We start from the raw sequence: 144,179 nt of genomic DNA on the forward strand, positions 1-144,179 counted from the left end.
AATAAATTCGGATCCCTGTTCATCTTGATCTTGGCCATCCATCAAGATAACATAAATATCAAGATTTAAAACCATGAGTCCAAATGTTTTATTCATATATGATATATATCATGATCAAGTTATTACATAGTTAATTTATAAATTTTTTTTTTTTCATGTAAGATATAATTTGTTACCATATATTTGCAAGGTTTATTACTAGAATTCAGATTTTCTCTGATGGGAAGTAGAGAGAGCCAGTTCAACAATCATGACCACATGATAACTATGATTATTTGGTTTCAGGTTGTATCTTTCGATTGAAAGAATGATTCATTCTTTTTCATGATATATACTGTTGGATTGCGAAATAGTTGTTAGAAGATCTGTACAAATAGATGAAGAGAGAGTTTGGAGTGCATTGAGATTTGTGTGAGATATGATCCAATGGATGATTTATGTCAACAAGAAAATGACCAATCATTCTTTAGTGCAGGAGATACAACCCGAACCCGATTGTATGAGTCCCATGCCATACATGGGATCGTGTATGAGAAACGGCCCACACAATTCCAACAATTATAACGTACACAGGTATCCCCGAGGGTGAACTGGCTCTCTCCAGTTCCATGACGAACAGGGGAGGGTCACAATTGTTTATTATCCCAATCATTGCCCCTTATTTTCATCAACAGCTAGGTGGCTCTTATCTCTTCTACCCTCTATCAAAGTCTACTAGCATATAAAATAGGTTGTAGGATTAGGTTGCAATCACTCCACCTGGACGATAGAGGATCTTTGGTCATGACATCTGCAATTTGGGCATCATTAGGATGACAAGTGTATGAAGATGCCTTTTTTTTTTTTAATCCAAATTCTTTTACTTGAGCCTTGTACTGAACTCCAAGACCAAGTCATCTAGTTTCTTTATCTCAAGTTTATTCCTTAGTTTTCATATATGAGAACAAGAAATAATGTGTTTCAGCTTGCACATGTATATTTTCCACTATTGTGCTATGACTAATAAATGATTACAACTAGTCTATGTATTTTATCATGTCATTTATTTTAAAATCATTACTCCATTCTCAAGTACTTAAAATAACTTATATAGCCTATTGGGGGATAATTTGTCACTAAGGCTGAAGACATAGACCAACGGGAATGCATGCGATGAAGTGTACAGGACCGATATTACAATACTGTTGGAGATGAAGATATCCAATCCTAAGGGTAGATATGTCTCTTTCGAACCATGAGAGGGCTGTCTAAAGAAGATCATTCAGTATATAATTTTGGGCCCCCCGATCCTAACTTCGAACTCTAGCAATTTTTAATTCCTGACGATCTCGCTAATCAGAACATCAAGGTCCGATTGATCCTGACTTTGATCTCAAACCTAGACTCCACCAACTAGGCTATCTCTACAACAGCTGACATCTGGTCAAGCCAATCTCTAACTTCGGCAGCAGGTAAGCTTAAGACACAACCGATACTTATTCCTGTGAGCATGATTGGCCCCAACCATTTCCTTCCTTCGGCACCTATCTTCATCGGATCGCACCGAAGCCTCCTCGACCGAAGCCAGTCCGATCTTATCTACACTCTCATTTCAAATTCAAAAGCATCTGTGATACTACAATTGGCTCCAAAACAGATAAGGCATGTGTAACCATCCGATCTCGAAGATTTCGATCGAAAATATCACCATATCGCATCCAAATAGGTTAGGCAACATATCCAAAATAGTATTTCAGCATTCGCCTACAAAATGACCTCTAGGAGACCCCCAAGATACGTGCGCACTATCTCTCCCAAATGCTCTCTCTTTTCTATTTTTTTGATATTTGACTTGAGTGTCAGAAGATCTTCGATCATCCGAGTCATCCTTGGTCAGGACTTATCTTGCAGGTCTCTCTTCTGGGAGGATGCACTACAACTCCAGCTACTCCGATCGAGATTCAGATTTCAACGATAATAGATTGATATTAGAGGAAGGATCTTGATCCGATTTTGAGGAGCAGGAGATTGAGACCATGGCCTCGTATAGAACATCTTTCCAGCGATCTAACGCCACCACTTTCTGGTAGACGGAGAACACGACCAATCTCCAAGCCCAGATGCAATCTTAGGAGGTTCTCCATCATCGATGGTGGCCGTCAGCACGGAGTAGTTCTACCTGCTATTTCAATAGGTGTAGACCTTGACCACTGCCATCTAGGTGATGCAGCAACTCCATATTACACTGCAACTCTATAATGTCCCGAGGGTGGCACCGATGCAGCAGATCAATGTTACATTGATGACAATAGCAGTGTAGCCGAACAACGCTACACCGATGGCGGTGCCGCAACCAGCCAACCCTATATAGAAATCTGCACCACCACCATAGGAGAGACTGTAGATCCCTCTGCAAAGCCCTGAGTGGGGGAGATAGGCTCGCCATAGCCGGCCTTGAAGCCCAGAGCAGAGAAGGCGGCGATCTCTGGGTCCCTGTTCCAAGCAGGACTCAACTCCAAGTCAGGGATCTCCTCTATGATGTTTGGAGGACTGCACTATTCGAGATACGAATATTAACTACAAACCTCGAGAGATGAATGAACAGATTGAGGCACTTTGCAATCAAGCTCTGATATGGGATGATGGATGCCGCATCGATCCATCCTTTAGCATCCAGATTATGCAGGGGCCCCTCCTCAATAACTTCAAAATGTCGCAGCTGGAAAGCTACCATGAGATTACTGATCCTGTGGATCATCTGAAAAGTTTCAAGGCCTTAATGCTTTTTCACGGGACCACCGATGCTGCCTTCTGTTGAGCTTTCCTATCTATCTTAAAGGGTATAGCACGGCACTGGTATTCAGTTTGAAGCCACGAACAATCCACTTATTTGGTCAACGTCAAATAAGAGGAAGAGTCAATCTGATCCTGCCTTTGTTGCTTTAATGCGATTGTATTGGAGGTGCATGATCTTGATCACATGATCGCTATGACCATCCTGAAGGGTGGACTTTTGAAGAATGGTCTTCAATACTCTCTGGAGAAGACCAACGGAGAACTACGCATAGACCGATGAAATATTTGAAGATGAGCCCCTAGTAGATGTGGCTCCTGGAGAGAAGTAGAGGAGATGAAGTTTCTACCGAGGGATCGGCAGTGTTCTCTCTCTCCATCCAGACATCAAAAGTCTCGAACTTCCCCATGGAACCCCCGATAAAGGAACTCCTTTAGAGGAGAGCGACGTGTGTCTCCGCCTAGGAGATTCACAAACTACACATTACTGAATGCTACCCGAGCCCAAGTATTGATGGAGATCAGGGATCGGATCCCTTGAACAGAAAAATTGCGGTCCCATCCAGATTAGCGAAATCCTAACAAGTACTGTCTATACCATCACGACCATGATCATGACACTGAAGAATGCCTTCAGCTTCGGAATGAAATTGAGGAGCTTATTCGGTGTACGTGCTTGGATCAATTTATTAGGCATCGACAGGAGTAGCCAGAAGAATAGCGGAGGTCGCCTTGCCTACCACCAGAATAGTGGCAAGGAGAGCCTTCTGAGAATTAACCTTCCATCAGAGTAATAAACATAATAACTAAAGGGCACCAGAGTAGAGTGGAAGAGTCAGCTAAACCAGTCAAGAAGCGGAGAACTGAAGAGTCCATTGTCTTTACTAAAGAAGATGCTTAAGGAGTTCAGTTATCGCACAATGATGCGGTGGTTGTATCTTTAAATATCATAAATTATAATGTATACCATATTTTGATTGATAATGAAAGTTCAACAGACATATTATTCAATGATGCTTTCTCCTAAATAGATATAACCCCTAAACACCTAAGGTGACTAGACTCACCTCTTGTGGGATTTATCAAAGATGCGGTACCTATTGAAGGAGTCATAACTCTCCTGTAATAGCTGGATGATCTCTCCGATGATCCGAGGCCCAAGTTGATTTCTTAGTGGTTCGGACACCATCGGCCTACAATGCCATCCTTGGATGCCTGGGATTCAATGCTCTCTGAGTGATAGTGTCCACTTACCATCTCAAGATGAAGTTTCCAACTGAGTTCGGAGTTGGCAAACTTTGCAGAGATCAAGCTCTAGTGCGATAGTGCTATACCATTGCACTTCATGGCATAGAACCTTCTGAAGCTTATCCAGTGGATGGACTAGAAGGTCAATGGAGGATCTAGAGATGATCCCACTAAATGATGGCAATATGGAGCACACTATCCAGATCAAATCAAATCTCGATCAAATAACTAAAAATATCTCGTCTCTCTTTTGTAAGAAAATGCAGACACATTTGTCTGGACCACAGTTGATATGCCAAGCATCGATTCAGAGGTGATGATGCATCAGCTAAGTGTCAATCCAAACTATCGGCCCATCAAATAGAAGAAAAAGAGTTTCATGCCCAAACGACAGAATGCAATGTTGAAGAGGTGGACAAGTTACTTGGTGCTGGCTTCATCTGGGAGGTAATCTACTCAAGTTGAATCACGAATGTGGTCCTGGTGAAGAAGGTAAATGGCAAGTGGCGAATATGCATCGACTTCACTGATCTCAATAAGGCGTGTCTGAAGGACAGCTACCCTTACCTTCCATCGACCAATTGGTGGATGCCACTTTAGCACATGAACTTTTTACCTTCATAGATGTCTTTTTAAGATATAATCAAATCCGAATGGCATCCAAAGATGAGGAGAAAATAGCTTTTATCATTGATCGAGGTCTCTTCTATTATAAAATTATGCCCTTTGGCTTAAAAAATATAGATGCAACTTATCAGCACCTTATGAACAAGATCTTTAAGGATCAGATCGGACAGAATATAGAGATTTATGTGGATGATATGCTTATCAAGAGTAGGACCTATCAAACCCACATAGATATCTTGAAGAGACCTTCACCACTTTAAAGAAGTACCAAATGAAGCTGAACCCAATCAAGTGCTGTTACTTCAGGCAAGTTCGTAGGCTTATGGTGTCCAGCTAGGGGGTAGAAGCCAATCCTGAGAAGATCAAAGCTATATAAGAGGGAGTTGGCATGATGCCCTTCCTTTATAACTAATGCTAGGGTACTAGAGAATATGAGCATTGTATATCGCAGGTAAAATATTGCTCCATTCTAAGTTCCATTAAACAGAAAGCAAGCCAGAGCCCATGAGACAAACTTAAACTTTAAGAATCTAAGATATTAAAAATAATATGCTCTGCCTCAAGTAAGCGCAAACATAAATCAAACAAAGCTCATTTATTGAGGTAGATTTATGGTGATATGTCCAAATGAGTTATTCAACCCAGCTATTTAAGCCCATTTGCAAAGAGTAACCATAGTTCTCATAAACAATATGTTTTCTTTTTATTTTTTAATCCTTGTTGAAAGTTTCCAAGATTCCAATCATGTTTGGTCTTGATCCACAAGTCCCCAAAGGCTAAAAGCCAAAGAATTTCTATGTATATAATCTTATAAATATCTAAAATTATGAGAATATAATTTACTATTTTGTGCATACCCTTGTAGATTATTCTTTTTACATGTATGCTCTTATAATGTGTGCCCTCAGGAAGTTTTTACTTACTTCTATATTCTTATAAATTAGTTTCTTTTACATGTATACCTTTATAAATTATTTTATTATATATGTCTTTATAAATTATTTCTTTTTAGTTGCATACCCTTAACTCATTGAGGTAAACATGCAAAAAGAAATAATTTATAAAACTATACATATAAGTGATAAATTTATGAGGATTTCAGATATTTATAAGGCTATATATGCAAAAATAATAATTTGCAGCATATATACACAAATAGTAAATTCAATATTATATATGTCAAATTAGATATTTATAAGTGTATACATTAGAAAAAACTCACCAAAATGACATTTATGGAAGCTAGCTATGCGACTTGTGATATTATTACTTCTTTTAATCATTCTGGCCACCTACTTAATGTCTAATCCATGTTTTAATTGTTGGTGTAGGTGAAAAGAGTAGGTCATCTTATTGTGACAGCCTCCCTTTATTTATCTATCAAGACACCAAAGTCTTTGATGACTCTGACCTTGTCCTCCTTGTAGAGATCCAAAAGGAAAAACAAGGACCATGGTGCTTGATTTGAAACCCTCCTGCTAAATAAAAGGGTGGGTGAAGCCGTGACTGATTTGGAAAGATCAAGGGACTAATTTATGGGCTCATGGATGTACCAACCCTAAAAAGAGAGAACCTCCATATACCTAGATATCTCATCAACTCAAATAATGCCTTTTAAGATAAGGAGGTATCATCTTAATCCTCTGGCCCACCCCCCATTCCCACACCTTAGCAAGTTCCAAAGTAGAACACATACTTTTTCTATCTCAAAATGAATCCAAGAGGTGATGAGGAGAAGGATGGACCACCATCACTTCCAAGTTCCAAAGGGCGATGAAGCCACCAATTGATTGGCTTTAAAGTGTGAACTTTCCTGACTGCGGGAGCCAGACTTTGTCCCCAACCTCGACTGCGGGAAGGCTCCGCCCGGACTCCTACGGGAGCCGGATCTCGTCCCCAACTCTAGCTACAGGAAGACTTCGACCGAACTCCTACGGGAGCCGAATCTCGTCCCCAACTCCAGCTACAGGAAGACTTCAACCGGACTCCTACGGGAGCCGGATCTAGCCTCCGACTCCGGCCATGGGGAAACTCCGTCCGGACTCCTACGGGAGCCGGACTTCGTCCCCGACTTTGACTACTGGTAAATTTCGTCCGGACTCCTAAGGGAGCCGGACTTCATCCCTGACTTTGATTGCAGGTAGACTTCAACCGGACGCCTACGGGAGCCGGATCTCGCCTCCGACTCTAGCTACTGGCAGATTCCGTCCGGACTCCTACGGGAGCCGGACTTCGTCCCCAACCTCAACGGCTGGAAGGCTTCGCCCGGACTCCTACGGGAGCCGGACTTCGTCCCCAACCTCAAAGACTAGAAGGCTTCGCCCGAACTCCCACGGGAGCCGAGCTTCGTCCTCAACCTCGACTGCTGGTAAGCTTCATCCGGACTCCTAAGGGAGCCAGACTTCGCCCCTGACCTTAATTGCAGGTAGACTTCGACCGAACTCCTACGGGAGCCGGATCTTGTCTCCAACTCCAGCTACAGGCAGATTCCGTCCGGACTCCTACGGGAGCCGGACTTCATCCCCAACCTCAACGGCCGGAAGGCTTCGCCCGGACTCCTACGGGAGCCGAACTTCGCCCCCAACCTCAACGGCTGGAAGGCTTCACCCGGACTCCCACGGGAGCCGGGCTTCGTCCTCAACCCCGACTGCTGGTAAGCTTCGTCCGGACTCCTAAGGGAGCCAGACTTTGCCCCTGACTTTAATTGCAGGTAGACTTCGACCGAACTCCTACGGGAGCCAGATCTCATCTCCAACTCCAGCTATAGGAAGACTTCGCCCGAACTCCTACGGGAGCCGGATCTCGTCTCCAACTCCAGCTACAGGAAGACTTCGCCCGGACTCCTACGGGAGCCGGACCTCATCTCCGACTTCGGCCACAGGAAGACTTCATCCGGACTCCCACGGAAGCCGGACTTCACCCTTGACTTTAATTGCAGGTAGACTTCGACCGAACTCCTATGAGAGCTGGATCTCGTCTCCAACTCCAGCTACAGGAAGACTTCATCCGAACTCCTACGGGAGCCGGATCTCGTCTCCAACTCCAGTTACAGGAAGACTTCGCCAGGAAGACTTCGTCCGAACTTCTACGGGAGCCAGATCTCATCTCCAACTCCAGCTACAGGAAGACTTCGCCCGGACTCCTACGAGAGCCGAACCTCATCTCCGACTCCGGCCACAGGAAGACTTCATCCGGACTCCCACGGAAGCCGGACTTCGCCCCTGACTTTAATTGCAGGTGGACTTCGACCGAACTCCTATGGGAGCCGGATCTCGTCTCCAACTCCAGCTACAGGAAGACTTCGCCCGAACTCCTACGAGAGCCGGATCTCGTCTCCAACTCTAGCTACAGGAAGACTTCGCCCGGACTCCTACGGGAGCCGGACCTCGTCTCCGACTCCGACCACAGGAAGACTTCATCCGGACTCCCACGGAAGCTGGACTTCGCCCCTGACTTTAATTGCAGGTAGACTTCGACGAACTCCTACGGGAGCCGGATCTCATCTCCAACTCCAGCTACAGAAAAACTTCGCCCGAACTCCTATGGGAGTCGGATCTCGTCTCCAACTCCAGCTACAGGAAGACTTCGCCCGGACTCCTACGGGAGCCGGACCTCGTCTCCGACTCTGGCCACAGGAAGACTTCATCCGGACTCCCACGGAAGCCGGACTTCACCCCCGACGCCAATTGCAGGTGGACTCCGCCCGGATTCCCATGGGAGTCGGGCTTCGTCCCCAACTCCGATTGAAAGAAGACTTCATCCAGACTCCTACGGGAGCCAGACTCCGAGCTCCTCTTAGACGGGTGGCCAGCCACCTCTCTCCGCCAGACACTCCAGCCGAACTTCGGCCGACAGGCCTGGGCCCACTGGTGGGCCGCAGCAACGGCCACGATACTGCTCCACCCCCTGCGACGGATTCCGCACGGCTCCATCACTCTCTAGCAGATCGCTATAATGACCACGATTCTGCTCCACTCCCTGCGACGGATACCGCACGATTCCTCCCACCTCCTGACAAGTCGCGACAACGGGTGCCGTTCCACTACCCGCAACAGACTCCACGTGTCACGTTTCGGTGCTGGCCACGATCCCACTCCACTACTCTTTGCAACAAACTCCGCCTGACTCCATGCAGTCTACTGCCAGACGGTTACAGATGTCACTATCAGTCTACTGCCCCCTTTTCGCCTATAAAAGGGGACCCCAGATACGTTATTCTATAAGCTCTATTTTCTATCCCAAAAACTCTGCTAAAAATTTCCGTTCGAGTACTCCATTCTTGTTGAGGCAGAGAACTGACTTAAGCGTCGGAGGATCTTGCCGGAGCAACCCTGTTGCCCAGCTATGCAACCCAAGAGGGGGGGGGTGAATTAGGTTTCTAAAAATTTAGACTTAATTAATAACTTATGATGAACAAGACAAAGATTTTAATTCAATATTAATTACCTGAAGCAGAATTGCAAGGATATAATAAAGAAATAAGGTAAAGCGATAAAGCACACCACAAACACAAGGATTTATAGTGGTTCGGTGCCAACCTTGCACCTACATCCACTCCCCAAGCTCCTACTTGGAAATTTCAATCCACTATGCTTGTATTCAACCTGAATACAAAACATCGGAAACTCCGACACTAGCTATCCCAAGCTAGATCACTTGTTTTCCGGGTACAAGTAAACCCAAAACACTCCGATTTCAGGTTCGGATCAACCTTTCCTTGTTTTGGAAATCTTTCAAAAATAAGAACAATTACTTACAGGAGTAAGATAATTTAGAGCACAGATTAATACAATAACAGCTCCTTAAATGAGCGAATATAACAATAAAAACTTTACTCAAATGAAGAAACCTTTTTTGGATTTTCTCAAGGTGGATGAACGCTTGAATGAACACTTGAGAAGAGGATGATCGTTGATTGAAGATCTCTTGAAAGCTTTGAACGATCTCTAGATCAAAGTTGAAACAGTAGGCGTGACAAATCCTCTCTTTGAAAGCTCTCGAATCTCTTTCACAATCTCACGTGTGGATTTTGGATCCTCTTTTCTTTTTCTATCAAATATCTCGTTGATCTCAGGCTTTTTCGTGCAGATTTTGGATCCTCTCTCTTCTATTTGATCTCACGTTTGATCTGCTATTTAATCTGCAATTTCTTTCACCATTTGAAGCATTTTATTGCATTAGAAGCAAGAGAAAATAATTTAGGAAGATAAAGAGCCGTTAGAGCAATTTTAGGAAGCATAAAAAGCAATTAAAACGGATAAAAAAATAACCGTTGCTGACATTTTCCATCGCAGGGGTCGACTCATGAGTTGACTCATGCTTCAGGGGTCGACTCATGAGTCGACCTCTGTTGCAAAAACCAGAGAATGATTTTCTGGAGATTCTTGGCTCAAATCAGCAGGGGTCGACTCATGAGTCGACTCATGCCTTGTGGGTCGACTCATGAGTCGACTCACAGGTCGTGCCAAGCCAGAAAACTAGCGTGCCATGGGTAATTTTTGCGTGCCAATCAGCTCATAGTGCCATGAGTTGACTCATGAGTCGACTCATGCACTTCAAACCTTCATAACTTCAAAAATATAAGTCCAAACACAATGAAATTTTCACCAATAGATTTCAAATCATTTATTCTACCAAATGGTACTATCAAATCAGGATTTTAGCAAAATTATGATTTTGCCCTTGAAGAGCATAAGGACTTTTTCAATTTAAAATTATTTGTATCCCTTCAATCTGCTTTGTAATCATCAAAATCAATCTAGGAGCAACAATCTCCCCCTTTTTGATGATGACAAAACATTTGAACAAAAGCATTTATGTGAATCAATAGTAGATATGTCTCTCCTGAACCATGAGAGGGCTATCTAAAGAAGATCATTCAGTATATAACTCTGGACCCCCTCGATCCTAATTTTGGACCTTGATGATCCTTAATTCGATCTTCCTAAGCAGAACATGAAGGTCCGACTGATCTTGACTTTGGTCTCAAACCTAGACTCCACCAACTGGTCTGTCTTTACAATAGCTTACAGTTGGACAGGCCGATCTCTGACTTCAGCTGTAGGTAAGCTTCAGACACCATCAATACTTATTCTTGTGAGCATGACTGACCCTAGCCCTTTTCCTCCTTCGGCATCCATCTTCATCAAACCGCACCGAAGCCTTCTCGATCAAAGCCAGTTCTATCTTATCTGTATCCTCATTTCAAATTTAAAAATACCTGCGATACGACAACTGGCTCTAAAACAGATAAGGCATATATAATTGTCCGATCTCAAAGATTCCAACTGAAAATCTGTCGTATCGCACCCAAATTGGCTAGACAACCTATCCAAAATGGCTTTTCAGTACTCGCCTACAAATGATCTTTAGGAGACCTCCAAGATACATGCGCATTATCTCTCCCAAATACTCTTTCTTTTTTGTTTTCCTGATATCTGACTTGAGTGTGAGAGAGTTTCCATCGGAGTCAAATCCGACTAGGACTTGTCTTGCAAGTCTCTTTTCTGAAAAGATGTGTCACTGCTCCAGTTGTTCCAATCGAGATCTAAATTTTAGCATCAACATGACCCATTATATATATTAAAAAAATTAATATTTTAAATTTTATAAAATATTGATTCTAGATATGCTGATTAGGATATTGGGATAATGATGAAATGATCTCATTTCGATATCTGGGATGATCTTATTCTTAGGATGGTCTCTTATCCCAATATTCGATGAGATGCTCCAACAAAAATTAGGTCCATGCATAGAATATATTTATATAGAATTTCTTTGACCTTACCTTGCAGCTTGGATTCTCTTTTCTAGTGATTTCCTTTAACCTTCTAGGAATTCTGTATCCATGCAACCTTAGGAGAACTTTTTCCCCTTCAAATCAAAAGTAGTATAGTTTAATTAAAAATTTTATTCTTTGCACAAGGTGTCTATCCCCTATTTCGTCCGAACATCCACGTCTATCATATCGAAACTTTAGCAGCCTCCTTTCATGGTTGCCAGCTGGTCATGCTTTCCCATCCCCCACCTCCCATGCCGCAAAGCACCAAGCTACCCTGTTCCAGTTCTCACAAGCTTGGATTTCCACAGATGCCCTTGTCTCTTGTTCTCCATCTTGCCCCCACTTCCTCTTCTCTCCCACTCTATCCATAGTCCTGCCCGTTGTTGCCCACCCTCGTCTTTTTTGTTGCTATATTTACTTCTCTTGCTGCTTTTCTTGGCTTCCTGGGTGTCATTAGATTGTGCTTCTAGTCCTTCTCAGCTCTCCAAAGACGGACTAGAAGTTGATGGCCCCTTCTTATCTGCAGCACTTTTAGTCTTTTTCTCTCCCCTTTTCTCTCTGTTTTTGATAAAGTTTAAGGGGTTTTCGGTTTCATAAGCCATTGTCTGTTCTGGAGCATTACAACAATGAATTGCTGAATGAAAAGTTCTTTTGTTGAAGAAGCGACGATGAACGAATTGGAGCATGGCCACGAGGATTTCTGTTACTTCTTCCACTTGCTGACTGCCAAAGAGAGAATTCAACCCATCATTTAATAATTTGTAGTAGCATACGGTTGTTTGGCCGATAAGAATCCCTGGTTGGTTTCTTTCTTTCTTCTTTGATCATATCCTTTAAGAATTTGTAGTAGCAGACAGTTGTTTGGCCGATAAGAATTCCTGGTTGGTTTCTTTCTTTCTTTTTTGATTATTTTCACTTTTTTAGAATGGTTTTATGAGAATTAATGTCAAAGTTGTTGCATTTATGTGCTTTTTAATCCAGAGTCAAAGCTGGCGATAGTTGACCAGAAACTGATCATGGGACTGATAATTGTGTTCTTCAGAGCAGCTTTTGGAAGCATTGGAAGGTATTGGCACTTGGCAGTGGTGGGATTTTTGTTCCCATAATTGCAACGTCAAAATGTGAACTTTTCATAAAAAATAAAGTTTTTGTCCTTAAATTCAATTATTATGCAATATTGCGAATGATAACGCTAAATTTGCACTATATTTTGTAACGTGTTATCTTGTCCTTCATGAAAATTTAATATAAAGACGAGGAGAGAAGAGTGTCCTTTCCTGAAATTAATGGAATTAGAAAGTGGAGTGCTTGTATGAATATCATTGAAGCTTAAACTGAGTAGAATATGGGTCCAACTCATGCTATACATCACCCCCAGCAGCTTATAGAGTTTGGTTTAATTTTGATTCGTGAACAAAGGTTGTACCTCAGAGTGAAATTAAACGTTTCTATTCTATTCTACTGTACTTGGCTGACAATCTCTTAACGTTTAGTTCAGCTATGCTACTGTTTCTGCTGATATGATGATTCACTTTGGGAAAGTATGATTATGATGTGTCAAAGAACATGAAGATATAGAATACAGACTGACAGGGATATGAATGTCCTGGACCTGGAGTCTCATTTGGGTCATTTAAGTACACTGCCTTCCATCCCATCCCCCCACTCTGGCAAACCACTTCCTTTCCTGATTCTAATTGCAGGTTGGAAATGCACAAGTCTTGAACCAGAGAGAGTCTAGCAATGCAGTAGACCTTATAGATTTGGAAGAGAGGGAGAGAAGGGAGAAGGAAATGAAGTAGAAAAGGGAAAAGGTTGAGAGGAGATTGGGATGGGTGGTAGGGATGGATAGAAAATGAACAGAGGTAGGGATTTTAAGCTTGGTCCAGGAAGGCATATTTGGAATATAATTGGATTCTAGATGAAAAACTGGATGCACCTGATCAATGGTAGGATGTGGGGGTGGGGTGTGGAAAGGCTAGGCAGGCTTCCTCACTTATCTCTTCAGATATTTAGTTTAAAACCTAAAAATTTCCTTTCTATCTATGGCTAGGTTAGAAACTAACGGGTTTGTCCACCAACAGATTCTTCATTTTTTTTGCTTACTTGTGGATTTGTTTATATTGAAACTCCACCAGGTGACTGAAATCAATACAACAGTCTGAAGCCTGAACCCACAGCAAACCATAAACTTTACCTCAGAAGAGAGGAGATGCAATTTACAGTTATAAAGCTTTACAAGTGCCCAAAGAAAATACCTCTCTGAGAAAAAAATGCTGGATTGAGTAAACATAATGTAGAGTAAACATTTCAACTATCTTGTATGATAATCTACTCTTTTTCCCAAATACATCGACTCTTGGAATCTTCCACTTCATATATCATGTTACATCAGTTAGCCTTCAAGCAATATGGCTGGTCTTTGTTTTGTGGCACTTCTATGTTATCATAAATAAGCATCGAGTCCATTGGCCATACTGATCCCAGTTTTTAGCACATTGTGTTTGAAAGGAGAAAACTTATGTACTTGTATCAACAATTTCCAACCACTATGCCTTTTGTTGGATTGCATCTTTATGTCAGAGTTTAGAAATACCGATCTTTAATGGACAAAGTGTGCCCATTTGCTTCTCCAAATCTTCAAGAAATCTACAATTGGTTGGATTTTAGTTACCAACCCCAACTTAGATCTTTGCTTTGTGTTGCAGAAATATTTTCAGAATGCATGGAGAAATCTGTCTGAGATCGAGGTAGCCTCTCACATGCCTTAGAGGTGCTGCACTTTGAGATCGAGCAGTCTAAGTATCTGCAAAAATGGGCGAGTGATAACATTGTCCTTCAGAATAAATGCCATGTCAAAATGTGTGCATTCCAGGAAGTTCAGACTTTAAAGGATGAACCTGTGCCAGATAAAGTCCTTTCATCTACAAGATGCAACGACATAATGGTTCTATAGGTCTGCACACATTTCCATTTTCAATTTGCTAAGAGGCCTTTTGTTCATGATGCTCCATTCTTATGCTTTCTATAGGTTGAATATTGCGCTGTTTGAAATAGCTTCAAGGGTCAAAATAAACACCAAAAGCCTAGATACCAAGTATTCTAATTGACTGCAAAAATTTACATACTAGCAATGATATAGTTGATGCATGTAATTGCTTCATTTCTTTATGTGAAACACAAAATGTTCATGCTTTTTCTTCATCTGTGGTCTGCAACAATTAATTTTCTTAGTTTTTGACATTGATGTTCATGTATAACTATATCATGAAAAAACTATGTGTGCTGTACAATGTCTAAGCCTATGCACAAGAGGTTAGGCCATATGCACACAGTGTGACTGATAACTACTGCTAGTAATTGCTATAGTTTTGTGCTAGGTTTCATTTAACCATGTAATAAAGATATCACAGTCCTCAAGCAATTATTTCTCCAATTTTAAGAAGGCTGCAAGTGTGTACTCATCCAGATCTTGGATGTGCTTTTAGTTCATATAATTAGATACCAAAGGAAAGGATGTTCATATTGCAGAATTATTTTATTTATAAATGATGAAGAAATTTAATGGTTTTGCTTTTTGCTTTTTCTTTATTAATATGGATGTATTCATATGTGACATATATACACAAACTCCTCCACTGTGGAATATCATTCCTATAAGGAGATTAATACATTTGTATGCGTTCTGTCCATGCAAAGAAGGCTAGTCTCACATATTTTTCTGTGAGATTATCATTAACAATTAGGAGAAATTTGGGTTGACTATATTGCTTTTTTTCCAATCTGGAACACACCATGCTTCATTTTGCTTCTACTTTCCTCGAATACCAACTCATTCACATCATATCTCTTGCAAATCTTTTTGTGATTGTGTAGATTTGGATATTATGGTAACAAAATGACCAACAAATGCCATTTGCTTTTGCAGGAGCATGAGAACATATCACACCCTAAAAAATCAATAAACGTCGAAAGTCTTCTGAAGTTTTTCTCAAAGATAGTTTGGTAGGTCTTAGTGGGAATGGTCGCCCTTCATAAAGGAACTGGTCTTAGCAGATTGTGGAAGTCCAGGGATCAACAAGTTCAGCAGCCAAAGCATTATCAACAACAAAATTCTCAGGGTGGTGGGAAATGGAGGAAGAAATTTCTATTTGTAGGGGTCTTAGTTGGACTTTTGGTATCTATTTGGATATTTTTAGGCATGAATGCAAGCATTATTACAAGGAGGAAGGAGACTCTTGCAAACATGTGTGATGAGAGAGCACGGATGTTGCAAGATCAGTTTAATGTGAGAATGAACCATGTGCATGCATTGGCCATTCTGGTTTCTACTTTTCACCATGGAAAAAACCCTTCTGCAATTGATCAGGTTTTATTTACAAATACATCTCATCTTGTATTCCAGTCTTTTATATTAGTACAACCTAATGATTCTCATAATTTTATCTACTTTTCTTCCAGTTGCTGCAGTAAAGTTTATAATTTTTTTTAAAGAAAAGACGATGATGTTCTTCAAGTTGTAAGCTTTGACAAGAATGTATAGTATAATTTATCATATTATTTGGAAGACCTATTCCTTTTTCACATAATGCACACAGTGACTTTGTGAGAACTTAAGCAATTGAACTTTTTTCAAATTTCAGATCTAGGTCCTTTTTCAGTTGGCCAGATACCACTCATGTTATGTTAGTCTACTCCCCACAGTATTTGCTGACTCACACAGATCATAGTAACAGAATATGCATAAGGACTCGTTGTTGATCTTGTTGTCAGTTCCTTGACAAATACTTCAAGTTGTGCTTTGTATGGATAATAGAGTCCATTATGTGAATTCTTTCTGCAACATCCAACATTGTTCTGTAGAATCTAACATAAAATATCCTTCAGGAAAAATTGTGTTTATTGTAATAGGGAACGAGGTCTGATATAATCATTGAATTACCAGTAGGCTTGAGGTTGTGATACCTCTGACTGTAGTAAATTAAGGGGATATCTCAGCTATTCTAACACTTTGTCCTTTCTTACAGAAAACTTTTGCAGAATATACAGCCAGAACAGCATTTGAAAGGCCACTGACAAATACTGTTGCTTATGCTTTAAAAGTTCTTCATTCTCAGAGGGAGGAATTTGAGAGCCAGCATGGATGGAAGATAAAGAAAATGGAGATTGAGAATCAGTCCCCTGTTGAAGATGATTTCACGCATGGGAAGCTTGACCCCTCACCTGATCAAGATGAATATGCACCTGTTATATTCTCCCAGGAAGCTGTGTCTCACGTCATTTCCATCGATATGATGTCTGGGAAGGTAAATTCATATGTTTATCATCCTGTTTTGTCCATCTTATATTTATAGAATGCATGATTTATATACTCTCTCTAGATGGTCAATATTTTATAAATAGATTGGGCTAGTTTTCTTATCTAACAGAATACATGATAGTTATAAAAAGAATTCTAAGTCGTTTGTACGTGAAATCATCGCATAACCTTCATGCAAGGATAACATGTACATTCTCCCCTAGCAACCTTGCATGGTTTGCTCTTATAACCAATGCAAGCTTGAACAAAAAAAAGAAGGAAACATGGCTGCTTGAGGTTGACTGATTGTAATATCTCTACATTCATTTCCTTAGTCCAACATTTGGACAGAAAGCGAGAATTTTACCAAGGAAATCTTTAACAAGATTGTTATGTTGAATTCAATAGTAGGTGCTTGAGTCACACTAATTATATAAAATGACAGAAGGATTATCACCAACAAAAAGAAGTGCTCAAGGAATAAAAAGAGGTGCTTTCTATAAGATGCATCACTCTTGAATGCTAAGTTGAGGACAAAAAAGTAAATTACAAAAAAATCCTAAGATAAGGGGTAAATTATCCTTACACTTGACAGTTTGAAAAGCCTACATTTATCCTCCTGAGGTTTATTTTTATCCAATATGTTAACCCATAACTCAATAAAATGTTAGTCAAACTATTAACTTTAGATGGGACCCGAATCCCACATCAAAAAAAAAAAACTTCAAAACTGGCCAAAATAACCTTAAGCAACATAACAACCACCCAAGGACATAAGAAAATATGTGTATCCTTCTCTCAACTCTAGGACAATTTCAACTTTTTACGTGAGGAAAATGGTTTTACTAACATCGTTAATTTAATTAGGTGTAAGTGTAGATTTTACAAATTATTGGGTGCAAGGATCATTATGCTACTATCAGAGCCCATACTAGTCAGCGGATGGCATGGTTCGATACACTCAGAGAATGCCGTATCGGGCCAAACCACTCGATACGGAGCATACCGAACCGGACTGACGGCCAACCGATCCGATTCGGCCATTTTTTTTGAAAAAATATTTGAGCCGCACTTAAATGGATGGTTCAGCATGGTTCAGAGCCATATTGCCCAAAGCCGAACCATACCGATAATGGCATATGGGGTGTGGAGGGGTGCAGTGGGGCTTGGGCTGTCATTTAGTGGCAGCCCAGATGCTTTCTCTGAGAGAAACCCGAGAGTTCTCTTAGAGAACTCTGGAGCATTTTCACCTTTTAGGCGTTCGACAACACGGGCCGAAAAAATTAGAAAAAGGAAAAAAAATTTCATCAAATTGCAACACTAGTTCGAGGAGACGTTGATTTTCGATCAGAAGTAAGGTAATGTATTATTCTTTTAGTAAATATTTTATTTTTTATGTTTTTGTAGCTAAAAAAGAATAAGAATGAAGAAATAAAAAAAAGAAGAGAAAATCATGTCAAAATTTTGTAATTTTGATATGATTTAATAATATGTGATAGATCTTTGGAAGATCTACATCATGATACTAAAATCATTGATTTTCATTAATTATATATTTTTTAAATATATATATATTTATAAAAAATTATTAAAAAAATAAATTCAAAAAAAATATGATGAAAAAAGATTCAAAACAGCAGAAGATTGACACTGGTGAAAAAAGATAAGAAAAAGGATATGTGGCGAGCTATTGAATCATAGTTTCATTTCAGCCATATTCCAGTAAATGCAGCAGGCAATCCTTACTATCGATCTGTCATTTCAGTCATAGAGGTCGCCGGCTAGGGTGTAGATCCGTCAAGATCTAAGGACATCTATGGTCAGCTTCTTGATAGTAACAAAGAGGATCTGCAGAGATGGATTGTTTCTTATAAGAATAAATGGCCCACATATGGACTGACAGTGTTGTGCGATGATTGGATTGGTCTTACTAGATGGAGCATCATTAATTTTTTGACATACTGTCATGAAAAATATTTTTTCATAAATCAATTGATGTTTCAGATAAGATGCACAATACCGCATATATCCTTGGTTTGATGGAGAGGTGATTGATTCAATGGGTGAGTAGTATGTCGTGCAAGTCATCACAGATAATGGACCACAATATAAGACTGCTGGAGAGTTGCTGATGGAGCTGCAACCGTAGATATACTGGACCCCATGTGCTGCATATTGAATTGATCTTATATTGATGGATACTAGAAAGATTTATAAAGTGCAGCAGGTAGTGGAGATTGCCCAGACTACTACTAGATTCATCTACAATCACACATGGATCCTTTCATTAATGCAGATATATACTTGGAGGAGATCTTAAGACTGGATGTCACACGATTTGCTACTAACTACATAGCACTTGATAGTCTTCTTCAGAAGAAAGCAGTCTTATGTCAGATGTTTGTCAGTACTGAGTGGCAGGAGAGCAGATATATGAGGGCCGGCATTGATAGAAGTCATGTGGAAAACTTGATGACGAGTCAGTCATTCTGATAATGGGCTGAGAAGATAGTGAAGACTATTAAGCCATTATACGAGGTGCTTCACGCCGTAGATAGTGAAAGATATCCTTAGATGGACTTCTTATATTACATGATGGAGAGGGCAAAGAAATAAATCAGTAAAAATAATCCGAAGCATGCTCAGAAATTTATTAACATCATTGAACGCCGTTGGAACTATCAGATGGGTAAAAATTTGTATTTAGTCGGTAAGCACGGATTCAAGAATACTTTAAAATATTTCTTTTCTTATACTTATAAAAGTGTACTTAATCAATTATGAAATTTATCTGCAACTTACTACTTGAATCTGAGATTCTAGTATACCATTCTTGGGATAGATATGGATAACAAACTTCTTGCTGCTCTTCGTAATGTGATATATAAGATGGTATCTGATCCAAAAATCGCATCCTTGTGTTTGCAAGAGGTATGCTAGTTTAAAACAGATGTGATTATTCAACTGAATTCGATCTGTATTCAATGATATATTTATAAATTTAATAAAAATATTTTGTTACAGACGAAACAGTTTAGAGAGGGATCAGACAGCTATGGAATCCCATCAACTGTCGTAAACAAAAAACAGATGAATCCAGATAAATTACATATCAATAATGAAAAGCATAGATTGATATCATATGCCTAATAATATCATAAAATTTGATATATAATTTTGTTTTTACAGCTGAATGGTGGATTCATTTTGGAATGTCTGCATAACATTTGAGAGATGTGGTTGTCCGCATTCTTTTCCAGACAATCTCTGCTAATGGCTGTGAGTGCAATTGATCAACTTTCGCTTTTATCTACAGCAAATAGAGAAATCGTCGGACACAAAAGTACCTCAATGATCTTGTATATGTTCACTATAATCTGAGATTGAGGCTAAAATGCATTCAGAAGGAAGTACAATTGAAGTACACTGATTCAACACTAGATGATTATGCTGATGAGGATAACGATCCGATTATCAGATGGCTTGCAGGTCAGCAGTAGGAGCCAGAGCTTGATGAGTTGGGGTCCCCTCTACGACCAGCCAGTGTGGTAGCTAGGGAGATCAGGGTGGATCCAGAACAATGGGCAGAAAGAAATATTCCATAAAATTTCAACTGATCAGTCATGGCCTAAGGGGATGCAGAGGACTCATTCATCACATGACTCGATGTCCGAAACATCCTCGTAGAAGTTTGAGCGAGAAATATGTAGATGAGGTCGGCGGTCAGCAACATGACATCCATCCTCTCAATCATAGGAAACTCAGTCACAGAGGGGCACAAAGGGAGAAAAGAAAAGACAGTTGCACGTGCACCACTCTCGAGAGTACAAGAGCTATCTGGCTCAGATTTGGAGATCAGGAATAGTGATGATGGTACTAGTAGTAGTAGTCATGGATCTGATGATCAAGAACTGGAAGACAGGAGACGCAGGGTGATATTCGATTCATCGGTGAGTCTCAGTTTATACATACCACACAAGATAGGGATCATGGTGGACGAGTCGGTAAAGACCGTAGAGAGTCGATTTCATATAGACGATGGACTTCTAGAGGTCGTCCAGCATACGATGCAGCTGCAGATGATCTTGCATGTGGATTAGGATCCATGGATGTATCTGGATCATCCTCGCATTATAGATCTTATTACCCACAGCCATCTTATGATCTATATAGATATGGTGCATCTGAGACATCGTCTTCTAGTGGTTACTACCCTATGCAGTCTGGAGCATCTTACGGATCAGATTTTGCTATCGACATATTTGGATAGACTCCATCACAGCCATACCATCGTTCCGAGAATACTTTTCAGAGCCAGAGTTTGAGTGAGAAATCTGAGACGTCTTTCAATCCAGAGAGGATGTCTTATGGGATGAATATTTAGGAGTACAGTGCTTCTTGATTAGAGAGATGGATTGATGTTCCTTCAGACTATGTCAATGATCCAGATATTTACGAGTGTCACAGACACTCGACGAGATATTAAATGCAGAGTAGATTTTGAGGTTAGTATATTATTTTTTGTGCTTTGTACTTTAAAAGTTTAGATACATTTTAATGTACATTTATACATTTTTTTTTATTTTAGGATGATAGAGTTGTAATATAATGTAAATAATTATATATTTAAAATTTTGGATCAAGATTTTCTGTACCATTATCGAACTCAAAAATTGAACCCAAATATATCAATAATATGCAATATAATGTAATTTTGGGGTTATAATTATGAATTAATAACTTAGAGATCCAAAAAAAATGAAACAAAATAAAAAAAAAATTATATCGGTATCGAATCGGTATGCCGGAGTGTACCATGTATCAGTATGGTATGGTACTGATACCGTACCATATCGATTCGGAGCCGGTACGGGCATCGGTTATCGGTACAGCGGACCTTGGGTATACCCTTAAGCTGTTCTATGCTGGGCTTATATCGACATAACAGAGGGCGGGGGAGAGGAAGAATGGGAGAGAGGAAGAGAGAGGGGGGAGGGAGGGAGGGAGGGATGGTAAAAGTCAGTAGAGCGCAGCCTGACATGGTAGAGAGGGTGGGGGAGAGGAAGAACATGAGAGAGGAAAAAAGAGAGAGAGAGAAGGAGGGCTATGGATGGCTGGAGGAGGCTTTCCGCCCTCCTAATGTTAGAAATAGGGGTTCGTTGGGCTCTCTTTTTTTATTTTGCAAACTTTAGATGAAGTTGACACGTTGCTGACTTCACTTAAAGTTTGCAAAATAAAAAAAAAGGGCATGACGGACCCCTAGTTCGAATGCAGAGAGCGAAGGTTCTCCTCTGGCCCTTCACGGCCCTCCAGCAGCCCTCCTTCCTCTCTTCCTCTCTTTCCTTCTCCCTCCCCCCTCCACCAATTTCTCATTTGAATGTTGGAACTATCCTGGTTATCTGTCGGCACAGCTCGATATATCCCAAACTAGGCAGTTCAGGACAGTTCTATATTTCTTGATTGGGTGTAAGTGCAATAAACGTAAACCTTAGGGGGTTTTGTGATTTACTCAAGAAAGAAAACGAAGATGCTGCAAGAAGACAATGAGGCTAGAAATTTGTAAGGGTCGGGACACCAATTAAGACATTATTGATACATTATATCTTTTTCAAATATGAGAAACAAGTGATTTAGATGGTGGTATAATTGGAGTGGGAGTTTTTTCTTAGCTGAATCGGGAATAGGGCTAAAAGAGGATTGGGTTAATTAGCTACATCCAGCAAATTTTCTAAAAGAGGATTGGGTTACAAGATTGAAGGCTTTATTTTTGAGTGCAAAATCAATGATGGAACATTAAGATTGGAAATGCACATGAAAATCGTTATTTAAGGAATTTAAAAATGTGTATAATTGAGAAGAAAAAAAATATTTTGTAGATTTCCTACATATGCATCAAGTGGTTGTAAAATGAGCTATTCTAATGAAGCTATACAGTGTTTTGATTTAGCTTTAGTTTAGAAGCATTTAACTTTGAGGAATTGTGAATTTTATGTGTCTTCCAATATCTAGTTTATGATCAATTTGTGTATTCAAATTTTTTATGGCCTACAATATATGTTAATGCTTTCTTTTCTTTTTGTATACGATCTTTATCTTTATAGATTAATTATATATTAAGATCCCTATTTTACATATGAGAACCTCCCCTCTCTTAGGAAATCCCAAATAGGTCCTATTCTTTGAGTAACCGACAGACCTTAACCTTAGGTTAATGGCACGATAATTCCATCATCAAAAATGCAAAAAACACCCTTAAGCACATGAATCACCTAATTCTCCATGGGGGTGACAACAAAAAATCACAATCTCAACTCCAGCATGGAAAGTGTTGAGGAGCTCAAATTCAGCAATGGCTGCCTCAAACAGCAGAACTTGCTAGAAGCTTTATATGGCCAAGAGGAAAGGCATGGGAAATTATAAGAGATATGGGCTATAATATTGACTGGTTTACTAGTTGCAATAGATGAGAGTAATGTTGTCAATTAATTTGAAGAGATTAGTCCCAATAGGAATACTTTGTTTGTATAGTCCCAATAGGGACACTTTGTTGGTATTATGTTACTGTGATAGCCCAGCCCAGCCAAGCCCAAACGAAAAAAAAAAAAAAGAAAAAATAGGGGAGAAGACTCCCGAAGGGAGTCTTCTTCCTCCTCTCGCCGGCTCCCAATCGGAGTCGGAGACGAGTTCCCTCCGGCTCTATTTAAGGAGGAGATCCCTCCTCTCTTCCTTCCATCGAGGATTCTAAGCCCAGTCGGCGGCAATCGCCGGAAAATTCCCGCGGAAGACCGTCCCTGTGCCCATCCAATTTTTCGCCGGAAAAGCTTCGCCGGCGACGGAGGTAAGCCTCCTCCCCTTCCTCTCTTCTCTCCCCTCCTTCCCGTGCCGATGTGCACGCTCGTCGGTGACCGGAGTCGCCGGATTTTGTTGTGGAAGAACCTTCCTTTTTGCCGTTTTTCCGTCGTCGGTGGTCACCGCCGACCACCGGTTTTGGCCTCCTCTTGCCGCCGGGTCGCCTCTCCTCCTGCCAACGGCCGTCCCATGCTGGTTGCGCCGTCGGTCGGAACATCATCGAGGGGACCTCAAGGTCCCCTATTTCAGCCCAAAAAGAAACCCACGGGAAAGAAAAAGAAGAAAAAGAAAAGAAAAAGGAAAAGAAAAGAAAAAGAAAAGAAAAAGAAGAAAAAGAAAAGAAAAAGAAAAGAAAGGGAAGAAAAAGAAAAGAAAAAGAAAAGAAAAAGGAAAAGGAAAAAAAAGAAAGAAGAAAAATAAAATAATAATAATATAATAATAGGATTTTCTCTCCTCTCTTCTGTGAAGAAAAAGAAAAAAAAAGAGAAAGAAAGAGAGAAAGAAAAGAAAGAAAGAAAAAAAAAAGAAAAATTAATAAATTAATTAATAAATAATAATATAAATAATAAAATATGAGAAAGAGAGTTTCTCTCTCTTCCCTCTCTCCCTTCAACTTGAACTAGTATTTTCTCTCTCTAGATTTGGACTTTCTCTCTCTAGAATTTTTCTTCTAGATTTTTCTCTCTCATAAGATTTTTAGAATTTTGAGAAGAATGATGATGAATTTAAATGATCCTCGTGATGGATTTTTGATCTGTGATCGTCGGACGGTACACCGACATCCACTTTGATCAGATCAGGTATTTTTAGATTTTATTTCTCATGATCTTATTGAATTGTCCACATGATAATTTCAGCATGATTTGATCTGATCGATCGAATTTGTTGAATCATATTGTCTGAAGAATTCAAAATGAATTTTCTCTCTCTAAAATTTTCTCTCTCTAAATATTCTCTCTCTTGATTGATTCTCTTTCTAAAAAGGTTAGTGAATGAAGAAATTTCTTTTAATAGTTCTGATCTGATTCTAATGAAGAACCCTGATCCATGGTTGTCAGACAGTGCATTGGCACCCACCTTGATCAGATCATGAATCTTTAGATTTGATCATCCATGATTTCGATTTAGTCATGACTTGATTTGATCATGTTGATTTCACCAATCGAGATATTGGACCAATCGTAATGTTGGATTGTGTCACCTAATAAATTCGAATTGTACCTCATGAATTCTCTCTCCTCTGATTTTCTCTCTCTACTTGTTTTTATGAAATCGATGAAGAAATCTTAGTCCTATCACTTCTTATTCGACTTGATCTGATAGTCAAACTTTGGATCGTTTAGATCCTAATTAGATTTTGATTAGATAAAATTAGATGATCGGATCCAATCTAAACCATTAAAATATGGTATTCGTATTCTTTCTAATTATTGAAATTGATTCTGTATAGGATTGTGGATGTTTGATCATGGGATATCGTGATATGATCTATGAACAGAATTTTTGGAAGAAAATTTATAGAATTATGTGGATTTATTGAAATGCGTTCGAGGTAAGTAATGTTTCACTTTTTCTAGATTTATCGACAAATTATAATGTATTTTTCTAACATGATTTATGAAACGATGCATGAATTGGATGAATGGTATTTTGTTATGAAAATATCTTATTTGAAATGTTATGATGAAGCATGATTGAACATATTGATTTCATGATGCATTATATTGATTGATTTCGATACTACATGATTATATGTTTTATTATCGAAATTAGAATATGAAATATGATTTATGAAGAATTATGATATAAGAAACATTATGAATTGACAACCTGACTATGTAAAGGATCTTGCCAATGGGGGCATATACGTTGGCAATTGTTTGTCCTGAGGATTTATGTCGCCAGCGAGACCAGCGACATGTCGCCAGAGAGACCAGCGACAAACCGTCAGAGAGACCAGCGGTTCCGAAGGATTTTGCTGCCAGATGATTCGCAGCCTACCGCAAGCAGATATGCGGTATTATGACCCTGCCACAGGAAAAATGTGGTCATAGCTCATGGTTGACGAAAAGAATTGAAGAATAAAAGAAATTGAAATCTCGAAGGAAACTTGAATTTTCGAAAAAGAAATAAATTTGGCATGAATTATGTTGCATAATTGAAATTGATTTCGAATTGATGAACTCTATATGCTTATTTTCTATAAATGATTATTTACTTAAATGCTTGATGAAATCTGTTGAGAAGTGATCATTGTTTACTGGGCTGTCTAGCTCATTACCTCCTATTTACTGTTTTTACAGATGTTGAAGAATTAAGATGATACAAGATATGAATGGAAGAGTGATCAGAAGCAGAATTTTCATACTTTTATTTTAGGTTGAAAGGCTTATTGAATTTGATGCAAGGACTATGAATCATTGTTGAATTTATTGAGACATTAAGGAAAAAAAATTATGTCGTTATGTTTTGGATTTAAATTATTGACTAATTATTCCGCTGTTGGTTTAAGATAACATGATAAGATGCCTTGCATGCTTATAGGAAGAGTTTTCTATGAGTATGCGGCGATTGCCATGACCCTCGATTCACAATCTCGGGTCGGGGGCATGACAATTATTAGTGGTATCAGAGCATAAGTGGATAAATCATGAAACATAGAATCAGATATAGAATGGGTGTAAGTGGATAGATACTAGGGACATTATAGTGTAGATCTTTGATGATTGTAGTGGGAGAAATATTTATAAATTTTGATTAAACATTGAGATTATGTATAAAAGGATCGCAAGAGATTATGACATATAGAATTTAAAATATGATGGATGATCTATTGATCATGATATGATTAGTTAGATCTTGATCGAAAGTAATCACAAAAGGATTGACATAAAATTTTATTGTGCATTATGGTTATTAATTTGATCATTGGTTATTCAAGTGAATCGTAAGTTCAAATTCGATGTGAGAGAATACTATGATATTACTTCTAGTTGAGAAGTTGACTATTATTAGCAAGATAAAGATTTGACGATAAAATATTGTTCTAGGATGGACTAAGAAAAATCTTTTATGATGCTTGATTGGAATATTTATCGAAAGTGAACTTGGTATGTGGATCATATATAAAGTGGCATATTAGGATGAATGCATATTTGGAGATATTGCAAAGAAGCCTATTTCTTATTGATAAAATTGATTTTGAGATTGTAGGATATTCATCGTATTGGAAGCTTTAATCATCATCCTTAGATCTAGATAATAGATCTTATTATGTCTCTTGGAGACTACATGATGCGTATGAAATTTCAATTTAAAGATTTCGTATCTAAGTTGATCAAGAGATTTTCTGATATTATTGTTGAGGTTGTTAATGAAAAATTGATATCTTTAGATTAAGATAAAAGATCTGATTTATATTTATTTCAGATTAAGGGATTCATGTGAATTTACAATTTAGAAATTTTGGATTTAAAAATTGATATGGAGTTCCTTTACTTTTGTTAACGAGGTCCCTAATTGAATTTACTATTAAATGGAGATTTGATTTTTTTGAAGCTTGTATGATTGTTATGAAAAGATATTTGATAGATATTGAAGATCCTGATGATAGAAATTTTTTTAAAAAAAATAATGATTTGAAATTCTTATATATTCTGATTATATCCAAATTTTGTGGAGTATCGAAGGATTTTTTTTCATTGATTTGACTTATAAGAATTTTTGGTTTGAAAATTATCGAATTGAATTGATATGAGAATTAAGATTTGATTCATATTGATTATAGTAAATCTATATGATGGTTTAAATATGATATTGGACTCAAGGGTTAATCAAGATTATTGTATACCAGTAGAAGTATGAATGAGAATTAAAAGTTAATCTTTTGCTTCAATTGAAATTTAAAATTTTATATCTTTTTTATTGATAAGATAAAGAAATAATTTGATCAAAATTTTTTGATGAAGCTAAGAAATTTTGATTGTTAGATCAGAGTGCGCAGCGGAAGCATGGTAATCTGGATTACTTTGAGTAAGTTAGGAATATTGACCCTTTGAGTTAAAGATTTATTATGATAGATGATATAGTTTGATACAAAAAATTCATTGATATTAAAAGAATAATATTTTAAAATTTTAAATTATTTTAGATATCCTAATGTGATTTTTTAAAAGTAGTGCTTCCACCTACAATGCTACAAAATTTTTAGCATCCTGATTTTAGGATGAGTGGACCCTTGATTTTTGATTTTTAGATTTAGAATATTTAGAGATAAGTTTTCTCTATCCTAAAATTGAATTTTTCAATTCTCTATTATTGGAAGAATTTGAGATCGTTTATCGGATGATAATTTTGATCTTAGAGTATTATACTCAAATATTTATCTCCAGAGTATAATAAAATTTGAAGTTTGAACTCTTTTGATTATTATTATTTCTCTGACTAAATGAAAAAGATGGAGGTTATCTATTGATATTGACGATTATTCTACAAAAGATGGATTGGAGTTATTTATAATTTAATTTGATAATGAATCGATTAATTAAGAGTTGTTAATGTTTAGATAAAGAAAATTGATATACTTACTTAGAATAGAGATATTGATTTTGATTATAAGAAAAATATAGTTTTGATGTAGATCAATTTTTGAGTTATTAATTTTTATTATGGAATGACTTAATGATAAAAATTTGTTTCAAGAATTAGAATATTTAAGAGTTTGAGGATTTGAGTAAGAAAATTTCGATGACTAGAAATAGTGATATGGATTCAATCAACAATGATGATATTGATCTTTATGAAATGACTTAATGATGAAGTTGTATCGAGAATTAAAATATCAAAAGTTCGAGAATGAGATTGAAATGATAAATCTTCAATCTTTGAAAGTATGAATAAGAGAAAATATTTTTGAATTTTGATTGATTGAGATGTCATCATATGATTCACATAAGTATGTTTTCCTATCTTATGATGGGTTGAAATTAAGAGTGGATAATATTTAAAAATAAATAAATAAATGAATGATGATGAATGAAGTTCTTATGTAAGAATAGAGACATTGACCTTCTTCTATTCATAAGAGATAGATTTGATTTTAATTTGAGTCATGAGATATTGAACATTAATTTTTACAGGAAATGAGATCATAATTTTAAAATCTTGAAATATTAAAAATCTTTGAGATGTTGATCTTGATAAATAAGAAAATGAATGGTTCCATTTCAGATCGATATTTGATGTACCGATTTTTTTCTTATGAAATGATTTAAGAATGAATTTATATCAAGAATTAGACTATTGAAATATTTGTGGGTGAGATTCAAGTAAGAAACTATGAAGACTCAAGCAAGAAAAATTTCGAGGACGAAATTTCTTTTAGAGGGGAAAAATGTGATAGCCCAGCCCAGCCAAGCCCAAACGAAAAAAAAAAAAAGAAAAAACAGGGAGAAGACTCCCTTCGGGAGTCTTCTTCCAACTCTCGCCGGCTCCCAATCGGAGTCGGAGACGAGTTCCCTCCGGCTCTATTTAAGGAGGAGATCCCTCCTCTCTTCCTTCCATCGAGGATTCTAAGCCCAGTCGGTGGCAATCGCCGGAAAATTCCCACGGAAGACCGTCCCTGTGCCCGTCCAATTTCTCGCCGGAAAAGCTTCGCCGGCGACGGAGGTAAGCCTCCCCTTCCTCTCTTCTCTCCCCTCCTTCCCGTGCCGATGTGCACGCTCGTCGGTGACCGGAGTCGTCGGATTTTGTTGTGGAAGAACCTTCCTTTTTGCCGTTTTTCCGTCGCCGGTGGTCACCGCCGACCACCGGTTTTGGCCTCTTGCCGTCGGGTCGCCTCTCCTATCGACGGCCGTCCCACACTGGTTGCGCCGTCGGTCGGAACATCATCGAGGAGACCTCAAGGTCCCCTGTTTCAGCCCAAAAAGAAACCCACGGGAAAGAAAAAGAAGAAAAAGAAAAGAAAAAGGAAAAGAAAAGAAAAAGAAAAGAAAAAGAAGAAAAGAAAAGAAAAAGGAAAAGGAAAAAAAGAAAGAAGAAAAATAAAATAATAATAATAATATAATAATATAATAATAGGATTTTCTCTCCTCTCTTCTGTGAAGAAAAAGAAAAAAAAAAGAGAAAGAAAGAGAGAAAGAAAAGAAAGAAAGAAAAAAAAAATCATTAAATTAATTAATAAATAATGATATAAATAATAAAATATGAGAAAGAGAGTTTCTCTCTCTTCCCTCTCTTCCTTCAACTTGAACTAGTATTTTCTCTCTCTAGAATTGGACTTTCTCTCTCTACTTTCTCTCTCTAGAATTCTCCCTCTAGATTTTTCTCTCTCCTAAGATTTTTAAAATTTTGAGAAGAATGATGATGAATTTAAATGATCCTCGTGATGGATTTTTGATCTGTGATCGTCGGACGGTACACCGACATCCACTTTGATGAGATCAGATATTTTTAGATTTTATTTCTCATGATCTTATTGAATTGTCCACATGATAATTTCAGCATGATTTGATCTGATCGATCGAATTTGTTGAATCATATTGTCTGAAGAATTCAAAATGAATTTTCTCTCTCTAAAATTTTCTCTCTAAAATATTCTCTCTTGATTGATTCTCTCTCTAAAAAGGTTAGTGAATGAAGAAATTTCTTTTAATAGTTCTGATCTGATTCTAATGAAGAACCCTGATCCATGGTTGTCAGACAGCGTACTGGCATCCACCTTGATCAGACCATGAATCTTTAGATTTGATCATCCATGATTTCGATCTAGTCATGACTTGATTTGATCATGTTGATTTCACCAATCGAGATATTGGACCAATCGTAATGTTGGATTGTATCACCTGATAAATTCGAATTGTACCTCATGAATTCTTTCTCCTCTGATTTTCTCTCTCTACTTGATTTTATGAAATCGATGAAGAAACTTTGGTCCTATCACTTCTTATTCGACTTGATCTGATAGTCAAACTTTGGATCGTTTAGGTCCTAATTAGATTTTGATTAGATAAAATTAGATGATCGGATCCAATCTAAACCATTAAAATATGGTATTCGTATTCTTTCTAATTATTGAAATTGATTCTGTATAGAATTGTGGATGTTTGATCATGGGATATCGTGATATGATCTATGAACCGAATTTTTGGAAGAAAATTTATAGAATTATGTGGATTTATTGGAATGCGTTCGAGGTAAGTAATGTTTCACTTTTTTTAGATTTATCGGCAAATTATAATGTATTTTTCTGACATGATTTGTGAAACGATGCATGAATTGGATGAATGGTATTTTGTTATGAAAATATCTTATTTGAAATGTTATGATGAAGCATGATTGAACATATTGATTTCATGATGCATTATATTGATTGATTTCGATACTACATGATTATATGTTTTATTATTGAAATTAGAATATGAAATATGATTTATGAAGAATTATGATATAAGAAACATTATGAATTGACAACCTGACTATGTAAAGGACCCTGCCAATGGGGGCATATACGTTGGCAATTGTTTGTCCTGAGGGTTTATGTCGCCAGCGAGACCAGCGACATGTCGCCAGAGAGACCAGCGACAAACCGCCAGAGAGACCAGCGGTTCCGAAGGACTTTGCTGCCAGATGATTCGCAGCCTACCGCAAGCAGATATGCGGTATTATGACCCTGCCACAGGGAAAATGTGGTCATAGCTCATGGTTGACGAAAAGAATTGAAGAACAAAAGAAATTGAAATCTCGAAAGAAATTTGAATTTTCGAAAAAAAAAAAATTTGGCATGAATTATGTTGCATAATTGAAATTGATTTCGAATTGATGAACTCTATATGCTTATTTTCTATAAATAATTATTTACTTAAATGCCTAATGAAATCTATTGAGAAGTGATCATTGCTTACTGGGCTGTCTAGCTCATTACCTTCTATTTACTGTTTTTACAGATGTTGAAGAATTAAGATGATATAAGATATGAATGGAAGAGTGATCAGAAGCAGAATCTTCATACTTTTATTTTAGGTTGAAAGGCTTATTGAATTTGATGCAAGGACTATGAATCATTGTTGAATTTATTGAGACATTAAGGAAAAAAAAATTATGTCGTTATGTTTTGGATTTAAATTATTGACTAATTATTCCGCTGTTGGTTTAAGATAACATGATAAGATGCCTTGCATGCTTATAGGAAGAGTTTTCTATGATTATGCGGCGATTGCCATGACTCTCGATTCACAATCTCGGGTCGGGGGCGTGACAGTTACAGCTGATGGAAACTTAAGTTTGTTTCCATATTGGGGAATTTCTGCTATCAGAGAGGTGTTAATGTGCAATTATGTAGATGACAGGTCAGGTCGCTATATGCAATTTGATCTAAATCTCCATAGGCTGTATTGGTACTGTTTGTAAATTATCTAGTTAATGCGGAGGTAGGAGAGCTCCAAAACATATATTTCTTTCATTGTTTTCTGTATCTAACACTGTAAATCATGAACTCAGGTGTAGATACTCAATTTGAGATGATTATAGTTGATTTATTGTTATAGCTTTGAAGTGTAATCCATCTCAACTCTCTATGTCTATAAATGTATCTATATCTCTGCATGTATTCATGTATTTTGGTATATACATGCATCTTTGGGATTTGGATACAGTTTTTTCTTTTTATTTAATTCTGTGGATACAAATAGTGATATTGAGTATTATTTGGATGTGGATACAGATGTCCAGATATTTTACCATAAGTGCAAAAACTGTTAGGAGAGCATGATATTATGGTTCATTGTTTGTCTTTATAATCCCTTTAGTTTTTTAATTATAATTTTTATTCTTTCCTTTAAATGAACATTTTAAATAGGTTTATTGATTTTCCTCATCCTGTAATATTTGACTCATTTAAAAGTAAAAATCTAATTATTTGATTTTGATGTTTCTCCATTAAAGAAAAATTGATGTTGTGAAAACTAATATCGCAATGTTCATTTTTTTTAAAGAAAATATGAATGTTATTCATACATAATGATTCAGATTTGGATATATTTTAAATAACATGGATACTTCTGTTATTCTATTTGTATTTCCAGATGTTCATACAAATATAGATATAAGTTTTAGTTTTCTACTCGATGTTTGTATTGGTCTTCATATCTGCTTTTTAGAAACAGATATGAATATAAATATGCCAAATTCTTATCCATGTTCAATCTGTTAGCAACATGATTGTAGGGGATATTTATAATATGTATAAATTTAAGCTTTAACAGTTACAATGCTGAAGCATATATTTTCTGAGAACCAATGATGATGACATGAGTAAGTTAAGCCCAGTGAGGACTCAGGATTAAGTTTTTTGGAACTAATTGAGATGGTGTGGGAGGGTGACAAAAGTTTGAGAAACCTCAGAAGGAAGCTAAGTCACTTTGTTCTCCAAGTTACTTCTTCCCTTTCTGTCCAAGTCACCCCCCTTTCTTTTTGAGTATCCGGAATATCCCCGTTCATAGGTCTGAGATCCACATCTATGAATTGAAAGTTGATCAATTCTGCATTCAGTAGTTAGAATCAACAGGTGTTCAAATTGTTCATTTGAATAATTTGAAATGCTATTTATTTTTATTGGATGATCATGATTGATGATACTTCCTGAGGACCAAAATTCTTGGTCAACAAAGAGTGACCATTGCCATCTTTGTTCAAAAAGATGCCAAATATCTGGAAATTGTGGAACAAATGAGGTGAGCTTAAGACCTAAGAAAACCTATAGGCAGTTTTGAGGAAGTAGTTAAAAAGGCTTGCATCACATAAGGATATAGCACTTGATACAATGTATATGATTCACAAAATAAAAGAGAAATAGATGATGGAAGATGGCCTGTTAGTAATGTCATTGCTTTATGCGACTTAGATTTTCTATCAGTCCCATATGCTAATATAAACTTATTTTGCTGCTTCGATGCAGATATCCAGACGGAAAAAATAAATAATTCTTTCAGTAGTGTTCAATTTGTGGATGTGATTATATGTCTTCTTGCAATTTGTTTGACCTGATCACTTTTTTTTTGAGACTGTACTCAGGAAGGCTGTGACAGCATATTGAGAGCAAGGGCGTCAGGGAAAGGTGTACTGACATCGCCTTTTATTCTTTTGAAAGCCAATCACCTAGGAGTGGTTCTTACATTTGCCGTATATAATTCCAACCTTCCTCCAGATGCTACCCTGCAAGAGCGCATTGAAGCTGCTGTAGGGTTAGTTGCCTGCTTGAACATGCTACAAGTAGTTATATTCTTTTTCTTGCTTCAGGAAGGAATCAATAACTAAATTCATTCCCTCATAACCTTGGAAAATATTGTTTTGGACAGATACATTGGTGCATCATTTGATATCTCATCTTTGGTGGAGAAGCTTCTTCACCAGCTTGCCAGCAAACAAACCATTGTTGTGAATGTGTATGACACAACTAACTCATCTGCCCCTATTAGGATGTATGATCCTGATGTCACTGGTGCTGGTGAGTGTCATATCAGTAATTTGGATTTTGGGGATCCACTTCGTCAGCATGAAATGCACTGCAGGTCTCTGTTCTCATTTCTAGACGTATATCTTCCATCATGGAGAACTATCTTTGTCTTATTTGGAATTGCGCTATTTTAATGTCAGATTCAAGCATGAGCCTCCGCTACCTTGGTCAGCAATAACGACATCACTAGGTGTTGCAGTTATTGTTTTGCTTGTTGGTCATATATTTTATGCAGCACTGAACCGTATAGAGAAGGTTGAAGATGATTATTGTGAAATGAGAGAGCTGAAAGTCCGAGCAGAAGCTGCTGATGTAGCAAAATCACAGGTGATCTGTCTCTCTCTAATCTTCTTCATGAAAGTTAGGTAGAGAAAGTGAAATTAACCACTAGAAGTATGGCCCAGTTGTGGCTTTATAAATCATCTTCATTGGGAATAACCTTTGGAGACTGGAAATTTGCAAATAAAGGAAAGATTGCATGCCGATTTTGTCCTCAAGCAAGACTCACTATTTTCTCCAATGAATCACATGCTAATTTTATCCTTATATTTTCCCAGTGAATTATGTGCTTTTTTTCTTTTTTTTAAATGTGCATTTCCGATTTTTATTACCAATTCTCAAACTGATGTGCTTTTACCACATATTGTAGTTTCTAGCAACGGTTTCCCATGAGATCAGAACTCCCATGAATGGTGTCTTAGGTCTGTTGCTTCTTTTGAAATTCTGTTGAATTTGACATTCTGTTAGTATTGTCTAGTTGCTTTATCACTGTTAATGTGAGAAACTGCATTTAAAAAACTAAAAAGGTAATCAGGTGCTTCTGCTAATTCAGGTATGCTGCGGATGCTGATGGACACAGAACTTGATGCAACCCAACAAGATTTTGCAATTACTGCTCAAGCTAGTGGAAAAGCTCTGATTGCTCTAATAAATGAGGTCCTTGATCAGGCTAAGATAGAATCTGGCAGGCTTGAGCTAGAAGCTGTTCCTTTTGATGTTCGTGATGTTCTGGACAATGTGCTGTCTCTATTTTCTGACAAGTCAAAGGGGAAAGGCATAGAAGTAAAACCGAGTTCAATTGTTTTAAATTTTAATTGCTGTTTCACCCTTCAATTGCTTTCGATATGATTTGATGTTTAATTTCTTTCATATTTTGGGTGTGACTAGTTGGCGGCATATGTGTCTGACTGGGTTCCAGAGATTCTCATTGGGGACCCTGGGCGGTTTAGACAAATCATCATGAATCTTGTTGGGAATTCAGTGAAGGTTTGCTTCATGTTTAATGTCATCCCACGTTTCATTGATATATTCTACACTTGCGTAAGATTGGTCACTATATACAAAGTTACCTTACTGCTGCATTATTGTCATGACACTACAGAATGCTTTATAAATTTACAATTTTTGCAAGTTTGTGAATTTGCAAAAGTTGCTGGTGTTAATATGCAGCTATCTGTTGCATGATCATGCTGGTCTCCTGTAAGTATGCTGACCTGTTAAGGTAATTTATGAATTTTTCTAATGCTTTGGCTTAACTAAGAGCAAGTAAAAGGAGTAGGCTGAATGCTGACTCCACATTATCCTAAATGTCTAAACCACTTACTTTTATGGTGTTTCCCACTTTTAACCTTTCATCAGACTTAACCATAACCATCTAGCCTTTTCCCAACTATGTGGAATTAGCTTTATTTGATCCTCATTTGCCAAGTCTTCTATCTAGGGTAATAAGTTATGACTCTCACCTGTTTTATGGCTGCACCATCATCAATTGCTGATGCATGCATAATTCATAAATTTAGTAACGCATGGATAATTCATACATTTAGTGAGGTTATTTCAGACTGTCAATCCTTGACTATCATGGACAAGAGTGGCTTTCACATTATAGGGAAGAGGAAAATAACAATGCTTTTTTTAGCTTAAATGATCAAACTAGACATCACTGCATCTCTGCACTTGTCATTACTGCTGCATTCTGGCATACGCTAAGAATCCTAAGATGTCTATTTTGAAAGACGGGAAAAATATGGTGCCACATAATAGATCCAGTATTTTGATTTTCTTTATGACAATGTTCATTGAAGTTGTATATCATATGGTGATACATAGACAGGATTAACAGACTGACATATGTTTTGTTTATTATATGTATCTATCTTAAGAACAAACCATTTTGGATCATCTCAAAATTGAAATATATGTGGCTAACTCTTTTGTGGTTTGTCATGAATAAAGTGGTCTTTGGAGCAAATTATTGATATAATATTTGTTGTTGGGACATGCTTCCATAGAGAACAGAGAAAAGGGGGAAACAAAACAATAAGGAGAAAAAAATTAAAAAATTTCAAATGAGCATGTCTCCGATCTCTGTAGACTCAATATTGTCACTATTGCTATTTTGAACCTTCACTGCTACACCCTCTACCTTACATATCGCATCCTTAAAATTTTCATCTTCCTTATTTTCTTTTGCATGCATGCTTGTATTTATGTGTATATCTGTAGCTGCATGTATCATATGCATGCATATATTCATGCATGGATGAGTTCAGTGTTTTGGAGAATCAACTTTTACCACAAAAAATGTAAGGTCAAAGGCAGACATGGATTTGCAAGCATTTGACTGATGCCCACTGTAATGTAAATATGAAAATACCAGAGAGACAATTGAACATGCATTTGTTATGGTGGCTTGCATGGCTTGGTAAAATTACTTTTCTTGTGATATGTAACGCATGGAATACCAGCTGCCTCCCCTGAAAATCATGAATATTTCTTACAACCTTTGATGACTAGGTTGATTATATCTATCTTCAGGTAAATATGTTGGAACAGTTATTGTTCCTTACTACTTCTAATGAAGCATATGTTATGCTTTCTTTTATATACCTAGAGTTAATTTGTTTGTACAAATTACAGTTCACAGAAGAAGGGCATATATATGTCTCAGTGCACTTGGTGGAGGAAGTGAAGAGCTCATGTGATGTTAGCAACCAAGTCAAAAGAAATTATGAGGATGGTACAGACATGTCATATAACACATTGAGTGGATTTTGCATAGTAGAGAGATGGAAAAGCTGGGAGAATATCAGGATGTTCAAGATGCCAACAGAAGCTAGTGATTCAGTCAACTTGTTGGTGACAGTTGAAGACACTGGTGTAGGAATACCTCAAGATGCTCAAAGCCGTATTTTTACACCTTTTATGCAAGCGGACAGTTCTACTTCAAGGACATATGGTGGAACTGGGATAGGCTTGAGCATAAGCAGATGTTTAGTGGATCTAATGGGCGGAGAAATAGGATTTGTGAGTAAACCAGGGATTGGTAGTACATTTTCTTTCACTGCAGTGTTTCGGGAAGGGCGGAAGAATGCAGTTGATATGAAGAGGCATCATCCTGATCCTCTGTTGGATTTCCAGGGAATGAGAGGGCTGGTAGTTGATGGAAGAAGCATACGTGCTGAGATCACAAAATATCATCTACAAAGATTGGGGATACGTGTTGACATTGCCCTTACTCCAAAATCAGCACTTTCTGCTGTATTGGAAGCATGCAATGCAAAGTAGGTTTTCTTTATGGTCATTAAAAGAAAAAAAATTCTTCCAGAACTCATCTAATCCAATAATTCATATTTTAAGGCAATATGCTCTTAGCATCTATGCTGCATGGATTTCTGGTTCCTATGCTTCCATGCTGTCACAATTTTATTGAAAATCATGTACAAATCTTGATTTCTCCTCTTTTTTTTCTTTTTGTATTTTTGTTTTTCCCCTTCCTAATTCTTTTTTTTTTCCAATCGTTCCTTTGTTTTTTGTCAGGTGAATGATCAATACTATCAGATAACCATAATTGGTCAATTTTCATTTTTCTGAAAAAAAAAATGAAGGCTATGATATTATTGAACTAGGTATTTAGTTTGGTTGTGGAATTTGGAAAAATCCATCTAATCATGGTTCAGAAGTTTTGTCATGTAGAATTTTCCAGCTTCCTAAAATTTCATTTGATCTTACATTCTCATTGTTAACAGCCAAACATATCCTTGTAATAAAATTTATTTTTTTAAGTTCAATATTTGGGAATTGGAATATAATGAAAGAGTACGATTTTTGAAAACCAAGCACAGCTAAATTGCATGATTGTATATTCTTGTGATGATACTTAAGATCATAAAGAGATCCCGATACACATGATATCTCATTTATTAAAGTTCTCCAACAAATTATTTCCAGTTTTATAGCTCATTCTTGTTGCGCTGTTATTTGTCCAGTGGGACAGGGCATTTGGATGTGGTGCTTATTGACAAGGAGGCTTGGGGTGAGCACTCAGGTCTTGCATTCATGCACCCTCTTGCAGAGCTCAGGAAAAATGATATGATGAAACCTCAAGAAAATCTTCCAAAGATGTTCTTGTTGGCAACCTCCCTAAGCCCCACTGAGGTTGATGATTTGAAGTCAGCAGGATATACGGATACTATGATGAAACCCCTTCGCCTAAGCATGATTGTTGCTTGTCTTCAAAAAGCATTAGGTGTGGGAAACAAGAGACAGCGAGAAAAAGGACAAGTCATGGCACTTCAAAGTCTTCTGAATGGGAAGCAGATTCTAGTTGTTGATGACAATGCAGTCAACTGCAAGGTTGCTGCAGGTGCTTTGAAGAAATATGGAGCTGTAGTTACATGTGCGGACAGCGGGAAGGCTGCTATTGAAGTGCTCCAACCTCCTCACAAGTTTGATGCTTGCTTTATGGATGTTCAAATGCCAGAGATGGATGGGTATTCTTCTTCCCTTTTCTTCTTATTCATGTGATGTATTGTACCTTGAAATTCCTCTCTACTGTAGCTGGGCTCTTTGAAAAGCTTAACACTGTTGAACTTTTTTGATTTTTTGTACATTGCCAATCATAGGTGGGGCAGATTTCATATATTACTAGTCATTTCCATGGTCCTTGTCCATGATATTGAAAACTTCTATATATGTTTGTTATTCTTTTCTCATGTGATCATTTGTTTTTAGCAACTTGGTTAAAAAATAAGCTTTTCTATTCGAGGTTGGAAAACTTTTGTTTTCATTGCACAATTTGTTATATAGATTTTTTTTTTGTGGGGGGGGGGGGGGGGGAGAATTTTGTTGGGTTTTTTTCCATAGAAACAATATGTTTCCACTACGATAGTAACACATTAACTTTGACATGTCCCATTTCCAGATAATCAACCAATAACGAGCTGTTGTTCCTACTAAGCTTAGAGTATTAGCACTTCTGCTTACTTTATCTATATAAGAGGTGGATACCCATCTTCAGAAGGGGTCAGGGTAGTCAATATTGTTTCTGGATGGTTTGAATTACTAAAGTGATGATTTGTACTGGTGCAGTATTACAACATAATTCCATTATTACTGGTACAATTTGGGGCTGAAATTTAAACCACCTAGTTTAAAATCCAAACTCTAGGAAACTGAGAGGAATGGACACCTGCTTCTTGTAAGAGGAGGGCAGTCGACAATTTCGTGTGTTTTTACTTTTTTGCTTGGAGTCATCTCTTTTAATTATTCAATCATCTACTTGAGAAAAGTTGATTAATGGTTGTACACCCCATTTTTTGTTTTTCTTACTATAACTGTCAAAACCACTGATTCTTAACATTTTGACAAACCACAATGGATACGAGTCATTCCTTTTCTTTGTTTACTCGATCTGTTCTTTTGTGTCTATGTTTTCCTCAGCATTTCTTGTATGAATCTTTCTACTAAATAAACTTTTGCAGCTTTGAAGCCACAAGGCATATCCGCTCTGTGGAAACTAAAGTGAATGGGCTGATCAAGTCTGGAGAAGCATCATCCAAGATGTATGGGAATGTTGCTCAGTGGCATATACCAATATTGGCCATGACGGCTGATGTAATCCAAGCAACACATGAAGAATGTATACGATGTGGTATGGATGATTATGTGTCAAAGCCATTTGAAGAAGAGCAAATCTACTCTGCTGTGGCACATTTCTTTGAGCCTGATACGGTGGAGTCAATATCATAGGAGCTATTGATTGCTGAGATGAGTATGGTTTTTTGCTAGATCACTAATCTGAATGATTCAGGTGTTGAAGAGCGGCAAACAGAGCATGTCACAGGAAGGTCCAGAAAATAGAATTTCATCAGAAATGAGCTGGATTCTTTTTGGCTTCCTGATCTGGCAATTGATCTTCTGCAGAATTATCTTCATTATTTACACCCCTTAAATCTTAATAGGCACATGCACAAACAATAATAGAAACAGTTCTTGTTTGTGAGGCCATAACAATGTGGTCTCTTCTCCTGTATATACAATTGTTGCATCGCATAGGCTTATAGGTGCAAAGTATAAATTTAAACCAGCTACTAATCAAGTCTCAGATAAAGTTGTTATTGGATACCCAGATCCCATCATGCTTGTATTTGTAAACAACACCTGCTTGTCATCCATATGGGCTGGTGTTGACGTAACCTTGCATTTATTTCCCATGAAATATCAAGTAAAATAATAAGTTTCGGACCATAAAAAAAGGAAAAAAAAATCCTTTTATCTGCTTGATTTTGGACATGGACCATTAAAAAGCCGGTTGATTTTCTAGGAGGCTTGAATACAAATCCACGCAATTTATATCTTGCGAGATCACAGCCTTGGGAGACCGCATTGCAGTGATAATTACAGCCATAGGGTGGTCTCATGAGCCGTAATTAACAATTAAAGTTGTCAGCAACTGTAGATAAATTTTAGTTGCTTGCACAGATTTTGTCATTATTGCCTGTATCTCTAGGAAATCTCAACTACCAGCTCTATGTAGCAGATTGCTGGAATATTTTAATTTCCGTCTGAGTAATATTGTAACAACAACTGATCTTCCTACCCTCAGGTTCTGTGGTCATTATATAAAATTCAGAAATTACAATGTATTCATTTATATACCTTGATGTGCAGCATTCGAGATGGTGAATGTATCAGTGATGCAGTCTGTTGAGAGTTGTAGATACTTGCACAGGCTATAGTTTTGACTGACTGCAAAGGAATTGAATTGCTGGGTGTTGTATACTAGCATAAGATCTTGGCAGATGTTCTTCCAGATTTTCTTTTTCAAAATTTATCATTTCCTCTGGACTAAGAAATAAGACCTTGTATTTTATTATGCTTGTAATTGTACCATTTGTAACACAAGCAGCACTTTCTTGTTAACTGTATTTTTTCTCTGTTGAACATTCTGTTGGTATGCTATGATGTAATAGGCAATAAGATGTAATTTCTCATCCTGGTAGTTCTGTTGGTATTTGTAATATAGGGAACAGCCATTTTTCTTCTTTTATTTGAAATTGTTTATAGGTACACAATGCCATTATCGTGGCCATTCTAGATACAAATGCATGTCTTCTTTGTTTCTAAAGATTTTCTTTATGAAGCTGTTGTATGAGAACCCCATCTGATTCTTTTAAATCCATAAGATGGGAAGGGCGGCTCCTTTTATACAATCATGGTGATGATTTCAGCCATGCCCTCTGCATTGCATCGGTCTGGCAATCATACGCTGCACCATGAAGAGTTTATAGCTGGCCTAGATCCAGTCATCTGAAATTTTATGGAAGCCGATATGAATTTAAGAAATTATTTCCGAATTGTGGAACAAGATTCAGATTTTGTCAATCATATTCCAATGAACTAGGTAACCATGCAAAGTTCTGTATGATGTGCATTTTGTCTGGTATAGTTACATGCTTATAGACTAGAGTGGATCAAGGGAATGTGTGACTGTGACCAAATAAGGTTTGAATTTATTGGATTGCATCACTCTTCTCAGCTGAATGCCATTACTTTTGTCTGATTAAGGATCCAGTATGATGCGATATGATCCATCTTCACTTGATTGAGACCTAGCCCCATCTTCACTTCATTTAACTAAGGTTTATTAGAAGCGTAACCTTTTTCCTTAATTAACTAAGATGTACTTAAAGGAAAAACCTCTTCTAGCAGCAAGGAAAAGGAGTACTGTTAGTTATCCCGTAACAAGACAAAGTTGATTAAAGATCACAAAAGATCTCTCCATTAATTAATTAATCTAGCAGGAGCATATGAACATTAAGCAGTGATATTTTAATATTTCATTACCTTAAATATCACAATAAAGAAAACAAAATTTTTTATCAAAATAATATTATTTTTAAAATAATTTATCTAAATAATATTCTTTCAAAAGTATTTATCAAAATACTATCGGAGGCAAAATCGTTCTATGATAAGATTATTTTTTGTGCTGACTTAGCACATCCAACATCAGGCATCAGGTTGGACGACAAAATCACCTTATTATAAGGGTTGTCTCTATCATAAGGCGATTTTGTTGTCCAATGCATCCGTCCAACCTGATATTGAATGTGCTGAGTCAGTACAGAAATTCATCCTATCATAGGATGACTTTACCTCCAACAGTATTTTGATAAATACTTTTAAAAAGATATTATTTATATAAATTATTTTAAAATAATATTATTTTGATAAAAAAATCCAAACAAATAGATGAAATAGAAAAATATTTCTTAAAAATTGAAATGTGTATTATGTATAAGAATGGTACATATGCGTACTAGTATAACATACAGTGACAACATACCGACTTTGTGGAAGGAGTTCATTACCCAAATAATATTTAAAAAAATTATTTACAAAACTAATGCATCTTTAAACTTATTTACAAAATTAATGAAAAATTATAAAATATTATTTCAAATGGCATTTTATGGGTCCACGTCCCCTCCTCCCCATCTCTTGTGGACCATCAAAAAAAAAATGAAAATGGTCATTTGACATGGTGTTTTTAAAGACGCCATTTCAAATGGCATTTATTCTTGATATATACAAAAAAAAAAAAAAAAACATACATGTAAGTTTCTCTCCGACGGTGACTCCAAGCTCTTCCCCCTCTCCGGCGACGACGAGCTCCTCTTCTGGTAAGTTCCTCTTCGCCCTCTTCTCTCTTCCCTCCTCTTCTCTCCCTCTTCCCCCTCTTCTCTCCCTTTGCCAGCGCCCCCCACCCCCCCGACCCTTGACCTGCAGCAGCCTCACCCCTCTTTTGGCCTGACTGCGGCCCCCCCGACGGCGGCCACCCCCCTCCCCACTCGCCCCCCCTTTGGCCCGGTGGCAGCCCCACCCACCCCCTCCACCCCTTTGGCCCGGCGGCAGCCCCGCCCCCCCTTTGGCCCGACGGTGGCCCCCCCGATGGCAGCCGCCCCCTTCCCCACTCGCCACCCCCTTTGGCCTGGCGGCGGCCCCCCCCCGGTGGTAGCCCCGGGCCCCCTCCCCACTCGCCCCCCCTTTGGCCCGGCGGTAGCCCCGCCCCACCCCACCTTTAGCCCGGCGATGGGCGCCCCCCTTTGGCTCGACGACAGCCCCGCCCCCCCCCCCACCTTTGGCTTGACGGTGACCGCCCTCCCTCCCCACCCGCCCCCTGCTTTGGCCCGGCGGTAGCTCCGCACCCCCCCTTGGCCTGGCGGTGGGCCCCCCCGACGGTGACCCCCGTGGCGGGGCCTCCCCCCCGGACGACAGTGCCCCCCCAGCCCAAGGCCCCCAGGCGGCGGCGGCCCCCCTTTCCCCCAACCACCCCCCAATTTGGCCCTCTGTCGGCAGCGGCTGCCCCCCTTATCCCCCCTAGCGGGTCCACCTCCCCGCCCGACGCTCTCCAGTCGTGGCAACCCCGCTCGATGCCTTCCCACCGACCCCCTACCCCACCACCACTACTCTTTTATTTTTTTATTTTTTTTATCTCATTATTATCATTATTATTATTTATTTACAATGCACGAGGGGTCTATAATCAATTTGGTTAATATTGTTGTTTGCTATATTTTTTTTAGAAATAGGCTCGGACTTGATTTAATAATAGATCTGAGGCTAATTTAAGAATTTTAAATATGTTGCATTTCATAAAATCGTAGATCTGTCAGTTGATCAATGTAGGATATTTTATAGCATTTGTATAAAAATATATGAATAAATTATAAAAATTTATCTGAGGTTAGGTCGAAATTACCATATGAGTTCAACGTTTTGAAAAACCTACATCTACATCCCTAACGTCTATGAAAAATCTATACGTACCCCCCTAAGGTGGGGACTAAATTGTAGGTTTTTCATAAATATTGGGCTGTAAGTGTATATTTTTCAAAATACTAGACTTAAGTATAATCTCAGCCTAAACTGAGGGAGATTTTTGTAATTTAATTATATATTTTTATATGGATGACGTAAAATATATACATTGATCAATTGATTGTCTAGTTTGGACAGTTTGAAAACTATATTTAATTTTGTAGGTAATTACAGTAATCAAACAATATGCAGAGGGTTTGAAAAAAATTTCGGACAGTATTTTCTTTTAGTTCTCCTCACATATTTTCAGCCGTGTGGGAAGAACTAAGGAAAAATACTATCAAAATTTTTTTCGATCCCTATTGCGTATCGTTTGATTACTGTAATTAACCTGTAAAATTAATGCAATTCCTGAATTGAATAGGACCTATCTTTGCCTATTAGTTGATGATAGGATGCATTTATCATGTAAGTCATTTGAAATGATAAAATAATTATTAATACTAAATTTTTTGATTTTGATATTGTCATAAATTTTTTTGAGAAAATGGCCACTTGGGTTCGTCTACTATTATGCATAATATAGAATGGTGAAGCTGGCGTGCAGTACAGTCACCCTACAAATCAAATGATTAGGGTATCTTCATCATTATCACGTCAAAAATTATTAGACCATTTACACAGTAGTATTCCTATAGACAAAGAAAAATATGAAATCAAATTAAAATAAAGATCTCCTAATCTATCGGGATAGTTAATACAAAGCAAGTATATCTTAGTTCCAATTGATGACGATGAAGATATCCAAGAAATACTGATATTTTTTTTGAAATATTCAGAATATCGATTTTTAGAATTATATATTGAAAAAAAAGATGTACCGAGCTTTGGATACTATAGTCAGCTTTTAACCCAAGAAGGTAATATTCCTGGGCCTTCCTCACATTTCGTAACTCCTATGGTGCAAACCAATAGTATTGAGGTCATATTTACAAAACAATATTCTACTACTGCTGGTTCTAGTTATCCAATTATTCAAAGTCCTATGGTGACTTCTCCTGTATTTTCTGCTATGGTGACTTCTCCTATGGTGGAAGTAGTAGTAAGTATGGGATACGACACTCATATAGGGGACAATGATTGGGTAGGCGGTAGAATAAATTCTGATAGTCTAGGCTTTAAGTCAGATTGTTGCCCAGCTATGCAACCCAAGAGGGGGGGGTGAATTGGGTTTTTAAAAATTTTAACTTAACTAATGACTTATGAAAATGTTTGTCAATAGCTAAATGAATGAGGAGAAAAACCTTAGTTCAAGATTAATTTGCCTAAAGCAAGAATGCAAGGAAATAATGAAGAGTTAAAGAGAAGCAATAATGCACACCACAAACACAAGGATTTATAGTGGTTCGGTGCCAACCTTGCACCTACATCCACTCCCCAAGCTCCTACTTGAGAATTTCAATCCACTAATCTTGTATTCAACCCGAATACAAACGTCGGAAACTCCGACTCTAGCTATTCCAAGCTAGTCCACTTGTTTCTCGGGTACAAGCCAATCCAATACACTCCGATTTCAGGTTCGGATCAACCTTCCCTTGTTTTGGAACCCCTCCAAAACAAAAACAATCACTCACAAAGAGTAAAACAATGTATAGCATAAATAAGTACAAGAAAAGCTCCTTTAATGAGCGAATATAACTTTAAATACACTTTACTCAAGTGAAGAAGCCCCTTTTTGGATTTCCTCAAAGTGGAAGAAGAATTGAATGAACGCTAGAGGAGTTGGTGAGCTTTGATTGATGGCTTCTTGAAGGCTTTAAATGAGCTCTTGATTAGGGCTGAAAAGTTTGCTTGAGAAACCCTTTCTCTTTTGAATGCTCTTGAATGCTCTCTTGAATGCTCTTCAAATCTCTTTCTTTCTCTTCTTAATGTCTTGCTTATCTCTTGCTTGTTTTCCACCTTTTGAAACCTTTTATAGCTTTAAGAAATAGAGAAAAACATTCTAGGCAGAAAAAGAGCCGTTAGAGCACATTAAATGAGCATTTAAAGTACTTAAAACGGGTTAAAAACTAGCCGTTGCGGAGAAAACCCGTCGTAGGGGTCGACTCATGAGTCAACTCATGCCTCAGGGGTCGACTCATGAGTCGACCTCTGTTGCAACAACCAGAAAATGAGTTTCTGTGAATTTTGGCCTAAGACTGCAGAAGTCGACTCATGAGTCGACTAATGCCTTGTGGGTCGACTCATGAGTCGACTCACAGGCCGTGCCAAGCCAAAAATTCAACGTGCCAAACTAAAAATTCAGCGTGCCAAGCTGCTCATTGTGCCATGAGCTGACTCATGAGTCGACTCATGGATTTCAAACATGCATAACTTCAAAAATACAAGTCCAAAAATAATAAAATTTTTGTCAATAAATCACAAATCTTTTTGTTGCCCAGCTATGCAACCCAAGAGGGGGGGGTGAATTGGGTTTCTAACAATTTTAAGCCCAACAGTTAACTTATGAAGAACAAAACAATGGCTTTAAATCAATATTAATTAACTAATGCAGTATTGCAAGGATATAATAAAGAAATAAGATAAAGCGATAAAGCACACCACAAACACAAGGATTTATAGTGGTTCGGTGCTAACCTTGCACCTACATCCACTCCCCAAGATCCCACTTGAAAATTTTAATCCACTATCCTTTGTATTCAACCCGAATACAAAACGTCGGAAACTCCGACACTAGCTATCCCAAGCTAGAACACAAGACGTCGGAAACTCCGACACTAGCTATCCCAAGCTAGATCACTTGTTTTTCGGGTACAAGTAAACCCAAAACACTCCGATTTCAGGTTCGGATCAACCTTTCCTTGTTTTGGAAATCCTCCAAAAATAAGAACAAAAACTCATAAGGAGTAAGAGAATTTAGAGCACAGATAAATACAATAACAGCTCCTTTAAATGAGCAAATATAACAATAAAAGCTTTACTCAAATGAAGAACCCCTTTTTCAGATTTTCTCAAAGTGGATGAACGCTTGAATGCTTGAGAAGAGGTTGATTGTTGATTGAAGATCTCTTGAAAGCTTTGAACAATCTCTAGATCAAGGTTGAAACAATAGGCGTGAAGAATTCTCTCCTTGAAAGATCTTGCTTTTCTCTTTCACAATCTCTCTGGTATATTGTGGATCCTCACTCTTTTTCTCTTTGGATTTTTCGTTGATCTCAGGTTTTTTCTTGCAAATTTCGGATCCTCTCTTCTGTTCTTCTCTTTTTCCTCTTTTTCTCTTCTTCTTCTCTTCTTTTTTGATTTCACGTTTGATCCGCTATTTAATCTGCAATTTCTTTCATCATTTAAAGCATTTTGTAGCATTAGAAGCAAGAGAAAACAATTTAGGCAGATAAAGAGCCGTTAGAGGATTTTTAGGAAGCATAAATGGCAATTAAAACGGGCAAAAAAATAGCCATTGCTGACATTTCCCGTCGCAGGGGTCGACTCATGAGTCGACTCATACTTCAGGGGTCGACTCATGAGTCGACCTCTGTTGCAAAAACCAGAGAATGCTTTTCTGGAATTTCTTGGCTCAAATTAGCAGGGGTCGACTCATGAGTCGACTCATGCCTTGTGGGTCGACTCATGAGTCGACTCACAGGTCGTGCCAAGCCAGAAAACTAGCGTGCCAAGGAGAATTTTTGCGTGCCAATCAGCTCACAGTGCCATGAGTTGACTCATGAGTCGACTCATGCACTTCAAACCTTCATAACTTTAAAAATATAAGTCCAAACACAATGAAATTTTCAACAATAGATTTCAAATCATTTGATCTACCAAATGATACTATCAAATCAAGATTTGAGTGAAATTACGATTTTGCCCTTGAAGATCATAAGGACTTTTTTATTTTAAAATTATTTGAATTCCTTCAATCTGATTTGTAATCATCAAAATCAATCTAGGAGCAACAATCTCCCCCTTTTTGATGATGACAAAATATTTGAACAAAAATATTTATGTTAATGCATTAATTTCAAAAGAATCCATTATAAGTGTATATGCTTGAAAAGAGTATGATTCTTTTGGCATGTAATATAAATGCAAAAATAGTTTGTCCATTTTCTTAAAGATTTGAAAAGAGTATTAGATCATTTTGAGTTCAAGATATATCAGAGCAAGAGAAGAGAAATAAATTTTGCAATGTATCAGAGCAAGAAAAATAATTTTTACAATAATATTAGAAAAGATTTTACAACGTATCTGAGTAAGAAAATTTTATAATATATCAGAGAAAATTTCACACTGTATTAGAGCAAATGTCAGAGAAAATTTCACACTGTATCAGAGCAAATGTTATAATATATTAGAGAAACCTTCACACTGTATCGGATCAAATGTTATCATGTATCAGATCAAGTTAAAAGAAATTGTAGGATGTATCAGAGTAAAACAAATTTCTTATTGATGTATCAAGGTGAGTAAAATTTCAAAAGCAAGTTTGAATATCAGAGCTTATATATATAAAAAAATACTTATTTGCATTGTACTCATGATTTTGCTTTTGATGGATAACTTTTTGTTAAAGTTCTGTCTGATACCAAATTTTGATACCAAAATTTCTCAGAGTTTTGTTTAATCTTTCAATCCTTGTTTTTTTGTCTAATTTCTCCAATATTTGTTTAATTTCTTCAATATTTATTTTAATTTAATTTCTCTCCCTTTTTTTCATAATTTAGGGTTTTGCTTTTTGTCTAATTTCAATTTTTGTTTAATTTTAATTTCTCTCCCTTTTTGACATCATCAAACATAGTTAACTCTTTCTTTTCTTTTTCTGAAATATTCTTTAATTTCTTCCTCTTTAGAGTTTTTCACAGATGTTTTTCACGGATGTTTGCTCCCCCTTAATATAGCAATTATCAATAGCAAACAACAACAAGGAGAAGATAATATTTCAATAGATGTATCAGAGATTGAAATATAACCAAAATATAATCATTACAAAGATATAGGTAAAAGATGATTTCATTAATATCATAATTGTTTCAATACATAAAATTCAACCAGCTAAATGTCAATACATGGCCCCAAGGTATAGATCCTAGAACAAGATACTAACTCCTAGAACCTAGTAAAGATCAAGATAAGTCAATGATCAAGACAAATCATGGATCGGAGTCATCAGATATGGTATGAGAAGATGATGGATCAGAAGTGCGTCCTCTACCCCGTCTGCCTCTGCCACGAGTAGGAGAACGAGATGAACTGGGAGGCTGAGAACGCTGAGATACTAGGGCTGATACCATGAGTCTGATAGAATCAAGTACGTTCAGTGCTCTGGAAACAGATTGAAGTAGAGCAGTGAACTGGGTGGTAGCATGCTCATTCGATCCTCTGATCTCTTTCCTCAGTAGCTCATATCCACCTTCTAATGCTCCTCTGAGCCTGTCAGCCTCTGCAGTGAGGTCTGTGACCTCAATAGTAGACTCCTGTGGCTGGGGATGGGCCAATGCAAGAACTTGCCCCTGCAAGTCAAGAACTCTGCCAGTAAGTCTCCAGACTGTATCCTCAAGCTGCTGTATCCTGACGGACTGATCTGAAATCATCTGAAATACAGTGGAGATGTGGGGAGTAATGGTCTGATCAGAAGAAGTAGCTCCAGGTGCAAAAGAAGTACTACTCCACTGGCTAGACAATAAAGAAGCCACACGCTGTGAAATATGCTCGATCTGATCGTCAGCCAGTCTGAACTCTGATGGAGGTGCTCTGCTCTCTGGCTGATACACTGGTGTGGGCATCCTAGTAAACTCAGAAGGGCCAGCCTCAGTATCAGGAAAGAACTGGGTATCTGGTGAAGTTGCCCTGAAATCATGTACAGGAGAAGATGGACCTTCTTCTTCTACTCTGCCTTCAGTTCTGTCTTCAGCTCTTTCCTCAGCTCTCTCCTTAGCTCTTTCTTCAGAGCCCTTGATCCAACCACCAACAGTCTTTGTAATTCCCATTCGGTGCAGGCTGTGTTGGTTGAAAGTATCCACATGTGAGAGCTTGGTAGGTGTCTCCCCCTCACAGCTAACTCCAAACCTCCTAAATACTCTAGTAAGGGCCATACCATAAGGCAAGTGTGCCTTGGATCTGTTCAAAGTTTCTCTCATGGCCTCTATCATAAGTGCAGGGAGGTTTAGGGGGGGTCTGAGTGATGATATGAAACATGACACATACATCTCTGCCAGATAGTAAGTCATGTCTACCACTCCTAGGAAAGAATAGTTTTGTCACAATCTGATGCAGGACCCTCATCTCAATGGATAATAGCTTTGCTTCCAATTTGTTTAAATTTCCTGAAAAATCTTCTCCTAAGATAATTCTGATCCCTTCTTCTTTAATTGGGAGTTCCATACATGAGTATCCTTCACTAGGCAACTGAAGTATTTCTCCCAATATCCTAGAATCCAAACAGATGTCAATCCCCTTGACTGTTGAAGTCACAGACCCGTTTTCATAATTTAGGTTTTGGTAGAACTCTCTGACTAGATCAACATAGGTGACTTCCTTAAGAGAGCAATAAAGTTTCCATCCTTGATTTTTGATCTTGGTAGCAAAAGTAAAGCCTTCTTTCTCAAAGAACCGAAAATCTATATTTTTTCCGGTTTCTACTTTTCTATCAGAAAGAAGATTTACACTGGGGCTTATGGAGGATTGAGAGGGACCTTGAGCAGGTACTGAAACTGGATTGGGAACACTGGAAGACTGAGCATGTCTTTTCTTTCGGACAATTTTCTCAGGCTCACGGATTGATTTTCTTCTTTGGGGAAGTTTCATCTTTGGAGCCATATCCAAAAAATAGCAGACAAGAAGACTTGAATTCAGTGGAGGGATCACAAGAGAGTAAAGAAGAATTTTGGTGGAAAAAAGAAGTGGATTTTGAATGAACGGTGAAGTTCTAGGGCACGTTCCACCCGCGCCAATCACTGCGAGAAAGCACAGAAAAATCCTTTTCAAGGAGGCGATTTTTGGTGGAGAGAAGGAGGGAGAATTGCCTCAGAATTGATCCTTGGATTTGGAGCAAAAAGAGTTGGAGAGGACGGCTTTCGGAAGGAAGACGACGAGAAGATGAGTCGTCTCATAAACAGGGTTTCCCGTTTTAAAAACAATGAACCCGATGGAAGTTGGTGGGATTTACAAGTTTGCCATTGAGTCGACTCATGGGGGTCGACTCATGAAGTTCAGAAAATCAGAAAAAATGCAAATAAATTCCAGAAAAATTCAAAATTTTGGGAGAAGGAATTTTGCTCAATGATAAGTTTTTAGAGTTATAAATCTGAGCTTTTGGAACCAGGATAGTTGTTGGAAATTGAGCTCTAAGAATATTTGATATTAATTAAGAGAAGTTTAGGCAAATGGATCTAGAATTCCTAGATTTCTCCTAATTTTACAGAATCTATCCTCACTAAGGGCCTTTGTAAAGATATCGGCTAATTGATTTTCAGTGCAAACATATTCAAGAATTATATTTTTATTTTGAACATGTTCTCTTATAAAATGATGTCTTATTTCAATATGTTTGGATCTTGAGTGTTGTATTGGATTTTTAGATAGATTTATGGCACTTGTATTATCACATTTTATTGGAGTTTCATTAAGTTTGATTCCAAAATCTTCGAGTTGTTGCTTAATCCACAAGATTTGAGCACAACAACTTCTGGCTGCAATGTATTCGGCCTCAGCCGTAGACAGTGCTACCGAATTTTATTTCTTGCTAAACCATGAGATTAGATTTACTCCAAGAAATTGACAAGTTCCACTTGTGCTTTTTCTATCTAGTTTACACCCAGCAAAGTCAGCATCAGAATATCCTAATAAATCAATTTGTGAGTCCTTAGAGTACCATAACCCTATAGTTTGTGTACCATTTAAGTATCTAAGGATTCTTTTAACAGCATTCAAATGAGATTCTTTAGGATTAGATTGATATCTAGCACATAAACAAACACTAAACATGATATCAGGCCTACTTGCAGTTAAATACAATAATGAGCCAATCATACCTCTATAGTATTTTAAGTCTACGCTTTTACCTTCATCATCCTTGTCAAGCTTACATGAGGGACTCATTGGTCTGCCAATTGGTTTGCAGTTCTCCATTCCAAATCTTTTGAGTAGTTCCTTGGTGTACTTGCTTTGGGTGATGGAGATTCCCTCTTTTGATTGTTTGATTTGAAGTCCGAGAAAGAAAGTGAGTTCTCCCATCATGCTCATCTCGAACTCTCCCTGCATAAGCTTAGCAAAGTCTTGACAAAGGGATTCATTAGTAGATCCAAAAATTATGTCATCAACATAAATTTGTATAATTAGCATATCATTTTGGTTTCTTTTAATAAATAGGGTTGTATCTACATTGCCTCTTGAGAAATCATTATTTAGTAGAAATTTGCTTAGCCTTTCATACCATGCTCTAGGTACTTGTTTTAGACCATATAAAGCTTTATTTAATCTAAAGACATGATTGAGAAAAGCATGATTTTCAAATCCAGGGGGTTGTTCTACATATACTTCTTCAGAAATATATCCATTTAAAAATGCACTTTTAACATCCATTTGAAATAACTTGAAATTCATAAAGCAAGCATAAGCAAGTAGAAGTCTAATGGCTTCTAATCTAGCAACAGGTGCAAAGGTTTCATCAAAATCAATTCCTTCTTCTTGATTATATCCCTTAGCAACCAGTCTTGCTTTATTTCTAATTACATTTCCATGCTCATCTAATTTGTTTCTAAAGACCCATTTTGTGCCAATTATTGAATAATCTTTAGGTCTTTTTACTAAGGTCCAAAAATTATTTCTTTCAAATTGATTAAGTTCATCTTGCATAGCATTAATCCAGTTATGATCATTTTCAGCCTCTTCAAAAGTTTTAGGTTCAAGTTGAGATACAAATGCACAATGATTAAGTACATCTTTAAGTGAAGAACGGGTTTTTACTCCATGCATAGGGTCACCAATAATTAACTCCTTAGGGTGGTTGTGAACATACCTCCATTCTTTGGGTAGGTCATTTGTACCTTGAGGTTGTTCTTGAGTTTCTTCACCTTTCTCATTTTGTTCGTCTTCTTGATCCTTGTCTTCTGGAGTTGCTGAGTCTTTCAGAGTGATCTCCTTCATACCTTCTATTAGTGGATCTGTATCATCAATACCCTCATTCTTCCTTGAAGGAAGATCGTTAGATTCATCAAAGATAACATGTATGGACTCCTCAACTACTAAAGTTCTTTTGTTGAACACTCTAAATGCTTTACTAGTGGAGGAGTAACCTAGAAGGATTGCTTCATCTGATTTTGCATCAAATTTACCAAGTTTTTCTTTGCCATTATTTAATACAAAACATCGGCAACCAAAAACATGAAAATATGCAATATTTGATTTTCTTCCTTTCCAAAGTTCATAGGAGATTTTTTTTAAAAATTGTCTAATTAAAGCATGATTTAAAATGTAACATGCTGTGTTAATAGCTTCCGCCCAAAAATATTTTGGAAGGTTGCTTTCACAAAGCATGGTACGGGCCATTTCTTCTAAGGTTCTATTTTTCCTTTCAACTACCCCATTTTGTTGAGGTGTCCTAGGAGCAGAGAAGTTATGGCCAATTCCATTTTCATCAAAAAAAATTTCAAAGTCATGATTTTCAAATTCTGTTCCATGATCACTTCTAATATTTTGAATTGAAAACTCTTTTTCATTAGTGACTTTTCGATGAAATTTAGTGAAAATTTGAAAGGTTTCATTTTTGTGAGCTAAAAAGAAAACCCAAGTAAAACGAGAGTAATCATCAATTATTACAAATCCATATTGTTTTCCTCCTAGACTGGTGGTTCTTGTTGGTCCAAATAAATCCATATGTAAGAGCTCTAAAGGTCTAGAAGTTGAAATAGTACTTTTGGATTTAAATGAAACTTTAGTTTGTTTGCCTAATTGGCATGCATCACAAATTCTATCCTTTTCAAAATTCAGTTTTGGCAAACCGAGAACTAAATCCTTTTTAATTAATTTTGAAAGAGAATGCATGCTAATATGTGCAAGTCTACGATGCCACAGCCAACTAGACTCATTTATTTTAGCACTTAAGGAAACTAGGCATTGCATGTCTAATTTAGTTAAATCATTCAAGTCTACCATATAAACATTGCCATGCCTATATCCTATAAATTTAATACCATCGTTAATAGGACTTGTCACAATGCAAACAGATGATTCAAAATTTACTTTATACCCTTTATCACAGAATTGACTAATGTTAAGTAAGTTATGCTTTAAACCTTTAACTAGTAAAACATTCTCAATGTATTTGGAGGGAGTGATACCAATGTTACCTATCCCGATGATCTTTCCTTTGCCATTATCTCCAAAGGTGACCATCCCTCCATCCTTAGCATCAAGCGTGATGAATTGTGATTCATCACCAGTCATGTGTCTCGAGCATCCGCTGTCAAGATACCATTTCCTGTTTCCTTCTTGGGATGCTAGACACACCTCATTTTCATGTGCCATCAGGCACAGATTGGCTTGTTCTGTTGAGGTTTCCTCATCGGAGCTTGAGTCATCACTCGCACTCCAGGTTGCCATCATTGCCTTCTTTCTGAATTTCTTTGGACCTTTCTTCAATTGTGGACATTCGGATCTGAAATGTCCTGGTTTCTTGCACTCGTAGCATATAGGAGTTTGATCTTTATCCTTTTCTATGCTTTGATCCCCTTTTTTGAATTTCTTTCTCATCCCCTGTTTCCTTTTTCTTAGAAACTTCTTGAATTTTCGGGTGATGAGAGCCATCTCCTCATCCTGATCTTCATCTTCAGAGTCATCTGTTTCATAATCAGGTGAAGTTGTGGATTTGAGGGCAATGGTTCTTTTCTTTTTGATTTCATCCTCTTGATGTTGCATCATGCTAAGTTCATGAGTCATCAAGGATCCAAGAAGCTCTTCTAGAGGTAGAGTGTTCAAGTCCTTTGCTTCTTGGATGGCAGTCACCTTGGCTTCCCAAGTTCTTGGCAGTGACCTGAGAATCTTCCTTACAAGTTCACTGTTAGTATAAGATTTGCCAAGACTCTTTAAACCATTGATTATATCAGTAAAATGAGTAAACATAGCAGTTATGGACTCATCATGCTCTATTTTGAACAATTCATATTTATGTACAAGCATGTTTATTTTAGACTCTTTTACTTGATTTGTTCCCTCATGGGTGACTTCTAACCTATTCCATATTTCTTTAGCAGATGCACAAGTAGAAATGCGATTAAATTCACTAGCATCTAGTGCACAATAAAGAACATTTATGGCTTTGGCATTTAATTGTGCCAATTCTTGTCAACCTCATCCCATTCTTTCTCGGGTTTGGTTGACTCCTCACCATCTATAATCTTGGTGGGTGTGTGAGGACCATTCACTATGATACTCCACATATCATAGTCGAGTGCTTGTATGAAAATCTTCATCCGAGCTTTCCAATAGGTGTAATTAGACCCATTGAAAAGTGGAGGTCGGTTTGTTGATTGCCCCTCGGCTAGAGAAGTTCCAACATGGGTTGCCATAGATCTTTGGCTCTTTGATTGTTAGATCAAAGAAGGGCTAGAGCACTAGCTCTGATACCACTTGTTGCCCAGCTATGCAACCCAAGAGGGGGGGGTGAATTGGGTTTCTAACAATTTTAAGCCCAACAGTTAACTTATGAAGAACAAAACAATGGCTTTAAATCAATATTAATTAACTAATGCAGTATTGCAAGGATATAATAAAGAATAAGATAAAGCGATAAAGCACACCACAAACACAAGGATTTATAGTGGTTCGGTGCTAACCTTGCACCTACATCCACTCCCCAAGATCCCACTTGGAAATTTTAATCCACTATCCTTTGTATTCAACCCGAATACAAAACGTCGGAAACTCCGACACTAGCTATCCCAAGCTAGAACACAAGACGTCGGAAACTCCGACACTAGCTATCCCAAGCTAGATCACTTGTTTCTCGGGTACAAGTAAACCCAAAACACTCCGATTTCAGGTTCGGATCAACCTTTCCTTGTTTTGGAAATCCTCCAAAAACAAGAACAAAAACTCACAAGGAGTAAGAGAATTTAGAGCACAGATAAATACAATAACAGCTCCTTTAAATGAGCAAATATAACAATAAAAGCTTTACTCAAATGAAGAACCCCTTTTTCAGATTTTCTCAAAGTGGATGAACGCTTGAATGCTTGAGAAGAGGTTGATTGTTGATTGAAGATCTCTTGAAAGCTTTGAACAATCTCTAGATCAAGGTTGAAACAATAGGCGTGAAGAATTCTCTCCTTGAAAGATCTTGCTTTTCTCTTTCACAATCTCTCTGGTATATTGTGGATCCTCACTCTTTTTCTCTTTGGATTTTTCGTTGATCTTAGGCTTTTTCTTGCAAATTTCGGATCCTCTCTTCTGTTCTTCTCTTTTTCCTCTTTTTCTCTTCTTCTTCTCTTCTTTTTTGATTTCACGTTTGATCCGCTATTTAATCTGCAATTTCTTTCATCATTTAAAGCATTTTGTAGCATTAGAAGCAAGAGAAAACAATTTAGGCAGATAAAGAGCCGTTAGAGGATTTTTAGGAAGCATAAATGGCAATTAAAACGGGCAAAAAAATAGCCGTTGCTGACATTTCCCGTCGCAGGGGTCGACTCATGAGTCGACTCATGCTTCAGGGGTCGACTCATGAGTCGACCTCTGTTGCAAAAACCAGAGAATGCTTTTCTGGAATTTCTTGGCTCAAATTAGCAGGGGTCGACTCATGAGTCGACTCATGCCTTGTGGGTCGACTCATGAGTCGACTCACAGGTCGTGCCAAGCCAGAAAACTAGCGTGCCAAGGAGAATTTTTGCGTGCCAATCAGCTCACAGTGCCATGAGTTGACTCATGAGTCGACTCATGCACTTCAAACCTTCATAACTTCAAAAATATAAGTCCAAACACAATGAAATTTTCAACAATAGATTTCAAATCATTTGATCTACCAAATGATACTATCAAATCAAGATTTGAGTGAAATTATGATTTTGCCCTTGAAGATCATAAGGACTTTTTTATTTTAAAATTATTTGAATTCCTTCAATCTGATTTGTAATCATCAAAATCAATCTAAGAGCAACACTTTTGTTCTAACAAATGATACTATTAAATCAGAGTTTTGGTAAAATTATGATTTTGTCTCTGAAGAGCACAAAGACTTTTTCAAATAAAAAATATTGGTACCCCTTCAATCTGCTTTGTAATCATCAAAATCAATCTAGGAGCAACACAGATGAAAGTGAGAATGAAGACTATTGGATGGATGAGGACAGTAACAGTCATAATAATGATGATGAAGATGAAGATGGTGATGAAGATGTTCAGCCTGATATTAATGTAGAAAAATCTCAACCTCGTTTGCACGAACCTCCATAATTTTTTAACAACATAAATTTAGATGATGGTGGTTGTGTTAGTGCTGGTCGAAGATTGAACTCTGATTATCAGTTTCGAGACTCCTTGATGACTGAATTTTCTAAAGGTTTAATGTTTGAGAGTAAAGATTATCTAAAGAGAGCTGTTGATCTTTATCACATTCTGAAGCATCGGACATACAATATAGTTCAGTCACATTCAAAGTTGTGGTCTGTACGATGTGCATCATCAGGTAATATTCAAAATTGTAAATGGAGGCTTCGTATTGTATCATTGAAAAAGTATGGATATTTTTAAATCACAAAATATGAGGGTCCTCATACTTGTTTGTTTATGGAGTTGAGTCGAGACCACAAACATGTCAGTGGAAGGATGATTGGCACACTAGTCTGACATATTGTTGAGAAGGATTCTGGTGTTAGAGTTGAAACTACTATGGCAACCGTTAATGATCAAGTTCAATACACAGTGTCATACAAAAAAGCATGGTGTGGAAAGCAGAAGGCATTGGTTGATATTTATAGAGAATAGGAACCGTCTTATACAAAATTATCCTATTATATAACTGCACTCCAACATGTAAATCCCGGTACTGTTGTTTTATGAGATTTTTTTCAAACTACGAATTTCGATGTCTGGATTTTAAATTATATTTTTTGAGCTTTCAAACCATTCATTCAAGGTTTTAGGCACTACTGTCCTGTAATCAGCATTGATGGCACGCACTTGTATGAAAAGTTTAAAGGTAAGATGTTAATTGTAACAAAAATTGATGCAGAGAATGAGATATTTTTCTTAGCATATGCAATTGTGGATGAGGAGACGACTGCCAGTTGGAGTTATTTTTTTTTCAGCTCAGGACACATGTCATCAAAGATATAAATGGAGTATGCTTAATTTCTAACAAGCATCCAAGTATATTAAATGCCATTATAGATGAGTCTATTAGATGGAGTCCACCACGTGCCTATCACCGATACTACTTAAGATATATTTGCAGTAATTTCAACACTCATTTTAAAAATGTGTAGCTTAAAAGAGCAGTATGGCAAGCAGGAAGCACTCATCAAGTTTGCAAGTTCAACTTTATTATGGGTAGGATCAGAACAGTGAATGAAGAGGCTTGGAGTTAGTTGTCTGAGTTAGAAAAAGAAAAGTGAATATTGGCACATGATAACGGCCTGTGCTATGGTGTCTTAACTACAAATTTGTCGGAGGTTTTTAACAGTATTTTACGAGGAGCTAGAAATGTGCTAATTACAGCTTATGTTCAAATGATATTTTACCGTTTTATAAAATATTTTAATACAAGACATGCCCAAGCCTTAAGATATGTATAGAAGAATTCAAATAATCTTTTTACTCCTCATATTACTATTAAGATTGCTGAAGATCAAGTTAAAGCTAATCAGCATCGAATAACAGCGTTCAACCTTCAAAGAGATATATATGAAGTGCTTACGAGGAGAGCAAGCGTAGGATTACGAGGTAAAGAAAATTTTCATACTATTACTTTAACTGAAAGAAAATATTTTTGTGGAAAGTGGAGCATGTATAAATATCTATGTTCATACGTTTTAGCTATGTGTCAAGAAATTATTGTACATTTTAATGGATTTGTGAAAGATGCATATACTGTTGGAGCACGATCCCGGCTCCTCCCATGGACCTTGGGTGTAGCGAAACCAGCAATGAACAAATCTGGAGACTTCTGGACTCAATTGAAGGCCCTTGATAAAATCAGCCTGGTTACTGTCCTCTTTATCAGCCTTTCGTTTCAGATGAAGAATGCCTCTGAAATCACCTTTAAAAAATTCAAGATCTGGTACCCAACCAGATCAGACCTGGACTGAGGTCTTCCAATTTGTAGATCTTGAATCAGGATATTCTAGATAGGGAAGAAGGTAGATGGAGACAGACCTTGCAGATCTATCCTGCTGCAGCCTTTCCTGTAGATCTGTTGATGGAGATCTCATCGGTGCCTCAAACGTCTTCAGATCAACTCCAGATCTGAGAAAAACTTATACCAACCTCTTCTCAAGAGATTCTAGATCCTGGACCTGATGTTTGGGTGGTTGCAAGAGAGAGAGGAGAGAGAGAGTTGGTGGCACAAAGGGGGAGGGGCTAGTGCCTCCCCTTGCTTCTCCTGCCTTTTTGGGACCTGGCGGTAAGAAACCCTAGGATTTCTTGCTCTTGGGGCATGGAGAATAGCTGGAGAGAGAGGGAGAAGAGAGAGAGAGACTTAGGAGAAAGAGTTTCGTATTTCTTGGCTTAATCAAACCTATACAGTGTATGTATATATAAACACAGGGTCAAGTGACCCAAACCCAAAACTCCCTTGACCAACTCTATGGAAGATTAGGTTAATCCAAGCCCATGTACACCCATGACTTGACCTAATCTCACCTATCCTGGGCCCAGACCTGGCCCATAAAGAGTTGGTCCTTTGAGGCCCACATAACCTAGACCTCAAGAACCCGAAAGGCCCACAGCCTTTCAACCTAGGGCCCAACTAGCCCTAGAGCCTCCAAGAAGCCCTCATGAATGATGGACCTTGTGTAGCGAAAATTTAGTGCAGGGGCAAAATGATAATTTTAAAATTTTTTCAAAATTACTATTTTACAGTGAAATTATTAATTAATCTCATTAATTAATACTAATTAACCCTACACTAGGATCTAAATATGATACAACAGCATGCATTTAAATTTGAAATTCAAATTTGAATCAGTAAACCTTTTACAGTACTGTGTTCAGAACACATCACCTTTTGCGGGTAGTCGATCACCGTAATCTGATCACCGTCGGAGGGCTCTGATCGTTACATCGCAGCCACACAAATATCTGGCCTCTGCGGATCGTCCACACGAAGCTCCCGTCTGATCAGCTCCTCACGAATGCTAGTTCATGATTTCACCCTTTTTATGACAGATGTTGATCGAACTCCTTCGATCAATGTGTGCCGACTCCTCGGATGCTCCGGATCATTTACACGGTTGCTTGAGAGGCTGATGGATCTCTTCCTAAAATTTGGTAGACTCACGACACTCGTGGCACACCAATCTCACTTCCCAAACCCTAGGTAGAAACCCTAGGGTACACACTAGAAACCCTGCGCTTAATTTTCTTTCTTTTCTTTCTTTTTCTCTCGAAAGGTTTTGGATCTTCACCTTGTGCACAAACTTTCCTCACGCCCCAAAGTTTCTCTCTTAAAATTTCTACGCACGTCCCACCTTTCTCCTCTTTTTAAAACAACGTCGAACGTGTCTTATCCGCGTGAGAGGATAAAGATAAGTGGTTGCACATTTGAATTCAAATCAAATTTGAATTCAAATGCAAAACCAACTCATCCCTATCCACTTATGCATGAGAAGAGAAGGGGCATGAGTTGATTTGTGCGTGAAGAGTTTACATGAGAAATATTTTTTCGTGTAAAATATGGGGTGCACAAGATAAGACCATGGCGCATGGATTAGTTGGTTGCTCATTCAAATTCAAACTTTCTTTTGAATTTGAATGGCCAACCAACTTATTTTTATCCATATATTTGGCACACAATGGTGGGCATGGGATGGCTTCTGCGTGGAGAAAATTCATGAGAAGTTGCTTCTCGTGACTTTAAATATGCACAGAAGAAGTGAGGTGGCGCAGGGAGAAAAGTCAAGGTGGTTTGAACCTAATTAAGCCAACCTAATCTAAATAGGTTAAGCACAATTAGAATAAATTAAATTCAACTTAATTAGGCTTAATTAGGCTCAATAAAATTTTAATCAAATCAGGAATTAACTAAACCTAACCCCTGATCAAATCAGGGACTAAACCACCTTAGCGATTAGATCAACATTTAACCTAATCGGGTCAATCCAAACTGAATCCAATTCAATTGGACTTGATCCAAAAAAAATTACTCAATCAAATTGAGTTAATTAGCGATCAAATCACTAATTAAATCTCTCATAAATATTGAGTCCAAATTCAATGGGCAATCAGACATCAGAGACCATCGATATGAAACCCTGATCAAAGAGTTCAAATTTCAAATTCAAAATTTAAAATTCAAAATTTTGACCTCGGTACCCAAAATGTGTGGAACTCATGATCAGAGAATCCTAATTCTCAATCATAGAGTCCCAGACACATAAGACACATAATCAGCCATCTGATCAGAAAGGAACCACTAATGTGTGTGACCCCGCAGGTTCGAACCTAAGCCGGTAGCACAGGAATCAATTCCTGTACTAATCGAAGTGACCATCTAGCAATGGTATCCGATGATCGGATAGGTCGAATAATCGCAATCACAACATTCAGAACCTACGTGAATATGGTTACCGTATAATTCATCCCTTTTGACCCTTGTGTTTAGGACGACTCAGGGTTAAACTGTCAACCCTGATGATATCATCCGAATCGTGCTCAACTCAATTAGTCCTGTGACTCCTCACTAGGACTACCCTGGCCAAGGTTTTGCTAAATTGAAACACGACTGTACATAGCTCCTAAACTGGAGTGGTCAATCCCATCTTGACACACGCACCGACAAGTCAAGTACTTGACTACACCCAGCAGCCTTCCATCATTGAATTAGAAATTCAGGTAGTCCAGTGCCTAAGTGCAGTGAGTTGCTTGCAAGTCACCGTGGCGGTCTCAGGTCGGAGGGACATTTATACCCATATCCCATCGGAGCAAATCTTGACAGCAGAAATAGCTCCGGAGTTGGTCACATTCAGTGCAGATGTACCATTACATCTCACCTGTATGCCATAGGAGTGTCTCCACACTCTTTAGTTATGAGGACAACCAACCCATATGACACACAACGACCTATGCTCGATAAACGTTGTCGTCCTTGGTAATAACGTATCATTTGGTCGCGAACATGTTTAAGGACTAAGCGACAAATCCTCCTTTGTCGAGTCTAAATAGTCCTAAGGACTTCACCACAACACAGGAGTTCATTAGAAGATGAAATATTTGTGATGAAAAAATATCAAAATAACTTTTATTTATTTATAATTCATGTGCTAATACAAAAGGAGCACAACCGTCAACAGGCTGACGATTGGCTTTGGGACACTATTTCCAACACCTTGGCCTTAGCCTTGGTCCCCTGGGCCTTGGGCACACTATCTGAATCACAACAATCTCCACCTTGGTGTCCCAAGGCCTTAACCAGCTCCACTCTGTCCATCAGCCGAATCAGCTCAACACATCTCTGAAAGCTGTCCCATGGAAGTACCTTCGTAAGTGCATCAGCTGGGTTCTCTTTGGTGTGTACCTTTACCAGCTCCACCTCGCCATCCTCCACAAGCTCCCTGATCCGATGATACCGAATGTCGATGTGCTTTGTCCTTGCATGATAGACTGAGTTCTGTGCTAATAGAAGTACACTCTGGCTGTCACAGTGCACACTAATGGCCTCCTGAGTAAGGCCCATCTCCGTCAACAAATTCTTCAGCCAAATTGCCTCCTTAGCTGCTTCTGTCAGCCTGATGTATTCCGCCTCTATAGTGGATAGGGCCGTGATAGGCTGCAGACTCGATCTCCAAGAAATAGGACCTCCATACAGGCTAAAGATGAAGCCTGTCGTAGACCTTCGGGTATCCACATCTCCACCAAAGTCTGCATCTACATAACCGCCAATCAGCCCCTGAGCCTCCCTGGACATGTCAGAGTATCCCACTGCACCTCCTCGCTGTTCGTAGCAGATGCCAACTCCAACTGAACCCGCCAGATATCTGAATATCTACTTTAGAGCTCTCCAGTGCTCCCTGCCAGGCTGCGTCATGAACCTGCTAACCTGACTCACTGCATGAGCGATGTCTGGCCTACAACAGACCATCGCATACATCAAGCTCCCAACTCCTGAAGCATAAGGAACCGTCTCCATCTCCTGAGCCTCCACCTCAGTCTGTGGCGCCATGGTCTTCGAAAGTCTGAAGTGACTGACAAGTGACAGCTCCGTCGGCTTTGCTTCCTTCATCCCGAACCTCTCTAAGACCTTCTGTATGTAGCCCCTCTGAGATAGATGCAGCACCCTCCGAGCTCGATCTCTGAAAATCTCCATGCCTAGGATCTTCCTTGCAGGGCCCAAATCCTTCATCTCAAACTCTCGAGATAAGGATGCCTTCAGATCCTGCACAACCTTCCTACTCTTGCATGCTATAAGCATGTCATCCACATACAAGAGTAGGAACACCCTAGAACCATCCTCAAGAGACTGAATATAAACACAGGGATCAAACTCGCACTTGAAAAGTCCAATGCTGCGCACATAGGAGTCGAACCGCTTGTACCATTGCCTCGGTGACTGCTTCAGCCCGTACAGCGACTTCTGCAACAAACAAACCTTTCCCTCTGATCTTGGATCCCTGAAATCGGGTGGCTGCTCCATGTAAATCCTCTCCTCCAAATGCCCATGGAGGAACGCTGTCTTGACATCCATCTGCTCCAGCTCTAAATCCTGAGCTGCTACAATGCTCAGCAATACTCTGATGGAAGTATGTCTGACGATGGGAGAGAACACTTCGCTGAAGTCGATGCCTTCCTTCTGGGAGTATCCCTTGGCCACTAATCTCGCCTTGAATCTGATACCTCCCTGCTCTAAAGGCCCTTCCTTGTGACTGTAGATCCATTTGCAGCCAATGGGCCTCTTCCCCTGTGGCAACTGCATCAATCGCCACGTTTGGTTCTGGTGGAGAGACTGCATCTCCTCGGACATCGCCTGGACCCACCGCTCTCTGTCCTGGCTCTCAATAGCCTCCTGATATGTATATGGGTCTTCATTCGCTGTCACCAGGGCATATGACAGCGTCTCCTCAAAGCCATATCGGTCCGATTGCCTGATGGTTCTCTTGGGCTTGTGTAGGGCAACATCGATATCAGTCCTCGATCCAGCTCGCTCCTGCTGGACCTCTTCGCCTCGATCATCTGTTCGAGTCCCTCCACCTGTGGAGACACCTTAGGTAGGTGCTCCACCTGAATGTCATGTCCTCCAGTAGTACCTGTAAGAGACAAAATCAAAGAGGTAAGCTGTCCAGCAGCGCCCTGCTAGACCTCCTCCTGCTCCTGCTGCTCCTCCATGCCTGCTCGCCTCCGTAGGACTGACTCCTCATCAAAAGTCACATCTCGACTAATGATGACCTTCTTTTCCAAGGGATCCCACAGCTTGTATCCCTTAACTCCTTGTGGATAGTCTAGAAACACCGTCTTGCATGATCTGGCATCTAGCTTGCTCCGCTCACCAGCTCCAATGTGCACATAGGCCGTGCACCCAAATACCCATAGATGGCCCAGTCCAACTATCCTCCCAGACCACACCTCCTCTGGAAGCCTGCCATCCAACCTGGTGTGAGGTGACCGATTGACCAAGTAACCCGCTGCGTCAACTGTGTCAACCCAGAGCGCCTTTGGAAGTCTTGCCTGTAGCCTCATGCATCGTGCCTTTTCCAGATGTGTTCTGTTCATCCTCTCGGCCACCCCATTCTGCTGTGAAGTCTCCTTAACTGATAAGTGTCTCCTGATCCCACACTCCTCATAGTAATCCTGAAACTCTCTGCTGGTGTACTCCCTGCCATTGTCTGACCTCAGATACTTCACGCTCCTCCCCTGTTCCTTCTCCACCTCAGCTCTCCATATCTTGAACTTGGTGAAGACCTCTGACTTCTCTCTCATGAAGTAAATCCAGAGTTTTCTTGAGAAATCATCAATCAGGGTCATGAAGTATCTGGCCCCATTCCTAGCTGAAACTGGGGCTGGTCTCCACCATCCGTGTGTACTAACTCCAGAGGGACTGCACTGCGGGTTGTACTGATGTTGAGCTGAACTCTCCTCTGCTTTCCCATCTGGTAAGGCTCACAGATCTCCCCTGTAGCACCATCCTCCAGATTAGAGATGAGTCCTCTCCTGCTCAACTCCCTCAGCCTCTTGTCACCCATGTGGCTTAGGCGGTAGTGCCACATCCTGTAAGCCCCCTGCTGGTCCTTTGCTGCAGCTGCTGCATCAGACTCTCCGATCACCACAGATCCCTCTATGCGATAGAGATTATTGTCCAACCTCCTGCCTCTCATCACCACCATAGCTCCATTGGAGATGTTTAATACTCCGCTTCTAGCCCTACTGCTGAAGCTATATCCACTGCGCTCCAAGTAGCCTAGTGACACCAGATTCTTTTCCAGCTCCGGGACGTGCTTTACATTTATCAATGTCCTCACAATCCCATCAAATATCCTCACCCTGACTGTCCCTATCCCAGCCACCTTGCAAGAATGATTGTCACCTAGAGTCACTGATCCCTCATCTGTCTTTGTGTATGTCGCAAACCAAGACCTGTGTGGTATGTAGTGATGTGAGCACGCAGAGTCTAGTGTCCACTCCTCTGTGTAATGCCTGTGACCATCTGATACCACAAGTAGATCATCCTCCACCTGCTGCCCAGCAACTGCACTCACTGATTCTGAGCCACTTCTTTCTCCCTTCTTGCTCTTCCATAGTGGACATTCTTGCTTGAAGTGCCCGAACTTGTTGCACTTGAAGCATTTCATCTCTTTCTTTTCCTTCCTGGACTTGGACCGCCTCTTGGACTTGCTTCTGCCTCTGCCTCTACCTATCCTCTCCCCTACTGCCAAACCCTCTTGGGGAGCCCGATCTCTGGTCAACTTTTTTCTTTGCTCATTAGACCTCAGCACCGAGACCATGTCCTCATATTCCAGAGTTTCCTTGCCGTAGAGCAGTGTAGTCACCAAAGAGTCATATGATTCTGGCAGCGAACACAAAAGCAACAGGGACTTGTCCTCCTCATCCAACTTCACCCCGATATTCATCAACTCCATGCACAACTAGTCGAACCTCTGAATGTGGCCAATCACATCAGATCCCTCCTGCATCCAAAGACTGTACAACTCTTCTTCAGCATTAGCTTGTTGCACATATTCTTCCCCATATATATGGTGTGCAACTTCGACCAAAGGCCCTTCGGGATCTTTTCTTCCAGCACCGAATACAACGCCGCATCTGCCAAACATCCTCTGATCACCGAGCATGCTTTCTTCTCCAACGATGCCCACTGTCTATCTGTCATTCCCTCAGGCTTCTCATCCAAAGCCTGATCCAGATCTGCTTGCACCAGAAGATCCTCCACCCAGATTTTTCACATGAAAAAATTTTTCTTGCCATCAAACTTCTCGAGATCAACCTTCATATTGCTGCCCATGACTGGATCCAAGCCAAACAAGCAATATAAAATCAAAAAGTATAGAATATACCTTGATGGTACCTTGCTGAAAATTTTCAGCACTTGAGATCTTCAACTTCTCGTGCTTGAAACCGCTTCCTCACCACTGTGGCTCTGATACCAACTATTGGAGCACTATCCCGGCTCCTCCCACGGTTTGGGTGCAGCAGAACCAGCAACAAACAAATCTGGAGACTTCTGGACTCGATTGAAGGCCCTTGACGAAATCAGCCTGGTTGCTGTCTTCTTCGTTAGCCTTTCGTTCCAGATGAAGAACGCCTCTGAAATCATCTCTAAAAAATTCAAGATATGGTACCCAACCATATCAGACCTGGACTAAGGTCTTTCAATTTGTAGATCTTGAATCGGAGCATTCTAAATAGGAAAGAAGGTAGATGGAGACAGACCTTGCAGATCTGTCCTGCTGCAGCCTTTCCTGTAGATCTGTTGATGGAGATCTCACCCGCACCTCAAACGTCCTCAGATCAACTCCAGATCTAAGAGAAACTTGTACCAACCTCTTCTCAAGAGATTTCAAGTCTTGGACCTGATGTTTGGGTGGCTGCAAGAGAGAGAGGAGAGAGAGAGTTGGCGGCACAAAGGGGGAGGGGCTAGCACCTCCCCTTGCTTCTCCTGCCTTTTTGGGACCTGGCGGCAAGAAACCCTAGGGTTTCTTGCTCCTGGGACATGGAGAATAGCTGGAGAGAGAGGGAGAAGAGAGAGAGAGACTTGGAAGAAAGAGTTTCGTATTCCTTGGCTTAATCAAACATATACAGTGCATGTATATATAAACACAGGGTCAAGTGACCCAAACCCAAAACTCCCTTGACCAACTCTATGGGAGATTAGGTTAACCCAAGCCCATGTACACCCATGACTCGACCTAATCTTACCTATCCTGGGCTCAGATCTGGCCCATAAAGAGTTGGTCCCTTGAGGCCCACATAACCTAAACCTCAAGAACCCAAAAGGCCCACAGCCTTTCAACGTAGGGCCCAACTAGCCCTAGAGCCTTCATGAAGCCCTCATGAATGATGGACCTTGGCCTTAGCCTTGGTCCCCTGGGCTTTGGGCACACCACCTGGATCACAACATATACAATTACGGCATATATGAATGCTTGAAGTGACGAGTTTAATCCATTACCACATGAAGATTATTGGATGCATACACGTATATTCAAATGTATTCCTGATCATCATCGTTTGAGACCCAAGCAGAAAGGCAGACCAAAGTCAACAAGACTGCGAAATGAGATAGATGATAGGCAAATAAGAAGTAAGAATCACTGTGGCATTTATAAGGAATAGGGTCATGATCGCTGTCGCTATCCTAGGATACTTCAACATACTTCAACTTACTTCAAGCAGTAGAAGAAATTAAAAGATCCAGAGATGTATTTTCAATATTATTTTATATATTTTTGTGAGATTTGTGTTTTCAATATTATTTTATATCCAGAGATGAACTGTATTGTGCATTTAAGTTGTATTATGTGACAATATTATGCTACCAGATATTTATTAGTAATGAATTAGTGACATCATCATTTTTATGCATTGAAAATTATATTTTTCATAAAATAAATGGCTATAATATTTCTCATATTCTAATACACTTGAGATATATATCATTATTTTATATTCATTAGCGTGTTATGGCTTATGATCCGCAGTATCCAGATCTTCGAGACAGGAGTATGCTTACATCGCAGGAGCACCATCGGTCATAGACTATTTTATATGACAGTGTAAGCATTCCAATCCTACTCTTACTACTTATATTTTTTTTAAAATTTTTTTGTTAAAGTTATATATGTTATCTAATTATTATATCTTATTGCAGGAGCCCAGACACCTTCAACTACGATGATTAGATGCTAACTTTTGAATGACAGAGCACACCCCACCTAGAGTGCTAGATTATTTACGATATTTGGGATTCTATGGAGTGTATCGGATTGGTCGCATACAAATGGACATTAATCTTATTACTATCTTGCTTGAGAGATGGCGTCCAGAGATACACACATTTCATCTTTCATTCGGTGAGGCGACCATCACGTTATAGGATATTAGCATCTTTATCGGACTACCAGTTGATGATGATCCAGTTATCGTAGTTGATCTCACGCTTACCATTCTGGAGTGGCAAGCTTTGTTCTTACGATTGCTGGGATTTGAGTCCGAGGTCCAGTTTTTCAATCATTCACGATTGAGGATAGAGTATTTGGATAATCGTTATTGATATTTTCATATTGGGGATGATGCACCAGAGAAGATGGTGCAGCAGTATGTCAAGGGTCAGGTGCTGCGGTTGTTAGGTGGTGTTCTATTATCTGGTACTTCATCAAACAAGATGCAGTTGATATTTTTACCATTATTGGAGGATTTAGAGTTCGCTCGTAAGCTCAATTGGAGTAGTGCATTACTAGCTTGCCTGTACAGGGCTATGTGTTAGAGTTCTTATGCTGATCAGAGAGAGATTGGTAGTTATCTTATATTATTACAGATATGTGAATTAAAAATTTATATTTTTAATATTCTATTTTAGCTCTGATTGGGTATATCATGTATGATTTTTTTGAAATTTATAGATTTGAACATGAAAGAGGATGTCAATTATCAGTTCATTACGATGACAGTTGCTCGAGATGCCACCAGAGCAGTATGACCCTGATGTCCCATTCAGACTAGACGGACCGTTGGGATATAGGTATAAAAATATTACTTCATTTACTTGAAATTTAGTACTATTTTAAATTTGATAAAATTTATTTAACATGAATATACTGTCAAGCAGATGGAACGTTTCATTCAACGTTCACCACATATCGACGAGTGGCGCAGATTTATAGGTGCCAGCTGGATACATTAGTTGATACACATAGACGGATAAATTTGATTTATTTACAAATATCATTTTACAGTATTTATAATCTATTAAAAATTTAGCTTACTAATTTATTTTTTATTTTAACTCTATCAATTTTTGTGGGAGCCATATACAAATGAGATATTGGCTATATTACCGTAGATGTGTATAGTTGGATATGACATATGGACTGCTAGGGTGTCACTTATTTATTTTGATGTGGTGGAGTGGCATTTTTTTGATCATGTGCTGCGGTAGTTTGACCAGCTTCAGGATATCCCAAAGCAGTTTGATACCAGTCAGGGACTTCATCATATTGATCGACGAGGGAGAGCTCGTATTGACTAGCGTATCAGACATGCAGAGTACATCGCCATTTGGAATGCACGCCGAGATCACATAGTTTATGGTGATCATATTTTGAGAGGCCGTGCATATATCGAGGACTACATAGCTTGGTTTTTTAGCATTACAGTGCGAGTCATTGGACAGTCTTGGTATGCAGTTCCAGGATACGAGGGTGAGAGTTCTGTTGTGCGTCTTTTAGTAAGACAATAAAAATTATACTTTATATCAATATCTTTACTTCTAATAATTAAGATTATAAAATATTTTATATAGTTCTGTTATATCTTTATTTTATATTTTACAGTATATTATTAATTTTATTTTTATTATGTAGACTGATTCTGTCAAATCTTATGTTAGACACTTGTCGTGCTTTATCTACGATTGATGAGGACGAGTAGATTCGGATACTGCGTGAGATAGAAAGATCATATTCGAGAATATTGGTGGCGATTAGCATTGACCTAGATAGTTGTGCGCCTTGGCATGGAGCAACCGATGCATCAGATATGAGATATACACCGTCATCATATATTTCACATATGTCATCACCGCATATTCCACAGATGTCATCACTACATGTTGCACAGATGCCACTACTTTTTGATCCATAGATAGCAGAGCCTTCTTCTTCCTATATGCCCCAGATGACATCATCGAGTATCAGTTGGCCACATGAGTATGGCACTTTTTTTCAGGCCCATCCTTATATCCAGATGAGGGGGTCACTCAGCCCGTAGATGCTCTGACTGCACCAGTTATTTCTGAGCGGTATGACCAGTAGACGCCCATTAATATGGGGGAGGAGTCACCACAATAGATACAGGAGCAGGAGTGGCCGTTGAGGACCTTCTTGAGAAGATCCAAGTGACCACGGCCACCACGACGTCTTTGTGGGATTTAGTATTTTTTAGATTTGTACTTAGTATTTTTGAGACTTTTATTGTACTATTTTTTTGTAAACTTGATATTTTTATTTTATTTTATATTATTAATTATTATTTTTATCATAAATTAGTTTAATTTCAAATAATTGGATGTTATGCTTTGTGGACATGGATACACGTAGTCTAATGTGTCTCAAAAGATTAGGAGAGAAAAAGTTATGCTAAAAGGATCATAGATATTATAATATAAATAATAATAATATATCGAGTAATCTAATTACATCTCTTGAAATAGCCAAAAATAAGCTAAATCAGACAAGTCAGTTATTTATGAAGGGGGACTGCGATAGAATGGCATCTGATATTCACACCTCTCTCTCCACCTGTACGCTTGCTTTCATTTGCTCTCTCTCCTCATCTTCTTTCATTGAGGGTGTGATACAGTTTTACGTATGTATCGCGGAGCAGATGGTGAGAGCTTATTTCAACGAAGGAATGATGGGATGATTGTGTCGGACCCAAATCTATTAGGGCTACAGCTGGATGCATGGTATTCTGTACCGACCCAAACCAACCGGTACGGCTCGTACCGTACTATATCAGTGGGGAACCAGCAAGGTTCAGGTCGATTTTTCAACAAATGAAATGAATCGGATCGCATCGATACATCTCGATATGGTACGGATACGAACCGCTACGTACGGTGCGATATGGGTTGGTACAGGTCGGTACAGTATCGGTATGGTACGGTACGGTACAGGCACTAATCGCTCGATACGATGTGGTTTGGGTCAGTATAGGTCGATACCGGTACGGATCGGTATGGTACCGTACGGATTGATTTTTTGCTTTTTTTTTCTTTTTTTGGGGCAAATGGTGATTTTTTTTTTAAATTTTTACGGAGGGAGAGAAGTGGGGGAAGAGGGAGAGAAGATGAGGAAAGAGAGAAAGAGGAGGGAAGAGAGAAGAGGAGGAAGAGGGACTTACCGGCACAGAGAGAAGAGGAGCTCGTCACCGTCGGAGAGGGAGAAGAGCTCGGAGTCACTGCTGCAGTGGAAGAATTTGTAGGTTTTTTATATATGTATATTAAAAATAGATATCAGTCGGAACGATGTCTTTGAAAATACCATTTCAAATGGTGAATTTTATTTTTATTTTTTTTAAGATTCACAGGAGATGGGGGAGGAGGTGATGTGGATCCATAAAATACTATTTGAAATGATATTTTTTATCTAAAAAATATCATTTCAAATGATATTTTATAATTTTATATTAATTTTATAAATAAATTTAAAGATGTATTAATTTTATAAATAATTTTTTTTAATATTATTTGGGCAACTGATTCTTTGCGGGAGGCTCACGTCTTCTGCCCCGATAATTGTGCACTCTCTGGGCACGTCTCGCCAACTCCCTTTTGGGACCGTTAATCCCCGTCACACGCTCTCTCCGGCATGCGGTTCCCAAGGAGGACTGGCATTGTTTAGACAGATCACCCCGCGTTTCCCAAGTAGGACTGGCAGTGTTCAGATAAAGCACCGGCCGTTCTCGAGAGGATTAAAAACTTATCTAAAGATTTATATTTTTTAAATAAATATTTTTAAAATAATATTTAGATAGAAATATAGTTTATTCATAATTTCTTTATATAATAAAAAATAGACTTCAGAATTTATTATTGGAGAATTTGATGTCCGATCCGTTGGTGGACCCGACTTGAACTTTTAGTCTCTGTTGATCAAATTTAAAACTTTCGGTCTATTTTTAAATTAAATTTAATTTTCAATTTTTATTAGATAAAATTATCCTTAATTAAATATGATACTTTCTCTCCCAAAGGAATTTTTCATCTCTCGACTTCTCCCCTTCCTGACGGGAAGTAGGTCTAGTGGCTTAGTTTAGTGCGATTTTACTCAGGCTACCGGCGGCCCTTTTGTTCCACGGCTATGACGATGGAAGTGGTGGATGCAGGTGGAGGTGACACCCGTTAGTAATTCTCTCTCTCTCTCCTCTCTCTTTTCCCCCTCTCTCCCTCTCCCTCCTACTCAACCTCTGTTCGGGCTGTGGCTTGTCCCACCCCTCTTTATCTTCTCCCTATTTCTTTGTTGCCGTGCTCTATCAATGGAATATTGCCTTCTCATGTACATTTTTCACTGATTCTGAATATGCTATATTTTTTTTTTTTCAATTGGATTAATGACCTGTATATTTCCAATAATTGCCAATCCCAAGTGTTGGGAATAGGATAGTGCTTTCTCATTGACAACTTTCAGTATTTCCTCACATATCTAATTCATTTTCTGCATGTTGATTTTTATAATTAACCGAATGAAGAGCTTGCCCTACATATGATATGTATTCAACTTTGAACCAAATACGTGCTCATGTTCAGAGATTGATCAATTTAGGTCAGTGAATTACCTATATCTGGGCTTTCAAATGATTACATGAATATATTAGTGAGAGGATTGGTAGAAGGAAATAGATTACCGGAGAGGAAGCAGTTGCTCACGTTAATGATATTGCTATCAGAGAGTTATAATTACTCAGGCCTCTCATTTTTTGCATAAAAAGCTATGTAGGTACAATGATTAACACTGGATGAAAAGCATATAGCTTGATTCTTCATTAGATATAGCTTGTGTTTTAGAAGCTTCTGTATGTAACTGCACAAAGAGGGCTTGATTAGAAAATGTCTAAATGGTTTTTTGTTGGTATGGTTGGTCTTTAAATTGGTTTGCATTTGTATTTTATTATCAAATCGATAAGAGTTAAATTTGTAGGATTGTAAACCCTAATCCATGTGCTTGCTTTCTTCATTCTAAGAACAGCGACTGCCATTAAAGCATGATTTGTGCCCTTTATAAAATATTGATCATGTTGCGGTAGAGAATTGGCAAGAGGTTACAGAAATTTTAGTTAGGGCATTGAAATTACAAGCTTTTACAAATATGATATAGATATCATCTAAATACCCATTCATTGACCTTAGACATCTAAGTTTGATTACCTTGTTGTGATCTCATGCTCATCTCTAAAATGTTCTAATTTTATTTTTGAATTATCTGGATGATTTGCTTGTAATAACCTCTGAGAGGAAGCCATTGCTTCTATTGTCCTTTAACATTGTTTTCATTATGTTGGGATTGTTTGGTTAAATTTATAACTGCTATTTTCTTGCAGTTTGGAAGATTGTTAGGATGCCTGTAACTTATTGTATATTGTCATGCTACAATTCTCTTCATATTTTATTTTAGATATTATTATTTATGAAATAAAATTTTACTTCTCTAGCAGTAGTTTTGTATTCATAATTTTCTTTCTAGGTTTTTTGAGATAAATTTGATTGATATATGCTTGTAATATTATGATGATATTTTTAATATGTATTGTTTGAATTTGATTTGTGATGCAGTGTTATGATGGCAAGCTCAAAGAGAGGCAAAAAATTTATATTGGTCCGATAAATATGACTAATGGAAGGTGTTACTTTAGCCATTACATTAAGGTTATGGACGGATTTATGAAGTCCATGTTCGAGGAGTAGAAGGCAAGGGTGGTTGCTACTCCAGGTGGCCATTTACTCCAACTTCTATACACCAAATAGAGCAAGCCATTATTAGATGCATTGCTTTCCTTCTAGGATGATGAGAAAGAGGGCTTTCGATTTGATAAGACTATGGTTCCTTTTATAGGGATCAATATTGCCCTCATCCTTTGTTTGAGGGCCACAAATGATGAGATTGAGTTGCATAGGAAGAGAAGGATTTAGTTGGACCCCATCACCTAATTTTTTTGATGGTGACCATAAAAAAATCATTAGAGATTTAGTAAAAAATAAATAACTATATTTCGTTGGAAAGTCTGGATTGCAAGATATAGAGGATTTTACTAAGTATTAAATTTTTTTTATCTTTTTATAACTATCCTTTTTCTAACTGTACACTATATGTTCCTAAGATGTTATGCCCATATCTTGATGATTTGGACCGCTTAGGATCATATAGTTGGGGTTTTGTGATATTTTCTTTCCTTTGACCATAGATTCCTAGCCTAGCAGAGAGTGTGCGCATAAGAAATACGATTAGAAGAGGCTCTGCTGGGTATATGGATAGATGTACGATGGTTCTGATGATAAGCTTGTCTACATTTACTTATAATTTAATTATTTAGAGTTAATCTAATATGGTATATAGTTAATTTAGCATGATACACGGTTAATCTAGCATGACACATAGTTAATATAGGATGATACACAGTTAATTTATTATGGTATACAGTTAATCTATTATAGTACATAGTTAATTTATTATAATACATAGTTAATCTATTATGGTATTCAGTTAATCTATTATGATATAATTAATCTAACATTGCTTTATTATGGTATACAGTTAAATTCTCCTAAAATATAATGCTTACATTGCTTTATTTATACAGACATGGACTGTTGAGTATGCCAACAATCTACTTGAAAATCATAAACCACCATTCATCTATCCCCATCTGTTGTGTTGGAGCAATACCCCGTTTCCTCGCAAGGTAGAGGCGATCATCGAAGCTATGGAGAGATTAAAAAAAATTGAGGCATACATTTTGTATCTAACATCATACATATTTCAAGTTAATTTATAACTAATTTTTTTTTGTCTTTGTCAAGTGATCAAGAGGATAGAGCCTAAGAAGGATGAGTTATACCTCTCCTATTACAAGGAAGGCTACAGGGGCTGATTCCGATGTAGGGGCAGTCCTGTACATAATCTGAATTTTACATACATATAATGTTATTGCATACAATTGATATTATGCTATATACTTTTTTATTCTTTGTGGTACGTCATTATCTTCATATGCCACACACTTATTTCCATTTGGTACACAGTTATTATATGCTGGCATGTTCTTTGGCATACTATATTTAAATGGCACACTTAAAATTTCACTACGTAGGAATGCACATACTTTCTCATTACACATTGCTTATTGTATACAATCTTTATATTGTTTTGTGATGTTTCAGGTTCCATTATCTAGCTAGCCCAGATGACATCCTATTCATGCTTTAGAGACATATATGATAGTAGTTGAGAGATCTTTAATTTCTCATGATTTTCAATTAGAGGATCCTCAACCCGTTGAGGATGTCTCAGCGGAGGATGTACGGATTCTTGCTTTTGATAGGAGGTTTTCGTGCATTAAGAAAATGCTCTATGACAAGGGTTTAATGCTGGCTGATGATATTGTAGGAACAGATATAGCTCCTATTAAGATGAGGATGATACTGTAGTTGTAATGCAAAAATTTAAATATGATGTTATTCCTTATCTAAATTATCTTTATTATTAGGTAAAGATAGAGCATTCTTTTGTAGGTGAAGAGCCCCACCCAATTGAAGTGGATCCTAATATCCCTCATAGTAGTGAAGATGTGGAGGTAGTTTTTATTAATTTATAGTCAAAAATATGATTTTTATATTGTAATATGAATGCTTATTGCATGCCAATATGTTTGTTCTTATCAGGTCAGTTTCAAGGCTGAAGCTGAGTGTGAGAAAGAATATGCCACCACAAAATATATGTTCTCGTTATACAGGCAAGTGAAAATGAGAGCTCATGAGAGAAAGCCTATCGAAAAGAGAAATGTCATATCATATCTTTTTAAAATCTATAAATATGCAAGAAAGAAACAACACGAGAAAAAAATGGAGGAAGGATACAGCCTTACCCACTAGTGAGAGTGATCCAAATGCTCACTTATCTTTATTTTTGGAGCCTATCACTGTTGCACTGATAAAGCTACAACAGTCATTTAAGGACCAAGAAGATTCATTCTTTCTAGAGAGGTTTAAAAATTTTTCATATATTAATTATTAAATCATTGTGACATTTTGTATCTTTATATCGTGTGCTTGTATAACATATATTAAACATTCAATCCACTTACTCAAAATATTTCTTATACTTCATTATTTTTAGCATATTCGAGATTCTAGTACAGTTATAAATATTGAAACATTGATGCTGTCAAATAGGCCAATATGATTGGCATGGAGGCAGATCACAGAAAAGAGAAAGGTATACTCCCATCATATCTTGAAGCATCAATATGATTTCTATGTCGACAGAGATCACTTTGAGTAAGTCAATAGAATATATTTTCGATATCTCATTATTCAATGTGAGTTTTTTCTTAATATCTGCATGTTTTATGCTGTGAGACTATCTAGGAGGACCAAGATAATCTAAACCTTTCTATAGTTGTCATGCATTGGATCAATTCTTCACGATGGGCTGCTATGGATTGATGTATGAAAATGATGCTCATCTATTTCCTTGCTTTTGTATTTTTTTGATTATAACTAATTATCTTTTGATTATATACAACTCATTAGTGTATACTTCTATATCATAAAGCTATTTCATATAGATTATAGGGAGCCAATGGAGAATCCTATTTTATTTTTGCATTATGAGATGTAGGTATAAAATTTGTTAGAAGCATACATTTTGTTTTCAGCAACAGATGTTACGACTTACTCATCTTTCTCTTCTCTTTCTTGGTATAGATTACTATGTTTCAATGCCTTTCAGGGGTCACTAAGGTGACCCCTAAAGTTATCAATCAGATTATAGATTCAGCACAGCCAAGCATGTAGAAATGGATGGGTGATATCCATTTATTAGATCTCGAGTAATGTAGGTTCTTGTTCATCCTGATGAATACAAGAAGATATTGGTATCTCTTAGTTTTGGATTTGAAGGAGCAATGGTTTGACTGCTACAACTTGATATGGAGCATCAATATATCAAATGATGCAAATAAATATGTGACTAACATTGTTTGACAAATGTTTGTTGCTTTTATGTGTAACAACATCTACAAGTAATATATTGTATTTCACACCATATTGTGTAGGCAACATTTGTGCATATTTGGCTATTAGAATGAGTAGGATACCATATTCTTGAACTCAAGTTTGAGATATTCGTGACTGTCTGTAGTAGAGCTACAATATTGTAGATTGTGGAGTACATATGCTGATATTTTTCAAGATAATTACACAAGATAGCTCAAGACCATTACGTGATGATTTTTTTTTGGTAAAAGCAGGTAGTCACACCATTCTAGTATAAGAGCATCCTATGAAATCAAGATACAAAAGTTTCCACAGGTTCGGTAGACACAGATCATCCAATCTCTAGATCCAGTCTCCGGAGTGATCTACCACATACGAAGCAACCTAATCAGCAGCACTGTTCGCCTCCTAGTAAATAAACTAGATCAATACCATGGCAGAATGATAGAAAAATTCAGATGTCATGGAGGAGCGGATGTACCTCCAGTTGCTTCACACTACCTTGGATCCAACCAATGATGGTAACAGAATCTCCCTTAATGAAGATCCTATCTGCCCATAGCTCCTACCTAGCATAAGTGATGTCTATCCAGACAGCATGAAGCTCAGCTCTTGGGACTGAATGCTCAAAAAGATGAAAGCCTCCAGTTGCCAGCAGTCTGGTGTCAGGGCCCAGATAACAAATCCCCCACCACCCCTGCCATCTCTGACATGCCATCAAAATTCATCTTAACAAACCCCGAGGGAGGGGCTCTCAGGAAAACAAAAAAACCCTCTGAATCTTTGCAGGAGCAGCATGGCAGTTCCAGAGATCAGGGTTATCAAGGGATAAGCTAGCAGCGTTGAACTGGCAATACTCAGCAGCCAAGAAAGTGGCTCTCTTCTGCATCCAGTGAATAGGTACCAACTCACTCTCAAAGACCAAGCTACTTTTGGAAAGCCAAATCTAATAAACGATGTAGGCCATCCGATCCCCCCAAGTGGTGGCTGCCCCCTCTGATGTACTCTGACGGACTGCGCTTAGGAAGGACTCCAGCCACTAGCCATGACTCACCTCCCAGGGTTGGCCACCCGCCTATCTCCCATGATGATTTTAAGGATGCCTCATTATATAGGAGTTGGGTTGCGGAAAATATTTTGTTTCATGCGTACTGTATTACATATAACATATTTTGGTCATGGTATGAGAAGAAGATGCCTAACTACAAAATATTAGGACATGATGGTGGCGCAAATAGTCTCGAAAATTTGTGTCAATTGTAGATTCTAACCTTATACTGCTTTGATCATATATTTTAGTACAATCCAAAAATTTTTTACACTATGGCATGTTCGAATATGCGGTAGGTTAATATTATATAAACTGTATATGTTGGTAATATAATTATATACTATGCAATACTCAGTGTGAACCAGGTTAATTTAAGTATGTATCGGCTTAATTGCTCTATTCATATGTCTCAATGTCGGTGGTCGTATGTGTTAGATGTATGTCCTAAAAGTCAATATGGCTGACACATTATATTTTTCTAGGATACAAATTTATATTAAAACATTGATTTGATCAATAAAAGGATAAGTTTTATCTTCATTCAAGTGTGATGTATCCTTAAATCATCTAAAAAATTAATGCTTAAGATACATATTCTCAAAGTATTGAGAATTAGAGGTATGTATAATTAATTTTTAAATTACTTCCAGTCATAGTATCATCATGAGGACGATGATCGATCTGGATAGACTGACGTACAGATCGTTTCCTTCAGGATAGATGAGTTTCTAATCTACAGTGTAAAGATATTAAGTGGCAAGTACGGATAGTTATTAGAGAACAACTAATACTAAATGTGACCATACAAGAGATCACATGGATGTTTACTCAATCGTCAATAATTATTTCGATGTTATAGTTGTGTGAATAATCTTTTGACCTGCAGTGGCACGATAGCTCACAGTGAGACTGCTGGAGTTTGACTACATATAAATATGACCTCTTAGCTACTTGAGTTCTTGTAGTGTATGTTGGCGACAGTTGATCCACCGTAGGAGCAGAGTGCGCATCTAAATAGAATTTATTGATCTTGAGAGAGAGTAGTCTTATAAAATTAGAGAGGCTGAGTCTTTAAGTCTATGGCTACCGTAGTGTGGTTAATAGAAAAGAGTTTTCATGTGAATTACTTTTGGACTTGAGCTAATTAAATCTATCAAATGACTGATGTTGAGATTTGATGATTTATCTATGACTTACCATCAAGTCAGAACTCACGATAGAAGGACTGAATCACACAAAAATTGCACCTAGAGATTTTTTATTCGATTCTACTGGATTGCCACTACATACTGCTAGGTGTCACTAATAGATTGTGAGAGCTCACTAGGATCGTTCTGGATTGACGATCCTTATTGAGCTAGAGTGGAATCATTCTGATCTATTGAAAAGAGTTTCAATGATTCTATGATAGAGATCATGGTATATCTCACTAACAGACAGAACTGATCTATGGGGTCACATAAATAAGAGAACTAATTTTATCACGTCCCAAATCCAAGACATAACACGGTCATGCTATCGAGGGATGGGACCCACGATAACATGAAGCTAATCAATCATAATCAGCTAAAATCCATTAAAAATAAGTTATAATAAAAGATTCGATTCCATTATTCATCAAGTAAATAAATCAATATTGGTTCAGAGTGAATAAATCCAAAAGATAATACCAAATTCATGTTCAAAATTCATTAGTAGTTGATTACAAGTCCATAATAATCCTATAAATTTAATTTCAATTGCAAATCTCCATGCTCACTAGTGTAAATCCTCCAGACTAGATCATCCTTGCTTTCCAACCTTATTTGTCTGAACAAAAAAAGAAAAAAAAATATGAGTTACACTAGCTCAATAAGTAAATCTTACACTATTTTATCCAGATCAAGCATAAGTATAAATCATTTAGAGAAGATGATTATTATTGAAGCATAAAATTTTTATAATAGTAATATATCATAAATCAATGATACTCTTGCATATGCATAAATCATGTAATTTACATAAACATAGTTTTCAATGCATAGCATAAATAAATTCATAAATTATGTCAACTTTGTATATAAAATCATAAATTATTTATCTTTTTTTTATATAATAATTCTTAATAATTCTCTCAGACTAAATGCTAAGATCACTATTATACCCGTAACAGGATCATAATAATGTACTAACTACTATTATAGATTGACAAGGTCATATACCAACTACTATTATCCATTGGCAGGGTCGTATACTAATTACTATTACCTACTGACAAGATCATATGTCAATTATTATTATCCACTGGCAGGATTATATGCCAATTACTATTACCTACTGGCAGGATCATATATAGCTATCTGAAATTTTTTTTTTCATATTTTTTAAGATAGATATTTTTAAATCATATTTTTTTAGATCATATTTTCTTAAATCATGCATAAATAAGATACTAGATAATTTTATAAAGTTCATAAGCTATAAATAATCTTTAATAGTAAAATAATCATGAAATCGTTACTTTTATAATAAGGCATATATTTTATAAATATGAAGTTCATATTTCATAAAAAAATCATTCATATTAAAATATTTATAAATCACTATTTTATGATAAGTTCATAATGCATATGCTCGATCCTTATTTTATGAAAATATAGAATAATTTTTTTCATGATAAAATAGTCAATAATTTTAAAAGTAAGTAAGAAGTGTTGGAATTCTTATCTTTTTTATCCTAGTCCTTCAAACTTTGATAGATGAATTTATCAAACCTATTTAACATATTAAAAATATCATTAATTTTTATTTATTAATTCAATCATAAATAAAAAAGATTGTAAATCGGATGATCAGTTCGATAGGCAGTCCAGATGCTGGGATAATTCAGGATCTTCCTAACCAAGGATCAGATGTAGGTGACTTGATCAAAGAATCATGAAGCATGAAGTAGAATTAAAGCCAAGATCAATCAATAGGTTCATCAATAATAGGTTTCAAGGGTATTTGACATGATCGGGATGGGATTCGACATCTTACACGGATATTAAAGCAGTTTTGGACTGCTTTAGGTATATTATCTCAAGTTCATATGAGGGTCCATGAATCAGATGGAGAGAGAATAGAGGGAGAAAAACTCTAGAGAGAGAAGGAGAGAGAAAATAAGGGAGGAGAGAGAAATTTTTTTCTCTCTTTTTCTTTTTCTTTTCTTTTTTCTTTTCTTTCTTCTTTTCTTCTTCTTTTTTTTTGGCTGAATAGGGGGGATGGGTGGTTTGTGGCTCTTGACCAGAAGATTGGTAATGGGTGGCAGCAGCACGGGTGGAGGTCCGACAGTGGTGGCTAACGGCGGTGGAGCAAAGGAGGGTCGATGGCAAGCGGCCAGCCAACAAAAGAAAATCATAAAACTTTGAAAAAATAAGGGATCGCCCCTTTCTTTGAATTTTCTCCAATCATTGACCGATCATCGGTGGCGAAGACCTTTGGAGAAGGTAACAGGTAGGTGGAGGTCACGACCCAGGGGTGCGGCACCATGATCGATGGCACTGGTGGCCGAAAAAGGGAGGGAGAGAAGGCTCGACCGAATAGGGAAAAAAGCAGGGCATTCCTTTTTGTGGATTTTTTGACAAACCTGACGGTCGATGGGGGTGCACGATGCCATGAAAAGGAGGGGAAGAAAGAGAGGAAGGAGGGTCGGGGCTTATCTCAGACTTCGATAAGGTCTCCGGTGAGGATTTAAGATGAACACGATAAGGGCATCCATAGCTTCAACGAGAAAAATTGAGGAAAATAAAAGGAGAAATCCAATGCTCATCATGGCCAGCCTTAGAGGAGAGGAGTGGAGATTTTTATTGGGCAGAGGAGAGGTCGAATCCTTCCCAGATTCGACTTTCTCTCCGATTTGCTCTCATGGAAGAAGACTCCCACCGGGAGTCTTCAATATTCTTTTATTTTATTTTATTTTTTTATATTTTTATGCCCTAAGATTTATGCAAGGGGATGAAATTTTAAGACTGGATATCACATTCTACCTTCCTTAAAAATAATTTCGTCCTTAAAACTTAACATACCTTTATTTTCAAATAAGTGAAGATACTTTATCTTCATATTATCTTTATCATATTTTAGATTAGTTTTTGTCAATCCTAATTTTTCTTATGATGCAATTCTTAAATAAGACATCAATAAAAATAACTTTTCTTAAGTGAAGAGATAACATATAATGGCCTATTTAATTCTCTAAATATATAATTAAACTTGAAAGACATAAAAGAATAAAAAAAATATATAATCAAACAATATATGGGCATCTACGGATTGACTAGAATCATACCTGTAATGACTTGATCATCTATATTGGCATCCTGCTCAGACAAAGAAAAGACTCATGAATTCTCTTTTTGATTTTGATCAGTGAGTTTAGCGGACTTAGAGTCATTCTTTTTATTAAGATAATCTCATGCCAAATGTTTCTTCTTGCCGCACTCAAAGCATATTTCGAGTTTCTTATAACAATGCCCACTATGATTTCTAGCACAGTACTCATAAGTCTCGATTCCTTTCTTCTTATTAGAGTGGTTTTCTAAGTTGTCATATTGGTCATTTCGAGTTCCAGTTGGTCTAGATTTTTTTCTATTTTTTTTTCTTGTTCCGATCTTTTAATATCTAATTCAACTCTCAAAGCTCGTTCTAGTACATCTTTATAGCCATTAAGAAGATGAAAGGATAAATGAGAGTGAATTTTATATCTTAGACCATGCTCAAATCTATTTGCTTTATTTTTTTCAGACTCTATAAGTTGGGGGCAAAATCGACCTAGCTTGTTGAATTTGTTTGCATACTCCAGTACTATCATATTATCTTTTTGTCTCAAATCCAAAAACTCATTTTCTTTCACTAATTTCACTGACTCAGAAAAATACTGATCATAAAATCTCTTTTTGAACTCCTTCCATGTCAACTGATTATCATTATTTTTATATGTAATTTTTATTGCGGCCCACGAAAACTCGACATTTTTTTTAACATAAGAATGGCTAACCTAACCTTCACATCTTCAGGATACTGTAGTACATCAAACATCTTTTCTATTTTTCGAATCCATGTCTCTACAACCAGAAGGTCAGGTCCACCTTCAAACAGTGGTGGATTAAACCTTCTAAATCTCTCGTAATATGACTCTAAAGATAGTGTAGGTTGAGGAGTGACTTGTGTCTGCTATTATTGAATAAGTTGGGCCATTACTTAGCATACTCTAATAATGTCTGCCTGAGTGACCGGTGCATTAGGGGTCTGCTCAATTGATTGACTGGCATTTTTTTTATAGTCCTTCTTGCTCTTCTCTTTCTATTGATAAGATTCGTCGAGACTTCATTCTCTCTATTGCTCATTGTCACCTAGATAAAAAATACTAGTATTAATTAACTTCTTTAAATGAGTAACAGAAATTCTAAGAAAAACTTGTCTATTCTTATTTAGTTAAATATAATCTAGCTAAATGAGACTTATTTATCCATTGCTAGACTTTAAGTCTACTCATGATCAAATATATTGCTATGATATCATAAAAATATCATGTCCCAAATTCAGAACATAACACGACCATACTATCGAAGGATGGGGCCCACGATAACATGAAGCCAATCAATCATAATCAGCTAAAATCCATCAAAAATAAGTTATAATAAAAGATTCAATTTCGTTATTCATCAAGTAAATAAATCAATATTGGTTCAGAGCAAATAAATCCATAAGATAATACCAAATCCATGTTCAAAATTCATTAGTAGTTGATTACAAGTCTATAATAATCCTATAAATGCTATTTCAACTGTAAATCTCCACGCTCACTAGCGTAGACCCTCCAGCTTAGATCCCTTGCTTCCTAACCTTATTTGTCTGGATAAAAAAGAAAAAAAAAAGATATGAGATACACTAGCTCAGTAAGTAAACCTTACACTATCTTATTCAGATCAAGCATAAGTTTATACATGCATCAATAAATTATTTAGAGAAGATGATTATCATTGAAATATAAATTTTTTATAATAACAATATATCATAAATTAATGATGCTCTTGTATATGCATAAATCATATAATTTACATAAACATAGTTTTCAATGCATAGCATAAATAAATTTATAAATTATGTCAACTTCATATATAAAGTCATAAATCATTTATCATTCTTTTCATATCATGACTCTTAATAATTCTTTGAGACTAAATGTTATGGTCACTATTATACCCGTGATAGAACCATAATTATGTATCAACTACTATTACCCATTGATAGGATTGTATATCAACTACTATTATCCATTGGCAAGATCGTATGCCAATTACTATTATCCACTGGCAGGATCATATGCCAATTATTATTATCTACTGACAGGGTCATATGCCAATTACTATTACCCACTGAAAGGATCATATATAGCTATCGGAGAGCTTTTTTTCATGTTTCTTAAGATAGACATTCTTAAATCATATTTCATCAAATCATATTTTCTTAAATCATGCATAAATAAGATACTAGATAATTTTATAAAGTTCATAATCCATAAATAATCTTTAACAGTAAAGCAATCGTGAAACATTCTTTTTATAACAAGACATACATTTCATAAATATGAAGTTCATATTTTACAAAAAAAATTATTTATATTAAAATATTTATAAATTATTATTTTATGATAAATCATGAATTTCATAATGCATATGCTCGATCTTTATTTTATGAAAATATAGAATAATTTTTTTATGATAAAATAGTCAATAATTTCAAAAGTAAGTAAGAAGTATCAGAATTACTTCTCTTTTTCATCCTAGCCCTTCAAATTTTGATAGATAAATTTATCAAATCTATTTAACATATTAAAAATATCATTAATTTTTATTTATTAATTCAATCATAAAAAAAGAAGATTGTAGATCGAATGGTCAGTTCCACAGAGAGTCCGGATGCTGGGATAATTCAGGATCTTTCTAACCAAGGATCAGATGTAGGTGACTCGATCAAAGAATCATGAAATATGAAGTGGAATCAAAGCCAAGGTCAATCAATAGGTTCATCAATAGTAGGTTTCGAGGTATTTGACATGATTGGGGTGGGGTCTGACATCTTGCATAGATATTAAAGCAGTTTCGAACTGCTTAGGTACATCATCTTAAGTTCATACGAGGGTCCATGAATCAAATGAAGAGAGAATAGAGAGAAAAAAACTCTAAAGAGAGAAGGAGAGAGAAAATAAGAGAGAAGAGAGATATTTTTTTTTTCTCTTTTTTTCTTTTCTTTTTTCTTTTCTTCTTCTTTTTCTTTGGCCAAACAAGGGGGATGGGTGGTTTGTGGCTCTTGGTCGGAAGACCGACGATGGGTGGCGGTGGCACGGGTTGAGGTTCGGTAGTGGCGGCCGACGGTGGTGGAGCAAAGGAGGACCGACGGCAAGCGGCCATCCAATAAAAGAAAACCATAAAACTTCAAAAAAATAGGGGACCACTCCTTTCTTGGAATTTTCTCCGATCATTGATCGATCATCGATGGCCACGACCTTCAGAGAAGATAATAGGTAGGTGGGGGTCACGACCTAAGGGTGCGGCACCATGGGCGGCGGCGCTGGTGGCCGAAAAAGGGAGGGAGAGAGGGCTCGATCGAACAGGAGAAAAAGCAAGGCATTCCTTTTTGTGGATTTTTTGGCAAACCCGATGGTCGGAGGGGGTGCACGATGCCATGAAAAGGAGGGCAAGGAAGAGAGGAAGGAGGGTTGGGGCTTTCCTCAAGCTCCAATGAGATCTCTGGTGAGAATTTGAGATGAACACGATAAGGGCATCCACGGCTTCAACTAAAAAAATAAGAGGAAGGATCCGGTGCTCGTCATGGCCAACCTTAGAGGAGAGGAGAGGCCAAATCCTTTCTAGATTCGACTTCCTCTCTGATTTGTTCTCGTGGAAGAAGACTCCCAATGGGAGTCTTCAATATTCTTTTTTTTTTATTTTATTTATTTTTTGTTTTATTTTTCATGCCCTAAGATTTGTGCAAGGGGATGGGATTTTAGGATTGGATATCATAAATTTAGATTGATCAATTTAACTTGTGAAGTCCTAATTAGATTAAGATTTAGAGAAATCCTATTGGATTTAAGAAAGTCTTGCTAGCACATGGCTAAACCCAATTTCTTTTTAAACTTGGATTTTTTGTTTGATAAGGATTAGACTAAGTTAGTTACATGCATTGGACCTAATCCAAATTGGATTTGAAATGGGGTTCATAGAGCTCAATTGTTAGGCGCCAATATGCTTTGGATCAAGCCTTTATTGTGCCATTTAATTTGATTAAATTGGGTGCACTAAATATGGATGAATTAGAGGGATCATGGCTCTATCAAATTAGATTTGGGTGTGGGCCATTGGATGGCTTGGATGGGGTGCACGACCCATCCCTTGTGGCATGAGGACTTCATGTGGGTGCCAATAGTTGGCACCTCCTCCCCTTTCGTTATTTGATAAGGACTAATAATAAGGTTTAAGACTTTAAAAGGAGTCCTAACGAGATTAAGAATCCTCTTTAATTAAAGATTTAGAGTTTGGTTAGGATTCTAATTAAAAGCCTATATAAGGGGACCACCCCTTGACCTTTAGAAGCAACCAAGACTCCAAGCAATTAGCCCAAGAGAGTCTCCACACCTCCCCTCTCTCCCTCTCTTTCTCCAACGCCCAAAAGCTTGGGCGTCCAAGTTTCCATATGCCCAAAGGTGTTTGGGTATCTGCTCTTTCTTCCTTTTTTTGGTTGGTGGCTAATCTACATCAAGGAAGATCTAAGGAAGAAGAAAAGGCTGATCAAAAGGATTCAAAGGCTGATCAATTGCATGTGAAGAAAAGAAGAGAAGCAATCCAAGTTGTTTCTACATGGATATCCGTAGAGTTTGGGCACTTGCATTGTTAAGAGAGAATCAGTTTATCTTTCAGATCCAGATTCAAGGAAAGAAAAAGCGAAAAAGGTATGTGATCTGATCATATTTTTTTTATTTTCAGATTAAAATCAGTATGTATTTTTTTCAGCATATGAACTAGATCTTTAGATGCTTTGATCATATGTATACATGCTTTAGATTAAAAAAAAATTTGATCTATTATTCCACTGTATTATTTTTCAAAAGTGTTTTGAAATCTGCATACACTAGCACTCTCTCAATTTCTAATAGTGGTATCAGAGCCACGGATTCATATGTATGAAAATAACATGCAAATTTTGAAAAAAATTTTCAAAATTTAATTTTTGTTGATACATAAGATGTAAGGATGTTTGAATTAGATTTGAGATTCATTTAAGATCTGATTTATAAATTATATATAAGATATATGATGGCATACTTGGGTCTGAAATTTGTTTTAGACATGATTTTTAGTTTATATATGAGACACATGAAGGTATAGATCTAAAATTTTATCTAGATCTGAATTTTATTTTATGTATGAGATATATGATGGCATGTCAAGATTTAAAATTTAAATTAGATCTGAATTTAATTCATGTATGAGATATATGATGGCATGTCAAAATCTAAAATTTAGATTAGACCTGAATTTTAATTTATATATGTGATATATGATTATATGTTAAGATTTGAAAATTAATTTTAAGATAAAAAATGTAATTTCATACAAAAAATTTAGATCTAAAATTTAGTTTTAAAGATCTAAAATTTATGTTTGTGTACGAAGGATTGGTCATAAATAGATCAAATTTGGTCATGTGATTGGATTACAATTAGAATTTTTGATTTGAACATAATGGATCTAAATCGATTTAGCGATTGATCAAACCGAGTTAAGTGTTGATTAGGATTAGGTCAATAGAGCTTATGATCATATAATTATTATTGATTGAGTCGATTAACATCCATATGTAGAATCAATTAACCTAAGGATTTAATTTGACTCTATGGCTTGAGCCTTATTCGCTTAAGCAAATCTGTTCGGATCAATTGATCAATTGGTGTCTAAGGTAAGTAATTGAAAGGTAGTTACTTAATTAGAATTCTTGATTCATCAAGCGGAAGCCTCTCACCGATCTCTACTTACCTGATCAATTTAGAAGATTGAGTTTTAAATATAATTTTTCATAGGTTTGGTTTAGCCCGTGCCAATTAGATCAGTCATTTGATGACTGATTAGATGAGATCTGAACCTAAATTTCTCCATAAATATTAAGTCTAGAGGTCTTCCACCATTGTAGAAGTATAGGCATACTACTAGTATTGATTGTTCTCGACTGGTTATAGTGATTCAGTTACATCGGGAGCATGCAACCACTCTATTAGAAAAAAGTTGCTCCAAGGTAAGGGTAGGATTGGGCCCAATATCTATCAGGTAAGAGGCCTAATGATGGCTTTGTACCTACTTATAAATAATAGATTGGGCTTAACTAAGAAGTGTGGTCAATATTTATCAGGTGAACCTACATGACTTAGAGACTAAGTCACTGCAACATGCTTAGAGAAGCATCTAAACAAGGAGTTATCCACGCATTGATGTACATATTACCCATATATGTTAGGTGAGATACACGACATCGGTAGGACCGCAATACCCACTAGAAATCCAATTGTCGCATTAGAATTTTTGCTTCTCCACCCAGGATATGTAGGGATTCGAAAAAATAGTGGGAGCATGCTTGCTTCTTAAAGTCTTTAGGATAAATATAAAATTTAAGTACAAATGTCTAACTTGAATCTCTACTTTCACAGTTAAACTATGTCAGCTTCAAACCCTTTAACCCACATCCTGGAGTTCAATCGTTTGATTGGAACCAAGTTTAAAGACTGGCTTAAAAATCTAAAGATTATCTTGATATCAAAAAAAATTAGGACATGTACTTGACCAGGATGCCCCAGCTTTACTAAGCCATTCTAGTGCTGAGTAGAGAGTAACCTTTGATAAATGGATGGATGATGACAATCGAATTAAGTGCTATGTACTGGTATCTATGTCAAACGAGTTGCAGAGCCAGCATGAGCATATGCCTACTGTCAGGGTTATGATTACTCATCTACAAGAGTTGTATGGTAAGCAGAGCCGCATTTACTACAAGAAAACAACTTTTTTGTAATGAAACTATTTACGATGAAAATATTTTCATCATCAATAATACTGTTTACGATGAGAAAAATATTCATCATAAATAGTTTACTATTTATGATGAAAATAATTTTTCATCATAAATAGTCGCGTATCAACGATGAAAAAAATTTTCATCTTAAATACTTATTATTTATGATGAATATTTTCATCATAAATAATGTGTCATTTATTTTAATTTTAAATTTTTAAATATTAATGATGAAAATATTTTTATCATAAATAATTAAGTATTTATGATAATTTTTTTTCATCAATAAGTTTATTTGCAATGCAAATATTATTGTCACTAATATTTAGAAAAAAATAAAAAATTTAAAAATTATTGATTATTTATGATAAAATTTTTTTATCATAAATAATTAAATTTTATCATAAATAGTTAATTATTTAAGATGAAAATATTTTCATCACCAATATTTAATAAAATTAAAAATAAAAAAATTAAAAATTACTTATTATTTGTGATAAAAATTTTTCATCATAGATAATCAAGTATTTCGATTCAAATTTTTTTTTTGTCATCAATATTTAATTATTTATGATGAAAATATTTTAATAGTCAATATTTTAAAAAAAATTAAAAATTAAAAAAAAATTAAAAGTTGCTTATTATTTGTGATAAAAATTTTTCATCATAAATAATTAAATATTTACCATGAAAAAAATTTATGTCATAAATACTTAATTATTTATGATAAAAATATTTTTATCGTTAATATTTAAAAAATTAAAAATTTAAAAAAATTATAAAATTTAAATTTTTAATTTTATGTAAGGTAACTGTATCTATTTTTTATAGCAGATGTATACATCTTTTATTTTTTTACATGGTAAAGAAGCAAATATGAGTTATGATCCAAACCGAACTTTTTGTGTTGAAAAATCATATGAAAGTAGGTGATATTCACAGAGTAGAATGAGTAGATCCTTTTGAATGAAATGAGCTATACGTTTATTTGTGATGTAAAATTTATTTGTTTATTACTGTCGCTGTTACTAGTGATATCAATGAATCTTTCTGATAGAGTGTCTGCCTTAAGCTGCATGAAAGGAATCTCCTTTCATGTAGCATGGCTTCTACGATCTCGAAAGGTACCACACTTTTCACATCGATCAATACTCAAATATATCTATGTAGGAGTTTCAATCATGAAAAGATAAATAATACGAACACTCATCTTCCTAGCAATGTAAAGCATAAATATGAGCTTGTACTTTATAACACAACTTGCATTGTCCGTAGATTTGCTTTGATTTTGGTTAATTGCTCTTTGTTGCTCATATAATTCCTTTTGAACTTTTCAAGCTCGATCCTTACATGCAATATATGAGCTTCTGGACCTCTAACTTTCTGACCCTATCCTATCCTCCAAATCTCAATTTTGATGGATTTCTCTCGCGATCTCATAATCACCATGATATTCTCGTACTCCGACTTTTAGAATAAGAACTCCAAGAAGAAGATGAACTCCTTGAAGATCGAAGATCTTAAAGCTATCGATCTTGCATAGTATCCATTATATTGTAGAAGTCAAAGAACTATTTTTATAACAATTATTAGCAACGTAAATTAAATTTTTCATCATAATTATATTTTTTATATACTTTTTTTAGAGATAATTTTTTTTGAAGAAAAAATCATAAATTAACTATTTATATAAAATTTTTTTGATTAATAAAAAAATAATTTTTTCAATGAAATTATTTTAAAAAATTTTTCTAAACAAAAATATTTTAGATTAAAGAAAATTAAATTTATTTTTCAAACTGAATATTTTTTTAGTATCATTTTTTTGTTAAATTTTTTGGATGAAAAATTTTCTTGATGAAAAAATCTAAAATTAATTTTTTAATGAAATTATTATTAAAAAGATTTTTTTAGACTGAAAAAATTTGGGAATTTTTTTTAATTATTAGTGATGTAAATAAAATTTTCAAAAAAATTATCTTTAAATTTTTTTTAAAATTTTTTTTAGAAAAACTTATTTGTGATGTAAATATATTTTTCGATGGAAACCATGTTTTAAAGATATTATTTTAATCAATTTTTGTGAAAAAATTTGTTAATGAAAAAAAAATTTATTAGTGACAAAAATATTTTGATTGGTAAAATTATTTTAAAAATAATTTTTTTATTTTTTTGAAGAAAAAATTATCAGAGAAAATTTTTTTTTTGGATGGTATTTATTAGCGACGGAAATCATATTTCCATCGCTAATACCTTTATTAACGATGCATATTTTTATTATCATCATTAATAATTTATTTCATAAATTTTTTGGGCAAAATATTTTTAGAGAAAAAAATTTTTTAGTGAAAAATTTTTGGCGGACCTTATTGACGATGAAAATTACTTTTCTGTCATGAATAAGCGTATTAGCGATGAAAATTTTCATCGTTAATAGTTATTCATTTATTACCGATCAAGTCGACGTCGCATCCTTTCTGAGCTCTCCCCCCCTCTCTCTCCCCCCACGAAACCGTCTCTCTCTCCCTTTCCTAGCTCTTCCCCTCCTCTCTTCCTGCCGGCGATCGCATCTCCATCGCCATCCGGTGTGGACTTCCACCGTCGTGGGAATCCACCATCGCCGGCTTCCATCGTCGTCGGCTTCCACCATCGCTTCCATCGGATTCTCCACCACCACTGTTGCCGTTCACCGGAGGTAAGGGTGCTTCTCTCTCCCTCTCTTTAATCATCGCGGGGGGGTGGGTGAGGGCGGCGACGCTGCGGGAGCGGGGGTCGTGGGGGGTCGGTGAGGGCGGCGGGGGTCGCAGGGGGTTGGAGAGGACAGCGTCACCACAGGGGGTGGGTTGCGGGGGGTGGGTGACGGCGGCGGCACTGTGGGAGCGAGGGCGGCGGGAGTCGCAGGTGGTTGGAGATGGCAGTGGCACCGCCGGGGGTGGGTCGCAGGGGGTGGGTGATGGCGGTGGCACCGCAGGAGCAGGGTTCGTGGGGGTTGAGTTCGGGCAGCACGGGGTGGGTGACAGCAGTGGCGTCATGGGAGCGAGGGTTGCGGGGGTCGAGTTCGGGTGGTGCGGGGTGGGTGACCGTGCTGGCGCCACAGGAGCGGGGTTCGTAAGGGCCGAGTGTGGGTTGCGGGGTGTGGGTGACGGCAGCGGTGCCGTGGGAGCGGGGGTCGCGAGGGTCGGGTCCGGACGGTGCAGGGTGGGTGACGCAGCGGCACTGCGGGAGCAGAGGTGGTGGGGGCTGAGTCTGGGCGGTGCAAAGTGGGTGACGGCGTCGGCGCCACGGGAGCGGGGGTCGCGGGGGCTAAGTGCGGGCGACGGGGGGTGGGTGACGGCGATGGCACCACAGGGGGTGAGTCAGGCCGTGGGGGGTGGATCAGGCTGCGGAGGGATGATGTTTAGGAAAAAAATAATTTTTAAGAAAAAAATGTTTAGGATAAAATATATTTAGGAGAAAAATAATTATTAGGAAAAAATATTTAGAGAAAAAATATTTAGAAAAAAATATTTTTAGGTAAAACATATTTAAGAAAAATAAATTTTTTTTTATTATTTATATAAAAGTTAAAATGTGGATTAGATCGGGGTCGGAGGAGAGGGGGGTTAATCGATCCGAACCTAATCGGGTCAGCTCTGGGTTGGGCCAAATGTCTGTCCGAGCTTAACCCGATGGCCAAACGGGCCCTATTTTTTTAGCTAGAGCCCGACCTGAATGGTTTGGGGTCGAGTCTGAAGCCTGATCTAATGGGCCTCGGGTCGATCCGATGGGCCTCCTAGCGGCTCGACCCAGTTCCAGCCCTATCTGCAGGATTGCCTCCACAGTGCTGCTTTTGGTGAATTTGAAAGATGAGGGAGAGGGAGCAGAGAATATTCGACGCATGATTGGATTTCATATTATTATTTTGTATTAATATTATTTTACATGCTCAACTACTTATAGTTTATTTTATATTTATTGCATAAATTTTTTAGTATTATTGCTAAAAATTATAAATTTTTTATTGTTCTACTAGCATAATGCACATTACTTTTGCTTATTACAATTAAATTATTTTGTGTACTATTTTATATACTTTTACTTATTATAATTAAATATAAAAAGTATTTTTATTTTAAAAAAAATTCTACTGAAATTTTTGATGAAAAAATTTCAATGCAGAGTTACTCTTTTTTGATAAATTAGAAATCCATCTCTGAATGTATGTTCTGAGGTGGTAGTTAAATTGCATTGAGCCGTAGATTCTCGTTCAAGAGTCGATTTTGATCGAGATCGACTCTTGGATGTCCCGTATTCAGATTTTTAAAAAAAATAATAATCTTATTATTATTAATTATTGATATTTTATTTTATTATGTGGTAGTCAGCAGTTATCTATCCACTATTCTCCGGATATATGGTGGATAGGGTGGTAGTTACCATATTCACGTCGTTTACTTGGAGAACTATGGAGAGATACTGTCGAAATTTTTACAATAATAAAATAAAATATCGACTAATAACAATAATAAGATTATTACTTTTCTGAAAGGAATAGGACCACACCTGTTAGTAATGATTTGAAATGGATAGGATCCTGTATTTTTACTTCATTAAATTGGTGGAAGGAGATTTTTTGTATTATTATTCGGTCTGTGTTCTTTAATGCATGCTATTCTATATAAAATAATTCATGTCTGGATTCAGATCGAGATTTGGTCTGGAATTTAGGTCGGGATTCGATCCGAAATCTGATTCGAATGAATACCACTAAAATTTTTTTTATTGTTAATAATAGTCTTCGTATTTGTGTTAGATGGATATCAATAAAAATTGGATAAATGTCAGAGATAATTTTTTACCTAAATATCGAAAAGGTATTCGAGATTTTATGGAGTTTGCATGGTATAAAGCTGACAGTGCTAGTCGAATAAAGTGTCTATGCAAGAGATGTGTCAATATGATATATCGTTACATAACACTTGTTGAGGAGCATCTACTACGTTATGGTATGGACAAAAAGTATACTCGCTGGATATGACATGGAGGGGGTAATCCGAATGAAGTTGTATGCGATGATGACGATACTGAAGATAATAGTGATGTTGTTGAACCTGTCGAATATGATGGTATAGGAGAACTATTGGATAATTTTTCATCGGGTGTTTATTCAAGTGTATGCATGAGTACTAGTGCATTTGAAGGCAATTCTGATCATGAACATAATATCCGACTTAAGATAGAAGGGACTTCTGAATAATTTGCAAAGCTTGTAAGGGATGCACGAGAGCCACTCTATCTAAATTGTGCAAAGTTCTCCAAGTTAGAATTTTTGATAAAATTGCTTCATATTAAAATCGTGAATCGGTAGAGTTAGAAGTCATTTGATCAAAATTTGACATTGATTAAAGCAGCTCTTCTCGATGGAGAGAGACTTCCGAAATCATATTCTAAAGCAAAAATATACATATAAAATTAAGACTTGGCTATATTTTTATACATGCCTGCAAAAATGACTATATATTATTTTATAAGGATCATAAATAGGCAATTGAATGTCCAAAATGCGGTGAGCTTAGGTACAAAATTGATAACAAAAAAGGAAAGAAGATACCTCAAAAGGTTTTGAGATATTTTTCATTGATTCCAAGACTTCAAAGGTTGTATTTGTCCACAAAGATAGCTGAAGAAATGAGATGGCATCATGAGCAGCGGATTCCGAAAGAGAACATACTTAGCCACCCGGTTGACTCCGTAATGTGGAAAGACTTTGATGCAAAGCAACCACACTTTGAAAGTGACCCACATAATATTCGGTTTGGTCTAGCAACAGATGATTTAATCCTTTTGACAATTTGAGTACTTCCTACAGCATATAGCCTGTGATACTAGTTGTATATAATATGTCACATTGGAAGTGCATGAAAGAACCATTTATTTTTATGTCGCTATTGATTCTGGGTCCGAAAGCACCAGGCAATGAAATTGATATATATTTATGATCGTTAATCGATGATCTGAAGGAGCTATGAAAAAATAGAGTGCAGACATATGATTTTATGAGTCGAAAAAATTTTAAGCTGCATGCTTCGATTTTATGGACCATAAATGATTTTTCTGCATATGAAAACTTATCTGGATGGAGTACTAAAGGATATCTGGCATATCCAATATGCAACAATGATGCATCCTCTTTACATTTAAAGCATGGATGAAAAATATGCTTCATGGGTTATCGGCAGTTTCTACCTGGTAATCACTCTTAAAGGATCTGTTACAACCAATATTTTGAAGGTAAATCCGATCGGCATTTGCCACCTAAGGAATTAAGTGGAGCAAAAGTTTTAGAATAACTTGAAGTCATTGGAAACGTCCAATTTGAAAAAATATTAGGTACTCACAAGCAGAAGCGTATTGAAGCTGAGCTGAATTGGACGAAGTGAAATATTTTTTTCGAACTGCTGTATTGGAAGCAATTACTACTTCATCATAATTTGGATGTAATGCATATTGAGAAGAATATTTATGATAATATCATCGATACAATATTGAATATTTTAGAAAAATTAAAAGATAGTACAAAAGCTCATCTTGATTTGTAGGAAATGGGAATCCAATTGGAGTTGCATTTAGTTCGTCGAGGTGATAGAATTTTTATAGCACCTGCATGTTATTCATTGTTTGGCAAGAAAAAAAAAGAATTTTTGTGGATGGTTCAAAACTGTAAAATTTTTTAATGGTTATGTTTCAAATGTATCACGGTGTGTTGACAATAATGACAGCAATATCTCTGGTTTGAAAAGTTATTACTCTCATGTGACGATGCAATGCTTGCTTTCTGTGGTCATGCATGGTTATTTAGGTGGTGATATTCAAACTGCATTGATTGAGTTGGGAGTGTTCTTTCAAGAATTGTGTTGTCAAAAATTGAAGATTAACTTGAAAAATTTGAGAGGAATATCATGCTCATTCTTTGTAAATTAGAAAAAAAAATTTCACCATCATTTTTTGATGTTATGGTGCATCTGGCTATTAATGTTTCAAAGAAAGCTCTTTTGATCGGATCGATACATTATCGGTGGATGTATCCTATTGAAAGATAAAGAAATTATACGTACTTTATCATATCAGTTATAAGATATAAATGTATTTCTAAAATTTAAATTTATTTTTATTTGCAGATTCTTGTATACTCTAAAAAAGTATGTGCGCAATAAAGCACGGCTTGAAGGATTTATAGTGAAAGCATACATAGCTACGGAGTGTGTCACGTTTTGCTCGATGTATCTTGACGATATCGAAACAAGATTCAATCATACAGATTGTAATGCAGACCATGAATAGGGTAATAAGGAACCGATACTATCCATATTTAAACAAATGATTCGACCCATTAGTGGAAGAAGATAAGAATTTATGGACGTGAATGAGCTATCCAAGGCACACTTCTATGCTCTGAATAATTATAAAAAAATTAAAGATTTTATTGAGTAAGTACCATCTTAGCTACTGTTTAATGTTCTAAGTAATTTTTTATGTCGATATAAAATTAAAAATCATGATTTATTGCAGTGAGCATAAGAGTATACTATCTAGAAAGAATAATACAGATACTAATGATCGACATAAGAAAAAATTTATAAAGTGATTTGGAGACCTTGTAAGTTGTACTAGTAATATGTTATTTTTAATAATTATAAAAATAATTATTTGAACTTATTGAAAAATATGTCGTAAAGCCAATCATCTAGGTTGTAGATGATTGTATTCCATACAAGTATATAAATTATAAAATAATAAATATTATCTAACAGATTCATCATAAAAAATATATCTTCTAAAATAGAACTCATATGTTATGATGAAGTTCTTAAAGCTACTTCCAAAATGATAAAGGAGGATTTATCATGTAGCTTTTAAATCCTGCTCGTGACCAAATGATACAATTATTACAAGGACGATAATTGTATCGAGTGTAGGTTATTGTATACCATATTAGTTGGTTGTCCTCTTAACCAAGACGTGTGGTGATACAGATATGGCATATGGATGATTTGTAGGAGTACATTTCACTGAGCGTGATCACTTTCGGAGCACTCTGCTGTCAAGGCTCTGATGGGATATGGGTATATGTATCTTTCTGACCTGAGATTGTCTTGGTGACTTGCAAGCAACTCACTGTGCTTTGGTATCGGACTATCCGAATTTCTAATTCGATGACGAAAGATTTTTAGGTACAGTCAAGTACTTGTGAAATTTGAGTACGAGTCAAAATAGGATTGATCGCTCCAAGTAAAATTGGAGATAATGCATCACTATACTTCAATTCAGTAAAACTTTGGCCAAAGTAGTCTTAGTGAGGAGTCACAGAATTTTTAAGGTTGAGACACAATGTGGACCACTCTTCCTGGGTTGACAGTTTAATCCTTAGTCATCCTTAAGCATCAAGTGTCAAAGGGATGAATTATATGGTAACTATATCCACATGGATTCTAGAGTGTTGCTGGGCATACATTCGGCCTATCCAGATGTCGGATCCTATTGCTAGATAGTTACATCGATTAGTACAGAAATTATTCTTGTGCTACCGGCTTAGATTTGAACCTATGGAGTCACACACATAGAAGTACCTTTCTGATCAAATGGCTGATCGACGATTATGAATTGTTGAAGGGTTTAATTATCAATGAGATTGATGATTAATCCTATACAAAGATTACAATAAATTATTTACTAATGTTTGGTAAATTAAAAGAATAATTAATTAACAATTTGATTGTAAATTGGCTCAATTTGATTGAGCAATGGAGATTGGATTAGATCTAATTAAATTGGATTCAATTAGATTGACTTTGGATTGATTGAATGCATCCTTATTGAATAATAGGACGTGTTCCAATGGATCTTAGGGATGCAAATCAAATTCTAAATTGAATGTGATTCAATTAGTTTTATATAGGTTTGGATTAGATCAAATCCTATTGGATAATAGGCTTGATTGGATTAAGCCCTATTATCAAATAGCTTTCCTGATATCCATTAAGATTCTATCTCTGGATCAATGGAGTTTTAATCTAACTAATTTTTAATTAGATTGAGGCCTAATTAATTTCATAATTAGGCTAGGACCCATTTAGTTAGTTTGTTATAACTAATTTCTAAATTGGTTAGGATTGGGTCCAAGAATTAGTTAGAGTTTGATCAAGATTTTTGAATCCTATTTGGAATAGGACTCAACCAATTCAACCCATTTGCTATTTATTCCTCATGCCCTACTCCCTCTTCATGTTGAGAAATCCCATGCCCAACTAAGATGTGCGCCCCCTCCCTTCCTTCCGTGGAAAAAAGGGCTTCCCTCCCCTCTTTCTTGTCGCCCAAAGAAAAAAAAGGAGAAGGGGGCGTCTAAGAGTTGGACCCCCCATATCTCATATATCTTGTCTCTTTTCTTCTCTTCCTTTCTTGAAGAAATTTTGAGAGACTTCCTTATTGGTTTTTGGGCATCAAAGAGAGGCTCCTCTGCTGGTTATACAACAAAAAATTAGAGAAGAAAAATTCTTTCCAAAGAGAGGAAGAGAAGGAAGAAGAAGAATCTTCTTTAAGGAGTTCTTCTCACAGATTTTTTTTCTAGAATAAAAATCAAATTAGATCTGATTTTTAATATAAAAATTAAAAGAAAAAATATCACAAAAATCTGGTTGGGTGTTTGGGACTTCTTAGAGTTCTAGATCAAAGAGAAAAGGAGAGAAGAAGAAAGAAGAACGGTTCTTCTCTTGAGTCTCTCTTTTGAATTTTTCTAGGACTCAGAAATTCATATGATTTTTAGCATAAGAAATCAGATTAGATCTGATTTTCATCATGAAAAATCAGAAAAGAAAAGTTCTTCTTATGGGCGTGAAAGGAAGAGAGAAATGTTCTCTCTTATGTGTGAGAAAATTGAGAAGAAAGGATTCTTCTCTTGATCTCTATTGTAGAGATCTGATGCATGAATCTAGAAAGAAAATGAGAGGGTCTCTTTATTCTTCATCTTCATCATGTTCTTCGTTGATAAGCCAAAGCATGATGTCTTCGCGAGCTAGCACTCCTAGAGAGATTGATCAGCACAAGGACTTCGTGTGGATACTCGTAGAGGTCGGACGCGTGTGCGGCTACCAAGCATCATGAAGAACCTAGTATCATAGATTTCGGATATGGTGATCTACTATCTGCGCTCAGATATGAGATTTTGATCTCAATTAATATTTAGATGTGATCTAAATATTAATTAGATATGATCTAATTATACATAGATATGATCTATACTTACTGAATTTTAGATTTCAGTTTTGGATACATGCATATTAGTTCATATCATAGATCATGTATGGTGATTTTTGATTTGATCTATGCATGCATTATAGATTAAATTGTTTAATCTATGTATGTTCTACTGTAAATTTTTAAAAATACATGCACAAAACCCACCACGCTTCCCTACAAATGGTATTAGAGTGAAGGTTCATTATGACATGAACATATATGCATGTAGAGTTGAAATCTAAATTTAGCAATATATGAGATGTATTATGATTTGATTTTAGATATGATCTAATGTAAAATCAGATCTAATATAATTTAGATTTGATCTAAATTTTTGCATATATAATATGTGAATTAGATTAGATGTTCTGAGTAGTAAAGTACTCGGATTGGATAGTCACTAGGCCGTCCGATCATATGAGCAAGTAGGGTTACATGACCTTCTCTTTCCATTCAATGGGGTGATCTTCATAGCGTGTAGGGGTGCCACTGTGAGATCCCATGAAGAAGAACATGATAAGAAGAACTTACTTTTCTGCAAAACCGTGGATGTTGAAACCCTAGGATATGTTGTATGTGATACAAAGCATGAATTGTATGAAAAGTAAAACATCTAATCTATATGATTAAAATTATTTTAATCATAAAAATAAAATTTAAAATTATAAAATATTTAGATATGATCTAAAATTTGTTATGCTTAATTTTATTTCAGTTTATGCAAGAATTTTCAGATCTGAAACTATGTGATACATATTGGCATGCCAACTGAGCCGATTAGTTTTGAACTGAGTCGATCCTGTCTCTTATTTTTTATTGATTCAGTATTGACTGACCTGACCTAGTTGTCTCAGGCCAAATAGTAATAGTTACTGTTCATAATCAGTTAGTCGATCAAGTATCAAACTTAGTCGATCCACTGAAGTGAGCCAACTCAGTTTAGGGGTGAGCCAATCTAGTTTTCACAGTAGAAAATTTTGCATAAAATGATGTAAAATTATTTTACAAAATTAAAATAATTTTAATTAATAATCTTAACCCATGTTAATGCTATACTTAATTAAAAATTAAAAAATATATTTTAAATCTAGAATTATGATTAAAGATCTAACGATGTTGCATAAAATATGAGGTATGGGATAACTCAAATCAGATCCTTTTAATTGGGTTAGACCTAAGGTTAGAATCAAAGACTTAATGGACTAAAATGAGTAGTTGATCCAATCTAATCAATAGTTAATTTAGATTAGATCAAGGGTACTCCAGATCAAAAATAATAGTTATAAATGATCGAGTCCATATCTTTGATTAAACCAAATAGATCTTGATTGAGGCTCAAAGGTTGAGCTTGAGTCATTAGGTTGATTAGATCGTTAGGTGACTCGAGTTGACCCATGTTGTCAAGGTTAATCAGTATGACTGATTTAGATTCTCTGGATCGACTTGTCGGTTGGATCGACTTGTCTTTAGTCCTTCTCATGACTTAGTGAAGTCAGTGGGAGGATTTACGATGTGTCGGTTGGACCAGCTAGTCTCTAGTCCTTTACATGACTTGATGAAATCAGTGGAAGAATTTATGATTTACAGATTGACTGATATCTTCTAAAAAATTTAATCAAATCTTCTAAATTATTAGGTCCATAAAATAAGCTAATTATATGGATAACTAGATCACAGCCTCCCATTAAGGTGAATGATAATAGGTCTATTATTTTAGATTGACATTGCAGGCGCCATCCGTCTGGTGTTCTCTCTGAATGATGAAATTATCATTTATCATATGATGACTCTGTTGAACTATCTGATAGTGGTCAGGTTGATCGAGCCATCCTCAGACCTGATCATGAAGGAAAAATGAATAGTTCAAAGTATGTATTTTTAAAATTTTATAATGAAATAATAAAAGATTAAACATTTTAATCTTCTAAACATACCTTAGATCAGATCTAAAGTATCATTAAGGATCTATGACATAAAAAATTTATATATAAAATCTAAAATAAAATAGAAAACTGGATCGATCACATCGATGCCCTGAATTTGATCTAACCTTTAGATTATGTCGGTAGAGTTCAGAACTTATCATCTTTTCATAGATTGATGATCTCCACTACTGGTAAGCATGGTATGAAGCTCTCGCTGATGTTGAGCAACCGCACAAGCATCCGATCTCTACGGATGGTCCACACAAAGCTCCTCGGACCGATTAGCCCTCCGTGGGAGTACTAGCTCGTGCAGTCAGCTTCTGATGGCAGATCTGACTTGATCTCCTTCTTCGATCACCTCGAATCTTTCTGATGTCGAAATTTGATTAGAGAAGGATGTTGGATGGTGGAGAAAATTTAGATGAAGATTCTCTTCTCTTTAGTTTTTCCCCCATCCAAAAACCTAGAACAATTCTAGGTCTCTCACCCAAGAGGAGAACGGTCTCCTCTTTTGTTCACACCGAAGAGGAAGGAAACCCACCCAATGCTCATGTCCCAAAGAAGTATTTTTGACCCTCTTTTTCTCTGGTATCTCATAGTGAAGAGCTCTTTTCTTTTGGCACACAAAATTATGACCTTTTTATAGTTGTCGCACAAACTAGATAAAATAGGATAAGCGCTGGAGTTTGTTGCAATTCAAACTCTTTTGAATTTTAATTCGACTCTAATTTTTTCTCACCCTTATCTAACTTAAAGAGAGACTTACCAAAGAAAATTAGGCATGAAAATCAATTGGGAAGACCTCCTTTTCTCATACACAATAGACCCCTTCAAAAGTAGCCAATGTATGGAAGGATATGGATAAGGTTTTAAGTTGAAATTCAAATTAATTTGAATTCAAATCAAAACCAACCAATTTCTATCCTTAATGTATGACAAAAGAATGATTATTTTTTGATTTTCTCACATACAAACTGGTTTTGTATGGTGAGAAAAGGTATAAGACAATTTAGGTGGCACAAGGGATAAAGTCCTACTTATTTGGGACTCTAGGGTTTAACAAAAAGATTTGTTTCAAACCCAATCCAATTAGATCCAAATAAAATATGGTGAACCTAATCTAAATAGGCTTTTATAATCTTAATTAAATTTAATTAAATCAATAAATTAATTGAGTCATAGATCTGATCAAATCAAGATCATTTCTTTTTTATTGATTAGGTTATCTCATAACCTAATCAGACTTGACTTGATTGAATCAAATTCAATCAGACTTGATTTAGATTTTAATGCTCAATTAAATTGAGCTAATTAGTGATCTAATCACTAATTAATCCTTCATTAAAGATAGAGTCCAAGTCTAGTGGGACTCTTCTCTAGAGTCTCTATCCAGTGGGATTCTTCAATAAAGTCTCCGTCAAGTAGGACTCTTCATCTGAGTCCCCATTGACTGAGATTCTTTAGATTAGCCACATGATCGGAGAGAAACTTCTTATGTGTGTGACCCCATAGGTTTGATCCTAAGTCGATAGCACAAAAATTGATTTCTGTATCAATCAGAGTAACCATCTAGCAATGGTACCCGATATCCGGATAAACCGAATGTACGCTAAGCAACACTCAAGAACATATTTGAATATAGTTACTGTATAATTTATCCCTTTGACCCAAATACTCAAAGTGATCTAGAGTTTAACTGTCAATCCTAATATGGTCATCCATATTGTATTTTAATTTTTAAAATTCATCACATGGATTACCTCGGTCAAGATTTTACTGAATTGAAATACACTGATACATTAACTCCTACTTATTCGGAGAGGTCAATTCCATCTTGACTCACACACCGACTTCACAAGTATTTGACTATGCCTAAAAATCTTTCATCGTTGAATTAAAAATTCAAATAGTTTGACACCAAAGCATAATGAGTTGCTTGCAAGTCACCGTGGTGATCTCAGGTCGGAGGGACACTTATACCTATATCCCTTCAGAGTGACTCTTGACAGTAAAGTGTTTCGAAGTTGGTCACGTTCAGTGAAATGTACTCCTATATTTCACTTGCATGCCATACCAGCATCTCCACACTCTTTGATTAAGAAGACAACCAATCTATATGGCACACAATGACCTACACTTGATATGTCTATCATCCTATTAATAGTTTATCATTTAGTCACGAACTCATTTAAGGGCTAAACGATATATCCTCCTATATCGAATCAAATAGTCCTAAGGACTTCATCACATAATAGGAGTTCAAAATGAGATGTACACAGTGATGAAAAAAAATCATATAATATTTATTAATTCAATAATTCATATACAATTACAATGGTAAGTACAACCATCAACAGACTGACGATTGACTTTGGGACATAATTCCCAACAACTTTCACTTGGACTCAAGCCAATCGGTGTAGTATTGTATACCCTTTTTTGATTTGTAGTCTTCGAACTCCTTGAAGTTAAGGGCTTTAGTAAATGGATTGGTCAGGTTCTTCTTTTCGTTGATCTTCTGAAGCTCAACGTCACCTCGATCTATGATCTCTCGGATCAGGTGGTAGCAGTGCAGAATGTACTTGGTCCGCTGATGTGACTTCAGTTCCTTCGCTTGAGCAATGACACCAGTACTGTCGCAGTACAACAAGATGGGACCATCAAGAGAAGGTGCCACTCCGAGCTCGTTGATGAACTTTCATAGCCACACAGCTTCCTTCGCAGCATCAGATGCTGCGATATATTCCACCTCACAAGTAGAGTCGGCCACAGTGTACTGCTTGAAACTTTCCTAGCAGATTGCTCCACTGTTCAGAGTATAAATATATCCCGATACGCTTTTACTATCATCATGATCTGACTGAAAATTAGAGTCTGTAAACCTCATAAGTTTTAAGTCAGATTCTCCATAGATAAGCCACTGATCCTTAGTATTTCTCAAATACTTAAGGATGATCTTTACGACCTTCCAGTGATTCTCACCTGTATCGGACTAATATATGCTCACTACTCCTAATGAGTATGCCACATCTGGTCGCGTACATATCATGGCGTACATAATAGATCCACTGTCGAAGCATATGAAATTCTACTCATATTCTCTCTCTTGAGGAGTTGTCGGACAATCACTCTTCGAGAGAGAAATTTTTTGGCCTATTGGAAGATAACCTTTCTTGAAATTCTCCGTACTGAACCTTTTCAGCACAGTATCAATGTACGTCGATTGGGATATTCTAAGTAACCTTTTAGATCTATCTCTATAGATCTTCATCCCAAGGATGAAGGATGCTTCTCCCAAGTCTTTCATGGAGAATTGTGATGACAACCAAATTTTTATTCTCTGTAATACAGGGATGCCATTCCCGATTAAGAGAATATCATCGACATACAAAATAAGAAACACTACCACAAAGTTATTAACCTATTTATATATGCAGGGTTCCTCTCCATTCTTAATGAATCCATACGTTCTGATCACTTAATCAAAATGCATGTTCCAATTTTTAGATACCTGCTTAAGTCCATAGATGGACTTTTGTAGCTTGCACACTTCAGACTCATCTGTGGATATGAAACCTTCAGGTTGTATCATATACATCTCTTCTTCTAGCTCTCCATTTAGGAAGACTATTTTTACATCCATTTGCCAGATTTCATAGTTCAGATGTGCTGCTATTGTAAGCATAATCTGAATAAACTTGAGCATTGCCACGGGAGAAAACGTCTTGTCATAGTCAATACTATAACGCTAACGGTAACCCTTGGCAACCAGACGGACTTTATAGGTCTCCACCTTTCCGTCTGTGCCTATCTTCTTTTTGAAGATTCACTTACATCCTATGAATTTTATCCCTTCAGGTGGGTCAACCAATATCCATACATTGTTGATTTTCATAGACTTCATTTCGGATTTTATGGCTTCCAGCCACTTATCAAAGTCAGACCTCTGCATCGCATCTATATAGGTGATCAGATCCTCATTATTCTCATCGAGTTCAACTGGATCTCCATCCTGGACTAAAAAATCGTAGTATCTATCCGGTTGATGCGGTACTCTACCAAATCTCCTTAAAGATATTTCTATAATAGGTTTCGGATTTGATCTAATCAAGTCCGACTCTATGGGTTTACTAGATTGTGTCAGTTTTCCTACCAATCGAACTTCATTATGTTCAATCTTTGAGGTATTAGTTCCTTCACCAAAGAACTCCTTTTCTAAAAATACAGCCCTATTGCTGATGAATACCTTCTGTTCGTCAGCAAGGTAGAAGTAATATCCTTTGGTCTCTTTTGAGTATCTTATAAATAGATATTTGTCAGACCTAGATCCAAGCTTGTCAGTTTTCAATCATTGACATAAGCTAGACATCCCCAAACCCTCAGATAAGAGAGTGCTGGCTTATGTCCAGTCCACATCTCATGTGGTATTTTATTTACAGACTTACTCAAAATTTTATTTAAAATATAACAAGCCGACTTGAGTGCGTATCCTCAAAAAAAAATCGACAGACTTGCAAAGCCCATCATGGATCGAACCATATCTAACAGGATTTGATTCCTCCTTTCGATACACTATTATGCTGTGGTGTTTCAGGAGGGATCCATTGTGAGAGAATCCCATTCTCTTCTAAGTATGTCAGAAACTCATTTGAGAGGTATTCTTCTCCTCGATCAAATCGAAGAGTTTTAATACTCTTTCCAGTTTGTTTCTCTACTTTATTACGGAATCATTTTGATATTTCAAATGATTCTGACTTATGTGTCATTAAGTAGACGTGCCCATATCTCGATAGGTCATCTGCAAATGTAATGAAATAATAATATCCACTTCTGACACTAGTGTTCATAGGTCCACATACATCAGTATGTATCAGACTTAGACTTCACTGGCTCGCTTACTTTTTCTAGTAGAAGGTGATCTGATCATTTTTTCAAGAAGACATGACTCATAGGTTGGAAGTAATTCACAATCACTGACTTCAAGGATTTTTTCTTGTGTCAACCTATTTATTTTATTATTGTTAACATGACCTGACCTACAATGCCAAAGGTAGATATCAGAGATATCACTAATTCAAGGATGTTTGTTGGATGTGTACATTACACTAACAGATTGTGATAATATGTAAATACTATTGTTCAGTTGTCTATTCATCACATTAATACCATTCATAATGATATTAAAAAAAAAAATTTATTGAAATTTCATAACCGTACATGGCCAAAGGCCTACGAAAATAATATTTAATAAAAAAAAAGACAAAAGTGACATTCACTTAGAACAATTACATTAGACTTGAATACAAGCTTAATAGTCCCTAACGCTAGAACTGAAACTGATCTTCCATCTCCAACATTAAGGAATCTTTCGCCTTCTTCAAATCTCCTACTGACCTGCAGACCTTGCAATGAATTGCAAATATTAAAAAGGCTTTCAGTATGTAATACCCAGGTAGTGGAATCACAAATTGAGAAATTACAAGGTGTTATCATATAATTACCTTGTCCAGCAACTACTTGCTTCTCTTTCAGTCTGTTCGGATCCAGGGAGATAACATATTGAGAACAATTCCTTTTCCTATGCTCCCACTTCTTGCAGTAGAAGCATTCCGCCTGACTCTAGTCGGACTTGGATTTCTTGGTCTGATGGGGCTAGGGTGTCCCAGCACTTTGCACCCTTTTCTTGTTCTTGTTCTTCTTTCCTTTCTTAAATGATCGACATCCAGAAGAAGACCCTCTCACAACATTCACCGACTCCTTTTGGAGCTGGTGATCCTTCTCAAAATTTTGCAGTAACCCTAGCAAACTATGGTAGTTAACTGCAGGTTTTGTCATTCAAAAATGAGTAAGAAAAGGGAGGTAGGATTTGGTAGAGAGTTCGGAATAGCATCTTTTTCTAACTGCTAATGCAGGGGAAAGTCGAGTTTGTTTAGATGCTCAATCATCTCGATAATGTACAATACATGATCAGTGACTGATGCTCTTTCTCTCATTCGAATGTTGAAGATGGCACAACTAGTCTTGTGTCTCTCAACATCGTCGGGTGTGCCAAAGGACTCGTTCAACATTTGCAACATATCCTATGGTCGAGCATTCTCAAAATAATGGCTAAACTCATCATTCATTACCGCCAGCATAATACAACGAACCGTAGTACAGTCGTTGAGTTACTTCTGATAAGTATCTCTGACCGTACTACACGCATTCGGAGCTGGCTCCTCGGATGTCGGATCTATCAATACATACAAGATCCATTCATGCTCTAGGATTATTTTGAGCTTTCGATATCAGCTATCGAAATTTGGTCCCATCAATTTATCGCTATCTAATAGTGGTCGGAGCGACAAAGTGGTAGCCATAACTGTAAAAGAAAAATCAGAACCTAATTAGTATATGAATTGATTAAGCCTAAAGACATCGAATTTAGTCTAAAAGTTCTCCCACTATTGTATTCGAATTGATAGTCTCTACCTTCAATTCGAAGAATTACATTAATTTCTTAGTGGGTACTAGAATCCACATGGACTGCACATAGGCCCGAGTGTGGCTCGACCAACCCTTGTGTACCCATGGATAGGTTCTTAACCAATTATTTCACCAAATAATTTTTAGTAATCAATTTTGCCCCAGACACCTCTTCAGCAGGCGTGTAGTGCCTCCACTGAAGGTTCTGGTTAGGTCCAACCATTAACATGCCAGAATTTAGTGTATCTAATAAACGAGTGACCGGGCTCGAGTGTGGCTCGACCAACTTGACCATCATCAGAAAGACACAACTAAAACAACATATTATGAATGATAATTCCGACAGCTAGATGAGCACTACGCATGTGGCACCTCTAATGATTATCTAAATCATTGAACTTATTATCATCCAACTTAATGGGAGGCTATGATTTAGTTATCACTATAACTATTTCATTTTAGGAACCTAACAATTTTAGATGATTTAATTAGTTGAATTGAGAGATGAGATGAGACTTGACTAGTTAATCTTAATCATTCCACTGACTTCACAAGTCAGATTTAAGAAGATCAGGCATAAACTGGTCCAGCCAACCAGTCATGAATCCTCCTACTGGCTTCACTAAGTCATAAAGAGGACTCAAGACAAGTTAAACTAGGGACACCTAAATCAGTCATACTGATTTTCTAATTAGCATGGGTCAACTCCAATCATTAAGTGATCTAATAAAAATATGATTCACCATGTTGGTCAGGTAAGTGAGATCGATGGGAGGGATATGCCATTAACTCGATATAAACTCAAATCTATGCGAGTAGCTCTCAATTAATGACCATCAATCAAAGCTACCATACTTACCTTAGACTCCAACTGGTTAGTCATTTTCAATTTGATCAACTTATAGACTTGGATTCGACCATGGAGCTACGATCAAAGTCTATATTGGTCTAATCAAAGACATGGACTTGACCAACCATAACTATTGAAATTGATCAAGAGAAGAAATTGATCCAATCAGAATTAACTTTTAATTAGATTTGATTAATTACTAACATGGTCCATTATCAATGATTTCTAATCCTAGGTCTAACCCAGTTAAATGGACTTGACTCAAGCTAACCCATTAACCCATGAGTTATGAAATTAATGCCTTAGATCTTTGATTCTCAAATCTAGATCACTTAATTCTCAATTAAGTTTTGGATTGATATGGATTCAAGTTCGATGTTTGAAAATAGTTTATAATTTTATAAAATATTTTTACAATCAATCATTTAATGATCAAAACTTTAATTTTAGATCTAATATACATTATTTCAGATCTAAAATAAAATTTTAAAATTTTTTTCATTGTTCATCATCGTAGAAAAGACCGTACAGTACCCCTATACGTGATAGGAGATCTTATCGAATGGATAAATAAGATAGTGAAATCCTGATTTCTCCTATGATTGGATGGCTATGAAGATCTATTCAATCAGATTACTATACTAAGATTCAAAATTAACTATTTAGATCTAATCTAAATAATTAAAATTAAATTATATATAAAAAATTCATGTCATAAGAAACCTTACTCTGATACCATATGAAGAAAAAAATGAATAGTTCAAAGCATGTATTTTTAAATTTTTACAGCGAAATAATAAAAGATTAAATATTTTAATCTTCTAAACATATTTTAGATCAGATCTAAACTACCATTAAGGATCTATGATATAAAAAATTTATATATAAAATTTGAAATAAAATAAAAAACTGTATCGAGCACATCAATGTCCTGAATTTGATCTAACCTTTAGATTATGTTGGTGGAGTTTAGAACTCATTACCTTTCCGTAGATTGATGATCTCCACTACTGGTAAGCATGGTATGAAGCTCTCACTGATGTCGAGTAGTCGTACAAGCATCTGACCTCTACGAATGGTCCACACGAAACTCTTCGGACCGATCAGCCCTCCGTAGGAGTGCTAGCTCGCGAGTCGACTTCTGATGGTAGATCTGACTTGATCTCCTTCTTCGATCATCTCGAACCTTTTCAATATCGAAGTTGGATCAGAGAAGGATGCTAGATGATGAAAAAAATTTAGATGATGACTCTCTTCTCTTTGATTTTTCTTCCACTCAAAAATCTAAAATAGTTCTAGGTCTCTCACCCAAGAGAAGAATGGTCTTCTCTTTTGTTCACGCCAAAGAGGAAGGAGACCCACCCAATCCTTGTATCCCAAAGAAGTATTTTTGATCCTCCTTCTCTCTGATATCTCATGGTGAAGAGCTCTCTTCTTTTGGCACACAAAATTATGACTTTTTTATGGTTGTCGCATAAATCAGATAAAACAGGATAAGGGATGGAGTTTGTTGTAATTCAAACTCTTTTAAATTTCAATTTGACTCCAACTTTTTCTCATCCTTATCTAACTTAAAAGAGAAACTTATCAGAGAAAATTGGGTATAAAAATCAGTTGGAAAGACCTCCTTTTCTCATACACAATAGACCCCTTCAAAAGTAGCCAACGTGTGGAAGGATATGGATAAGATTTTAAGTTGAAATTCAAACTAATTTGAATTTAAATCAAAATAAATCAATTTTTATCCTTAATGTGTGACAAAAGAAGGATTATTTTCTAATTTTCTCATATATAAACTATTTTATGCAGTGAAAAAAGATATGAGATAATTTAGGTGGCGCAAAGAATAGAGTCGTACTCATTTGGGACTCTAAAGTTTAACCACTTAGATTTCTTTCAAACCTAATCCAATTAGACTCAAATAAAATATGATAAACTTAATCTAGTTAGGCTCTTATAATCTCAATTAAATTTAATCAAATCAATAAATTAATTGAGCCATAGATCCGATCAAATTAGGATCATTTCTCCCTTACCGATTAGGTCATCTCATAACCTAATCAGACTTGATTGAATCAAATGCAATTAGACTTGATCTAGATTTTAATGCTCCATCAAATTGATCTAATTAGTGATTTAATCACTAATTAATCCTTCATTAAAGATAGAGTCCAAGTTTAGTGGGACTCTTTAGCAGAGTCCCCGTCAAGTGAGACTCTTCACTAGAGTCCCCATTGATTGGGACTCTTCAGATTAGTCATGTGATTAGAGAGAAACTTCTAATGTGTGTGACCCCATAGGTTCGAACCTAAGCCAGTAGCACAGGAATTGATTTTTGTACCAATCAGAGTAACCATCTAGCAATGATATCCGATGTCCGGATAGGCCGAATATATGCTAAGTAACACTCAAGAACCTATTTGAATATAGTTATCGTATAATTCATCCCTTTGACCCAAATGCTCAAAGTGACCTAGAGTTTAACTGCCAACCCTGATATGGTCATCCATATTGTATTTCAATTTTCAAAATCTATCACATGGATTACTCCAGCCAAGGTTTTATTGAATTGAAATACACTGATACATTAACTCCTACTTATTCGAAGGGGTCAATTCCATCTTGATTTACACACTGACTTCACAAGTACTTGACTATGCCCAAAAATCTTTCATCGTTGAATTAAAAATTTAAGTAGTCTGGCACCAAAGCATAGTGAGTTGCTTGCAAGTCACCGTGGTGATCTTAGATCGGAGGGACACTTATACCTATATCCCTTCAGAATGACTCTTGATAGTAGAGTGCTCTGGAGTTGGTCACGTTCAATAAAATATACTCCTATATTTTACCTACATGCCATACCAGCATCTCCACGCTTCTTGATTAAGAAGATAACCAACCTATATGGCACACAATGACCTATACTTGATATATCTATCATCCTAGTAATAGCATATCATTTGATCGTAAACTCATTTAAGGACTAAACAATATCCTTCTATATCGAATCAAATAGTCCTCAGAACTTTATCACATAACAGGAGTTCAAAATGAGATGTACACAGTGATAAAAAAAAATCAAATAGTATTTATTAATTCAATAATTCATATACAATTACAATGGTAAGCACAACCATCAACAGACTGATGATTGACTTTGGAACATAATTTTCAACAGATCATTCTTTGGCTAGAATCATTGAGTAGGTTCATGTTAATGATTGAACCTAACTGAGACTTTCAGTGGAGGTCCATCACCTATTGAAATAAAATATGAGGTGAAATTAAATACTAAAAGTTGTTTGAAAAAATAATTGGTTAAGAACCTACCCATAGATGTATATGGGTTGATCGAATTATCCTCGAGCTTATATACAGTCTGTGTGGATTCTAATACCTACTAAGAAATTAAGGTAATTCTTCGAATTGGATGTAGAGACTATCAATTTGTATAAAATAGTGAGAAAATCTTTAAACTAAAGTCCAAATCTTTAAGCTTAAAATAGTTCATATACTGATAGGTCAATTATTTTTTTTTTAGAAATGGCTAGAAAATTGTTGCTCTTTTCGCTGTTAGATAATGAAAATATTATTAGATCTAACTTTGATAGCCAGTATCAAAAGTTGAGTATAGTTTTAGAGCTAATTGATCAAAAAGTCTCAGGCTAACCCAAACAGGCTTAAAAGAGAAATCAGCAAATGGTTGCTGGTCAAGATAGTTATATGATAATTCCTTGAAGTTTCTCTATTGATAATACTACTACTTGGGTATAGGATACCGACAGTACAAGTCATGTTTGTAAATAATTACAAAAGATTTCAGGATAGTAGAAGATTTGAAAATAATAAGAGACTCCTAAATATAAGAGATGGAAGTCTATTCCAGTCTTAACATTAGGAATCATCGAACTTATTTTCAACCCTAAAGATATCATTTTAATGATTGTCACTATTGTCCAATCTTATTGATGGTGTCAATAAGTATGATTATTGTAATATCATTGTGAATGATACTACAATAAGGAGTGGACAATTGAAAATGACATAAACTCAGTACCATGGCCTGTTAATGTAATGTACACGTCTGACTAGCACCATAGATTAGATAATATCACTGAAGTCTATCTTTGACATTATTGACTTAATCACCTTTTACTGAAAAGGGTGAATGAGCCAATGGTGTTCTGAGTTTGGTACATATTGATGTATTTATACTCATGAACATGAGTGCCAGAAGAGGGCTTACTATTTTATTAAAATCTCTGCCGACTTATCTTGGCATAGGTGCGTCTTACTTATAAAGCACAAATTGGAATCGGTTGAAATATTCAAATGATTTCATAATGAGGTAGAAAAATAAACTGCAAAGAGTATTAAAATTCATCGATTTGATTGATGAAGTGAATACCTTTACAGTAAGTTTTGACATATCTTGAAGAGAATTAGATTCTCTTAATGGACCTCTTTTGGGACATCATTTTTTTTAAAAGGATGTTTGAAAGGAGAAATTGAATTTTGTTAGATATGGTTCGATCCACTGTGGGGTTTGCTGGTCTATCTGAAGTTATGTTTTAGAGACTACTTGATATGTGCTTAAGAATGTTTCGAGCAAATCGGTTATCAAATCTTCATATTAGATATGGACTTGGATAATTCAATACTCCCTTATTTGGAGTGTCAGATTTATGTGAAATGTTCACAAACCGACTAGCTTGAATCTTGATCTGATAAATATTATATTAAAGATATTTCTTCTACCTTTCTGATAGATATGAGATGTTTATGTATCTTAAGGTATTCTTTTTGGAAAAGAAGTTTCTTGATGAAGGAACTGATACCGTTAAGACTAAGCTTGGTGAAGCTTCATAGGTAGAGAAACTGACTTTAATACAAACCAATAGAACTAGAGTTGATTAGATCAATTTCAGAGCCCGATGTAAAGGCATCCTTGAGTAGATATGGTAGAGTACTGTATTAGCCAAATAAATACTTTGATTTCTAGGTTCGAGATGGAGATTTGATCTTCCATACGGATGCAATACAAAGATCTAACTTTGAGAAGTGACTTAGAGCCATTAAATCTGAAATGAAGTCCATGAAGATCGATGATGTATGGACATTCGTTGATTTACCTGAATAGATAAAAACCCATAGGGTGTAAGTAGATTTTAAAATAGATAAGAGATGCAGACGGAAAGGTGGAGACCTATTAATTCTATTCGATTGCCAAAGAATTTTATCAAAATTATAGTGTTGACTATGACGAGACGGTTTTCTTATGGCAATCTTCAAGTTCATTCGGATTGAAACAAGCTTCTCAAAGTTAGAACATATATTTTGAACATATGACTTTGTTGAGAACAAAGCAGAATCCTGTATGTACAAATGGACTAATAGTTCTATAAAAGTATTCTTTGTGTTATTTGGATAAAATTTTCTTAATCAAAAATGACATCCCTACATTACAAGAAATAAAAATTTGATTGTCATCTCTATTCTCCATAAATATTTGAAAGGTTATTAGAACCATCCTTAAGTATTTATGAAATACTAAGGACCAATGGCTCATTTATGGAGAGTCTAATTTAAAATCTGTGAAATATTGATTTCAGTTTTTGGTCAGATAGAAATGACAAAGTTGTGTCAGGTTATGCTTTAATCCTAGAAGGAGGAGTGACATGCTGGAAAGGTTTCATGCAATAGTTAATAGCCAATTTTATTTGTGATACAGAGTTCTTTATGGTATTTGATGCTGTTAAAGAAGTTGTTTGGTTATGAAAGTTCATCAACGAGCATGAAGTGGCATCCTTCATTGATAGTCCAGTCTTTCTATATTGACAGCAGTACTGGAGCCATAGCTTAAGCTGAAGAATTGATGTTCCATCTAAGAATCAAATATTTTCTGCATTGCAATCAACTTGTTCAATAAAATTGAAATAAAGTCGATCTTAGAAAGATCAACTGAAAGAAGAACTTGACTAATCCATTGACTAGAGCAATCAGATCTAATGAGTTCGATGATCTAAAATGGAAGATGGGTATTTGATACCGATCTGATTGGCTTTAGTCTAAGTGAAAGTTGTTGAAAAATATGTCTTAAAGTTAATCATCTAGGTTATAGATGATTGCATTTCATACAAATATATGAATTATAAAATAATAAATGTTATCTGACAGATTCATCATAAGGAATACATCTTTCAAAATAGAATTTATATGTTATGATGAAGTCCTTAGAGTTGCTTCCAAAATAATAAAGGAGGATTTATCGTGTAGTTCTTAAATCCTGCTCGTAAACAAATGATACAATTATTATAAGGATGATAATTGCATCGAGTGTAAGTCGTTGTATGCCATATTGGTTGGTTGTCCTCTTAACCAAGGCGTGTGGTGACACGGGTGTGGCATATAGATGATTTGTAAGGATATATTTCACTGAGCGTGACCACTTTCAGAGCACTCTACTGTCAAGAGTTGCTCTAATGGGATATAGGTATATGTGTCCCTCTAACCTAAGACTGCCTTGGTGACTTACAAGCAACTCACTGTGCTTTGATGCTGGACTATTCAAATTTCTAATTTGATAATGAAAGGTTTCTGGGTACAGCCAAGTACTTGTGAAGTCTGAGTGTGAGTCAAGATAGGATTGATCGCTCCAAGTAAAATTGAAGATGATACATCACTGTGTTTCAATTCAGCAAAACTTTGACCAAAATAGTCTTAGTGAGGAGTAACAGAATTTTTAAGGTTGAGACACAATATGGACCACTCTTTCTTGGTTGACAGTTTAACCCTTAGTTGTCTTGAGCATCAAGTGTCAAAGGGATAAATTATATGGTAACTATATCCACATAGGTTCTAAAGTATTGCTGGGCATACATTCGGCCTATCCAGACGTCGGGTCTCATTGCTAGATGATTACATCAATTAGTACAGAAATTATTCTTGTATTACCGATTTAGGTTTGAACCTATGGGGTCATATATATAGAAGTATCTTTCTGATCAAATGGCTGATCGATGATTATGAATCATTGAAGGATTTAATTATCAATGAGATTGATGATTAATCCTATGTAAAGATTGTAATAAATTATTTACTAATAGTTGATAAATTAAAAAAATAATTAATTAATAATTTGATTGTTAATTGGCTCAATTTGATTGAGCAATAGGGATTGGATCAGATCTAATTGAATTGAATTTAATTAGATTAGCTTTGGATTGATTAGGTGCATCCCTATTGAATAACTGGGCTTGTTCTAATTAATCTCAGGGATGCAAATCAAATTCTAAATTGAATATGATTCAATTAATTTTATATAGGCTTGGATTGGATCAAATCTTATTGGATCATAGGCTTGATTGGATCAAGCTCTATTATTAAATAGCTTCCCTGATTTCCATTAAGATTCTATCTCTGGATCAATAGAGTTTTAATCTAACTAATTTCTAATTAGATTGGGACTTAATTGACTTTATAATTGAGTTAGGACCCAATTAGTTAGTTTGTTATAACTAATTCCTAAATTGGTTAGGATTGGATTTAAGAATTAGTTAGAGTTTGACCAAGATTCTTGAATCCTATTTGTAATAGGACTCAACCAATTCAACCCATGTGCTATTTATTCCTCATGCCCTACTCCCTCTTCATGTTGAGAAATCCTACGCCCAACTAAGATGTGCGCCCCCTCTCTTCCTTTTGTGGAAAAAAGGAGCATCCCTCCCCTCTTTCTTGTCGCCCAAAGAAAAAAAAAGAGAAGGGGGTGTCCAAGAGTTTGACCCCCCATATCCCATCCACCTTGTCTCTCTTCTTCTCTTCCTTTCTTGAAGAAATTTTGAGACTTTCTTGCTAGTTTCTAGGCATCAAAGAGAGGCTCCTCTGCTGGTTATATAGCAAAAAATTGGAGAGAAAAGTTTTTCCCAAAGAGAGAAAGAGAAGAAAGAAGAAGGGTCTTCTTTCTTGTGCGTAGCGTTGGAGAAGAAGTTCTTCTCATAATTTTTTCTCTATTTTTTTCTAGGATAAAAATCAGATTCGATCTAATTTTTAATATAAGAATTTAGAAAAAAAAATATTAAAAAAATCTGATTGGGTGTTTGGGGCTTCCTAAAGTTCTAGATTAAGGAGAAAAAGGGAGAAGAGGAGAGAAGAATGGTTCTTCTCTTGAGTCTCTCTTTTGAATTTTTCTAGGGCTCAAGAATCCATATGATTTTCAGCATAAAAAAATAGAATAGATCTGATTTTCATCATGAAAAAATAAAGAAGAGAAGTTCTTCTTAAGGATGTGAAAGGAAGAGAAAAATTTCTCTCTTATGCGTGAAAAAATTAAGAAGAAAGGGTTCTTCTCTTGATCTCTATTATAGAGATCTGATGTATGAATCCAGAAAAAAAAAGAGAGGGTCTCCTTATTCTTCATTTTCATCATGTTTCTCATAGATCAGCCTAAGCATGATGTCTTTACAAGCTAGCACTCTCAGAGAGATCGATCAGCACAAGGACTTCGTGTGGATATCCGTAGAGGTCGGATGTATGTACGACTGTCAAGCATCATGAAGAATCAAGTATCACGGATTTCAGATGTAGTGATCTACTATCCATGCTCAGGTATGAGATTTTGATCTCAATTAATATTTAGATGTGATCTAAATATTAATTAGATATGATTTAATTATACATAGATATGATGTATACTTGCTGAATTTTAGATTTCAATTTTGGATACATGCGTATTAGTTTATGTCATAGATCTTGTATGGTGATTTTAGATTTGATCTATGTATACATTGTAGATTAAATTATTTAATCTATGTATGTTCCACTGTAAATTTTTAAAAATACATGCACAAAACCCACCATGCTTCCCTGCAGAACCAACATAATTTTTTATGCTATGGTGTAGATGAATTATAAGTATTTCAATAAAGAAGAGGGTGCGATCGATGAGTTGTATGATTTAGCATGTGGTCTCGATCGAAGAGTTAACCACTATGCATTCTGTATCATTGGAGGAATAAGATTTCACACAAGGGAGCTTGAGATGCAATGACGGATCCAGAATAGTGAGATTGCCATGATAGGATTTGAAGGAGAAGAAGAGATTGAATATTATGGTGTACTGATAGATATCATAGAACTGAAATATGGGTCCAGTAATTCTGTATTTTTGTTTCAGTGTGAATGGTAGGATATTAGCAATAAAAAGATCGATATTCATATCAATCCATACTTTATCAGTGTAAACTTTGCATGAACATGGTACCAGAATGAGCCGTATATATAAGCAACTCAAGCAAAACAGGTAATATATTTGAAGGATCTAAAGTATCGAGGTAATTGGCATGACGTACAAAGAATAACACCTAGAGACGTATATGACATACCAATCTGACTAGAGATAGATAAAAATTCAGATTTACATTAAAAAGAAACTTTTAAAGAGGAAGAACAAATATTAGCCGAGCTTCTTATTGATGAAGAACTTGTAATAGCTTTTTTGAATAGGGCTGATCTGCCGTCCAATGAAGTTGAAGCTGATTTTATATTTAATCTTGATGAGTCAGAGAGCGACGATCAATTCATAAATGATGATGAGATAGAAGACGATACATTAGTCGATTATTGTGATTCGGAGGAGGACTTATACATCGAGGAAGATATGAATATTGATGAGTAGATCTATATTCTTTGTTGAACTTCTCTTATAATAATGGTATGCGATATAATTTTATTTATTAGAATATAATTTATTTTTACTATTATTATTCAATATTATATTCATTTATATATCAAGAATTACAAGTATAGCATCAAGAGATAGACGATGATGTTTGCATTCGCAGTCTACCCCTAAGGCTGAGGAGCTTTCATCTATTTTCACTATCGTACCAGCAGAGTCACCAGAGGGTTCTGCACTAGCAGGTCCCAATGAAGCAAGTCCGAGTGAGACGGATCCGAGTGGTATTATTATACTTTTTATATAATAAAATTTGATTTTTTTTTTATTTGGATAGCTATCATATTAGTGATTTATTTATTATTGTTTCGGACCGGTCTCCATTGGTGGTGAGGCGAGGGTGAGGTCCATCGAAGAACCTCGCTCTAGAGTGTTGGAGACACGAGCACCTAGGACAGCATTTCCATATTTAGAACCATTTGACTACACTAGGTCCATTAAGGGATGGTGCGAGTCGTGGCAGATTGAAATGGGCATCATATACCGCAGCTATGCCTCCATGACGTTTTTTGATTGGCATCACGTTATACGGGCTCAAAGAGAGATTTTCTACACTCAGCTGCAGATAAAATAAATTATATTATAAATATTTAATTAGTATGATATCTTCTAATATTTATTATTGGCAAGGTGTATTTAATATTATTGATTTTGAGGAGGATCACGTGTGGCGAGCTGTGGATGCTCATTTACGCTTGCGTTTAAAGGAGTATCGCCACCGCATTCATTAACGTTAGTACCATATGATGCAAGACCATGTGGTGGAGGCAGCACGGCAGCGGCTGTATGACAGCATCACTATGGATGATTGGACTCTCGTATGTCGGTATTACGAGGATCTGGCATATCAGGTTACACATCTAAATTTTTTTTTTGTTAGAGTTTAATGATTGAATCATTCATTCTTAAATTCAGTTTGTTATCTACTAAGTTGACTGCAACTATACAGAGATAATGTGCCTAGAACACTATGAATCGTGCAAGACAGACCGTGTCACATTGTGAGGGTTTGAGGTCGTTCACTCATCATATGGAGTAAATAGTAAGTAATTTTTAATTAGTATATTTTAACTCTCTAACTATTTAATTTTTTTAATTAATTATTCTCAAATTATAGAGAGATGCAGAGAGTGACGAGCTTTCTGGTAGGATCAATATCTACCATCGGACCCACCAGCGACGGTCAGAAGAGTGGACAACGGGGAGCTAGGAGCTTTTTGTAAGTTTTTTTAATTATTTTTTATTCACAATTTAATTTTTAGTATGAAATTAAAATAGTTATAACTTTAATTTTTAGGATCGTATGATAGGCAATAGATCCCAACCTACCATGAGGGCTTGACTGCACCCACAAATGATGAAATCTATGATCAGATGCTTGGTATGAGACCCTATTATGTTAGAAATTTAGGGCATGAGATCAGTGCTCCCTCATCCTCATGCTCGTCCAGGACTGACATCTATGCTGCTTGCAATGCTCGATTGGTGGAGATGCAGAGGCCGGCTATTGAGGATCGATAGCTGGGTGAGTAACGAGCTGATAAGCTGGCTATACGCGTCGACGAGTATCAGCTGCTCCAGACCCAGATGATGTAGCGAATAGTGTAGATGGAGTGGATGATGCAGCTGATGAGACAGCAGCAGGCCGGTCTGAGCTCTTTCGAGCGTTCTCCTTCTCAATCCGTTCTCCTTCTGCAGATGCCGACACTTGACGGCCTATTTATGTTATTTTTTTATTTTAAATCTCTTATAATTTTAATTTAATACAATAAAATGATGAAATTTATTTATGAATTTATTGTGTAAATTTTTTATTTTTATTTTATAGATTATAAATAAAAATATATTATAAATATAAATTAAAAATATATATTCATAAATTATTTAAAAAAAATTATGTATAAATTTTGAGCGATGGAATTATTTTTGATAAAATTTTGGTCGCCAAAAAACCTATTAGCTATCAAAACAATTGATCATAAATAATTTTTTTAATAAATTTAAAAATATTAAAATTTTATATTAAACTATTAGCGACGAAAATAGTTTCATCACAAATAATTATTTGCGATAAAAATTTTCATCGGCAATTGTTGTATTTATGATAAAACTTTTACGTCGCTAATATTTTTTATATAAATTTAAATTTTATAAAAAATTTTAATTAAATTAATAGCGATGAAAGTATTTCATTGTAAATAATTTTTTAAATTATTTTTTATTAGTGATATAATAATTTGTCATAAATTATTTTTTTTATGACAAATTTTTCATCATGAATAGTTTTCGAAAAAAAAATTTTAATGATGAAAAATTTTGATCGGTAATATCGATTATTAGCAACGAAATTTTTTTTTATCATAAAAAATTATCAATAATGCCATTATTTACAACGAAATATCAGCGATGATAATTTCGTCGCTAATAACTATTACCGATGAAAATTTAATATTAGCGATGAATTTTTTGCATCACTAATATCCTGTTCTATTGTAGTGATTGTACGTTTTGAAGTATGCAAGAGACTTTTCAATATAAAAATATACAAAGGGCAGTCGGTTCATGAGTATTGTATGATAATGATCAAGGATTGAGGAGCTTGAGAAGCTCGGCCTGACTATACAGAAGGAATTGCAAGTGGATCTAATCCTGCAATCCCTTACGAGTTCATATAGTCAATTTATTATAAATTCTTATATGAACAAGTTGGACTGCACCGTACCCAAACTGGTCAACATATTGGTCACAGCTGAGGAATTATTAAAAAGTTCAAGAGACACTGTTCTTGCTATAGAGCGGGCTTCTTTATCCAAAAGAAAGTCTGGTTAGAAGAAGAAGAACAAGCCTACGAAGAAGCAAAAAAAAAAAAACAAGCCAAAAAAGGACGTTTCAAAGAAGGCTGTAGTGAAAAGAAAGTATTTTCACTATGACGCTGATGGCCATTGGAGGAGAAACTATCCACTCTACCTGAAAAGCTTGAAGACTACGAAGGGAGACATACCTTTGGAAGGTGTGTCTAGTATGCTTGTAATTGAATTTAATCTAATGGTTTCTTCTACTTCTAGTTGGGTATTGAATTTTGGTTCTAGTGCTCATGTATGTACTTCAATGCGGTGTCTAATAAGAAGTAGAGGGTTAAGTAAGGTGAGATGATCCTTCGAATCGGCAATAGAGCAAAGATTGCTGTAGAAGCTATTGGCACCTACCCTCTTCAATTACCGTCAGAATTTAGATTAGATTTTGTATCTGTAGTTAGTCGAAATTTGATTTTTGTATCTATACTAGCACATGATGGATTTGATTCAATTTTAATAAAGACTTTTCTTCTATTTATTTATGAAATAAATTGGTTACATGTGGTCTTTTAATTGACAGTCTTTTTCATTTGCATGTCGATGCGAATGTGAATATAAACGAACAAGTAGAGAGTACCGTAGGTCACAAGAGGCTCAGAGATAAAGTTAACCAGAAGTATATGTGGCATCTTAGGCTTGGACATATTGGAGAGGACAGGATAAATAAATTAAAAAAAGATGGGATCCTTGACTCTTTTGATTTTGAGTCATATCCAGCTTGTGAATCTTGCTTTCGAGAAAAAATGATCCAGTTACCTTTTGTGAAATATGGAGAAAGGGCCACTTAGATACTTATCCTCGTACACATCGATGTGTGGGGTATTTGATGTACCAATCAGAGATTGTTATAACTACTTCATTACCTTTACCGATGATTTGTCACGATACAGATATGTGTTTCTGATTAGATACAAGTCTGAAGTCTTTAAAAAATTCAAAGAATTTAGAAATAAAATAGAGAAACAAATAAGCAAACCTATTAAGATTCTTCGATCTGATTGAGGAGGAAAATAATTTAGTCGAGAATTTTTGGATATCTTAAGGATAACGGTATAGTCTCTCAATGGACTCCTCTTGGTATACCTCAACTCAACGGGGTATCTGAAAGAAGAAATAAGACCCTATTAGATATGGTCAGGTCTATGATGAGCTTCATCAATTTATCCTTATTTTTTTGGAGATATGCCTTATTAACTGTAATATATCTATTAAATAAGGGTCCTTCTAAATCTATTCCTCTCACACCATATGAGATATGGTATGGTAAGAAGCCGAGTCAAAGTTATTTAAAGACTTGGGAATGTCCAACTTATGTCAAAAGATAGATAGTTGACAAACTAAAAGATAGATCTGTCGTAGCTCATTTTATAGGGTATCCAAAAGAAATAATAGGATACTATTTTTGCTTTCCATAAGATCACAATGTGATTGTGAGTTGTCATGCCAAATTTTTAGAAAAATAGTTTATCAAGGATGGTGGCAGTGGGAGGTTAATTGAGCTCGATGAGAAAGTCTCTGAAGAACAACAAGTTGTAGATCCTCAAGAACCCATTAATAATAAGCCAGTAGTTGTTCCTCCATCTCGTAGATCTAGCAGGATCTTCCATCTTCCTGAAAAGTACATGGATATGCTTACAAAGGATATAGAGGATGAAGAAAAATCGGTAGTTCAAAGCATGTATTTTAAAAATTTTGCACAACGGAAGATAATAGATTAAACATTTTAATCTCCTATGCATACTTTAGATCAGATCTAAACTATCTACTAAGGATCTATGACATAAAATTTGTATATAAAAAAAAATCTGATATAAAGAAAAAACTGCATCGATCATATCGATGCCGTAAATCAGATCTAACCGTTAGATCTAATCAGATGAGTTCATAACTCATTATCTTTGCATGGATTGATGATCACCACTGCTAATAGATATGGTACGAGATTCTTTTTGATGTCGAGCAGTCATATAGCTCATCCGGCCTCTACAGATAGTCCACTTGAAGCCCTGATCGGATCATCCTTCCCAGAGTGTTAGCTTATGCGAAAGGTACTGGATGGCTGATTTAAGCTCCTTCCTTTGGATCACCCAGACTCTTCTAGATTAGAAGATAGAGCTATATGAGGAGGTGGCGGTGTGGGAGATTGAAACAAGATGCTCTTGTATTTCTTCTCACACAAAGACCTAGAGCCAAAACCCTATTACCCACCTTAAACCTTATGCCCAAAGAGGAAGGTCCCTTCCTCTATTTCTCACGCATAGAAGCCTGCCCCCTCTCTATTTCATACCCTCTCTCTCTCAGAAGAGTTTTTCCATGATAAAATTCCAACTCTTTTGTCACACAAAAATGAGAAGAGTTTAAGAGTAGGCATGGAGAAGAGATAGGATAAGCATAAGTGGTTCAAATTAGTTTGAATTCAAACTATTTTGAATTCAAACCAAAACCACTTTGTTCTTATCCAAGTGGGGCATCAGAAGAGCTGAGGTGTGAGACATTTCTCACACCATTCTCTTCTCAAATTGTCGCACAAACTTTAGCCTTCCAAAGGTGATGGCACCAAGGTAAGGATAAGGTTAGGTTCAAGGTTATTTTAAGTCAAATTCAAACTCTTTTGAATTTGAATAAAGAACCAATCTTATCCTCATCCAAATGGAATCAGAGAAGGGGTGACAAAACCTTCTGAGTGTGAGAAAATATTCACATGAGAATAATTCTCACATGAGGAAAAAATTGGCGCAGAGAAGAGGTGGTGCAGGGTTGGTTCAATTTGAATTCGAATTTGAATCTTTATCCAATTAGATTCTTAACCTAACTAAATTAGGTTAGACCTAATTAGTTCACTGAACCTAATTCAATTAGATAACAAATAGCCTCGATTAAATTCTAATCAAATTAAAAATTAATCGAGCTCAAGTTTCGATCAAATCAAGAATCGAACACCCTTAGCGATTAGATCATCTCATAACCTAATCGGATCAAACCAAATTGAATCTAATTTAATTAGATTTAATCCAAACCTCAATGCTTAATCAAATTAAACTAATTAACAATCTAAGCACTAATCAATTCTTTTATAATTTATTAATAATTAAAAAATTAATTTATTACAATTTTTGTACAAAGTTAATCATCAATCAAATTGACGATTATATCCTAAAATGATTCTTAATCGTCAATCAGCCACATAATCATTTAGAGACTTCTTTTGAGCGTGACCCCATAGGTTCGAACCTAAGCTAGTAGCACAAAAATAATTTTTCTATACCAATCAAAGTAACCATCTAGCAATGATACCTGACGTCCGGATAGGTCGAAAGATTATAAAGTAACATTCAAGAATCTATTGGCATATGGTTACCGTATAATTCTTCTCTTTGATCTTAATGCTTAAGGTGATCTAGGGTTTAACTATCAATTTTGAAAAGATCATTCACATTGTATTTCAACTTTTTAAATCCATCACATAGATTACCCCGGTTAAGGTTTTACTGAATTAAAACACACTGATGCATTAACTTCTACTTATTTTTTGGAGGGGTCAAGTCTATCTTGACTCACACACCGACTTCGTAAGTACTTGACTGTATCCAAAAATTTTTCATCACAAAAGTAAAAATTTAGATAGTTCGACATCAAAGTATAGTGAGTTGCTTATAAGTCACTATAGTGATCTCAAATCGGAGGGATACGTATACCCATATCCTTCGTGAGCTATTCTTGATAGTAGAGTGCTCAGCAGTTTGTCATGTTTAGTAAGATGTATCCCTGTATCTCACTTGCATGCCATACTAATGTTTCCACACTCCTTCGTTAAGAGGACAACCAACCCACATGGCACACAATGACCTACACTTGATATAGCTATCGTCCTAATAATAGCATATCATTTGATCGTAAACAAGGTTTAAAGACTAAATGATATATCCTCCTATATCGATTCAAATAGTCCTAAGAACTTCATTACAAAATAGGAGTTCAAAAAAGATGTACACAGAGTGATGAAAAAATTAAATAATATTTATTATTTTAATAATTTATATATAATTTAATAATTAGCTCAACCATCAACAGGCTGACGATTGACTTTGAGACACAATTCTCAACAGAAAAAAATTCCTTGTGGGAGATAGGGGTTATAGAGATGATCTTAATACCTTTGATGATGTGATGCCCGACATCGACTCTGAGAAATAGTTAGATGCTATGAAGTCAAAAATTAACTCGATGCATTCAAACCAAATATGGACCTTAGTGGATCCACCCGAGGGTATAGTATCCATTGGGTGTAAATGGATACATAAAAGAAAAATAGATGCAAATGGTAAGGTAAAAATCTATAAAGCTAGGCTCACGATAAAAAAATTATAGTCAGTGCGGAGATATTGACTATCAAAAAATCTTCTCGTTTGTAGCCATGCTGAAATTTGTCTGTACTCTGCTTGCTGTTGTAGCTTATTACGATTATAATATTTGATAGATGGATGTAAAAATCACTTTTCTGAATGAATATCTTGAGAAAAATATTTATATAGAGCAGCCTCTAGATTTCATATCTGGTGATGGTGATCATCGAGTCTGCAAGCTGCAAAAGTCTATATACGAATTAAAGCAAGCTTCTCGGAGTTGGAACCTTCATTTTAATGAAGGGATTAAATTATTTGATTTCATCAAAAATGAAGAGAAATCTTATATAGACAAGAGGGTCAGTGGGAGCGCAATAACATTCCTCATATAGTGCATGGATGATATCCTCCTTATTGGGAATGATATTTTCATACTAACCTCGGTCAAAAGATGGTTGTCCAAGAAATTTTCTATGAAAGATCAAGGAGAAGCATCCTATATTCTTGAAATTAAGTTTTATAGGGATAGATCTAAGAGGATGTTAAGTCTATCACAAAAGCTATACATAGAGAATGTGCTGAAGAGGTTCAGTATTGAGAACTCTAAAAAGAGACTTCTACCCCTTAGGCATGGTATTCATCTTTCCAAGATGATGTATCCAACCACATCTAAAAAAGTTCAGCATATGAGTAAGATTCTTTATGCTTTGGTTATAGGATGCCTCATATATATCATGTTATGTACTCGACCTGATATTGCCCTTGCTGTGAGTGTCACGAGCAAATATCAGTCGAATCCAGGCAAGAAGCACTGGATAGCTGTGAAGAACATCCTTAAGTACTTAAGAAGAATTAAAGATTTATTTTTGATCTTTGGAGGAGGGTCTGAGTTGCGAGTCGAGGGTTTTACTGATTCAGACTTCATATCTGATCTTGATAATAGAAAATCTACATCAGGATATGTGTTCGTATGCAATGGTAGTGTAGTAAACTGAAAGAGTTTCAAGAAATCCATCATAGTAGATTTGACCACTGAAGCTGAATATGTTGTTGCTTTGGATGCTGTAAAAAAAGGCTTCTGGTTTAAAAAATTTATCCTGGAGCTTGATGTAATGACATCAGATGCCATACCACTATATTGCGACAATAATTGAGCCATAGTACTTACTAAGGAGCCCAGATCTCATAAAAAATTTAAGCACATCGAGTGACGGTTCCATATCATATGCGACTACCTCAAAAAAAATATGTCGAGGTGCAAAGAGTAGACTCTATGAATAATATGACAAACCCACTGATAAAGCAGTTGAGCCAGCCAAAGATGGAAGTCCACCTTGAGAAGATGAAACTTAGATTAGTGGTCAATTGACTTTAGTTCAAGTGGAAGATTATTAGATGTATGTCCTAGAAGCCAATATGGCTGACACATTATATTTTTTTAAAATATAAATTTATATTTAAAATATTAATTTGATCAATAAAAGGATAAGTTTTATCTTCATTCAAGTGTGATGTGTCTTTGAATCATTCAAAAAATTAATGCTTAAGATACATATTCTTAAGGTGTTAAGAATTAGAGGTATGTATAATTAATCTCTAAATTGCTCTTGACTATAGTATTATCATAAGGATGATGATCGATCTGGATAGATCGATGTATAGATCATTTTTTTTGAGACAGATAAGTCTCTAGTCTACAGTATAGAGACATTGAGTGTTAAGTGCAGATAGTTGTTAAAGAATAACTAGTACTGAGCGTGACCATACGAGAGATCACATAAATTTCTGCTCAATCATCAATGATCATCTTGATGCTGTAGTTGTGTGAATGATCTTTTGACCTGCGGTGACATGATTGCTCACAGTGAGGATGCTGGAATTTGACTACACATAAATATGATCTCTTAGCCATTTGAGTCCTTGTAGTGTATGTTGACGACAGTTGGTCTACTGTAGGAGTAAGGAGCACATTTAGATGAAATATATCGATCTTGAAAGAGAAGAGTAGTCCTATGAGATTTGAGAGGCTAAGTCCTTAAGTTTGTAGCTACAGTAGTGTGATTAATGAAAAATAATTTTTATATGAATCACTTTTGGATTTGAGCTGATTAAATCTATTATATGACTGATGTTGAGATTTGACAACTTATCCATGACCTGCCATCTAGTCGGAACTAACGATAGAAGGATTGAATCACATGAAAACTATACTTAGAGATTTTTTATTTGGTTCTACTAGGTTACCACTACATAGTGCTAGGTATCATTGGTAGATTGTAAGAGCTCACTAGGATCATTTTGGATTGACGATTTTTATTGAGTTAGCGTGGAATCATTCTGATCCATTGAAAAAAGTTTCAATGATACTATGACAGAGATCATGGTATATCTCACTACCAGACAAAATTGAACCTATGAGGTCACACAAACAAGAAAACTAATTTGGATTGACTAATTAGACTTGTGAAGTCCTAATTAGATTAGGATTTAGTGAAATCCTATTAGGTTTAAGAAAGTCTTGCTAACACATAGCTAAACCCAATTCCTCTTTGAACTTAGATTCTTTATTTGATAAGGATTAGACCAAGTTAGTTGCATGCATTGGACCTAATCCAAATTGGATTTGGAATTGAATTCATGGAGCTCAATTGTTAGGTGCCAACATGCTTTGGATCAAGCCTTTATTGTGCCATTTAATTTGATTAAATTGGGTGGACTAAATGTAGATGAATTAGAGGGATCATGGCTCCATCAAATCAGATTTGGGCCTTTGGATGGCTTGGATGGGGTGCACGCCCCATCCTTTGTGGCATGAGGACTTCATGTGGGCGCCAACCCCTCTCCTTATTTGATAAGGACTAATGATAAGGTTTAAGACTTTAAAAGAAGGAGTCCTAATGAGATTAGAAATCCTCTTTAAATAAAGATTTGGAGTTTGGTTAGGACTCCAATTAAAAGCCTATATAAGAGGACTCACCCCTTGACCTTTAGAAGCAACTAAGCCTCCAAGCAATCAGCCCAAGAGAGTCTTTATGCCTCCCTTCTCTCCCTCTCTTTCTCCAATGCCCAAAGGCTTGGGCGTCCAAGCTTCCACATGCCCAAAGGTATTTGGGCGTCCCCTCTTTCTTCCTCTCTTTGGTTGGTGGCTGATCTACATCAAGAAAGATCCAAGGAAGAAGAAAAGGCTGATCAAAAGATTGATCTAAAGGATCCAAAGGCTAATCAAGGGTTGATCAATTGCATGTGAAGAAAAGAAGAGGAGCAATCCAAATTGTTCCTACGTAGATACCCATAGAGGCCAGACACTTGCGCGGCTAAAAAAAATCTGTTCATCTTTCAGATTCAGATTCAAGAAAAAGAAAAACGAAATAGATATGTGATCCGATTATATATTTTTATTTTCAGATTAAAATCAGCATATATTATTTTTAGCATATGAACTAGATCTTTAGGCACTTTGATCATATATATGCATGTTCTAGATTAAAAGAAGTTTTGATCTATTATTCCACTGTATTATTTTTTAAAAAAAATTTAAAATCTGCATACACCAGCACCCTATGATTCCCAACAGTACATCAAGTTTTATAATACATTATTGTATCTTATATATTATTAATTAATTTGTATACCAAGTTTAATAGTAATCTGAATGTATCAATAGGTATCAGTGTTTTTGGTTGTACCAAATTGATTATCTAATTATATTTGTTGGCAGCAAGATATCTAAATTTTTAAATGACAGCGCATCTGAATTTCTAGAATTTAAGGTCTTATATTGCCTAACTACTAAAATTATAATCTGAAACACAGCACACTCGCATATCTTATGGTACAACTCCTATAAATAGCTTGTTCTCTTGGTTTTACTTTTGAAAATATAAGGAGGTAAGTTTTAGTGATACTTCAATTGTGTGTCATGATACATACTTTAATTGTGTATTATATTTATTTAATTGAATATAGTGGCAAAATAAGTATGTATCATATTCATTTAACTATGTACCATGTATACGTAATTGGGAATAATAGCAAATTAACTATATATAGTGGCAAGTTTATTGTGTACTATATTTATTTAATTATATATATTAACAAATTAACTATATATCATATTAATTTAACTATATACTATATATATATGATTGTGTACAATGACAAATTAACTATATATCATATTTATTTAACTATGTACATTGATAAATTAACTATGTATCATATTTATTTAACTATGTGCAGTAATAAATTAACTATATATCATATTTATTTAATTATATATAGTAACTTCTTAACTATATACCATATTTATTTAATTATGTACAGTGATAAATTAACTATATACCATATTAAATTAACTATGTATAGTAGCAAATTAACTATGTACCATAACTTCTTAACTATATATCATGTTTATGTAATTGTGTACAATGGCAATTTAACTTTGTTTAATGATTTCTTAACTGTATAACATGCAAACCAGCCCAATGTAAGCCTACAATCCAACATCGAGCATGAGGAGACATCGTAAGAAACCTATGAAGTCCAAAAAAAAGTTTCGATCCAAACCTTACCATGAGATATTAGAGTATGCTAGTAGATAGTGTATAATATTAACAGTGTGCCAAATTTAATTGTTTGATTAATCTGAATTCCTCTACTATCATTGTTTGATTCAGAATTCAGTAAGAAAAAAATAAAAAATTTAAAATAAAAAGCATATAAGTTCAAGCATAAAAGCACATAAATAATAAAAAAATATAGATATTTTTAGATTTTTTAAGTTCACAATAAATTGCACTCTCATAATACTTGATCATTCTACTTCTCACAAAATAACTCAAATCTTAAATAATTACTCAATAGCCTTATTACAAGTCCTTCTATTATATCCTTCTTTTCCGCATTGCCCATATTTCATATTTCTTGATGAATCCATCTATAAAGCTCTTCTCTTCCTCATAGGCCTCATGATAGGCGATAAAATATGTATCTCATCTGAGGTACTCTGGATCATCTCAATATCAAAAATTGGATTGATAGATTCTGCATATGCCGGTCTATACATTTTAGCATAAAAATAATTATCCGTAAAGTGATATAATGATCTACTAACCTTCTCAATGCATGCACACATGCATGCTTACATGGCATTCAGAAAATTTGCTATTCACTATAAGAGTAAATGCATTCCTATAGGTAAACCTTACATGAATATCTTGTGTCCTTTATATCATAAGTCATGATGCTTGATGTAAAGATGCATAACCTCCGACCCTCTTCTGCATTTCTCTACAACACTTTTTCAGGATTGGGGCAAAGATTGATTTGGATGCTATAACTTTGAGTCCGTCTATCGTATATCAATTGTATAATTTGGAGTCTTATATGATCAACTATCTGATGAATAAAAATATGACGAGCTTCTAGGATCCAACTATTAAAATACTCAACCATATTAGATATCACGACTCCTCAGCATGGACCTGAAAACACTAAATTTGTCTAATGCTCTGGCTTTGCATGTGTGATAAAGTTACTTGCTATTGGGACTTCTGCTATAAGTTTGCTAATTAATTTTTGAAAAATATTTAGCCTTAGAGTGTATGCAGCAGCATTTAATTAATTAACCAACCCCTTTCTTTCAGGTGCATGATAATGGACAAGCACCTACATGTAAAATAATAAAAGGATCATGTATAGATCACTTATACATTAACATACCCACTTATATGTTAACAATGAAAGGATCACTTGGCTTATACAAAGGCATGTCTTGAATTTTCTCCTTCACAATATTTGAAATCCAATACTTAGAAGCCTTAGGGTGAGATCGAATTTGCTCTCTTACTTTACATGTATGTTCATTGCTTATTATTTTAATTACAAATCTATCTTGTTTCCCAAGGTAAGAAATATGAATACGCCATTCACATCCTTTGTATACATACTCAATGATCATATGCTAATGATCATTCTTCATAAATATAAAATCTCTGTAATTTATAATGCAGAAATTATGAATTGTATCGTGAAGGATTTCGACATCCTTGAATTCTTAACCTACGCTCTCTATAGAGCTCTTTCAAGCATGCAACATGTTTCTTGAATTTGGTTGATCTTTAATAGTAGCTCTGGTTTCTTCGACAATTCGATCAAACTCGAGTTGCCAAGTGAGAAAAAATGAGATGAATTAGTTTTTTGGATAATTTTTGAAAAAATGTATATGTTCAGCATTTTGGGATGGGCCACTATAAAAAAATCATTCTTTCCATGTGTTACCTTATGTTGATTATCACATTAGGCGATTCCATCTAATTAAAAAATACTAAAATAAATAGCAAATAAATTTTGTATTATCTTATGTTGATTATCATATTAGGTGATTTAATCACTAAGATAGAATGATATACAAACATATTAATTATTACAGTTTTTAACTTTAGATATATTTCGTATATATTTCTAACATCCTTATTCATGTAAGCGTAATAAGCATTCTTGAATTATTAGGAATATAAAATTTTATATCAATTGTTATAGGAGATAAATGCTTCCGTCTATCGACTATTTCATTAAAAATATAATTGAGAGTTGTGTCTTATAAAATTAAAATGATATGGATTTTGCTACAATAAGAGCACATAGCCACAAAAATGAAATTTTCAATATTCTTACAGTCCATATCTATTAGAAACATAGATGAGGTCTTTTAAAAAGCTAGTTTTTTTTTTTTTCAAGGATCACCAATAAAAGTTTGTGATAAGAAGGTCATCTACAAATAGGAAAGATGTTTAGATCTTGGACAAGTCAAAATAGAAAGAAAGATTTTTAATGTGAAAGAGAGACTTAGAATGAGCTGTAAAGAAATTAATTTATACTTGAATCTTAGTATTATGATAATCTCACCTCAATCAAATAGGATTTCGATAACGGGATAACTTCGGCTATTTGGGAAAGCTAAGAAGAATACCTAAATGGGGTAACTTCGACAACTGTGATTTCTAATCTTAGGAAGAGGGATTTTATGATGCAATATGACATTCGGAACCACAGAATAGGATGTCCAAAAAAATCTAAGAACCAAGGAATAGGGAACATTTCGAAGAGACATATCTTGGTCAAAGGATAAGTTAAATATTTTTTCAAGTAAAATGGTGCCAAAAAGATATTTTATTATGGTAAGCCTAAAAGAAAGAATCGAGAGTTATAGTTTTAGTTAATGGAGATTCTTTATTAGAGTGACGTCAAAAGAGAGCCTAAAAATTAAATTTTCATTTATTATTTATATTCTTCTGCATTAGTACTTTCTCAAATAAATTACTAAGATTTGTTTATCTTCCTCATAATATCCTTAATGATATAATATTATTATATATAATATATTATTTTATATTATATATCTAATATATCTATAATATAATAAGATATATTATCATAAAAATATATCAGAACATATTATTATATTATATCATAGTATATCATATATATTATAATATATAACAATATATTATATAACATAGAGAATATTTTATATGATAAATTATATATTATAATATGCTATATACATATAATATAATATATCATTATAGTTTTAGGGGTATTTAGGAATAAAATAAAAGATTATTTTTTTGATTGCTAGAAAAATGATTTATCCATCTTTTAGATTGGTAAAATTTTCTCCTATTTTATGGGTAAATACTATCATTAAGAAAATAATTTACCCATCCAATAAAATATAAAAAATATGAAAAAGTTGGTCTACGATGAAAAGTTGACTAATTTTTTTTATAATAATCTACTAGAGAATGGACTCTCAAGCTTTGGCCGGCATAATATGGTATGAAAAAATATTTGATTAAAATGAGAATAAGAAAGATGATAAAATAAATAATAAGCCCCACAGCTATTTTATTAAAAGGGAAAGTAAAATAAATATCATTAGAATAGGCATATGATTTTCTTTTCTCATATCAATTTACGGAGTCAAGATAATCTGAAATTGTCATTGATTGACGAAAATTTTGTTTCTTCGTTCTCACGATAACCAGGATTAAAGCAGGCTCTTCCAGATAACTTTCACTGAGTCTTTGCATGATCCACCGTAATCCAAGAAATTTTGAAAGGCATTGATCCTGAAGTTTGCACGCTCTGGTTGCTGGGCAAATTCCAATCCTACGTGGCTTGTCATAAGAAGTTAAATATGATATGGGCTCTTTTGATCAGCCTCCGCATCGCAGGTCACCACCAAGTCTGCAAGCTTTTGGTTTCAGACGAGTAGTGAAATCATTCTTACACCTTCTAGACTCCAATCATACAACTATTGGTGTGACCCCAACATTCTAGTAGGTTTAGTTGATCTCATGATCATGAATTTTGTAGCTCTTAGTAGGTGTAAATACACCTCCAACATACATTCCCCATAAGATTACTTTTAAGTTCAAATTCCACCTAGTGCACCCACCAAAATAGAGGTCCTATATTACTTTAACAATCGCATAATTTAGATAGGGGGATGGCAAGTCTTAATTTGTCTTTTAACATGCAATGGGAGACATCCCAAAACTGAGTCCTTTACTGTACTAATTTTTTTTTTAAACTTTTTTATTGGATTGATGTAGATTTCAACTTATTTATCAAAGTGATGCAAAACCTAAAAACACCATTTGGAATAGCACTTTCTTCTGAGAATACACCATTCCAAATGGCGCTTTTAAACTTTTTTTTTTGTGCATGACATCCTGAACTGGCACCTTAGTTTAATTTTTTAGACTAATTTTTTTGATGCATGATATGTTTCTCATTATTATTTGTATTTTGATATGGCTCGTTTAGCATGGCATTTCTTTTCCCAACTTTTCGAGACACATCTGAAGACCTGTATCCATGTCCACAAACCATAGCATCCTAACACTTGAAATTAAACAAGTAAAATATCTAAAACTCCGATAGAAACAACAATTAATAATACAAGAAAGAATAAAAATATCAAGTCTACAAAAAGAATCCCACAGTCTACATGTCCAAAAAATACTAAGTCCCACAAGGGTGTTGTGGTACCCATGGCCGCTTAGATCTTCTCAAGAAGATCTTCAATGGTCACTCCTGCTCTTGTGTCACCTATGATGGCCCCTCTCTTATATCAGTGGACGTCTCCTGGTCACGTATATAAAGAATAACAGGTACTGTCAGAGCATCTACGAGCTGAGTGAACCTCAACCCCCTCATCTGGATCCAAGGATGGGCCTGTAACAAGAGGATTAGACCACTCAAATGAAAACTCATGATGCCAACTCGGATCTGGTGCTGTCATATGGGATATATAGGAAGATGAAGGTCCTGACATCTATGGATCAAAAAGTGATGGTATATGTGCAGCATGTGGCAATGACATCTGTGGAATACATGGTGATGGAATATGTAGAAAATGTGGTGACGGTATATATCTCATATCTGGCATGTCGGATGCTCCATGCCAAGGCACACAACTATCTGCATCATAGGCTATTACCGTCAATGTCTCTAAATATGATCTTTCCATCTCCTGCAGTATCCAAATCCGCTCGTCCTCATCAGTCGTAAATAGAGCACGACGAGTGTCCAACATAAGATCTGACAAATGATCAGTTTATATAATAAAAATAAAATTAGTAATATATTATAGAACATAAAATAAAGATATAACGGAATTACATAAAATATTTTACATTAATGATTAAAAGTAAAATGAAAATTTAATGAATTAAAATTCAATATGAGATTGACATAAGGTATAATTTTTATAGCCTTACCAACATGCGTGTGTAGAACCCTCACCCTTGTATCCTGAAACTGCATACCAAGATTGTTCAATGACTGACACTGTAATGCTAAGAAATCATGCAAGCCATGTAGTCCTCGATATATGGATGGCCTCCCAATATGTCATCACCATAAACTATATGATCTCACCGTGTATTCCAAATGATGATATACTCTGCATGTCTAATACGCCAGTCAATATGAGCTCTCCCTCATCGATCAACATGATGAAGTCGCTAATTGGTATCAAACTACTCTGGGATACTCTAAATTCGACCAAACTGCTGCAGCACATGATCTAGAAGGTGCCACTCTACCACATCAAAATAAATAAGTAGCACTCTAGCAGTCCATATATTATATCCATCAGTGTAAATCTGTGGTAATGTGGATATGATTTGATCTGTATATTGCTCTCATAAAAACTAATAGAGTTAAAAATAAAATCAGATTAGTAAGCTTATTTTTCAGTAGATTATGAATACTATAAAATGATATTTGTACATAAATTAAAATTATCCGTCTATGTGTATCAGTCAATGTATCTAGCTGGCATCTATAAACTCATACTTCTTCATCGACACGTGGTGAACATTGAATGCAATGTTCCATCTGCTTGACAGTATGTTCACATTAATTGAATTTCATTCGATTAAAAATAGTACTAAGTTTCAAGTAATAGAATCAATATTTTTATACCTATATCCCCAAGGTGCATCTAGTCTGAATGGAACATTGGGGTCATGCTGCTCTGATGGCATCTCAAGCAACTATCTCCGTAATGGACCGATAGTCAGCATTCTCTTCTATGCCCAAATCTATCAATTCTAAAAAAATCATACATGATATACCCAATCAGAGCTATAATAGAATATAGAAAATTAAAAATTATATATCCCATATCTACAATAAGACAAGATAACCACCAATCTCTGACTGGCTTGCTACAGAACCCCAGCACATAGTCCTGAATAGACAAGCTAGTACTGCACTGCCCCAACTGAGCCTACAAGCGAAATCTAAATCCTCTAATAATGATAAAAATATCAACTTCACCTTGTTAGATGAAGTATCAGGCAAAAGGATACCTCCTAGTAACCGCAGTATGTAGCCGTTGACATACTATCATACCATCTTCTCTGGTGTATCATCTCCAATGTGTAAATATCGATAATGATCATCCAAACACTCCATCCTCAGTTGTAAATGATCAAAGAACTACGCCTCATGCTGAAACCCTAGTAATCGATAGCACATAGCCGCTCCTACATCCTTCTTCAGTCTCATTCTCATCTGACTCAAAATCTCGGATATCAAAATTTATTCCAGTGCTGACCCAATCATCGTCCCTCATTTGAGTATCGTATCCTGCACATACTGCTACTCCACTATAGGAGAAGTCATCTTAGGAGAAATCACCATAGAAGAAGTCACTATAGGATTTTGAATAATTGGACAACCAGGATCAACAATATTAGAATGTTGTTCTGCAAACATGGCCTCAACACCAACGATTCACATCGTAGGACTTACGAAAGGTGAGGAAGGTCCAGGAGTATTATCCTCTTGGATTAAAAGCCTACTAAAGTATCCAAACTTCGGTACCATTATTTGAGTAGTATTTTTAATAGAGAGTACATCTTCTTTTTTAATATATAATTCAATATATAGGCATTCTGAAAATTTTTAAAAAAATATCAACGTTTCTTGGACATCTTCATCATCATCAATTGGATCTAAGATATACTTGCTCTGCATTAATTGTTCTGATAAATTAAGAGATCTCCACCTCAATTTGATTTTATATTTTTCTCTGTCTATAGGAATACCACTGTATAAATGGTCCAATAATTTTTGACGTGATAATGATGAAGACAGCCTAACCATCCAACTCGTAAGCTGATTGTACTGCATGCCATCTTCATCGTTTTCTATTATGCTATCATAATACAATAGTAGAATCCGAGCACTGACCATTTTCTCAAAAAATTCTATGACAATATCAAAATCAAAATATTTAGTATTAATAATTATGTTAATAAAATGACTTACATAATAAATACATCTTATCATCAACTAATAGACATAGATAGGTCCTATCCCATTTAGGAATTACATTAATTTTATAGGTAATTACAGTAATCAAACGATATACAATAGGGACAGAAAAGAATTTCGACAGTATTTTTCTTTAGTTTTTCTCATACGATTGAAGATATGTGAAGAGAACTAAAGAAAAATACTGTTCGAAATTTTTTTCGAATCCTCTATATATCGTTTGATTATTATAATTACTTATAGAATTAATTATAATTTTCAAACTGTCCAAATTGGATATTTAATTGATCAATATATATAATTCTTTGATCCGTATAAAAATATATAAATATACGGATGCCGTAGAATATATACATTAATCAACAAACGAATTTATGGTTCTATATAATGTAATATATTTAAATTTTTTAAATTAGTCATCTACCACAGTATCGAGTAGCATTGCAAACGGACTAGACTGGGTCGGGCACTACCCCTAACTGAGTCTGATCCGAAATTTTTTTTCGGGCTTCGTATCAGGTTTAGACCTGATGATTTTAGAAAAAATCAGATTCGAATTTATTTTCAATAATATAATAAATAATATTAATAGATATATTAATTTAACGAATATGTTAGTCGAAAGGAAGAGATGATGGAAAGAGCGCAGGGGGGAGAGAGAGAGAAAGAAGGAAGAGGGGCATGAGGGGGGGTGTTAGGCAGATGGGAAGGGGGCGCAGGATGGAAAGACAGGGCTGGGGGGGGGGAGAGAGAAGGAAGAGGGGCATAGGGGGGTTGGGCAGATGGGGTGGGGGTGTCAGATGGGAAGACAGGGCCGGGGGGTGAGGGGAGGAGGGAGAAGGAAGAGAGGCAGGGGGTGTCGGATTGGAGGGGGAGGGGGCGTCGGGCGGGGGGGAGGGGGGCATCGAAGGGAGGGTGAGGGGGAGGGGGCGTCGGGCGGGAGGCCGGGCGGATAGAGGGAGAGAGAAGAAAAAGAAGGTCAGTCGAGGGGAGCGGGGGAGGAAGAGGGGAAGAGGGGGATGGAGAGGGTGCGGCGGCTTACCGGTGGCAAGGTGTCAGATGGAAGGGATCGGTGTCAGTGGAGTTGTTGGGAAGAAGGAGCTTAGGGCACAGGAAGAAGAAGAAGTGGTAGGGTTGACGATTTTTTTTTATTTAATATAACGATCTGAAAACGCCATTTCGAATGGTGTTTTTAAAAGCGTCATTCAGAATGGCATTTCTAGAAGCACCATTCTGAATGATGGTTCTAAATGCGCCATTCTGAATGACATTTATATATATATATATATATATATATATATATATATATATATATATTTGTGGAGTTTCATATAGGTCGGAAAAAGCTTGCTGATTGGATCAAAGAAATGTCATTTGGAATGACATTATTTTAGCAAAAAATATTATTTCAAATAATATTTTTAATTTTTATATTATTTTGATAAATAAATTAAAATTTGTATCAATCTGATAAAAAAATTTTAAAAAATAATGCGTAAAGAACTCTCCCAAAACTAGCCAACACTTGGCAGAAAAGTTGGGACCCCAACTCCATTTTCACTTTGAAGTAATCAATGGCCACAATCAAAGATGCTTCCACTACCACCAATCTTGTCAATTTTCATCGCTGACAATATGTAACTAGTGCCATGAGAAGTTAAATGATGAGGTGCTGCCTGTGGTGGTGGAAAGGAAGACGTTTTGGTAGGGAAGGAGACACTGAAGAATGGCCGCATGGTTGGTTCAATTTGGAAGGAGGACAGATGTCTTGTCGGACATGAGAGAGAAGGGTTACTTGCATTAACTGAGTTTCTGCTGAGCGAATAGGATATTTATGTTAGGTAAATGTGAAAGATAAATATGTTATTGTATTATAATAACAATACACGATTCTGGATACCATTAAGGTTACAAAAAAATATTACATTCAAAGTTTAAATAAAATATAATAGAAAAAAATTTAACACAAGAGGAAATAATCTCTTAAGTTTCTATAACGGTCATATAATTATAGAATATTTGTATCATTTCTTATCAAGTTGATGAAGATTGGAAGAATCATTTTGATCTCCAGTAATCATAAGGGATTTATCTGATTTCTTATCAAGTTGATGAAGATCTGATGATGAGCCATTTCCAAATTTTTGAAGATGTGAAGAATTATTTTGATCATCTATAATCATAGAGGATTGTCTGATTTCTTATCAAGTTGATAAAAATTTGTGAATCAGTTCAATCCCCTATATCAATATCGTTATCAATCTTGATATATCAATATTTCATGTGTTAGAACAAATACTTAAAAACTCAAATGTGATTTAAGAATAATGAGAATCTAAATATAATATAATGATAAAAATTAAAACTGATCAAACCGGAAGCATGCGAGGCACCGTCCTAAAGCATATTTTCATCCTTCGTGCAAGAACTCCGAAAAGACCATCCCAAGATACGACTGGTATTCTCTTCCAGCGAGCATGACTGTGGAAGAGGTTGATGAATACTCTTTCAGCACCCAAAATAATAATCATAAAGAAAAAATATTTGAAGCAAAAAATATAGAATGAAAAAAAAGAAGAGAATTAGATGGGGATGTTAAAAATCAGATCTCAAGATTGTCTTTTTATAGCCATTCAAAGTGACCATTTGTGACCATTATGACTGTTGTGGCTTTTATAGACCCATTAAGATCTTAATAAGGAGCCCAACAGTCAAAACATTAAAAGCATGATAATAAAAAAATTAAATTATAAAATTTAAAAAATATTAAAGTTCTCGGAGGAGAATTTAGAAAAATTTTGAGTTTTTCATTTAGATTTTCTCCAACAATCCCCCACAAAATTCACAATTTTTTAAATAATAGTAAAATAAAATAAAATAAATTTTTGGGTGCTTATACTATGCAGTGGGTAAGGTGACTTAATTTTACTTAGTGTGAATAGTTTTCATCTGAAGAAAATGGAGTAAATTAGATCTTGAACTATGTTCTATTGATCTAGACTTTAACTACCACACACATAATACAGAGTTTCTTCATCGCTAGTTTATGCATTAGTGGCCCTACACAAGTATCTTGATTTTTTATGAGAGTTGCTAGAGATTGTCCAAATCTTATATCCGTGGCCATGTTCGGATACTCCCACATAGGTGAGCTCTTCCAAGGATGTATGTAGTGTCACATCTCGTGAAAATTATCACATTGGATCTCATTCAGAGCTACAGCTCTTCTTAACCACCATATAAGAACATTAATCACCATAAGGATGGGATAGAGTCTATGACTCCTATATTAAATAAACTATATGTGCTCCTTTAACCAACCAATTAGCTTGTTATTATCACATTGAACCTCCCTCAAGGGATCTCCTATCACAGAGGTTGGATTTCCACTATTAGAAAGTCCATTATAGGCTAAGCTCATCCCCCTCGATGACTCTAAAATCTTAGTTCTATTCAAACTTTTGTAAGGCATACTGATATTATAAGGTCTTCGCCTATAATTTCTGAGATATATCAGAACTTATAGAATTGACTATTTCAGAATATAATACTCAAATAAGAAACATAAGATTAAGATTGTACATGTTAAAAGAATAAGGTTAATCAGTATCCGCAATGGTTAATGGGTGTTTACCAATTAAAATGATCCCATCAAATGATTCATTACAAGACATTAAACTGGATGGCATTGAGCAATAGATAAATATAACTTTGTTGCATTAGCAACCCAAAGAAATCTAGTATCTGCAGTGCATGATCAAAGTGTGTGGAATATGGATAAGTTACAGAACTTATTTTCAGCTTTTGATGCTACCATGACAGTTGAAAGTGCAGATTTGAAAATTAACAAACTAACCCTCCAATAGTTTTGTCAGTAAAATAACTCTGCAACAATATGCTACACAATAAACATATCAAGCTTATTAGGAATGACTGCAAAGCTAGAGTTGAATTTGGAAAACAAGCAATTGTAGCTATGGATGCCAACAAAACAGATTTACATCATAATACTCGAATTGTTTCTGTAAGCAAATCATTCAAGCGAACAAACAACCTATAAGATCTATTTCATATTCTAAACCTCTTCTTTTTACAATCAGGTGCCATGTTGATGATACTAATTATCCCAACAGATATGTACAGATGCATGCTAGAAAATGTATTGCAGTCCATTATGGTAATTTGGACAAGGAGCAAAATTAATTTTCAGAGGATAAATGTGTGTACAGAAGCATTATGTTTGATCAGTTAAGTGCAATTAGAAATATATTGATTAAGTCTGTAAATTGTTTAACTTGAATCAACATACAACTGTAACTCCCAGATGTTCCTTTGCCTATGCAGTGGTAGTACAAAAAGGCACAAATACTTAATCATATAGTTGCTATAATTAATTAATTTTTATTTATTTATTTATTTATTTTACAAAACCAAGATTTTGTAATCAAATGATCCAAGTTATAAACACACTACCACTATCAATATGTCGTACGAGGTATTTATGTATCATTAAGGTTAAGAAAATAAAAACCAACAAGCTGTCACACTTACTACAGCTTTGTGAATCTTCTTTGTCATATCTTCCCATCAAGGGCTAGAATATCATAAACCATGGCTGCTGCTATAGCAGTTTCAAGATGGGCTTTTCCAAGATTAGTAATTCCCTCAAGTTATGCTTCAAGCATAATAATAAGGTTCTATTGCCTAATATATTGCCCAAAAAACAATTACCTCAGAAATAGAAGAATACCGATGAAGAGAAAATCAAATATTCTATCAATGACAATCTGTCAGAATCTCCATCAAAACACAAAACATCTGATTAAATGACAACAAATAAACATATATAGTATACAGAACCAGAACTTCTGCCGAAAAGAAATTTGGAAGCTAAACAAATATATTATGAGAATCTGATTATGGAATATAACCCCCAAATGATTCTGAGAATCTGATTATGAATTATAGTTCTATGCAACTTTATGAAGTATTCTGTGTCTTTATGTAATTCATTTGCAAATATATAATGCCATGCCAAAGATCCATAAGCATTTCTGAAATCATACTACTAGAAACACCCTAAGACCTTTGCAAACTAACAGAGTCGATGTTGAAGCATCTACAATATATGGTCATGTATAGAAAAGCAAGTGCCTAACAAAAGGCAATTAGTGTTTCAAGGACAGATCCATCCTCTTCTGACGTTACAGCTATATTTTCACAAATATCTAAGTGGAACTTGACTTTTAACAGATTCAAACCTCAAGACTGAACAGAGATTTAGCACCATTTATAGAAAGAGTACTGATTATAGATTCATCTTAATAGTTAAATAACAAGCAGGGTTATGGCCTGGAATGATTTACAGATCAAGTTTGTTGAATGTTATGGCTAAATAATTCAGCTTATAGCAGTAATCAATAACAATAATGGTATTATTGTCTAAAACATTATTCACCCATTACGAAAATTCAGATGGTAGAAGTTATTTTAGGAATAAAAATAATATAAAAGTTTAAGATTCATAGATAATTATTTTATTAAGGATCAAAAAAGGGCAACTGTCAAATAACATCTATTATTTATATAATGGCTGTTATAATGTAGTAGTGGTCAAATAACGGCCATTATCTAAATAAACAGTAATCGATTCCCTTCATGATTTATTACTACATCATAGAATAAGTGATATTTTTTTTTTTTTGTTATTTGACTGGTGCATGATGAGCAAATTTGCAGCATAATCACACTCAATTTCTTTCAGGATTTGCTCCAATTAGTAGCTACCCAATTTGACCGCAATCTCACTAATACTTGCTTAGAACTAGGTGAAAAACAACTATCCAAATGAAGGCAATATAAAGCACCAGAACTCAAAGCATTAACACAGTTTCTTGAACATGGCAAAAATAAA

General features: G+C 36.0%; 1 protein-coding gene and 1 long non-coding RNA gene across 10 annotated transcripts; both read left to right on the forward strand.

Moving 5' to 3' along the window:
- The first annotated feature begins 11,423 nt into the window (after positions 1-11,423).
- On the forward strand, positions 11,424-40,492 carry LOC105033823 (probable histidine kinase 5). Of its 4 annotated transcripts, none has more exons than XM_010908754.4 (14): positions 11,424-12,312; positions 12,413-12,497; positions 14,140-14,387; positions 15,360-15,800; positions 16,459-16,737; positions 33,648-33,817; positions 33,932-34,144; positions 34,230-34,416; positions 34,739-34,790; positions 34,922-35,151; positions 35,257-35,355; positions 37,009-37,652; positions 38,358-38,861; positions 39,852-40,492. In XM_010908754.4, the coding sequence occupies exons 4-14, from the start codon at positions 15,453-15,455 to the stop codon at positions 40,117-40,119; spliced, it is 2,994 nt and encodes a 997-aa protein (XP_010907056.1). In that variant the 5' UTR covers positions 11,424-12,312; positions 12,413-12,497; positions 14,140-14,387; positions 15,360-15,452; the 3' UTR covers positions 40,120-40,492. The 4 variants fall into 4 exon arrangements, with proteins under 4 accessions (XP_010907056.1, XP_010907055.1, XP_010907057.1 ...); XM_010908753.4 differs by having other exon boundaries at positions 11,424-12,230; XM_010908755.4 differs by lacking the exon at positions 14,140-14,387.
- A 32,304-nt stretch (positions 40,493-72,796) lies between these two features.
- Positions 72,797-79,322, forward strand: LOC105033822 (uncharacterized). 6 transcript variants are annotated; one of them, XR_012136537.1, is made up of 5 exons: positions 72,798-72,960; positions 75,415-75,516; positions 75,635-75,712; positions 76,321-76,407; positions 76,496-76,998. It is a non-coding gene; the product is annotated as an uncharacterized lncRNA (long non-coding RNA). The 6 variants fall into 6 exon arrangements; XR_012136538.1 differs by having other exon boundaries at positions 72,799-72,960; positions 76,346-76,407; XR_012136536.1 differs by lacking the exons at positions 75,415-75,516; positions 75,635-75,712 and adding exons at positions 77,006-77,110; positions 77,540-79,322 and having other exon boundaries at positions 72,802-72,960; positions 76,346-76,407; positions 76,496-76,566.
- The last annotated feature ends 64,857 nt before the right edge of the window (positions 79,323-144,179 follow it).

The sequence above is a fragment of the Elaeis guineensis genome, chromosome 13 (genome assembly GCF_000442705.2).
Source record: "Elaeis guineensis isolate ETL-2024a chromosome 13, EG11, whole genome shotgun sequence".
NCBI lineage: Eukaryota > Viridiplantae > Streptophyta > Magnoliopsida > Arecales > Arecaceae > Elaeis > Elaeis guineensis.

What these genes read in the sequence shown, in the direction of transcription:
- LOC105033823 (XM_010908754.4), top strand. Translation starts at nt 15,453, where the DNA reads ATGGTCGCCCTTCATAAAGGAACTGGTCTTAGCAGATTGTGGAAGTCC. An exon ending in TCGATATGATGTCTGGGAAG is followed by an intron (nt 16,738 to 33,647) that starts GTAAATTCATAT and finishes GACTGTACTCAG; the next exon opens with GAAGGCTGTGACAGCATATT. An exon ending in TTGGAAGCATGCAATGCAAA is followed by an intron (nt 37,653 to 38,357) that starts GTAGGTTTTCTT and finishes TTATTTGTCCAG; the next exon opens with TGGGACAGGGCATTTGGATG.